At 38.0% G+C, this 144,179-nt stretch overlaps 3 protein-coding genes across 13 annotated transcripts; 1 reads left to right on the forward strand and 2 right to left on the reverse strand.

The window, feature by feature from the left end:
• Nucleotides 1–2,786: 2,786 nt before the first annotated feature.
• On the reverse strand, nucleotides 2,787–53,280 carry LOC117296987 (E3 ubiquitin-protein ligase pellino homolog 2-like). Its single transcript, XM_033780097.1, has 11 exons — nucleotides 52,596–53,280; nucleotides 41,694–41,855; nucleotides 30,854–30,983; nucleotides 28,130–28,228; nucleotides 27,114–27,311; nucleotides 13,614–13,799; nucleotides 9,730–9,828; nucleotides 8,993–9,100; nucleotides 8,042–8,170; nucleotides 7,191–7,306; nucleotides 2,787–5,320 (listed from the first exon to the last, which is right to left on the reverse strand). The coding sequence occupies exons 1-11, from the start codon at nucleotides 52,637–52,639 to the stop codon at nucleotides 5,194–5,196; spliced, it is 1,398 nt and encodes a 465-aa protein (XP_033635988.1). The 5' UTR covers nucleotides 52,640–53,280; the 3' UTR covers nucleotides 2,787–5,193.
• Nucleotides 53,281–54,677: 1,397 nt separating this feature from the next.
• LOC117296996 (transport and Golgi organization protein 1 homolog) lies at nucleotides 54,678–98,657 on the forward strand. Of its 6 annotated transcripts, none has more exons than XM_033780140.1 (28): nucleotides 54,678–54,787; nucleotides 59,837–59,973; nucleotides 61,198–61,302; nucleotides 61,953–62,028; nucleotides 72,369–72,416; nucleotides 73,033–75,695; nucleotides 81,679–81,840; nucleotides 82,461–82,580; nucleotides 82,982–83,006; nucleotides 83,523–83,611; nucleotides 84,009–84,086; nucleotides 85,308–85,418; nucleotides 85,740–85,811; nucleotides 86,133–86,269; nucleotides 86,576–86,666; nucleotides 86,972–87,029; nucleotides 87,228–87,274; nucleotides 87,688–87,778; nucleotides 88,232–88,370; nucleotides 88,825–88,926; nucleotides 89,239–89,299; nucleotides 89,471–89,506; nucleotides 90,555–90,622; nucleotides 91,421–91,491; nucleotides 92,232–92,261; nucleotides 93,235–93,969; nucleotides 94,359–94,489; nucleotides 95,986–98,657. In XM_033780140.1, the coding sequence occupies exons 1-28, from the start codon at nucleotides 54,679–54,681 to the stop codon at nucleotides 96,040–96,042; spliced, it is 5,649 nt and encodes a 1,882-aa protein (XP_033636031.1). In that variant the 5' UTR covers nucleotide 54,678; the 3' UTR covers nucleotides 96,043–98,657. The 6 variants fall into 6 exon arrangements, with proteins under 6 accessions (XP_033636031.1, XP_033636025.1, XP_033636000.1 ...); XM_033780134.1 differs by lacking the exon at nucleotides 54,678–54,787 and adding an exon at nucleotides 57,133–57,242; XM_033780109.1 differs by lacking the exons at nucleotides 54,678–54,787; nucleotides 59,837–59,973; nucleotides 61,198–61,302; nucleotides 61,953–62,028 and adding an exon at nucleotides 62,035–64,713.
• Nucleotides 98,658–110,166: 11,509 nt separating this feature from the next.
• Nucleotides 110,167–135,448, reverse strand: LOC117290920 (potassium channel subfamily K member 10-like). Of its 6 annotated transcripts, XM_033772529.1 has the most exons (6): nucleotides 135,361–135,448; nucleotides 130,462–131,234; nucleotides 114,089–114,261; nucleotides 113,171–113,336; nucleotides 111,443–111,771; nucleotides 110,167–110,639 (listed from the first exon to the last, which is right to left on the reverse strand). In XM_033772529.1, the coding sequence occupies exons 2-5, from the start codon at nucleotides 130,763–130,765 to the stop codon at nucleotides 111,473–111,475; spliced, it is 942 nt and encodes a 313-aa protein (XP_033628420.1). In that variant the 5' UTR covers nucleotides 130,766–131,234; nucleotides 135,361–135,448; the 3' UTR covers nucleotides 110,167–110,639; nucleotides 111,443–111,472. The 6 variants fall into 6 exon arrangements, with proteins under 6 accessions (XP_033628420.1, XP_033628411.1, XP_033628386.1 ...); XM_033772520.1 differs by having other exon boundaries at nucleotides 110,167–111,771; XM_033772495.1 differs by lacking the exons at nucleotides 110,167–110,639; nucleotides 111,443–111,771; nucleotides 113,171–113,336; nucleotides 114,089–114,261 and adding an exon at nucleotides 121,493–126,569.
• Between the last annotated feature and the right edge of the window lie 8,731 nt (nucleotides 135,449–144,179).

Consider the following 144,179-nt stretch of genomic DNA (forward strand, 5'->3'; position numbering starts at 1 on the left):
TTGTAAGTGCAAAGGGAACTGTTGATATGGACCATACACACTAACACATAAAACGTTAGAAACAAGTGGTACAAAAACTCAATGTACGGATTTGTTTAAAGGGAAGGTACGCGTTTGGGAACTGTCAAAGACAAGGCTTCTCACTTGGTGTATCCCATCATAAGCATAAAATAACAAGCCTGTGAAAATTTGGGCTCAATCGGTCATCGAAGTTGCAAAAAAATGATGAAAGAAAAAACACCCTTGTTGGACGAATTTGTGTGCTTTCAGATAGGAATAAAAGACTTGTAGCTAGAAGTCTTTTATTATTTTAGTGAGAAATTACCTCTTTCTCTCCAATGCTCATTACCAAGTCAGCTTTTAAGTTAATATTGGTTTTGAGTAACTACCTAACGTGTACCTTCCCTTTAAGGCAAAGTATACCTTTGGTATTTGGAACCGTTTGATTCTTCCAACCCTATGCAAATGTAGATATATACAATAAAACTAACCTGTACAATTTCATTTTAAAAGGTGACAGTATTTTTGAGATATTGCTGATAATCTGAAGTGGTTATGTCCACGCAGGAAGAATAATCCATAATTGGAATATACACTCTGAGAAACAGTTCATGCAGAAACGTTTCTCAAGTCAGATTGAATTATTGTTTGAATCCGTCCCCCTAAAACCACATTGGAAGGGAATTGTTTCTCAAAAATTGTACACATTCTTACCAAGTAAGTTTTAATGGTCAATAATTATTGGAGTGATTACATAAAGGTTGGTCAATAATTATTGGAGTAATTACCAAAGGTATACAATCCCTTTAAACTGTAAATTCAACATGTTTGCCATGTTTGATTCATTCTTTTCAAGACATTTCATTTTAACAAAATCCAACCCTTCATCTCATTTTCCACCTAGGCTTTAAAAACCCTAAATGAAAAATTACAATTGTAAATGGCCATGGAGAAAAACCCTCATGCTTAGTCAATGTTTTAATAAAAAGCTACCTTTCAGCTACAAAATAAGTTAATATTTTCATTATACAAAAGGACACTATGACTTTCAGAGAGAAAAAATAAGGCGACAATTCAACAACTTATTTCGCTGCTACAAAAAGAGTATTTTCCGATTTTACTGACATGTTGTTCCCATCACTAAAGAAAGGAACAATTATTTATATACACCCAACTATTAATTCGTTAAAATAATTGGTAATAAATACATCAATTATTTAATTTGATAAAAAACCATCATTGCATTTTACAACTTTTGATGTCTAATCCATGGCAGGATCTATGGCTGATACGGAGTTAATGGCTACGACTTCATCAGCCTGTGAGCAAGTGTTGAAGCATAGGCAACCCATAGCAACACCCGTTAGCAGCAGCCATAGCCAAACCCGGCAATTCGGATTAGTCCCATTTCAGCAAGACATAAACTTAAGAACTCTAGGAAGATATGTTAAGCAAGGTATAACTGTGTGTTTCCCACCTACATGTTTTCAAAAACCTTTTCATGGAGCCTTTTCAAGCATGTTTGATTGCGCGAGGGCATGTGCGAACCAACTTTACTTGATATAAAACAAGTAAACCGAATATTCCCCCATATTGTTACTCATAATTATTATTAATTTATTCAGCCGTCACTTTAAAAAAATAACCATAATTCTATACACAGATAAACCGAAAACAAAAAACCTTGTTTATTTTTAAAAACAATATTGCAGACCTACATTACTAATTCAAATTATTCCATTGTTTTCCCGCAGTGTTCATAGTGTTCCAAAATGTGTTTTCTAATTAATAGGACAAATGAATCCTTACATAAGACAGACCTCTTAAAAAAAAATGTGACGAACCATCTTAAAATAAATATAATTCAGGGCAAGGAGTATCTTTTCTTTAATAGATATCAAGTATATCAATAGTCAATATTCATCTGACCAAAGCTCAGACTGCATTCGATGGATAAACAGTATTGCATTATTGGCAATGTCTTGTTTCTTCCTAGAAGCCCTTTTTCAAAATCTGATTCAGAGATGGGGTTTAGTACCAGATGTACTGCGTCCATTTCAATTAGTTATATAACAGTTTACATGTAAATTGGGGATATTTGGGACCTGGGGTTAAATTATTTAATAAGCGGCTGAACTTTCGTTTGAGTTTGAAGTGTTCATTTTCATTTGGGTTTGAAAATCATTATTCAAAATATTATTCAAATTAATATTAAAAATTTATTTACAAATAAATGCACATACTATTCCAATTAAACAAACAGACACAGGACAATATTATATTTTTTTACACGGTATATGTATGATGGCCATAATGACCCATGTTTAGAAGTATGCAGCGTTGATATGTTCACTTATGGGTGTGGGTTCGAGTCCTGGTCATGAGAATTGTGTCCTTGAGCAAGACACTTATCTTTAATTGCTTCTCTTCACCCAGGAGTAAATGGGTAGCTGTGAGGGCAGAGATGGTTCTTGTGATTGATTTAAAGCCACTGGACCCTTTCGGTACAGAGAAGAAAAAAGAAAAAAGTTAACAGATCTACAAATAACTTACAGGGTTTACAGAAGGTAGTGGTGAAAGACTTCTCTTGAAATATTATTCCATAAAATGCTTGACTTTTTGAGAAAACAGTAAAACAATATCAATTCTCGATATAGAGAATTACGGATTTATTTAAAACACATGTCATGACACGGCGAAACAAGCAGATACAAGGGTGGGCTTTCCTGTTATTTTCTCCCGACTCCGACGTCCGATTGAGCCTAAATTTTCACAGTTTTGTTATTTTATATAGAAGTTGTGACACGAAATGTGGGCCTTGGACAATACTGTTTACCGAAATGGTCCAATGGCTTTAAGCTGGGTGCACAACAGACTTGGCAGCATTTGGTAAATTTTCAGGAAACTTTCTGCAGAATCAGGGAGAAATGACAGCTCTGCCAATGCAAAATAAATATCCAATACTTTATTTACCTTGACGTCAAAACTAATTGAAACACTATTCCTCTTTGTAAGGATGTACCGTACAGGGGTTAAAATCTCTGCCAATTTGGCAACAAGTTTAAAAACCTGCACCTCAAAACAGAAGTCATTTATAGAGATCTGAAAGAGCTATTTAAACAAACTGTCATGATAATACTGCTTTTCTTTCAATCACTGCTACATTTACAAAAAAAAATATCATAAATTCATGAACATTTTGGAGGATTCAAAGTTTTGAATGCCCGTATTACTCACTGACACATAGCCCATATTGCCAACAGTGTGGTTAGTGTATGCTAAAATTACCAGACATCATTTAGTATATTCCATGTTATTCAAGATGACAAAATCACACTTGTAACTGACATCGGGATAATTTCAAGTCCAAACAACACTCGTCCCCAACACATTTGTTGTACACTGTTACTGCCAAAGTTACATGTACATGTACATGCGTTACTGCGAAATGACCAAAAACTGTTTGTATGCCACATACGAAAAATAAATATTTTTTTTTGTTTTTCTTAAAGACAGAATATGTTTGAGGTAATAGCAACAGAGATCATTTCTTGCAGTGCTTTTCTTAAAATTTGTTATATTAATACATCATTATTATTATGTCCAAAACATTTACATGGCTTGCCCAATATTCATTTAATATACATACAGTTTGTCTCAACATCTGTGGTAAGGTGATATAGTGACCGACTTTTCACCTTTGTCCATCATGGTGCAGCCTTTACATTCTTATTCAAATACTTAACAATCAGCACTGGACAAGGATGTAGTCTGGCACCCCTTGGGTATCAGGAGAATCAGAGAGTCATATCATTATTGCATGCAGGGTACGCGACCAAATACAATATCATTTACTTTGTTTACGTAAGTTTTATTTTGAGGGGGATTGGTGGTGTGGATGGGGGCAGTTTACCAGCAAAAAGTAAACATGAGGTGAGGTGAAAAAAGCAGGATTGGTCAGCAAAAGGTGTCATGAATTTGTTTTACAAAAACTTTACAAAAGTAGATTATACGAAAGTGGTGTCGTGCATGATCAACACAACCTGTCAAGAACAGCTATCTCTTCAGATTGTTGGAATTTCATCATCACATACTTTATCTTTTTGTTCTTCTGTGCACTAAGAGACATTCTTCTGAGGGTGTTAGTACAATACAGTTGTTTTGATTACATGTATTAAGGTATCAATCTTTGTGAGATAAAAAAAAAAGATTTATTAATCTTTGGTTTGATCAGTGTACAGAATCTCATAATGTGAAGGGAGTCTATTAGTGGACATCCTGGCTGAGTGAGAGACCAAAGCATTCTCAAACCTTAGCTCAATTTCATAGAGCTGCTTAAGCACAAACATGCTAAGTACAACAAGATTATGCTAACCAGAATAAGGTTGCCAGCTAATTACTGCTAAGCAGGCATTTTTTTAAGCAGTATTTTCTGCCTAAAGCAGATCTATGAAATTGGGCCCTGTCTTTAACAAGAAAATTTCCCCCTTTATTGTAAGCATAATATTTTCTGACATCGTCCTTTATAATCACATCTTAAAAAATTCTTTTTGTGAGTGACGGTTTCAGGAAGGAGACAGGCATAGACTTTGAATTGAACCTATATTTTGGCTCACATTCAACTCTCAACACTCAAGATGATATAAGGGAGGTGTTTGCGTTGACTTTTCAATAATGGCAGAGCAACAATGCTAGCGATGCACACTAATTCAGCTTGATGGGGAATCACGTCCTCAGCTGTCGCCTTGCAAGCATACCCATCCAAATATAAAGACACAACATGGATCAATGGTTAACGAGTGGTTGTTTAGCGACAATTGTGATGCGCACAGAAGTTGAAGTGCGAACGACTCTTGTCTTGTCATGTCAGGGCGACCGGCATCTTAACGCACGCTATAATTTTGTTACAACTGGTCCACTCTGCACTGTGCTATGAAAACAACTATTGGTAACCAGCGATGCAACCATGCCTGGTAGGCTGGTTCCAAATAGTCGACTAGCGTAGTCCAATTATCATCGACTATACACAAGTTAGGGCTAACGTAGTCACACTGTGGTCAACAATAGTCCTTGCGCGAACTTGGCCCCAGCTGATTGCTTATCCATGTTCATACTTCTTTCTCTCTCTCTTCAACCTGATGAATTCTTGATGAGGGGGGGGGGGGGGGTGGTTTCTTGAACTGATTCCAAGATCTAGTCGATGGCCTCCTGAAAGATGAGCTTGATGTAACCGGTATCCCCGCACAGTGGCATTGCACAGAATGGACAGGCAGCTTGGAATGCATGGGTGCCGTGGGGTAGGGGAACCTGGGACCAGTATCTGTCAGGGGAATAAGATTAAAGATAGGATTAAGATCAAGGATTAGAGTGGATTAAGATGTTGGGACTGATCAGCTATAAGGCTGGTCAACCCTTTGACTTTCAATATAAATTTGTATTGACTACGAATGTGAAAATGTAAAAGAAATGATAAATTAATCAATCAGTTCATTTCTACAGTATCAAAATCAAAATCAAATCAACATAAATATGTTAATTGGAAGTTTGGAGATAAACAGTGATTTGCTAAGATTAATTAAATGAAGAATAAGCATGGCCATTCATGAAACTGCGGAGGGACCCATAAATGAGCAAAACTTGTAAGGTTATGGGTCCCATGTCTTGTGAAATATACTAGTACAGGTAGGAAAAATGTTCCTGAAAGGACAGATGTAATCAAGAAGGCTCAATGCACAAGCTGCTAACAATGCAAGTAGTTTCCTAGACAAATTAGCAATGGACAAGACCAAACAAAGACAGGTCAGCAATGTAAGAAAGAAAACATCTATCAACAATATGAATTCAACATTCGATAAAAATGCAATGAGTTTATCAGAGACAGTGAGACGCTAGGTACCGGCAGACACTCTTGATAACTTTCGCTCTACACATAGTTATAAATATTCCCACATCCCCCTAAAAGAATGGATTTAGCCGATAAGTCTGCTGCCCCAAAGAAAACATATTAGCACATGTAGAATATATACAGTGAAATGCATATGGGTTTTGCGTGTCAATACACACTACAAAATAAAACAAAAAATTGACGTCCTCTTTATCTATGTGTAAAGTAAAGAAAAGGCAATTGAAAATTAAATAAATGTATACCAGAAAACCAGCCTACTATTATATGATTTTATCCGATTTGATTTATTGTTTTATTCCACGAAAAGGAACATAGCTCATCACCCTGGAAAATACAACAATAGTTTACATCATGAATGAAGAGTAAGCAAAGAGCATTCAATTCAAACAAATATGTTCATAAGCAATGTGGTTGTAAAAGTATAGTAACAATAGACGAAGTAAAAACAATACTACAATGGTTGCCGACAAAAAAATCTTGACAAGTTGGGGTTATTTGATTGACCGCATTTCTGATCGCGTGAGGGCGCTTGTACTACAAAATTCCTTGCATCACAATTTGATCTTATTTTGATTGCCTGTTCTATGTCGCTTTCTTGTGACAAGTGCCAACAATTTTAGCCTTTTTTACCCTTACACCCATGTGTCATGTATTAAAGGGAGGGTACACTTTTGGTAATTGTCAAATACCAGTCTTCTCACTTGGTGTATTCCATCATAACCATAAAACAACAAGCCTGTGAAAATTTGGGCTCAATTGGTCATCGAAGTTGCGAGAAAATAATGAAAGAAAAAACACCCTTGTTGAACGAATTTGTGTGCTTTCAGATAGAATAAAAGACTTCCAGCTAGAAGGCTTTTATTATTTTAGTGAGAAGTTACCTCTTTCTCAAAAACTATGTTACTTCAGAGGGAGTCGTTTCTCACAATGTTTTATATTATCAACAGCTCTCCTATGCTCGTTACCAAGTCAGTTTTTAAGTTAATATTTGTTTTGAGTAATTACCAAACGTGTACCTTCCCTTTAAGCAATGTAAAGTCAGTCCTTTTCAAAAATCTGTGAAAACATTTCCGCAGGCAAATCACCTGCGTGGAATTTATAAAAAAACAAATGACTGGGCATTTCAAATTGCCAAATAAAATGATAATAATGATAACAACAATGGAAAAGCAATTTGTTTCACTTGTTTCGCATCACCCAACTCAAGGTTCGCAGCGCCCTCACGCGGTCAAAAATATTGCAAATTGAATAATAACTCATATCGTCTATCACTCCATGGACTTACTTGACTGTTTTTTCTGAACACACGTGACCACAGGGTACATATGCATGCGTAGGGTTCCCAGAATCCACATAGAAGCTGGGCTCATTACCCATGATGAGGGGCTCATAGGAACCAGCCTACAAGGAGAAGAAAATACACACAGTTAGAAACCAACCAAGGACAGAGTTTGCTTGTGAGGTAACTACAAGTGCTTGAAGACACTGCACACTATTGGTAATTGTGGAAGACAAGTCTTCTCACTTGGTGTATCTCAACATATGCATAAATAACAAACCTGTGAAAATTTGAGCTCAATTGGTCATCGAAGTTACGAGATAAAAATGAAAGAAAAAAACCCTTGTCACATGAAGTTGTGTGCTTTCAGATGCTTGATTTCGAGACCTCAAATTCTAAACTTGCGGTCTCGAAATCAAATTCATGAAAAACTACTTTTTTCTCGAAAACTATGTCACTTCAGAGGGAGCCGTTTCTCACAATTTGTTATACTATCAACCTCTCCCCATTACTCATTAATTTACCAAGTAAGGTTTTATGCTAATAATTATTTTGAGTAGTTACCAATAGTGTCCACTGCCTTTCATTTACTGGCCATTTTTTCCAAACTTTGGCTCAGGCTCCATCTCTGGCCCTCGGTTGATGTTTGGAAAAACCAAACAAAATCTAGCCGGAGCCCAAACCAAAGTTAAGAAATCAGTATGCTCTGTGTCCTCCTGAAGACGATTACAGCATACTGATTGAAACGCTGAGTTGTCAACCATCGAGTTTGTTCAGAACCAACACTACTCAAAAGAGATTGACACATGGTTCTACCATAAACCTCGATTGGGTTTTGAAATGAGTCAGTGTCTTACCTCTCGACACATCGGACAAGTTCTCTCTGTTTTCTGTTGCGTGCTCTTACTGTCCCACATGTGATAACCGTGGACGTGACCGCACTTTAGGTATGCATAAGGCTGCTTGGAGTTCTCATCAACAATTTGCTGTAAAGACCAAATCAAACATGATTTCAAATTACACATCAGTCAAAAAATCATCCGAAGGGAATCCGCGATGTTTCACAGGGAAGCAGGGAATTTTTGCTTCAGTGTGTGCTTACTACACGCTACTATGCATATTTTGTATACACGGCTAGCGAAGAAATTCGGCCCTTGCACAGTAAGCGGAGAATGGTGATCATAAGGGCAGAATTCGGCGGTAAGCAGAGCCATAAGCTTAGGCCCAGCTTGGTAATGCACATAGATAAGGCAAGGATAATTTTATTTGCGACCATAAAAACAACTAGGGTCTTGGCTCAATTTCATACAGCTGCTTAAGCACCAAAAGAAGCTAAGCATTACAAAATTATGCTTACCAAAACAGGGTTACCAGCTAAAATATCATGTCACATGTATAGTTTGTTACTGGTATCCTGCTCAATTCTGCTAGGCAATATTTTCTGCTTAAGTCATTTATCAACTTCAAATAATAATTGAGAAAATAGCTGTTGCAAACACCTTACCAACCAAATGGACCGAGGCAAGATGGTATAAATGCAAAAAATAGTTAATGGCCTGATGTTTCGACCCTAGCAGAATCTTTCTTGAAGTTGTGTTGTCATTTAGCCTTCAAGAAAGACCTAAGGTCGAAACGTCAGGCCCAGCCAGCTTGTTGTGTTGTCATTTAGCCTTTGAGAAAGACTCTGCTAGGGTCGAAACGTCAGGCCAATAACTATTTTTTGCTCAAATAGTAATTGTGATTAATTGATAAAGCTCAAAGGCCCCTTCACATTATCTCTCTGCACCTAAACTGAGTGGAAGGTTTACCTTGGAAGCATGTCTGTGTTTGGGAAGGACCAGGGTGTTGAAGCCGATCGGACATTGAGGTCTGGTGTCATTGATGCCCTGACGTAACAGCTCAAGATGCTTCTGGGTCTGCAGTGAGTGGGGAGAATCAAAACACAAACACACAGACGTGACTAAAGATCCCTCAATAAACTTTAAAAGTTTCAAATATCATGTAACGTTACAATACAAATAACGGCAATTTAGAAAACCCATCAAAATGTGAGACCTGCCGTCAATTTCACCAAACTCTTCCTAACTTAGAATTAATCCTAGGACTTAGGACGAGTTAAATTCCGTATCCGAAGACAGTGGACGCATTGAACCCATCCTAAGTTAGGAAGAGTTACTCGTCCTAACTCCAGATAGGATTAATCCTAGCGTTTTGTGAAATCGACTGCTGGTGCTTCGTGGCTCCTGTGTGTTCACAACCACTCAGATTCAAACCCATTATAAATTGAGACATTGTGCTTTTGTGGGCACTGAGATTCAAAGTTGAGTTTCTCAATGAATCAATCCCACCCAAGGGATTTGCCTGTGGAATTTTTTCCACAGAACTCTGAGTATAAAATACACCATTGGTGTAAGGGTTAAAACAAATCAAAGGCAAAAACTACTTCATTTTTCCCATTGTCCTACTGACAAAAGTCACATCTTTTGTTTTTCACACCCAATAATCCATGAAACCTGTGGCAAAGAAATGTCTATTATGAACTAACCGGTGTTTTCAGCAGCCCTGTTGCTGATCTCCATAGTAACGTAGCACCACAAAGATCAATTAACGTGCCGTCTTCAAGAATATTATTCTCATCATCGATCTAGCGAGGCAAAGGAAAAGAAACGTGTTAAGTTATTGTGAATTTCAGCTGGCTATACCTTTACCAGTCAGGAGTGCTAGTCGCAATCAGTCAGCGTTCACCCTTATTTAACTCAATTCAATGTTTATTGCCCATAAAATGAAAATTTGCTTTGTCGAAACATGATCATAACTGTAAAGGTTTTTTTTTAAAACAATTAAAGAATTACAAATTATGTTGAGTATTTACACAAAGAAAAAAAATTCACTGTATAAATACACAGGGGTACATCAAAAAAATGTATTCATAAAAGAAAACAACAAGAAAGAACAAGAGAGAGAATTCCAATTTTGTTGGGGGGGGGGGGGACATCAAGCCTAAAATAAATGAACATATTTCTTCACAAACGTCTATTTTGACAGTTTTCTTGCCTTACTACTGTATGTGTGGGATAACAAGCTTTCGGGCAACAGTTATTTACTTTTGTTGTTCCTGATCTACATTGTACTGTTTGGTCCTCCTGTTGGGAAATTTTCTCGTGTCCTTCCCAAAATTGAATTCTCACTTGCATGTTTCCTTCAATAACTCATTTTTCATTTCCCCCATGATAGTCATTCCGCTGTTCTCCATGCTCAGCTAGTTGCCTCCTGTCATCATCTTATTTGTGTTGTTATATATTTGGTTTGCGGTAACAAAATGTGTGTATCTATTTGCCAGGTAGTTTTGTCTTTGTTCTTAGAGAACAGTCATTCTATATTCTACTACCGCGGAGTAGAGCTGTCGGATTGTTCAGGAGACTTCTCAGTTCTCAAAAGAACTGTCCTGCTTTTTAACTACTACCTGGGCGGAAGATATATAGAAAATTGGCTGGGACTACTACTTTAGCTTATAGGATCGTTATTAACTGCACTACCCGTGGAGTGAGTTCTTAAATTGGTCTCAACATTTCGACTAGCTTGCTCTAGTCATCGTCAGGAGACGATGTACTTTGATATTCTGTATGTTTCTTGCTTGTTTCTGTTTTGGTTTCACAGTTCTTTGAATTGCCATGTATTTTTGTAACTACTTGTACCATTGTGGTCGAATAAATAATAATAATAATGGCACACATTTTATGCCAGAAGTATGTAATTTACAGACTGTGTGTACACTACTTTCTTTAGTCATACAACAGCAATGTGCTGGTACGTACCACACATGAACCACACATCTTCTCAAGACAATGCACTGATCAAACTTCAACTGGCAACAGCTTTGTCTAAGCCTTGGCCTCACTGAGTGTACTTGAAAATATGCAAAATGTCTTCCTAACAAAGGGGCCATTCATAATTTGTTTTCCAATTTTCTTTTTTTTAACCCACCCACCTACATGTATGCACCCCAAATTTTGAGCTTGGTATTTTGTCTTCTTCTTTTTCGTATGTTAATATTATGTGTTAAATGTACACTTTAAATGAAAACTTAATTTCAATTTTAAAGTTATATTTCTTTTGACTAATCCACCCATAATTTAACCCCCCAAAAATAAAAAATAAATATTTTTTTTAAACATTGACTATTCTATATGGCCCCTTACATATATCAATTTCTCCCAACTGGTGTAAATTTATTTTTGGCAATTATTTCATTTCCAAATAGAAACAACATTGCAGGTAAATAAACAGGAAATTCATAATAGGGTTGGTTTTAGTTTTGCCTCAGTTTGCCCACCCCCCCTATATACATGTGTCATGAGCATTGAGTGCAAAATTGTGATTTGTTGATGTTTTGAGAAAACCTTGCATTGTGTGGCACACCATGATTCACAACCATGCAATGACTTACGACTCAACGCGCTACGTCTTTCCTGCGGTTTTGAGTCATAACTCTTTTTGATTACACTGACGTGTGTTATTGATGTGCCTGACTCTACTGGGAAAACTGAGTTGTCAGATTCGCCATCGACTGAGGGAGGCCTAGACACCTGAATCACAAAGTTGTCTTATTGGCAATATCATCAGTGAGCAGATTGTGGAATCTCACTCCTAAGACATATGCCATCTGTATCTCTACTCCCAAGATCTTCCAATGGTTTAACCCTAAATACCATCTAATCCCTGTGCACGCTCTTTCCAGCTTAACGGAATAGCGTCTCATAGGTCCAGCAATATCCTGGTATTTATAAGGTTATCAAACCAGACAGCATGTAGCTACTTGGTATTGAAAAGGTTTTGATGCGTCACTGCATAAAACAATCAATGTCATGGATTCCGGAGTTAACGGAAGGCAACGTCAAACTTGTCATTTGCTTTTACAGATACAAATCAAAAGACTCACGGAAAATTGAGGTTTTGATGTTTTTTTTTTCAGCCAATTTCCAAACCTTGCCACGGATTCTGATGTGATCTTAAGTCAGAAATTCTAGAATTGCGTTATGCCAAGGGTGTTTTAATCACAGCATAAAGACATCACAGAAGATTCACATAAACTCAAATATGCCATCTTGTCATGCTAATTCCTGTATTTGATCTGCTTAAGGACTAAAAACAAAATTGCAGACAAAGGCTGGAAAAGCAGTTTAACACAAGCAAACTATTGGTTGTTTTCAAAGACTATTAGCTGTACTTTATTAAAACTATACAACCTGTGAAAGTGTAAGTTCAATTGGTCATTGGAGTCACAAGAAAATATTGCTTTAAAAAGCCTTCCCCGTTTTCACTGATTTCAAACAGCAAGTTTTGGTATTGAGAGATTTTTAGAATCATTTCTCAAATACAATAGCATTTCATGGGAAAAAAGTTTTTCACCGTGACCATAAGTCATGAAAGTTCATCAAAAATCTGTGAGTATTTATATTCTTCAATCTTACCAATTTTGTGTACTTGGTTTTCTAACAACTGTGTTCACCACTCCTTATTTATGTAACTATTTCTAGAGCAGGGCAAATTGTTTTTAGAGCTGCTTTAGGCAGAAAAACAATGCTTGACAATTTTCTGCTCAGCAGAAATGAGCAGGACACCAGTCACCAGCTGCCAGTCACTCATTGTACTGTGAGATTGGGTAGTTTGGCTGCTGACCTTTTTCCAGTTAGCATAATTTTGTTGTGCTCAGCTATTTCAGCTTGTAAGCAGCTCTATGAACACCATGAAAATGGACCCAGGTTAATGGTAAGAGTTAGACACAACAAGTTAACCAGATAAATGAGGCAACAGCTTTAACATCTGGAAAAGACATACTATGGTAATACCATCTCTCAATGAAGTTGTAATAACATTTAGACAGCCTATAGTCCTTCCCCACTTCTAAATTATCAACCACTACTGACACTTTATCATTCAAGAATAACACCTCAATAATTGAAAATGACGTCAATCTCAACGAGATCTTGTCCTCTCCTCTCTACCACAATCTCCACTTCATTCGTTAAAGGGTTTAGGTATGTACAACACAAAACACAAAAGTCAACAGATTCACTTTAAACTTACATGGTTTAAAGATAATGAGGGTAGAAAGCTTTCCTTAAAATATTACTTGCTGAGGTGCTGTAGTTTTTGAGAAATTAGTAAAACAACTTTACAAAAAATAATTTATGTCCCAGTGAGATGAAAATTATTTTAGCATGTACAACAGATTTACGCAACTCTCCTGAAATTATTGCTCTGAAATGTTCACCTTTCTTCCCTCAAAAACTTAACGACTTATAAAGCTGAAAAATCTACAGATAAATTATATTACAAACATCTTCATTCACAGTGAGTAGGGATTCATATCATGGCAAAAAAAAAAATTGATCTACAAAAGGTATCTTAACCCTTTGAGTGACTTACCAGCTTTCCTTTTTGTTGCGACGATCTGGTTTCCCGTAATGAATAAATATTTCCCCCTACGGAGACTTCTCGCCAGACGCCCGGTCTAGCATCAGACTGGAAACCTCCTCGTGGTCTCATGATAAGGACTCCGTTAGTCGTCAATCCATCCATACCAAACTCCGTTTTCCATTTGCAAGCTTTCTCCTGCAAAATAAACATTATTGTGGTTAGATAAGTGACTTTCAAGAACGAACGTGACAGAGCAAATCTTGAGAGGTTTCTTTGTTGTTTTTGTTGAAGGCGCAGTGTATTTTTCTTCCTAACCCTGAGAAACCTTTCCGAGTTTCAATGAAAGTCTGTTGTTTTTTGTATAGACACGTCAGGATAAAATAGAAAACAAACTAAATCAACCTGGTTGAAAATATTACTGGGGGATGAAAACTTTGAAACAAGGGAAAATATGAAGGGATGAATGCATTATCAGATTTGTTACATAAAAAAAAGTGTGCGAAAGAAAACAACATCAAAATTGTTAATCCATACCACATTAAAACCAACTAAGCATGAATTTCCAATCCGCGATTTAAAGCCATTGGACACTTTCGGTAAACAGTATTGTCCAAAGGCTCACACTTCGTGTATCACAACTTATATATAAAATAACAAACCTGTGAAAATTTAGGCTCAATCGGTCATCGGAGTCGGGAGAAAATAACAAGAAAACCCACCCCTGTTTCCGCACGTTTCGCCGTAGTATGACATGTGTTTCAAATAAATCTGTAATTCTCGCTATCGAGAATTGATAATTGTTTTAATGTTTTCTCAAAAAGTAAAGCATTTCATGGAATAATATTTCAAGAGAAGTCTTTCACCTTTACCTTGTGTAAACCCTGCAAGTTATTTGTAATTCTGTGATTTTTTTTCTTTTCTGCTCCGTAAGTGTATAATGGCTTAAAAAACAATTTTAACATGTGAAAACCCAGACACAGTTTTCAATGCACTGAGTTAACTAGCCTAAGAGGCTACTTTACAAAAAGCTTTAGTGCAAGTTATTCATATGAAGAAATAACTTGTTAAAACATCTTTTAAAAAAAATTGGCATGACTGAGTGTAATATATTTGCACATCATAAATACAAAAATACTTAAATATTGAAAATGGAACAGTCCACTCTGCAAACACAAACCTCAAGGGTTTCTGGGATTAGAGAAATCAATCACTCAATACTAAGGTCTGCTTTCCAGACATGTTTGATAACAATGTGAAAATAAGCATGTTGCATAAAGCCACCTCCCTGACACCTTGAATTCCCAATCTCAATCACCGCAGACAGCGCCAACTGCTCTTAGCACCACCTCCCCCATCCACTAATTAACCTCATTAAGGCTCAGAATACAGACAAAACACGACAGCACTAAGGGGGGGGGGGGGGAGGAGAAGAGAGGAAAACCAACCTCCTCATCACAAAACACAACACCTGTAACAAGAAATCCGCAACGACTACTGCAAATGTCATCAGACCTAATCCCAGCTCTGTCTTTCTTTAATTTCAACCGAGCGACGGCCGCGGCGGTCTGACTCATGCAACACCTGTGGCCGAAGGGGGGAGACTCTCGCTTAATTTGAAAACCGACAGCTACACAATATCCCGATCCAACGCACATCACGCAAGCCCATTACCGGCTGGAACCGGGGGAAAAGCAGAAAGAAAAGAACCTGTGTCACCCCCTAACTGAAACTAAATTTTCAAATTTGACGGCTGATCATGATTTACTGCAGGCTGATCAAATTGGGCAATTCAACTGGAAGGTTTAGCCTCCCCCCTGTCATATAGCCGAAGGCAAAATGAACATTTGAAGCCTTTTATGAACACTGCATACTGTTTATAAAAATAAACCTGGTGATGCCTGTTGAAAAAAACAATGCTGTTAACGCGTGCAGGCATGATCGATTGTAGAAAGAGAATAAAATAAAAATTGTCTATTCAAGTGAAGTAAATTTCTTGAAAGTCATTTACCCTAACGCCAATACACAAAGACGTTCATCACTTTAAGTTCAAAATGATAATAATTTTATGCAAACTCATAAAAAAAAGTCATTTGGGTTACTTAACCCCATGTGTGTACTTATACATAAATTATATTTATAATGCTTTTTGTTAATCATCAATGGTAATTGTTGATTTAAAAAAAAAAATTTTTATTCTGAATTATATTTGTCTTCTGATTTTTGTTTTATTGGTTTGAACATGACAAATCATAGAAATGTTACAACAAAACAAGTACATGAGCATTCAAGAAAATAAGCAAAACAATTTTAATATGTAAAAAAATAAATTTTTGTGTATTGACCCATTTCACCGGACGTCATCATCAGAAATATCTTGAATGCGCCATATTGGTGGGCAATTTCACTGTGCGTTTTCATATATAACTCTATGCATTAAGTAAGCTGAAACGTTATGCAGTGAAGTGCGCGTTTTAGGCGACGCGGCGTTAATACACGTAAACCTAACTTGCCCACCAACATGGGAAGCGTGGCATCAGTCACCGCGTGTGACACGCGTGCAAGGGGTCAATATAAGACTAGAGTTGACTATTAATTATTTTCTTGCATTTTGGTCGGTAAGAAGCTTGCAACAGCTAGATGTTTTTTTCCTCATATATAAATAATTGACAAAATTAGTAATTCCTTCACAAAGTTAAAACAAGAGTAGATATCAAGGCAGTAATGAAAATAACCAAGAAATGGGGAAATAGCCAAACATTCAGTCTCCTGACGATGACTAGAGCAAGCTAGTCGAAACGTTGAGACCAATTCAGAACTGACTCCACGGCAGTACAGTTAATTATGATCCTATAAGCTAAAGTAGTAGTCCAGTCTATTTTCTATACCATCCACCCTGGTAATAGTTAAAAAGCAGAACAGTTCTTTTCAGAACTGAGAAGTCTCCCGAACCTCCGATTATCTACTCCGCGGCAGTAGAATAAAGCAAGACAGTTCTCTAAGAACAAACTCTACCTGGCAAGTAGATACACACATGGTGTTACCGCAAACCAAATAAACATAGCCAAACATTGGAAAATAATAAAAAAGTTTACTTTCTATTAGTATTATAAATGTCAGGTTTAACTGATTGCTTTTTTAAAGTAAACGTAATATATTTATTTTTGTATCGGAAGGGGCCTCTTAATAAGATCTTCACTAACTCAGAATCCCCTTTCTTTGATTTGTATAAATCGTACTATCAAGCATCTATTGGACATGATGGATGTTCCTTTACTCCATCCCATCAATATCCACATGCACCCTGCTCTCCTGGGCCCAATTTCATGGCTCTGCTTACCGCCGAATTCTGCGCTTACGATCACGATTCCCCACTTACGTGCAAGCGCCGAATTTCTGTGCTAGCCTTGTAAGCGTAGAATGCCTAGTAATGCCTAGATTCCTGCAGAGTGTTTATTGTGAGAAGCCTAGCAGGAGCTTAGTGGCCATTCACAAAAATCAATGTTCACTTTTTTCTTATCAAAATAGTGGGTGGGTGGGTCAAAGAAATTTTTCTGAGGCAGTTAATTTGTTTTTATAAATGTTTTTTTTAATAAAAAAACTGACACAAAAATTGCTACTCATTGAGACCTATAAAATTTCCATTTTTTATTAAATGATTGTATGTACTGCCATTGTACATTACCTAGCCTCATGTCACACAAATTTAAACCCAGGATATAAGTCAAATTTAAGTCCCTGATTCCAGCCACCAACAATTTCATCATGCACTCCTCTGTTTCATAAAATGCAACCAGTGGACCTACACTGGGTACTTATAGGCAGTGGACACTATTGGTAATTACTCAAAATAATTATCAGCATAAAACCTCACTTGGTAACAATTGTAATGGGGAAGAGGTTGATTGTATAAAACATTGTGAGAAACGGCTCCCTCTGAAGTAATGTAGTTTTCGAGAATGAAGTAATTTTCCGCAAATTTGATTTGGAGACTTCAGATTTAGAAAATTCGAGGTCTCGAAATCAAGCATCTGAAAGCACACAACTTTGTGTGACAAGGGTGTTGACAAGGGTTACACATACCTGATTGACATGTTACTATAAACCGTAATGCATTTGTTGTCATTTTAGTAGGGCCCTTATTTTGTCCTTGGTTGCTTATTGGCTGATTCTTTATGCAGCGCGTACAAAGATGCAAAGTTAAACTGTGTCATCAATTATTTTACCTGTAAGATGGTGGCGTGATGATCGAGAAGGTTGTAGTGGGGAGAGGGTCTACACCTTACACCTACATAGAAATGTATCCCTATGAACCTGCGGTGGTTAGAGGTCTAAAGGTAATTCCTCATTGGCTGATGCTGTATGCAGCGCATACAAAGATGCGCATTTCAATTGTTTCATCATCTGTTTTACCTGCAAGATGACGTCAATGTATAAATAAGGTCCACACAATAAGAGAAATGCCCAATTTCATAGCTCTGCTTTGCCACATAATTCAAAGCTTACACAGCGCTGTAAGGCCCAGTAGCGCGGATTTCCACAGTAAGCACAGCCATGATGTGCTTTCTCTAGTGCATGACCATCATAGCTTGGCAGCACACCCAGGTTTTATCTTTAGAAGGCGTAGAGGAGGAATTTGATCTTTGATGTGCTAGGGGGCTGATGTTATATTAGCATTGGGTTAAGGTTGATCGTGGCTTCCCGCTTTTCTTCTACATCTACCCTCATCTATAAACAACACCTGAAAACTTATTAGAGTTAAAACATTCGCTGTCTTCTTGTTCTTGGGGAACAACAGGTCCTTGAAGGAGTTTTTTTTTTAGGCTCAATGATGAAGATGATAAATGACCCAATTTGTTTTCATTCATTACCCTGTCACAATTTTTCTAAAAAAGAGGGAGGGTCTGTGTATTTTACAATCCATCTAGCATTTGATTTGATTACTGTGCATTGGTTTTTACTGTGCATTGGTTTTTACAAAAACAACAGCCAAGATAATCATACATTTAAGGGTTAAAAAAAATGCATACCTACTGAGCATTCTTTTATTCTTCCTTTGTTCAAGCAATTAACAGTTCCCCAAAGACTATGTACACAACTTTTTCCAGTGGAGCACCCCAGTCTTTAGAATTCTCCTATGGAGTTCTTTTGTTTTCCCTTTATTTTATTGTCCTTTGTCTCCATAAGGTGGTGAAAATGAGAGCACATCATGTAAAATTTATGCACAATTTATTCACCTTAAAGTCTATTATTTCATACCCATTACATACCCAAATACAAAATGTATCAACGCATTCTGTCTCTATTTAACAGTCACCTTTCCTTTGCACAGCACACCTTATTTTTGTTCACCATCCTGAGCTATCGTTCATTCTTTAATTACCCGGAGCCCTTCCACTATGGGTTACCCAGTGGACCTGCGGCAATAAAGGGGGGTGTCACACTGCCCCTAGTTCAAGACGAGAAATGGCAAGAGATCACATTAAACTTTTTCTCCATCCTGAGCTATCTTTCATTCTTTAATTACCCGGAGCCCTTCCACTATGGGTTACCCAGTGGACCTGCGGCAATTAAGGGGGGTGTCAGACTGCCCCTAATTCAAGACGGGATATGGCAAGACATCACATTAAACTTAAACCTGAGAACACAATCTAAACCGAACCCATCCCAAATTGGAGTTCAATCAATCCTCAGGGTTGTATTACACTTATACCGCTGCACTCGCCCGCGAGAATTTCACAATTTTTCTATCCAACTTGGAACTCCCCGATTGTGTACGCAAGGGTAGTGTTCCCGACGTTCTGTTGTGATAAACAATGGCCATTGGAAACCATACCACAAGAACCATTCTAAGCTGGTAAGCAAACTCTGGACTCCATGAGGGATTTCTCCTTTTCTATTTTTTTTTCTTTACGTTTTTGTTGTTGTTGTTGCTGCAGGTGGGAACATGTCACCTTTTTTGTTACGTGGGGAGGTTATTTTGAGAGTATCTACGTTTTAGGCTTAGAGCTTATTATATGAAAAACAGAACAGTAAGAATGGGACATCGCTTTGACAGCTGTGAATTAACACCTTCAATATAACACTTAAAGCTAAGAATAAGGTTATTATGTCTGATGTATTACAACGCTTAAAGCTACGGATGTGTTGTTTATGTCTGATGTACATGTACGATCATGTAGTCAGATCATTGCTATTAGGTTGAGCGAGCAAAATATCACAATGTGGTCAGACTAGTTGTGGGTCTGTAACTCTATTATATACATGCACCTCTTCTTTAAAGACACAGGACACTATTGGTAATAGTCAAAGACCAGTCTTCTCACTTGGTATATCTCAATATATGCATAAAATAACAAACCTTTTAAATTTGAGCTCAATCGGTCATTGAAGTTGCAAGATAATAATGATAGATGCCTGTTTTTGAGACCTCAATTTCTAAATCTGAGGTCTCAAAATCAAATTTGTGGAAAATTACTTCTATCTCGAAAACTACTCCACTTCAGAGGAAGCCGTTTCTCACAAGAAAGGTTTTATGCTAATAAATATTTTGAGCAATTACCAATAGTGTCCACTGCTTTTAAAGCAAAATATCACATCGTAGTCAGACTAGTTGTGAGTCTGTAACTGTATTATATACATGCACCTCTTCTTTAAAAATTAAATACCTATTTAAGTAAAAGTACCCGAATGGCAGTGAAATACCTGGTTATTTATCTGTGTACATGGTGTAGCAGTAAAATACCTGATAATTTATCTGTATTCATCTGTATTCTTGCATTGACTTACTGTTTAGTAAGTCAGAAATCTTAGGTTAGGAGAACCATACCATGGCCACATTTCATCTTCCTATTGAAGAGAACCATATCAATGGATGGTGTCTGTAAAAGGATTGTGTACGCATGATAAAACCCTTAGGACTTTGTATCACTGAATATGCTCGCTGGGAAACTGTTCTCTTGGAATCGTGTTGTCTCTCTAAGCATGCGATGCTCTTATAGTAGCAACCTTAGCCATCTTGAAATGGCTGAAATTCTTGCAGTGGTCTTTGCACAAGAACCCATTGGTACACAAGATAGATTTACACGTCAAATATGCGAATATTTTTCCTTTTTTACTAAAATGAAAGAATTCCATCTTGAGAAGCGGGCCGTACAATATTTGACCAGCAACCCAATGAAAATTTAGGCACTCAACCTTGACCAATCCGCGTATCGATCGAAACCCTGCTGCAGAGGTAATATAATAAAACCAGGGTGATCGTAACAGGAGAGAAGTATTTAATTGAAGCAGCTTCTATTTATTATATTTATGAGGGCATTTTAAAATATAAATTTTGCCTGGATTTTCATTTCTGAGAAGACATAAACATTTTGCAAAGAGCACTTGGTCAATGGGGTTGCAGGGGCACCACAGTCAATACCAGGGGCAATAGGCCTTGGTCTGTGTGTTATTGTAGGCCTGGTAATTTTGTTTACGCTACACCTAGTAAGATGGAAACATTTTGATTATGAATCTGCATGACCAGCTGGCCGGGCACAATTCTATGCAGCTGCCTAAACTAAACATAAGCTCATCACGGATCTTGAATGCCTGCAAGCAAAATTTAACCCACCATGTCAAATGTGTACCGTTTGTGCCAAATTCCCCTTCCAGCTTTTTTTTCCCTTGGCAGTAAAATCCATACGCTAAATATTTTCTGCTTAACCACCTCTATGAAAATATAGATTTAAAAACATGTCAGAACTAGCATTCCATTTGTGTGCATCCCTGTGGAGACATCTTTTGTTCTTTCCTTTGTCCCCCAGTAGTTAAGAACCTCCAATATACACTGTGGAGCACCCCAGCCTTGAGAATTCCCCTATGGAGACTCTTTGTGTTCCCTTTTACGTTTTGTTCTCAGTCTCCACAAGTTACAGTGAATATAAAATCTAGAGGGCATATAAAACCATGCGTCACGGTCTGAGAAGAAGTCAATTTCTGCCCAATGTTTCTGACCCCTCATCATATGGTCACTCATCAGTTTACACAGCACACATTTTGCAAGTGGGACGTTTGCAGGTAATTGACCCACGAGGGATTTGAGCCCATGGTGGTCCAGCAAAGTTTTATTTGCAACATAGTGAGCGCTCCCTCTAGTTCTTACGCATAGCTCTATGGTTATTAGCCTGATCATCTGATGTCACACTTCAAGGGTTTTAAAGCCATTATACACTTTCGGAACAGAAAAAAAATAAAAGTTCACAGATTTACAAATAACTTACAGGGTTTAAAGAAGGTAATGGTAAAAGACTTCTCTTGAAATATTATTCCATGCAGCATGAAATGCTTTACTTTTTGAGAAAACATTGAAACAATTATCAATTCTCGACATCGAGAATTACGGTTTTATAGTAAACACATGTCATGACACGGCGAAACCTGCGAAAACAAGAGTGGGTTTCCCGTTATTTTCTCCCAACTCCGATGACCAATTTAGCCTAAATTTTCACAGGTTTGTTATTTTATATATATTATAAGTTGTGATACATGAAGTGTGGGCATTTGGACCACTGTTTACCGAAAGTGTCCAATGGCTTTAAATAACGCCAGATACCAGCCTTGAGCACCTGGCGGGATTCTGCCAGATGTACCTTTGACATCGATTCACACATGTACACATATGCACACGCAGCAGCAGACAGACCCCTGCAACAATAGCTGACATCACACTTCGAGGCTTGTGAATAACGTCAGAGACCTGCCTCCAAAACCGGCGTGTACATTCACTTTTGACCTCAGTCATTTCAAAAAGAGATATGTAGTCAAATTCTATTGCGGTCGTGACAGCAGTGACTGTCTGGGCATCTATGTCACTGCACGTTTATCATATCGATGTATCCAATGGAATCACTGGATCTAGCGGCAGGGACCTGTCTTTATTCGCAAGTATGTAGCTGACAAACTATGTCACTTCGGAGCAGACCAATCATAACGCAGGAATTGAATGGTTACATCACTGCATGTTTATCCACTTAAGTTATTGTAATAAGACCAGGGCCTGTCTTTCTCCTTGTAGATAAAGACAGGGGATCAGTCAATATGGTTATGAACCCCATTCCAACAATAAGCATATCAGTACCAGGATGCATGTGGATGCAATGTGTGTGACCCAGTGATATCCACTCACACACACACAAACTTTTTTGTGAATCCCGTAAATCGAAGACGTCACTTTGTTATCACACTATTTCGACTATTTCGAAATTTTTATAAGCTACGTCCCCATTAGTTCTGTACACAATCACGAATTGAGAACTTCCTCGCTGTCCAAAAACCTGGATCCCTTTTGTTAAAGTACTCGGTTTTAACGTGTAGACACGCTCACACGCATAAATAACAACACTCAATAATGAGTTGGTATCAACTGCACTTCATGGCCCTATATTGGAAGAACAGCTGCGGGATTGATAATGCTATTATTCCATCATTTCAGAGAAACGTACATGACACATTCTAATTATAAAACAATGATCCTTCACTGGAAGTGCATCACAGCTGATCCTGTGGGGGGGGGTCCTGTTGGAACGTGCCTCCTCTTCTCGACCATCGTTCAATTTTCATTGACTCTGTTTGACCTCTCCATCTTCCCTTCTCTTTTCCTTCGTCTATTATATGAAAATAGCTTAAAAGGAACATTACAGAATTGGTAAGACAACAAAATTGTCTAAGATCACAGATTTACATAAAACTAACACGGTCTAATAATGATAATAGTAGAAAACATCTCTTGAAATATCATACTTGATGAGAAATAAATAAAAACTAATTTCCCGTTTGGAGTTTAGCGCTCAGTGAGCGCTTTATTCTTCTTATTTTTTCTAAATCGATGTCATGCAAAATGTGTAATCGGTTTTTCACTATTGTCTTATGACTCAGATGGCCAATCGATCTCAAACTTCTACAGGTTTGTCAGTTTATGAATATAGTATAAGGTGGATTACATATTGTGCGTACACTGCCAACAACTGTCTTGTTAGCAAAAACCAAATTCTGTAATGTTCCTTTAACATCCTTGACAAACATTCAGATCTCATTCATCTCCTTGAAGCCATTTTACTCTACAGTGCACACGCAATTACTTAGCCACTATTCCAATGCAGATAAGTATCGGCATCTTCCTCGCTTCAAATGGAGGTCACACCAACATCCTTTAAGTTAATCATATAAATGTCTTTTACAGTGAAGTAAACAATTTAGCCTTTAAAAAGGTTCAAAATGTGAGGGCACTAAACTATTGTTTGTATTGATACCCCCAGGGGCCAGTTTCACAGAGAAAATATCGCTTAAAATGATTCTGCTAAGCACCAATGCAATGGTATTGTAGCTGGTATGCATTTAAGCTAGTTATTGGCTATTTGGCAATTTGGCAAAAGAAATTGAGAACAAAAAGGAAAAAGAAATGCCAAAATCAGATCTAAAGTTATCATACTAATATTATCATACCTGTAAAAAACAATCTGATTAAATAGCAACAAATAACATTCTTTCACACTCATTTTGTATATACTGCCTTTTTCCGCCGCTTGTTATTCTGAAACATTGATCCATGTCAAACAGGGAAAATAGAATTATCTGTTGCAAACTGCTTACCAACCAAAAGGACCTATGGTATAACTGAAAAAAAAATAGTTAATGGCCAGACGTTTCGACCCAAGCAGTCCTGATCTCTTTAGGGCCATTAACTTTTTTTGCAATGTCTAACGGGTACAACCTTACCCAGGTCATGTTGGCCCCCCTATACACTGCCCCAGCAGCCCCACAACAATTAACAGCAGGTTGTGAACAAACCAATAATGACTAAGTGAATGAGTGCATCGGGGCAGTTTATTCAAGTTTCAAAGTTGCCACGGTAACCTTCATCCGACACCCTTTCCATGTAAAGCCCCAAAGAGGAAATTATCCTCAATGGCTAGCTTTCTGTTGCTCGGGGAGCTCAGACAAAGAGTTTGGAAACGTAAATCTATGAACTTACTTTCTCAAGGAGTAATGTAAACAACAAAGCTACTGAGGCTGTTTCAAGATGAATTCCATCGTTTCCAACAATTAACATTTTATGAATGTAGGAATCCTTTCTGGAAGTAAGGGCGTACTATAATTTTGTCAAGTTTGATTTTCAACAAAATGGCATTTTTTTGTCCTATTATGTAAACATACAAAATACTGCAAGTATTTTTAAAAGGTTCTTAAATAACATAATATAATTACAACCTCAATCAACATGTCAAGAGCAAAAATGTTTACTTGTTGGTTTTAAAACATGTCTGTACTTTATAACATAGTGCATAATGTAGTTGTGAACCTAAGAAGTTCTGAATACATGCTAACCGAAAGAAAGACGGAAATGAAACCAAACCACAGAACACATTGACTTAAATACTTGCAAAAACAAACATAAGAAAAACTGGATATATGTAGAAAATGAAAGAAGACCTTTTTTTTTCACAGTGAGAGTGCTACATGTTTGTTAAATTTAATTGCGCATTTTCTTTTTCCTTTCTTTTTTGAAAACAAGTCAACAAACAACAGCAACCCAAAGGTTTTGTTGGTCAGGGACTGTTTTCTGTAAATATATGACCCATGTATCAACATACACAATCATTTTCTCATTCAAATAAAATAGTGTATTAAGCCTAGTATAGACCCTTTGCATATTCATTTATGGTGTACAGGTAGCAATTTGCTTGAAACGCAAATTATGCTCTTTCATAAGGACCTGTGCTGTCTGCAAACCGACTACTAGACCAATCAAAGCAAACTTACAATGTATGATACTAAAAATAGGTCAGTACAATTTCACATGAAAGTTGTAAGGATGGGCTACGGGCAGTAAGGGAATTTAATTTAATTTTTTTTTCTTAAAAAGTCTTCGAGGCACAAACATATGAGAAGGCCCTCCCGCATCGACGGCTGTATAATCAACAAGTTTGTCCAGCGGGGGCAACGGTAACCAGAGTCAGACCCCATACTCCACATGAGTATGAGCTTATTTGGTTAAGTGGAACCGCAATGCACCGCTGCAAAAATTGTGACTATCCATAAATAATAACTGCCCAATGTGCATCTTTGGTGTGGTAGCCTGCTACGGGGTTGCTAAGAACATGATGGAATGGGACCAGAGTTGTCATGTAATCTACTGCAAGGCTGAGAGGCACGAAATCTGAGAGGATGTCCTAAATAATCTACATGCAATGTATAGATTCAGTGTGTCACTACAAGAGGGGAACTCTTCAACTAATGGAATTTTTCGCGACAGGAATTTTAAACAATTGACACGCTTTGCGATCCCATCCAAAGAAGAAACTTCAAACTGCATCGGAATTTTGATTTATGGGAGTTCTGTTACACTGCTGTCTCTACCCCTCACCCCATCCTGATCTATGTGTTTGTATTTATGAATGCAAACTTCTCCTCAGAAGAACCTTTTAAGGAAATCCGAGAACTAAATAGGGAATGCGTACATATGGATCTTAAAGGGAAGTTGCACCTTCGTTTATCGATGACGAAGACAAAGACTCTGTTTGTTAAGTGATGATAGCAAGGAAAGGTTTTACTTTTACAGCTTTCAATAAACGAACCAGGGCCATAATTTATGGCACTCCATACTGCAGAATTCTAAGTTTATGGAGCTCTGTAAAGTGCAGGAATCTCTTAGCCACAAGCGCAGAGTTATACAGCAAGCAGAGCCATGCAATTGGGACAATACACATCAGGGAGAAAACTGCCCCCCTGCCAAGTTGAAATTTAAATTTCTCAATTTCTCTGTCCATTCATGAACTAAGATCAGGCCTAATGATCAACTGTACTAGTTAGTGTCTAACATCAACAGATTTTGATGGTTAAGAAAAGAAAAATTTAAAAGAGCTATCTAACCATCTGTTGTTGGTCTTAATATTTTGTATGGCTTCTGACCAGATCCCCCGAACAAAGCTATTGATAAAATAGGCTAGAGAGCTCATTTGCCAGAGAGCTGGCACGTTAATCCAGAGGTCATTAATTCAAATCCCGTTCTAGTAAATTTTTCTTTGTGTTCAACCCTCCTCTATCTCAAAATTTTCCCAGTCAGTTTCCCCTTGTGGTTTCCCTTGTGATTTTGATATATGCCACTTTCTCTGTGGGAGTTATTCTGTCTAACGTTCTACCAGAGTCCCTGTTAGATTCCAGATCCTGATTCCTGCTTCTCTGGTTCAACGACTTGCGTTCTTATTGAGCCTACAACATCCATGTACTGATCAAGAAGGGACAAAAAACTCAAGCAGTCTTCCAAGTTTTGACAGCTCAAAAAAAAACCTGGCTTCAGTAATTCCATCTTTTCTTGAGCCGAGGGATAAGCAATACCATGGCGACCATTTTGATAGATACATCAAATCCGTCTGTCCCACACTGACAGCTCCTTATAAAAACCCAGTCGCCGACCTGGGAGACACTGAGATAAGGAGCGGGATAAGAGAACAAACCGTACACCGTACTTACCCCGAGGAATATATTGTTGCCCGAGTTGAATCCCGCCGCATAAATCCTGGCGGTGTGCGGCGTCTCCCGATCGCAGATGATACGGCAGGCGAATCTGGATATTGTGCTCTCTGCTACGGTGCATTCTTCCTGGGATTTGGCGCCAGGTACGGTATCCATGACAACGAAATCAATGACAGGTTCTGTGGAGCGTCCAATCTAATGGTTTTACGAGAGAAGGAAGGGGGTGCATGGTTACATTTTCAGTGTTGAATTTCAACTAAGAGGGTTAATGATTTCTCTACAATACACAGACACACAAAATTTAAAGTTTTAAATAGTTTTGTCTGCGTAAATACTCTTTGGGCAGTTTTTCTTGGCTTGGTTAAAATGAGGGGGGGGGGGGTATACATGCAGGGGAACTTGACCATCGCCGCAAACTGTTACATGCATTTCTTTTTCATGGCTAATTATCCCATCAATTCAAATCTCAGCACTTAATGGTAAATTTTACATTGGTTTTTCGTTAGAGTCACATTTGATCCCAGGCATTTTAACTCCAACCAAAGTGTGAAAACTTAGCAAATTAGGTGATGCCATTGTAAAAAACACAGAATAAAATTAATATCTTATGTTTTGGAAGTATTTTTGTGCGCAATCCTCAATGTTTACAGTTTTGTTTTAGATGGTATGATCTGGAGTTTTTATGATCATAATTTTTCTTGATTATTTCCAATTCTGTAATTATTTGTCAACTTCTTCAATAAAAGGCTTCAGTTTTGCTAACAACGTTGGCACCCCACGTTAAATTACCTAAACCTGTTTGAAATTCGCAAAACTTTTTACATGTGTCAGTGTTAAGGCTTCAGGGTAATTTTTCACTATCATAGCCAGGAATTGTATAATTCGGCTCAAGACAGAAATCACATTCTCAAAAAAATCTGCCACAGGATGTTTGCATTAGTTCACGTCTTTAGGTAATCCATGAATAAACATGAATCCAACAGGAGTGGCCCCGTCCCATTATCGGCACTTACCTGAAACATGTCTGTGCTCTGATCCGATGAATATTCAACGACCACTGTCTGGTGCCTTGATAATGTGTAGGCAATTGTGTGTTTGCCTTTCTTGGGGCCCTAGGGGTTGAAGGAAATAAGATTTCACAGGTTAAAGAATCGCGGCTGGCAAATCAGGAGTTTGTACAAAGAAAATTAAACTAAGACTGCAGAACAGTGATTGCATGAAAATGTAGTTTTCAAAATTCAACAATGACTTGATGCGCTTCAATGCAAAGTTCTTTTCATACTGCGCTCAAGATTAAGCCTTCGGCAAAATTGTTTTGAGTTAAATGTTTTTTGCAAACGCAACACAAAATCAACAGACCCTAAGGCTTTGCATTGACACAACCAAATATTTGGCGAGAGTCATTGCTGACAAAAACAAGTCTGAAACTATGACATGAATTTTAGGATATGGATTGAAATGATGGTTTTTCTATCTTGCGATAACCCCATAGAGAACAAGATTTCACCAAACTTTTAGGAACAGCATCCACAGCACACGAAGTAGATCAAAGAGCAGGTTTTGTTAACATGTTGAAAAATAACAGCTGATTTTCTTCATCAGGCTAAATTAAAACGTCTGAATTCGGATAAAAGACAAACCAGTAGTCCTATTTCAAGGGGATCCAGCACCATCGTAACACCAAGATTGCTTCAATAACGGTCAAGTTATTTTCCTGTTACTCTCCCAATCAATTCCTTTCCAACCACATTGTGAAATTGTCTGGACTTTCTTTCCCCGAGTCAGTCTGACAAAAAAAGTAATCACTTTCCACAGAGCAACCACTAAATAAATCTTGGGCCATCCCCAGTCACATTGGATAACACATACAAATTGATGCAATCAATTGCACTTTCAATTGGAACTAAGTGCTTTTCTAAATGTTTAGAATCCAAAGAAAGTTTGTACCTTTTAACCTATATTTGTGGCTCCAAAGAATGTTAGAATCCAAAGAAAGCTTGTACCTTTTAACCTTTATTTATAGATACGTGCATTGTACATTTACCTGAATTATATTCACCATCATATTCAATTCAAACATTATTGTATTGACATTCAAGGCCCTTCATGACCTCACTCTAAAGTACATCATTGAAATTTTGCACGCTAAATACCATTCCAACGGTATACAAGAAACGTTCATATCATAATTAATATAAGTACAGCTTAATGTACATGTAGCGTATTGGATTAAGTTGCAAATTGACATTAATTTAAGTTTCCACTACTGTATTCTCAACAAATGTACGTACACACATTTCTGTTTGGAAAAAAAAAAAAAATAAAAAGAAATAGTCAGGTTGGCATATTTATGGCGAAGAAATTAAACATGGTCTGATTGACTGCACACATTTCAAGCAAAGCTGTAAAAGTGTATTGTGTTTCATTTGCACATAAAATATGTATCATAAAGTAATTTAAATCCCCCCCCCCACCCCATGAAAAAGGAGGAGGGTAATTGTTGATAGAGCAACCGCAACATATGTCTGCGCAATTTGTATGTGGTACATTGGATTAGATGAAGGGTGTACTCTGTATAATGCAGGCATGCAACTGACCGTTGAAAAAAAGAGAGGAACATTTTCAAAGGCACAACGCTGAAATGCCACGGGACATGATACCCACAATGGTACCCTAGAAAATGTTGAGGTTTATTATGCTCTTAGGTGCATTGTTAGCATGTAGCATGTACTATGCTTATTTTACATGATTGTAGTTGTACACTGTTGTTGCCAGGCATATATAAGCTTTTTAATCCGAAGAAAAAAAAGAAGTAAACAATCTTTTTTTTCTTTTTTTCTTTTTTTCCTTTTTTTTTTTCCATGTTAAAAAAAAACCAAAAATGCGGAATTCCGCGGAAACGCGGAAGAGTTGCATGCCTGATAATGGATGATTAAGGCCATGTCTGAATTGGCGGCTGCCATTGTGGGGTATGGAGACAATTGTCTCTGTTGCCTCGGTGATCAGTATTAGTCCTGGTTCTGTTCTCTGTATATCAAGAAAAGTGACCTTTCCCAAACGGGCAAACACTTTCAACACCATTAATCAACACACGTCTGTGATTTGCATGTCTGTTGTTTGTTGATTAATTTGGAGTTAAAACACCAATCGATCAGTAAGGTGTAAGAGCCTTGTCACACCAGGCAACTGTTGCAGGCAAGATTAGAGGCAACCAACTGCAGTGCAAACTATAGGATGCGTTATTTTTCAAACAATGTCTTACGATTCCCCCAACAATTACGAGAATATTCAAACGTGAATTGCTTCTCTTCTTTGAGGTTGCCTAAACTTGTTGCCTTGTGTGACATGGCCAAAAAACTGTATTATAATAATATTATATTTATTGGTTTATTTCATAAAAACATTACAAAGGAATGAACAGTATGGTTGAATTGCACTAGAACATGTACAGAATAAAAAATTCTTTAAAAAGAGCTAAAAGGTTAAACAGTTAAAACACACAACACGTAATTAGCAAGAATTACTAACAATTAAAACAACAAACAATCAACCAGCACTTAACCAAAAAGAATGAGACTTAACCCCCAAAAACGTAATCAATGGGACAAATTGTGGATAAAAAGCCAGCATTAAAATCCATACGTAGTTAAACTTGAAAGAAAAAAAAGAAAAAAAAAAAGAAAATGACAGACAGTGACACCACAGGCCGACTCACTGGTCAACAAGGCTGCACTCACCTGTCCCCCTTTCTGGGGGCTGACCTCGTACTGCCTATCTGGCTTGACGCCATTTGCTGTTTCTCTCTTGAATAGACCGAAACGACTGCGCCGTCTCCCTCTGTTGCCTGATGGTAGACACCCATTATACCTGAAATAAAAAAAATATAAAGATCATAATTCTATTTAAGTTCAAACATGTGTTACAAGTAAAAGAGAAGCGGACATCAATATTCACTGTTATTAAAAAAAAAAATAATAATGTTCAAAATTGTTTGGTTTTACATCACATGCATCTTCACATACCCAAATTAAAATATAGCTCCATGATTATATGTAGCTGTTCTCGTAGCCTTGCAATCAGCAAAGAAGAGTCTGCTATCATTTGAGTTTTGTGTCCTTAATTTTCTTGTGCAGTTAAATCATGTTAGTTTGTGCCCCAGAATACTATGGGAAAATATAACCTTCTCTTTCAGAAGGCGGGGTACTTCAGAATTCGTTTTGATGGAACATTGTTCACAGATTACCGAGGGTAAAACAAACAGACAGACATGACGGTGCACAATTAACCCTCTCACCTTCACATGGCCCCAAATTATATGTATTCATTTAATTTGCATTCATTTAACTAACAGCACTGCTGTTGTAAAGATTCAATGTATGGTACATAGTTGATTGTATTAGAAGTGCCACTTTATACATGCATGTAAATGAATATTGGTATGTCATGTTTCTCCTTAGAACATCCTAAGCTTAGTCTGTTCTGATCGCTTATCATAATGAATTAATCATTTTATGTGCGCTACTTAAGCACATATTTTTACACATGGCGCACAATGCATACAGACACATGGATTTCCGGCCTAATACAAATTCATTTTCATTTACCAAATAAAAAAATGTTCTGATGTGGATACATGTAATACTTGTGTTGCCAAAAGAAACCAGCAACTCGGTAAACTTTCTCTTTCAAATCAAGATCCTTTAAACCTGAAACCTTGCGGTATCGGAGTAGTACTTCGACATGTCATCATTAATGCAGAATGACAGGATGGGGGGGGGGGGGGGGGAGGGGGGAAGGGGGGTTTGCATTCATCCCATCCCTCAGTCCTATATATCAAGGTGACATTTAAAGACATCCCATCAATGCATCACAAACACATACACATGGACATCATACGTCAGATTCCTCAAAAAGGTGACGTTATAAACGGTCATAAGACGCTGGCAGGTACTTGGGAGGAGGTATTGACAGCACCTTGACTGCTAAAGAACAGGCAGGGAGGAGCGGGGAGGGGAGATGATAATTGACCAGTAGTAACATTGACCTTTTTTAAAGTGCAAAGCCAGCAAGCACAGCAAACAAATTTGAATTTTAAACAAGTTGATGATGATGCACTGTTTGGATGAGTGGGTAAATGCTTCAGTGTAGATCTAGATGCTTTTGTGGTGAGGTTTACCATTTAAATATTGTCTTCCGCTGTGTTTTCCTGAGGTTGAGTATGAATGTGTGCATGAGATTTTATGTTAAATTTAAATAAAATATAAGGACAAATCAGAATGTGCTAACTGGATTTCTTGTAGCTCATAAGTATCGTTGCATCTTTGAGTTGTACACATTTATACAAAGTTTTTCATGCCCAATGACGTGTTGAGGTACACCAATATGGTAGTCATTAAGCCTCTCTTAATATTTATGCATGAAGTCATAATTCTTTTTAAAAAATTAGGCAATGGGCGCATATTGTCCACCACCACTTGCAGTGGCTGCGCCTATGGCCTCGTTTTTGGGTTAGCATTGCATATAAATATTAAGAGAGGCGTATGCACCTCAACAGAGGTTTTTCAAATTTGTAATTTATGAGACAGATTAACGTAGCACCTCATAAGGGTTTACAAGGTGCTATGACACACTCAGCCACAAATGCAGGAACACCTTCTCTTATTTTTATTGTTCACCAAGCGTGTTAGAATTATATTCAAATCCACAACACCTTTTTTCCCATTTACACATTAGGCAGTTTGTTTGTTTGCACCATGGTTTGCAAGTTTGACCATTGTTAATTGATTGCTTGTCTTACTGTTTCACCCCCCCCCCCCCCATTTAAGAAGCTCTTCTAGCACTCCTTTGATTCACTTCTTAGTAACCAACAATGAACCCTCTTGTGTAATCCCTTGTTAAACTGTCTTCAGCAAGGAGCATCACCTTATCGGTACTATATTTTAAAGTTTTGCCTGGTTTGAAAAATAAGTTCTTACCGGCACTGATGTGGACTTAGTTTTGAAACTCGTTTGATTGTTATCTGTAACTTGCTTTGAAAGGGGGGTTTCCTTACAATGTAGTTTAGCTTAGGTTTAAAAAAAGATAAATGTGAAGGTGTAGGTCCATCCATGGTTCATCAGTTAAAGAGGTACAATGGTTGATTAATTATTTTCACTGTTTTTTTTTATTGCTTTGTTATTTTGTAAATTTGTATTCATAAATACACCAGGCAGTTTCGTTACTCCTATTGGTTGAGAGTGCGTCGCCAGGGGAAGTTTAAATGGGGGATAATGACCAGCTGGAGCTGTTTATAACCGGTTGTTTTCGGAAACCGATTGTTTTCGGAAACCGATTGTTTTCGGATTGCTTTTGTGCGGATTTGCCCACAACCTCATTCCCAGGAATGCTCGATCTCGTTCAGTGAAATCCTTTCCAGTTAGTGATAAAGTTTAAGGTTAAAAAGATCCCTTGAAGTTGAACTGTTTCTGCTTGAAATGCTTGGCCTAGAGTTGTTGAATAGGGAGTAAAACATTTAGTTTTGATCTTATGAGAACAAACTCCATGTTTCGAACAGTAAATACATTAACAGGGACTTTCATTATTTACTTGTAATTCCAATGACTCGTTTCAAGAGCATAAATTTTCACAGACTTGATATTCTGTGTTAATTCACATAAAGTGTGGATACGACTTACTAGTCTTTGACAAATATCAATGTTGTATAAAGCGTGTTGGCCTATACATGGAGCAGGCATGCAACTGCCCGTTGAAAAAAAAAGAGGAAGATTTTCAAAAGTACAACACTAGACATGATATCCACAATGGTACCCTAGAAAATGTTGAGGTTTATTATGCTCTTAGGTGCATTGTTAGCATGTACTAGGCTTATTTTACATGATTGTAGGTGTACACTGTTGTTGCCAGGCATATATAAGGCTTAAAAAACCCAACAAAAAACGCGGAATTCCGCAGAAACGCTGAAGAGTTGCATGCCTGATGGAGGTAGAAAGAGACTACCTCCATGGCCTATACATTCATGTACAGTGTACCCCAAAACTACCCCAGTGGTATCACATGGTGTCCCAACCAGATGCTCACTTCAACCCAAGGTGGATTTGGCGTGCACATGTACTAGTACACTTTATTTTAAAGGCTAAGCTTGATTGAAGTTTATTTTCCTAATTGTCAAGCAAATCCTATTGATCAATCCAGCCCACACACAGAGTGCATTCACTTGAATGATTGCACATGATAAACAGACTGCATTTTACCACAATTTCTTTGGTTGAAGTTACGCTGAAATACCCCTTTTGCAAGTTCCAAAAAAACAAACATCGTTGTTTACAATGTGTAAGTAGTCATTAACTGAAAAGCATTTTTCTCTTTGTATTACATGGTTGAGCATGGGTAAATTATTTTTATTATTACAGAGGTAATTGGCTCATACATGTAGTTTAACGTGTTTTGTTTTTTACTTTATCTTGTCAGCAACCAATAGAAAGGCTTACAATGGGGCAAGAGGGACGACTTCTTTGTTAAATGAAGTGATGTTGAGAGAGACGTAGTAATCTTGAACTGGTGAAGACTGGTTTTATGTGTTTGTATCAATCTGAAATGCCAAGTGTGATATTGCCGTGCATATAACTATGGCAAAATTGACAACACATTAAGTGATACAATTTGTTAAACGATTACCGTATCGTCTTGATTTTTTGTTAATCGATAAAAGCAATATCGCCCAAGCTTACAACACATCTTGAACCTAAACCCTGAACTGATTAACATAGGGATCGAGTAAAATCATTTATTCAGAATAGAAGCTTGGATCAACTCTATCCATCAGCAAATGACACTAATACCTAAAATAGGTGTCTGACATCAATGCAACCAAGTTGTATTCCAAGAAATCTAGCCATATGCAAACCTTTTGGAATTCATCCAATGTTGCGGCAATCTAATCCATTGCCAATCCGCAGTTTGGATTAGGATGTTTGAGAGAAACAAAGATCAATGATGATCTGATGTGATTCACCTCCTGAAAGACTCATCATCATCATCACCCCGTGGAGCCCCGTGGTGCGTTGTGGTTACCTCCTCCCTCAAGTGTCAACACAAGATGTCTTCCTCTGCCGAGCCCCTCATGAGAAGGGGGCCCTGAGGCATTGTCAACACATCAGTTTAATTTGATACTATGGATCCAGCATGGTGCCCCCTTAGGGATGAATGGGGTCAATGGCGGTCAGAGGGTCTCTCTCTGTAGTTGTGTTTCTGTGTGTTACGGCATTTACGGAAACCTCAAATCAATATTCTATCATTAGTTGTTACCTGTGCACCTTGTGTGATGCACTGCAATAGACGTTTTGGGTGCTTATTTTGTATACGAATTACGCATACCTTTGATAAAACCATTATAAGTGTTTATTTCATTGCTCCTTGCTGTGCTTTTAAGACTAGCACACTATCTATACAAATGTTGCATGTTTTGTACACCCGAGGGGGAAAATGGCTCCCGAGCCAAAGCACAATGAAAGGATCACAAAACTGTATTTGACCTTGGAGCCCCTCTTTACTGACACTAGAGGAGTAAATAATAATGGATACCAGTATAAAGATAATGGATACCATCATACAGTAGGCCTACACCAATATTTCATCACAGCAATTAATAGCCAAAATCCAGACTTTACCCACAGTCTACATGATGTACTGTTTGCACTACCGAGCAATAAGGTCTTTTTGCACAGTACAGATCTGCAGTAGTCCCATTATGGCGGCTGTAATTAATAAAACTCCAGTACCATCACGACGCATCAAAAAAATGTGCTTTATATTTAACGGATGACCAGCACCGGTGGTAGCTCACTGAACATAGTGCAGAGCCCATGGTGTTTTCTAATAATCCCATGATTAATATTATACCCACTGCATGGTACGTGAGCTCGTTTCCCCTGCAATGGCAGTAATTACAATGGCTAAAGCCACACAGGGGACCCGCGGCCAGGTTTCTTCAGGCAATGGGGTCTTGTGCTGTATATAACGAGCGACGTCTGTGCAGTGGACTTCTAATAAGAAAAGCACATTTGTATGTAATTTGATTGCAATAATTACACACACTGTATAGATTGGATCATGTGGTGCTGTGTTATTTCCATGATTCATTGCAATCATCATGTTCACATATTAAGGAAATCAAGCCACATAAGGAAACCAAGGGATGTCACATACATGTAAGGAAACCCAGCCTTTTATTGTGGGCTGCGCAAAAGTAATTGACTATTTTAATAAGAGAGCATTAAAGATGCTACGTCAGATTTTTGGCCGATTTGACTCAAAAATTTTGATTCAAATTCAATAGGTATTTTGATGGGGGTCCAGAAAGTTACACGCTTTCATTTGAGCCATTGCTCGAAAAAGTCCGCCAATTATTAGTAGCAGTGAAATAAAGTGCTCAAAATTAGTTTTTGTCGGGATCCCGACAATATATCACGTGACCAATTCTTATGTGTTTTATAAGAAACGTTTAAAATTGTTGTCATGGTTCCTGGCCATTAAAAGTTAAACTTTTTTCTTGTTAGAGCGGGTGATACTCTTTGAAATACCAATCACTCAAACAAATCTATTTTTTAATGTTTGGGGCCAAAAGTTTGACATAGCATCTTTAAACAATAAAGAATAATAACAGTCATTTTACAGTCCGGTTCAAATTGCTTTACAAAATCAGCCTGGCTAGCATCATCAGGGCCTAATTTCATGGCTCTGGTTATTGCGGGAATTCTGGGCTAACGCCCGATAGAATCACACGCTTCACTAGGCACCGTAAGCATAGAATTCCTTGCTGGGCTAATGCCATGATATTGCGACCTGGTTAGTATTCAAGTGAACACAAAATGCAGTCCAGGAATTTCATCTTTGAGAGGGCAAGACCATTTTCAATTTGCAAAGGGCACTACAATTAAAAAAATCTTTAAGTCTAAGGGACACTTTTGAAGGGCACCAAGGCCAAGACCTGGGCACTGGAGGCCATGGCCTACATGGCCTCTATGAAATTTCAGGCCTGAAACGTATTCTACCTTCGAATAAAGTGTTTATTGTAAATAAATATGTGTAGGCTGCATAAGTACAAACAAATTATACAACCATGTTTCAAACTAATTAGCTCTATTTGTGTATTGCACAAGTTTGCAGCACTCCTATCCTGTTGGTGTGACCTTATTCCAATGTAAGCCACCATTGCCACACCCACTTCACACCAACTGGTTCCACTGATTACAAGAAGCCTGGCATACATCATTTGGAGTTGACATTGAGCTTCTTCTTTTTTTTGGGTGAGAATGCAAACAAATTAAATAAAATTGGACTTTTACTTTGCTCTTCAAAGACTTCTCTGAATTCAAAAGTGTCTGTCGTAGGAAATGCTTTTAAATGGTGAAATGTGTTATTTTTGGTCAAATTGCAAACAAAAATGTATGCCTGCAATAACTTTGGCCTGCAGCAGTTACGCAGTGCATGCATGCGACCCAATACCTTGGCGACTGGATAAACTGCCCTAATGGTTAAAATGTATAATTTGGTCGTTATTACATAACGACTGGATAAACTGCCCTAATGGTTACAATGTATAATTTGGTCGTTATTACATAACCAGACAACAGCGTATTGATTAAGATGTTCAGTGGACCCAGTCCGTGTTTTAATGAGATGCACGGACAACAGACAGCTCACTGCAATGGCGAGGGAAACCTAATTTACTTTAATTGATTCTGCCACTTTGGATAACGACGTCTAACGCCTTGACAATCCGTCAGACCTACATAATGGTGTTTCATCTCCCCTCATGCAGTATTCAAGAGGATATCCAATTCTCCATCCATCATCCAAGGTGGGAATTTTGGTACAATATCTAGCGGACATCTGCCAATGGAAAATATCCAATAATATACAGAAATGCAACAGCAGCGAATTCAGAATGCGACCTTCACATTGTGCACTTACGCTCGTGTGAATTTTTTTTTTTTTTATTGGGATGAAATTGCCAATATCCTGATTTTGTTGTTTTTGCGTGGATTGTGGACAACAAATTGGTTATAGTCTGAGACCAGTAACCATACTTTATGTGACCCAATATGAATGAAGAAAGCCTGGGTAAGCTCAATCAGTCAAACGAAAATAGTGGAGGAAAAAGCAAAATAAACAACCTTCACCATACGGTATCAAGACTAATTGTAATCACTCACTTCTCAAGAAAACTATAAACCATGCAAGTTAAGCGCAAATCTGAGACCTATATATTTATTTCTTATCAATGTTGTGCACTCACTTTAAACAATCCTTTATAGATAAAGTGATCTGTTCATTAGTCTTTTAATTTAGTCTTTTAATTTTATTTTTTAACGAAAGAAGGATCTCTTCATTTAAAATACCAAACATAAATGGTATGCAAGTACAATAATGTCATTGATGACTTAGAAATGTTGCTATACATTGTAGAAAACAATGTACATTGTACAAATGTGTAAACAACAACACATCAATAACAACACCAGCTATTTATTTAAAACACTCCCACATATTGATTACCTTCATTAGTTGATGTCAATACCAGAAATAAGTCTGACACTAACTGTTCAGAAATGCCTAATTTGTACATTGAAAAACAGCTTGTCATTGCAAGAAATCATTCCTCCACCAACAACACCATATTTCACTTTGACTTGGAATGTGCACGTGTGCATGCTTTCTTGCGAAATACACCAAATGGGTTGATGAACTGTGTTAAAACCACACATCCCGACAATAGAGCCACAGGCAGACGACATTCACTTTCCCTCTGCCACATCTTATCGAAAAAAGCTTGGGTTACAGTTTGACTCAGTTACTGCAGTCTGCCCGGCATGAAGTGTTCTTACAATAGCACAGAATTCAGATTTAAAGAAGTCTCATCAGTATCAACATGCAACTCCTGCTATGTGCCTTCAATTGTTTTTTTCTTCTTTTCTAAAGTGATTATTCTTGGTGGAAATAAATGTTGATGAATTGAATTGAATTGAAAAGCACTGGACACTTTTGGTAATTGTCAAAGACCAGTATTCTCATGGTGTATCCCAACATGCATAATAACGAATCTGTGAACATTTTGACTCAATTGCTCTTCGAAGTTGCAAGAAAAGAAAAACATCATTGTTGCACAAATTTGTGTGCTTTCACATTATACGCATAATAAAAGGCTTCAGGCATGAAGTCTTCTAATATAATGCAATATTTCTCAAAATCTACTTTACTTCAGAGGGAGCCGTTTCTCACAGTGTTTTATACTATCAACAGCTCTCCATTGCTTGTTACCAATTGGGTTTTTTATGCTAGCAATCACTTTGAGTAATTACCAATTGGGTCCAGTGTCTTTAATTTCTTCATCTCTCCCCACCCCCCCCCCCCTACACATTGCTTTTCGGTTTGTGAATTGTGCATCGATACAAGGTTGGTTTTTAATTTCCTTCTGATGATGTGATTTTTGACGATGATCGTCAAAAATCACATCATCAGAAGGAAATCAAAAACCAACCTTGTATTGGACTCTTGGAGATCAGTTGGTTAGTGATTGCCAGCACATGATGCATTAAGTGGCACTAGGCCAAAGCAATTTGAGGTTAATATCTCGCACGTGTGTGTATTTTGTGTGCTTTTAGTCACAATGACTCATACACTCTCGTTTTTTTGTGTTTCTTGACTAAAAAAAAGAGGCAACAAGTTGAAACTTTGCATCACAATATTTTTACAATGATAGAGATCTCTGTGTTAGTCAGTTGCGGCCGCTAACCGCGTTCTGTTTCATGTTATTTCTGCAATATTTTGACAGGTTTGTTGATGGCAGCTAAAAATCGTTGTGTATAATTGTTTCAAGGGAGCGCACTCATTCATGTTCATATGTGTACAGTGAAAGTATAGAGAAGGATAAAACGAGGAAGGTAGGGTGGCACTTAAAAGACTGACTAAGTAAATCTATGTGCCACTGCTTATGCAGTGGCCCCTTGTCACATCACTGGGCAAACTCAGTGGTGCAGTGCTTTTAAGCCTTTAGAGACCAACGCGGTTAGCGGCAAGAACAGGCTTGTACCAACATGCCCGTAGCAGCTGCAAACTACTGTAAGGTTTGACTCTACCTCCATGGTTTGACCTACTTCACATTCACATAAAGAGGTCAAAGGAAAGGGTCATGTCCAGATATGCAATTTTATTATAGTATCCCAATTTCTAAACACAAAACTACATTTTCTGTTTCATGTTATTTCTGCAATATTTTGACAGGTTTGTTGATGGCAGCTAAAAATCGTTGTGTATAATTGTTTCAAGGGAGCGCACTCATTCATGTTCATACTGTGTACAGTGAAAGTATAGAGAAGGTGTAAGTACATCAACATGTAACCCTTTGCATGTGTAGCAATGATACCGCCTACACATGTACATCTATTACTTAGGTACGCATGAATCTCAACCGTTTGGACTTCTTGCAGCCACACTACATGATAATGTACAGAAGTTCATTGCAGCATGTTCAATTTAATCATCTTATCATAGATTCAGAATTGCAGGCACAACTGTCAAACACCTCCCAATTTTTTTGAGCCGAGCAGTAAGTTATGCAAACTCGGGTCAAACCTTCGGGCATTTTCACACTGGTACTGAGCAATGGCTACAACAAACTTGTGCACTCTGCAAGACTTTACATGATGTATCTTAAAGTACACGCACCTGTGTGTTAAGCTTTCATTTCTTTTCTGCCGCACCAGTGCATGTTAACAGTACAAACAAAGCAGACAAAATTTGTTTAGTATGTTTTACTCCACACAAACTTTTAAAGATAATGAGGGCATTTCAAACATTATTCCAAGCAAGTTTTGAAATAAATGTAAAGTATTTTGAAACTTATCATTTAATGTCCCATTCCAAGAATTCTTTCAAGCGTTACGTTGGAATTGAACAGGGTTCAAAGGAGTATATCCTGTGTCTCTCATTACAGGTACATGTACAACAACAGGTTTACATCACGTGAACAACGGAAGCATACCAAACTTGTGGTGCGATGTTATCGGTCACATCCTTTCCTATTAACATCCGGACTCAACAACCTAAACCGAGTCCTACAATCCCGGCCCTATCTCGTTCAAATTCTATTCTATAGTCAATTTTTTATTTGTTCAACCCCATCCAAATAATAAAATTAAAAAAATAGTCAAGTTTGCTTTACTGGTTTATAACTTGATATATAAACAGGTACTACAAATGTATCATCATGTATAAATAATAGGTATAGACGAAAAAAGAAAAAAATGTATGAAGACAAGTGCAGAAGACAAACATTTATCAAGTGGACAACTTTCAAATTGGTAAAGCAAGAAACACAAACAACGGAAACCCATCTTTCAAAATTTGTCTGATAGTCTTTTCATTAATGTTTTTCTTGTTCAGGCCAACTGACTACAAAGCTCAAAAATTTTTTTTTAACATTCCTCTAATTACCGCTTTTTGTTTAGTCATAAAAAAAACATCAGGATGATCACTGTCTGCTTTAGTATCCACACAACATTCAAATCAAAACCTTACCCTAGGATGACTAGCTCCCCATATTTGACCGTTGAACACCCCAGCGACGATTTCTTGGCATCCGTGTCGATTTCTTGGAAGTTTGCAGGAATTTCCACTCTCTGCACCAGAGACTTCGGATTGGGAGTCACCACCTCAAGGGTCTCCTCTGGATCTGATTTTCTGGAAAGGAGAGAGAAAAAGAAATCAGAAAATCTTTCAAATTCTTCAGTGGATTCCGATATATGAATAGCTTATTTCTAAGTATTTTCCCTGAAGCATGTAGGAAAGAGAGCTGCGACCAGCCAGTCATTTACTTTGCGTGGACTATTTCAGGCATGGAATTTAATTTTTGAAAGGGCAAGGCTATTTTCAGTTTTGCAAAAAAGGACACTCCATTGGAAATTGGATGGGAAACTTTTGATTGGGCACCAAGACAAGGGGCAATGGGGGACATGGCTTATGGTGCCTGCATTAAATTCTGGGCCTGGACTATCCTTGTACGGTTGGGGAAAATGGCAATGACAAATTACATCATTTAATATTAATTTGATTAACTTTCAAATTTTACATGAAATGGTGCCGTTTTCAATTGATTTTATACCTACTTTAAAGGCAAAATATTTTTTTTTTTTTTTAACCGTTGGATTGTAATTGTTTTAATCCTAGATAAATGTTGATGTATAAAACAAAAATGTGAAAATTTTCATTTCCAGGGGTGGTCACGTTTTTTAACAATCTGAAGCAAATACATGTCATGCAGGAAGAATAATCCCTAACAGGAATACAGAATCAACTAGAAAGCACGGTAGCTGTATTTGAGCAAATACGGGTATCTCTGCCCGGCGGGGGGTGGAGCATAATATTCTGCATGGTTTATGTTGCACTTGGAGAAATGAAAATTGTGTGTGTTTTGGGGGTGATACAGAACAATCTGTAACATGAAGCTTATAACTCCGGCAGGCATGGGGGCCCTGAAGGGACATATCGCTAACAGGTGCGCATACAATTGCGATGTCACAAATTTATTTGCAAATGTTTGCGCATACGTATGCGGTGTCGTGAAATTATTCGCGAATAAGTACGATGTCGCGATCAGACTGGATGCTAAAAATCCACAGATATATATTAGAAATTTTATTTAAACGTATGCGACAAAGTATGCAATAAAATTTTCGACAACTCAAACATATTCGCATACGTTACTCGCGAATACGAAATCCGACCATACGCAAGCGCATACGTAAGCATGCGCACATATTCCCAAATATTTTCACGACATACATGTACGTATGCCGACAAGTTTACAGTTATGCGATGTGCTTTTGGGCCACCGTACCTTTTTGATTGCATACGTTTGCGATGTCACAAATTTATTCGCAAATGTTTGCGCATACGTATGCGGTGTCAAGAAATTATTCGCGAATAAGTATGATGTCGCGATCAGACTGGATGCTAAAAATCCACAGATATATATTAGAAATTTTAATTAAACATATGCGACAAAGTATAATAAAATTTTCGACAACTCAAACATATTCGCATACGTTACTCGCGAATATCTTAACGAAATCCCACCATACGCAAGCGCATACGTAAGCATGCGCACATATTCCCAAATATTTTCACGGCATACGTATGCCGACAAGTTTACAGTTATGCGATGTCCTTTTGGGTCACCGTACCTTTTTGATTAGGTAAAAGTCAGCTGCCTATTATTACATGGACAAGTGATAACACTATTAATATCAAGTGTCCAACTTTTACTAAGAAACACTTAAGTTTGGTACTGTTACCAACAGTATCATGCAGTTGTTTTACAACATATTTCATTGCAAAGACATTTGGCAAGGTAATGAATCTCACATAAATTCCAAAAACATTCAAAACCTTTTCTTAAGATGCACTGTGAAAAGAATAATTTGTAAAAGCTAATAAGCTAATTTAAAACAATTTTTCTATAAAAATGCTCCGTTATTGAATGACTATTGACTTATGGATTAACGGTGACGATTGCGAAGTTTCCTCACTCAAACTAAAGCTCATGTAACTAACAACCATACACGGTTAGCACACTTAACATCCGTTGGCTCTCAGGGTTTTCACCGAACCCGTATGCCGTGAATAAGCTCCAGACCACGGCAGAGTGTTTTTAACGTTCACGGTGCAGGTCACACTGCGACCGGAAAATCCCCCATTGCAATAACGTGGGGAAAAGCTTCGGTGGTGATCGTCTCGCAGCGCAGCGTAGAGGATTCACTCATCACGTAAATAAAACAACCTCGTTATATTTTTACGTTGCAATTCTGATCGGCTTACAAGCTTTAGGTACGAGGTTGGAATTTTTGGTTCCGTTTTTTACGAAACCGCGGCTTTAGCTTGGGATGTCACTTGGGCTTCGGCTTGGGCTTCGTCTGCCTGTTTGAAGCCCCGTTAGAAAAGCACATGTTTTCTAAATAACTGACGGAGCCTAAGCCCAAGCCCAATATGTGGCCACGGTTTTGCAAATGCAAGCTGAAGAAGAAGAAGAAGGAGAAGAAGAAGAAGAAGAAGAATATCCACCACAAGGACAATATCTCTGCCGTTGCACGGGCAGAGATAATATCTCAGATGCAAATTCGGGGGCAAAAAACCTAACAACATTTTCACACAACAACTTTGAAGTACACGTAAAATATTTCTCACAATGATTTATGATATCAAAAGCTTCTAACCAAAACTTGTTTTTTTGCCGTAAAAAATTGTAACTTCTCTCAAAAACATTATAAAGAAAACACAATAAATCCTCTTCTCTTTCATGTTTTAAAGACAATTACTGGAAAAATCCATGAGCATCAAATGTTTTTTACGGCTCCACATCAAGCATAATATTAGGCTATGATAGCGCAGAGTTACCGACAGAGCTTCTCTCCAACCTTGGTATTTTTTCAAACCTACAGTTATTGTATGTTCAGGCATAGCGCCAAGGGTGAACCCTTTTTTTATTTGGCCGTTCAGAGGGCATTTGATCCATTCAAAAGCAGCGGTTAAATATACAAAGCTTCTGTTATTGCAGTGTAAATATATCGATGAGGGACTCCCTAGTGCAGGCTTAGTTTTGAATAGGCTGCTCTAACGTCATACCAAGAAATGAGACGTGCCCACTTTGTGTTTATTGAAGGTTTTCCTTAGAAGCAGACATTATGGAAACATGATTTCTTTTCTTTTTCTGTTTCTTTTTAACACATTGAATTGTAAGCACTATGTCATAAAAACCAAAGCAGCTGCAAGTGTATTTTATTTACATTTTGAACCTGACAATTTAAAATGGATGTTCTCTTCACTGAACCAGTGGAGCACTTTCACACAAAATGGAGGCAAAAATCCATGTAAATGTCAAACTCCTTTATCTATCATAAAAAATACATCATTTAGGCTACAACCTGTGTTCCCAATTTAAGCCAAGTTGTTCTACATATTATAATACACAAAACCCATGAGCAAGTGGTGATCTTACAAGGAAGAACGTGGAGGCAAAAATCCATGCAAATGCCATCTGTACTCCTTTATCTGTCATAAAAATATGCCAAAGAGCTGTGTCACTATGCAACATGTACTAACTTGTGTTTCCAATTTACACCAGAGTTGTTCCACACATATCATCATGGTGAATAACACAATGCCCCTGGCTTTCTTGATATCAAACTCTGTCACCCCATCCTGTATGATTACAATCATGAGCCTTCCCAGAACCATTGTATTTGTACAAGCCCTGTCAGCAATACAAGCACAAGAATCTAAGTATTGAGGCCATTCTTTCTGTAGTCCAGTAACCTCATAATAAGGTCACAATATAGAAGGAATGCAAGACACCCTTCAAGCTGTGATGGCTTGCTGTGTCAGGACCGTTGAGGCCAAACACTGTGATAAAGATGGAAGACTCTGAGCTCTTGATGCCCTATGGTCATGGGAGTGTAATAAGCACCAGTTCAATATCAGATTATGTGTCAAGAAATTAACGACTCAATGCTATTTCATTGTACTGAAGGCCAGTTGCCAGATCAGTCAGGCAGTTCACTGTATAAGCTTCCATTAAAGGCAAGGTGTAACTTTGTTCATTTTTAAGACATTAAAATTGTAAAGGTCCAGCTAATGGGTACGTGTATAAAACTTGATGTTTGTTACCAACTGTAATAGCTTTGTTGTGCATCTAGTACGCTTTTGCCCTAGACCTCCAAACGGTAACAGTTCTTTAAAATTGGGTCAAGCAGTTAGTAAAACAAACACAGAAACTAAAGCCCATTAAAAATAAAACATGTTTAGCATCAAAATATATGTCAAAATTGCATTGGGGATAAAGAATATTAATTTGCTTTTTTACCCATATATGCCTGTGATTTCTTTTTACAGGACTCGGGAAAGTACTGAGTAAGGAGGGAAGAGTCTCCAATTGCGATACATTACAACTGTCCCAGATACCCCCCAGAATGGTTCTCGAAGACAAGACTCTTCTGGCAGTAAAAGCCACTTCCCAAACCAACCCCTTGTTGCCATCCCTTTAAAATGCTTAACCTACATAATGAATGCTTCTTGTGTTAAGTACTTTCAGTATGCACAGAGGGTCCTCAGATCTGTGGTGGTCCCACTGTATTGGACATGCACAGGGTGCATATTGATCAGGAAACAGCACTTGACCACGAGGCGGCAGGGAGAGAGATCTACACAAAGCACTCCACCTTCTCTTTTATACTCGGCCAAGGTTCACAAATTCATGCCATTCATCTACATGTTATGAATGTAGTTTGTAAATTTCATATCTTAAGACTCATGTTTCGTACAGTTAGTCAAACAAATCCTGAAACACTATTTTATAAATGTGATAAACCATTGAGCAATAAACTAGAAACTATGTTAAATTTCTCAAAAAATCAAATGAACAAATTTAATCAAACTGTACAATTAAATACAGGATATTAAAAAAAACAGCAAACCTGCAACAAAGATACAGCCACCTCAAAACATGTGTTGGCTCAAAACTAACAATCCTGTGCATGGTTGATGCTTAGAGAAAAGATTGGTTCCTCAACACTCAACTCAGCTGGAGCAATACGGAAACTCAACTTCCCAATACTTTGTTCCATCTGCCAATGGCTCCTTCCAAACTGCCTTTATTCATGGTTTTTTTTCACCAACTGAGTTTAGATATATGTACATTTTGTTGTATCCTAACAGTAGTATAATTACCTATTTAAATATACCCCCCCCCCACACAAAGAACCCAGCTTTGTTGGACCATAGAGCAATGGTTGGACCATGGATCTCCATGGTTGGACTGTAATCAACAGAGAGCGCCTATAAACAAAGGCAGTACATGGCAGATGCAACCAACCCCTGTGTAAACAATTCAGAGGGATTGAGATTTAGGATGGTTTGTGAAACCAGAGAGCAATGGTATGGATGAACAAAGAAAGAGGTCTGTTCCAAATGGGGTTTCATTGCCACACCATAACATGGCCCCTCAGAGCACTGTGCAAACTGAACACATTGTACCAAGTGACAAGCACACATATGTTTGCAGGTGAATTGTGGCCAACAATTTTTTTTAACTGAACACAAGGAAGCCGTTTCACTTCCTCTTTAGAAGATCCGTTTCGTAAAGAAATCCTTGACAAATCTGACAGAACCAATAGCTACAGGTTGTGTGCATTTGATTGAAGAACACTTCGGGAGCAACATTTTTTTTTTACAAGAACAGTGTATAGTTAGGCCCACAATATGTTTTTCCCATGCTGATAAAATGAGCATAGTTGCTCTGAGAAAAATAATGACTTTTCTAATCTTTTTGAATGGTTTCATCTGTACTGTATCTGCAAAAATTAGAAGCGAGGTAGTCGTAATGAGACTAGAGTAATATTTAGCTGAATAAAGGACTGGTTCCCAGTGCAGTACTCTTGTTTTTGACCAATCGTTCTATACTTGTTTTAAAAAAGCTACTGTGTGGATATTTACATTTAAAACCAATGGTCAATTTTAACCAGACACATCTCTTGGAATTACATAGTCTTCGTACAAGACATTTCTTGTTTTCCTTTCATGCACAGCAGCGCGGCCAACTCACCAATAGCGCTCGCAACGAACACCCATACACTCACCTGACTTAGCCTACAAAACACGGGCTAAGTTAGGTGAGTGTATATGGGCGGTCGATGCAGGCGCTATTGGCGAGTTGGCAGCGCTGTGTGTGAAAGGAAAAGGAGAAACGTTTTGCACCAAAACTAGGAATTATAATACCACTTAGGCAGAATGCTAAAATTGCAAGTTGTTTCACCAGAAAACATTATTTAAATCTGACAACTTAAGAAAGAACTGTTAAAGCGCAGGAGACTCTTCAAAATGCATACATTCTATTGTGTTCACATGATTTTCATCAGTACAAAAATAGACATGAGCACAGTATCGAATGTAATATGTACCACAGATCCAAGAATCAATGACTAAACACGTTTAATGAGTTTGGACAAATCTCAGGTGAATTCAAGTTCAGACTTGCTTTGCTCAATTCTTATCTTACGAGTAAACAAACAGTCGCATACGTGCAGACCTGTTTGAAAAAAGGACATTCCTCAGGTTTTATGTGTAAATTACTGCTTTAAAATCAACAGATTGCAGTTCAGTTTGTATTTAATGACTTCACAAACATCCATGTTCTACATACATGTAGATCTATGCTTCATATACATTATATCATTACAACAGTGCTTGTTAGAGGCTGCATTATTTAAGAACAGCTATATTCCACGAACTGATCTATGAGTCAAACACAATGCATACAAATTACAAAATACTGGTGTTGTTATAGGGTGCAACATTAGGCTTAGGAACATTCATAGCTCTTTCCCTAAAACTTAAACTTCATAGACAATCAGAAATGAGAATATTTGAGAATTTAAGCAACTAACATGTCCCAGAAGACATGTCAACCAAACTCAGTTTACCCCCTAAATCTATAGCCCTTCCTAATAGACCCTTCCCATGAAATATGTAAACTGCACATAGCGTGTGCGCACTAACGTTTTGGTTGGCAAAATGAGGGAACATCGCGCGGTTTTGTACATGGCTAATGGGGGCGTGTTGAGACGCGATTGCGCGTCTGCTTAGTGCACAACTCTATGGCGTTTGCCAACCAACAGGGTCTGTACGCATGCGTGAATGTAGTTAGCATATTTCATGGGAAGGGTCCATTATTCATGATACACCAACATCATCTTTATTTTTATCTGGGTTAATAAGCATCACTGAGACAAAAAACATTCAACAAGGTTCTTTCTCCTTGGTTTTTACTCATTTCATTAAAACTTATCCGGGCTCCTAATGTAATGTAGTATGATTCATCTTCTTCTTTACCCTCAAGTGATGAGCAAAACTGTAACGTGAAGCAAGGAGCAAACAAATGAGCAATCTCCCCCCATTACACCCAGACAAAGAAATTGTTGATATCTGAGAGGTCAAGGCCTCGGGTCGATCGTGGATGCAGGCGGCTGTTTCTCAGTTATTGCTGGACGGATTTAGCATAAAAAGATTACAGGAGCATGCCCTTTAATACTGTGTAAATTGTAGCCATGGTTGAAATCCTGAATGGGCTACTTGTCTGAGTATGCTGAAGCCAGCTCAGTAAATGCACAACTTAAAGAAGTCTGGCTATATGCTGGTCTATTTTCCTTTTCTTTTCTTTTTTTGGAGAGGTTCATGAACGCATGTGATTTCAACCTTTGAAGATCTCCAATTATTATTGTGTAACTTGTTTCATTTTTTGTAAATTTATTTTTACTTTTGCATTTCCCTAAACATAATGTATAAAAATATCTCAGACCAGTGGCCCATTGATTTGTTTCAGGAATTGCAATTTTGTGTACGTGTGTATATGAAGTTAGGAACACCTGTTGTGTTGACTCCATTTGATTGGAATCAATTTTGGTCCATCAATTACTTCCATATAGGCATAAAGCTCGAGTTTTTTTAATAACAAAAACAACCACCCTAAAACAGTGCTTGCATGAGTTTTTAAAACTGTATTGGCCGAGAGAGATAGTTTGGCACAACCAGAGCCAATAATGCACGTAATAACAAACAAAAAACACCTTTTTATGAAAGGAAATAATATTATCCAATTTGAAATAGCCCATAAAAAAGTATAAATTGGTCTTTGTTGTTTGGTTGTGAGGAACTTTGCTTACACCAGAGCACTGTTACAAAATTACTGGACTTGGGCCTACAGTGAGTCTATTGTCAAGCCTTGAAAAGTGTAACAATACACGTTCAGAATGCTGATTGTTAGAAATTCTCTTTCATCACAATTAACAACAGTCAGAACCTTGAGCGTTTCCACATAACTGTGTACAGGTGTATGTGAAGAAATTATGTTAATGGTCACTTGGTGCCAACTCACCAAACTAAACCCACCATGGGGTTGACAGTGACCAGATCAGATTTAGCTGAAAACAACATTTTTATAATTCCTCAATAATTATCAACTAATAAAAGCACAGAAATATGGGTAGCAAATCCAAGCTTGCCTTTGTGAATGACCTTACACATTACTTCAGACTGTTGGGTTTACTTTGATTGTTGTGTTTTCCTGAGGTCTATAAATTGGTTTTATTCAGTAAGATAATAGAAAGAGTGTGTAAGCTACTACACTGGGTACAGGTCAACTTGGTCCGTAGTCAACTCGGTCCGATCAATCTATGAACTCTGAAGTCAACTTTGTCCAAGACATCTCGATCCGAAATCAACTCAGTCCAAAGTCAGCTCGCTCGGTCTCACAGCAACTCAGACCAAATGTGTGCCTATTAATAATGTTTGTATGATATAAGATTTGCTTTGTGTATTAAGTGGAAACTTGGCTGTATCTTGGCTGTATTATGTATCTTGGCTGTATCATGGCACAGTGGCCCGATTTGTTATTATTACGCACATTTTTAACATGAATCCTCCATAAAACAAATGATAAATCTATGAACATTCAAACTGAACAAGACCACTAGTCTGGTTCAGTTTAAAGGCAGTGGACACTATTGGTAATTGTCAAAGACTAGCCTTCACAGTTGGTGTATCTCAACATATGCATAAAATAACAAACCTGTGAAAATTTGAGCTCAATCGGTCATCAAAATTGCGAGATAATAATGAAAGAAGAAAACATCCTAGTCACACGAAGTTGTGTGCTTTTAGATGGTTGATTTTGAGACTTCAAGTTCTAAATCTGAGGTCTCGAAATCAAATTCGTGGAAAATTACTTCTTTCTCGAAAACTATGGCACTTCAGAGGAAGCCGTTTCTCACAATGTTTTATACCATCAACCTCTCCCCATTACTCGTCACCAAGAAAGGTTTTATGCTAATAATTATTTTGAGTAATTACCAATAGTGTCCACTGCCTTTAATCAAATACCAAATACTTCCAGAAATGATTTTAAAATCATTGAATCCACGGTAAAAAGCAAATCAACTGCCAAATAAATGTGGAAGACGGACTTAAATCTGTAATTATTGTATGACGTCATCAGGAACTGCAATTGTTGCATATAAAAAAAATTATGACAAACCACATAAGTACTTGATAAATGACAAGCAAATAATAAATAAAATGAATAAATAGTCCAAAATGTTCAACTATTATAAAAAAGAAAAGTCAATGTCAACTCATAACGCTTAATCCTCTTGCCAGTGGATGAATGGTGGATTAAAGTGGTTGCAACTACATGTATGTTACTATCCACACCTATCCAGACGCAACAATGGTTGAAAATTCCTTGAACAATTACGAGAAGTATGAGAACAATCGATCTGCGCGCTTTGAAAACGAGCAATTTGTCAAGATCAGATATTTTGAAAACTTGCTTGTTTTCAAGGAGCGCATACAGAAATTCTCATAATTAGTCGGGTTCCTTCTCAATTTGTAGCGATTGATCGTATCATTATTGTTAAGTGACCCAACCAAACACGCATCTGGACGAGCCATGGCTGTCGTATGCGTATCGACCATTCCAGCTTGCAAACTCACCGCCTGTGTGTGTAAGCACCGATCCCCCGCACCGAGTGCGCAGCATGCAGGCATGTACATGTACATGTACATGTACTGTATGAACATCGTGCGTGTTTGGTTGGGTCACGCTGATTGGTTGTTGCCAAGCAAGTGCGACGTTCAAAATCACTAGTTGGCCCCGCTATGGATTATGGATATATTTGGTCAGTCTTTTGGTAAGTTTTTGTCGTTTTTTCTGCCAAATATTTTCATGATGTTGTTTTAAGGGTTCCAGATGACGTTGTCATACAATAAAGATCAACTCCATGTGTTTAGAATGTCTGTCATGATTTTGGAAAGTGGAAAAAAAGGACGAATCTGATCACGAGTCTGGCAAAAACTGGTCAAAACTGCTAGTTACACCGATAATATCAGTCTTGTGTCGTAACCCTCCGGTCTCCGACCGTTGGGAGGATGGAGGGTTACGATTATCGCAACTACTACAACTTCAGCATTAGATTGGTAAAATTCATAATGCAGATCGTTGCAGAAAAAAAAGCGAAAGAAATTTATATCATGATACTCATGCTGGGCTGGGGCAAAGTTTTGGAGTGGATTGGATCCATTTATTGTGGCTTTGTAGTTGCGATACATAACATACATAACCCTCCTCCCGACGGCTCCCCCACCCCCATAGCACAAAATCTGTACCCATTTCTTCTGATATAGCATTCAGCCTTTTTTCCCCATATGGGGCACAGGACAGTTTCTGGGGGGGGGGGGGGATTTCCCTGATGGTGTCACACCGGCAGATAAAGAAAAACAAGAAAAACATGTTTAAATGATAGGTCAGTATAGGACCTACTATCAGGAAAGGACAGGGGGGAATAGATGGCCCAATTGACCATGAAGGATACTTACAATAAAGGCATTTTGTCAATAATTAAATCCGAGTCGCAACTCATCAAACAGTTTTGAAGTTGAGCAACGAGCACGAGTGAAACCGCAGAGTAACGTGGTAGGATCCCCGACTCCTCTGCTGGGTTTAGTTTTTCACACCGCAAATTACAGCCAACAAAAGGAATCAGTTGCTATTTTACTGCGGAAGTATTAATCCATTCCGACCACACACTAACAGCATTCATTCTGTATTTACACTGGTCAATTGTTATCCATTGTTGCACCTGAATTTACACTATTCCCACGTCCGCTTGGTCACAAATTATGCCGATCATTGTTGCACTCAGCTGAACACAATAATGGGTACTTCGTGCAGTACCACCACCACACACGAGCAATGGTTGTTCTGCTGTTGTCGCACTACAGAAAGTCGACTGAATATCTGCCAACACAAAAACACCACAGCACAGCAAAATACGACGAAAACTGATGTGTCCTGTCGAGACTATAGGTTCCAAATGCTATCGTTCCACAGATCAACGAAATCAAAGACTGTTTACGCGTTTAATACATTTTTTTTAAATACGTCTCCAGCATCACAACATTCACCGTGACAACTTCCACAATATGTAATTTCTTAGAAACTGACTAGTGACTGCATGCGATTCGCAATATGAGAGTGTGTGCCAATAATGTACGACGGACGGACGTCGTGCACAGTCGTCACAAACACACGACATGCGAATTATGCGGTGCGTATGCGCGTTCTTGACCTACTAATACGACCTACCTCATCGAGTAACCAGACTATATATGCATTATTCATCATCAATACAATTTTATTAAGAGCGGCCGCTATACGTAAGGCACAAAGGCAGTTAATAAAGTTAGGATAGTATTTATAGGCAAATTGATTGAATTTGGAAGCACTTGTTTCCAAATTTATGGAAAGAAAATATCCAAAAGTAAAATAGTAAATATTATGTTGTTGAGACTGAAGAGATGATGCCCCTTGGCAAGTGGGGTAACGGTTACCCCTTTCTTTTTTGTCCAACCATTAAAACTCCCTGTCCTAACATTGGGGACGCCCTTCATGGGCTAGGAGGAGGGCTACTGACCCTAACCCAACATGTGACTTGTCAATATTATTTATAATAACAATAACAGTAGACATAAAAACACGTCACCATTATCTGAAAATAATGATACTTAATAGTGACATTTAAAATAATGGGTCTTGATGGTAAAAAAGAACCTTTCTGAAAATTGTATTATATATTGATTCTCTTTTTGTATGTTTTTACAGTGTTTTTTCCACTGTATTGTAATTCAGATTCAGCCTCATAGGCTGCTATAAGCAGATTTTTAATAAAACAATAACAACATCAGTAGATTGTGTTCCTTTTAAGATCACATTAAAGAAAAACAGTCGGCCAGACAAAAGCCATCAAAAGCCGCTCCATAGACCTTATCGCAAATACCAATGCGCAAGCGCAGACTGTTGAATGAGGTGCATTGTGGGATAGATATGGATCAAATTTGGATACCAGCAAGACCACAATGCACCTAATTCCAAGCTTTACGCACGCGCCCCGGTATTTGCAAAAAGGTCTATATGTAGGCGCTAGGCACCCATGATTGAAACACTGGAGTGAATGATTTTTAACAAGAATAATATCCTAATTTGGTGGATTTTGTGGTTCAAATAATTTGTAATGCTCCCCATTGCTTTGCCAAGTGAAAATGAATATCTACTCTACACGATTGAGATTTTTTACACTAGTAATATTCCTGATGGCCCTCCATACCTTGCCGGATTGTTGATACTGAATATTCATATTTCTTTGGAGAAAAAACCCTCACAAAATACTTGGACGGGATCATTATAAAACTAATATAAAAGGATTCTAAATTGTTTCATATTACCAATAGGTAGAACCATTATTTTTCTTGAAATACATAGCTTCGATAACGTAGGAGATTGCCACATAAGAAGAATAATTTATTTACATTTCTTATCAGTGGTAATGAATATTCATTACAGAACGCTGATCTCGCAAAATCTCGAACTTTTTCACATAATATCGATGTCTACGTGTTCAAGATGGCGACCGCCATGAAGTCTGTGATTGCGGCTGCAGTTTTGGCGTTTTATTTCGTGTCTGTAGAGACGACCCCGCGGTATAAATTATGTGCAGACGATAAGTGTAATTGTAAGTAAATAGTGTTTTTGGAAAGATGATTAAACATTCACATTAACAGAAGTAAACAGTGTTTTTTGTATAAAGCAGTCTAATGTCTTCTTTCTTCACGCTGCATCCTGCATCCTGTGCTGTTTGTGATGGGGCGAGTATACGGAGTATAGTGTGACGTGTTCTTCAGTGACAGACAGTGCATTCGGATATGTTTTACTTTAAACAAGAGTTTGTTGTGCACGGTTTACAGCAGTGGGTATCTTTTTAGTTTTTTAGCGGAAAAGTTTCTGTATCCTGCCACCACTTTTTAACATGTCATTCAATCCATAATAAATGATTAAATAAATAAATATGAAACAATAGTTAATAAAGTATTTTTTTATTTATGTACCTACCTTCATGATCTAAGAATAGATAGGCCCTCTTATTCCTTTTTATTTAAACTTTAAGTAAATATAATTGCTGTTTTTAGTTTATACCTTGACTAAGTAGAAGTAGACTAGGACTAATCTAGCCCCACTTGTGTGGCCAAGGATAGCTGAATCCTATCCTTGGCCACACAAGTGGGGCTAGGACTAATCAAGGAGAAGAAATCTTGTTTTCCCTTTTTGTTTCGTGGTAGAATGGTGGGGGAAGAAAAGGCAAAAATATTTTAAAAAAACTGGTGGTACTCAAATCCAAAGTCTGTCAGCTGAAATGCTGTTTCATTTCCACTCGGCTGTTGAGTTGTGGACAAAAACCTTATGTCGGGTAATTAAATTGTACACATAGGCTCCAAATGCTATCGTTCCACAGATCAACGAAATCAAAGACTGTTTACGCGTTTAATACATTTTTTTTAAATACGTCTCCAGCATCACAACATTCACCGTGACAACTTCCACAATATGTAATTTCTTAGAAACTGACTAGTGACTGCATGCGATTCGCAATATGAGAGTGTGTGCCAATAATGTACGACGGACGGACGTCGTGCACAGTCGTCACAAACACACGACATGCGAATTATGCGGTGCGTATGCGCGTTCTTGACCTACTAATACGACCTACCTCATCGAGTAACCAGACTATATATGCATTATTCATCATCAATACAATTTTATTAAGAGCGGCCGCTATACGTAAGGCACAAAGGCAGTTAATAAAGTTAGGATAGTATTTATAGGCAAATTGATTGAATTTGGAAGCACTTGTTTCCAAATTTATGGAAAGAAAATATCCAAAAGTAAAATAGTAAATATTATGTTGTTGAGACTGAAGAGATGATGCCCCTTGGCAAGTGGGGTAACGGTTACCCCTTTCTTTTTTGTCCAACCATTAAAACTCCCTGTCCTAACATTGGGGACGCCCTTCATGGGCTAGGAGGAGGGCTACTGACCCTAACCCAACATGTGACTTGTCAATATTATTTATAATAACAATAACAGTAGACATAAAAACACGTCACCATTATCTGAAAATAATGATACTTAATAGTGACATTTAAAATAATGGGTCTTGATGGTAAAAAAGAACCTTTCTGAAAATTGTATTATATATTGATTCTCTTTTTGTATGTTTTTACAGTGTTTTTTCCACTGTATTGTAATTCAGATTCAGCCTCATAGGCTGCTATAAGCAGATTTTTAATAAAACAATAACAACATCAGTAGATTGTGTTCCTTTTAAGATCACATTAAAGAAAAACAGTCGGCCAGACAAAAGCCATCAAAAGCCGCTCCATAGACCTTATCGCAAATACCAATGCGCAAGCGCAGACTGTTGAATGAGGTGCATTGTGGGATAGATATGGATCAAATTTGGATACCAGCAAGACCACAATGCACCTAATTCCAAGCTTTACGCACGCGCCCCGGTATTTGCAAAAAGGTCTATATGTAGGCGCTAGGCACCCATGATTGAAACACTGGAGTGAATGATTTTTAACAAGAATAATATCCTAATTTGGTGGATTTTGTGGTTCAAATAATTTGTAATGCTCCCCATTGCTTTGCCAAGTGAAAATGAATATCTACTCTACACGATTGAGATTTTTTACACTAGTAATATTCCTGATGGCCCTCCATACCTTGCCGGATTGTTGATACTGAATATTCATATTTCTTTGGAGAAAAAACCCTCACAAAATACTTGGACGGGATCATTATAAAACTAATATAAAAGGATTCTAAATTGTTTCATATTACCAATAGGTAGAACCATTATTTTTCTTGAAATACATAGCTTCGATAACGTAGGAGATTGCCACATAAGAAGAATAATTTATTTACATTTCTTATCAGTGGTAATGAATATTCATTACAGAACGCTGATCTCGCAAAATCTCGAACTTTTTCACATAATATCGATGTCTACGTGTTCAAGATGGCGACCGCCATGAAGTCTGTGATTGCGGCTGCAGTTTTGGCGTTTTATTTCGTGTCTGTAGAGACGACCCCGCGGTATAAATTATGTGCAGACGATAAGTGTAATTGTAAGTAAATAGTGTTTTTGGAAAGATGATTAAACATTCACATTAACAGAAGTAAACAGTGTTTTTTGTATAAAGCAGTCTAATGTCTTCTTTCTTCACGCTGCATCCTGCATCCTGTGCTGTTTGTGATGGGGCGAGTATACGGAGTATAGTGTGACGTGTTCTTCAGTGACAGACAGTGCATTCGGATATGTTTTACTTTAAACAAGAGTTTGTTGTGCACGGTTTACAGCAGTGGGTATCTTTTTAGTTTTTTAGCGGAAAAGTTTCTGTATCCTGCCACCACTTTTTAACATGTCATTCAATCCATAATAAATGATTAAATAAATAAATATGAAACAATAGTTAATAAAGTATTTTTTTATTTATGTACCTACCTTCATGATCTAAGAATAGATAGGCCCTCTTATTCCTTTTTATTTAAACTTTAAGTAAATATAATTGCTGTTTTTAGTTTATACCTTGACTAAGTAGAAGTAGACTAGGACTAATCTAGCCCCACTTGTGTGGCCAAGGATAGCTGAATCCTATCCTTGGCCACACAAGTGGGGCTAGGACTAATCAAGGAGAAGAAATCTTGTTTTCCCTTTTTGTTTCGTGGTAGAATGGTGGGGGAAGAAAAGGCAAAAATATTTTAAAAAAACTGGTGGTACTCAAATCCAAAGTCTGTCAGCTGAAATGCTGTTTCATTTCCACTCGGCTGTTGAGTTGTGGACAAAAACCTTATGTCGGGTAATTAAATTGTACACATAGGCTATTTGATTGGCCAGCTTAGTAAAGTTTACTAAAAGAAAATTATTGTCAAAAGAGTTTTAAGTCATTGTGGTTGGAAATAAACCGTTTCTGGTAAAAACCTATCATAGCATAAAAAAATGCTCTTCTCAACTTATCAATATAGTGCAACTTTCAGTACAAAATTTGATTCTTCAATTCAACATACATGTGGTAAATCAATACAATACAATACAATGGGTTTTTATATAGCCCCATTTCATTTAGACCACCGTTTTAGACAAACAATAGCAATGCAGATAATACAAAAAATGAACAATAAGGCAATAAACCGACACAAAGGAAAAAGATGTTTTTAGAGTGCTTTCTTGAAAATAGGCAGTGAAATTGAGGTGCGTATTGTGATGGGAAGATGGTTCCACAGTCCTGGAGCGGCTAAGGAAAATGATTTATTTGCAGCGGATTGAAGAGATTTGCTGCTTGGTTTATTTTCAGCAAGACAGGTTTTGTCTGATGCTGAGCAAAGCCCAGCCCTGGTTTGAATGTGAAAAGAAAAACAAGATGAAAGATATGCTGGTGCAAGTCCATTTAAGCATTTATACACATGCACCAATATTTTGAATTGAATGCGCTCTTTCACCGGGAGCCAATGTAGCTTTTTGAGAAAAGAAGTTGCATGATCATGTTTAGAAGCACAAAATATTAGTTTGGCAGCCCAATTCTGAAGATGTTGAAGTCTATTAATTTGATTTGTTTTTGCTCCAAGTAAAAGTGCGTTGCCATAGTCCAATCTGAAAGAACAAGAGACCTTGTAACACTGCTACATGTGTCAACGTCTAGAAACCTTCTTATACGTGTAATGTTACGCAGATGGTATGACACAGACCTAGACAATGATGTTATTTGTGGAGAAATAGACATAAGATTGTCAAAGACAATGCCAAGGTTCCGAACAGTTTTAGTGGGTGTGATAATTTCATCTCCAACTTGCAGTTGAACACTGGGCATGAGGCGATTGAAAAATGAAATGTGGTGAGGTTGCAACAAAGAACTTGGTTTTTATTGTTGTTCAGTTTCAACATATTTTCAGTCATCCAGGATTTTAATTCTACAATGCACTTTGTGAGCGCCTGTAAGGCAGACTGAATAGATGATGAATCCGAAGGTGTGAAACTGGTATAGATCTGAATATCATCAGCATAGATGTGATAGAGTAGATTGTTCCCCTTGATGATTCTACCAATGGGAATGGTGTAAATGGTAAAGGATTTCGGTCCAACAATTGATCCTTGCGGCATATCGTGTGAGGCTGAATAAGTATTGTCTATCAAAACCTGTGTTGTTCTACCACTGAAGTAAGACTTAAACCACTCAAGAGTAATGCCAATCTCAAATTCTAATCTGTTGAAAAGGACATTGTGATTAACAGTGTCGAATGCGGCACTTGGGTCTAAAAGCACCAGGAACACGCCCTTCTGATTGTGGATCATGCCCATGATATCACTTTTGACTTTCAGTAGTGCGGTTTCAGTACTATGAGACACACAATAAACTGACTGAAATTCTTCACCCAAACCGTTTTTAACAATGTGATCATTGATGTTGTTGACCACATGTTTCTCTATCAGCTTAGATAAGAACTTGATGTTAGCGACAGGACGATAGTTCTTGAAATCATTGTAAATGCCACCATGAATGAGCTCCTTTTGACTCATGGACTACCATTCTGCATGAGGTACAACAGTGACAGAATAATGTGATTATGTGCAGCATGCTCCATATTGATGACACTCTTGATAACTTGACTAACAAAGTGTTAAACCCAAATACTAAAACAGTTTATTTTGTTGATTATTTCACAGCACCAATTTCTGAGGTCAGAGCACTGGATAATTTTGAACATCAGGATCCTAGTTTTATCTCCTTCAAAAAGGACAATGTTATTACCATATATGGAAAAGAAGAGACCGATAACCCGCATGGACTCTGGTATGGGGAGGTAAGTATTTTCTTGTGTTTCATCAATCTAATCTTATTTGTTAATCTTACTTGCTGGTCTTGTCAAGTAAAGTTTAGTGCATATGTCTTGGTTTTGTTAAAGCCATTGGACACTTTCGGTACAGAATTTGTTTTTAAGTACACAGATTTACAAATAACTTACAGGGTTTACAGAAGGTAATGGTGAAAGACTTCTCTTGAAATATTATTCCTTGAAATGCTTTACTTTTTTAGAAAACATTAAAACAATATAAATTCTCGATATCGAGAATTACAGATTTATTTTAAACACATGTCATGACACGGGGAAATGTGTGTAAACAAGGGTGGGTTTTCCCATTATTTTCTCCCGACTCCGATGACCGATTGGGCCTAAATTTTCCAAGTTTGTTATTTTATATAAAAGTTGTGATACACGAAGTGTGGGCCTTGGACAATACTGTTTACCGAAAGTGTCCAATGGCTTTAAAGGGTATTATGTACTTTTCGTTGACACAAAACACAATGTCCACAGATTCACATCAAACTTACACAGCTTGGAGATAATGATAGTAGAAAGCTTCCCTTAAAATATTACTTATAATATTAATATTACTTTGTTGCAACCTCACCTCATTTCAATCGCCTCATGCCCAGTGTTCAACTGTAAATTGGAGATGAAATTATCACACCCACTAAAACTGTTCGGAACCTTGTCTTTGAGTAAAACAATGTCACAATAATAATTTTTGTCTCAGTTTTATACCTTGTTAAAACGTATATACCTATTATGCTATATTAAGGTTAAATACCATAACTGGCTAATGAGTATTTACATGCTAAAATAATTTTCGTCTCAGTGAGACAATAAATATTTTATGACTTGTTTTACTAATTTCTCAAAATCTATAGCAATTCAAAATCTATAGCAATTACAACAAGTTATATTTGATGGGAAGCTTTCTGCTATCATTATCTTCAAACCGTGTAAGTTTAATATAAATCTGTGGACATTTTGAAAAAGTACCCGAATCCTTTAAGTGCTATTTTACACACACTCGAACTACTCATGAATGTCAAATGAAGTGAAAACTTTGAGGTCAAGTTATCCAGCGTTACTCAGAGCTTAAAGTACTTTGGACGTTGAAATGTGCTCGGAGATGTTTTTGCACTGACACAATGATATAAAGTAATGGTCTGCAAAAAGTTTTGTTTTCATTTTTCTTTTCTGACTTTATTCTTTTAGTCTTCAGAAGAGCCAGGGAGACGAGGTTTCTTTGTCCGTAGCGCTGTGAGAGAAGAGGCCATTTTCCAGCAAAATCCTTCTGTGAAAGTTCGAATACACATTCAGGTATGTGCAAGCTTTAAATCTGAATTCAGCCAACTAATTGCCAACAAGGAGTATTTTTGTTACTAAAAAATTACGAAAATGTGAAATAGATTTGAATCAATGTTTGGGATGGGTTTATTTTGGTCATTAGACTGTTTTGCTTCAAACAGTGTCTGCACAAATGGCTAAGTGAAGAAGGGCGTGTGACTATGGAATAATATTGCTGTAAAGCCCATGAAGACTTCTGTGTGATGCGTTATATAAGTACTGTGGTATTATTATAGATAATGAGTATTTATAATGTGCCGGTATCCATCTTTAAGATGCTCAAAGTGCAGTGACACATCAGTAGAGGGGATGTTTATGCAGTCCTCATGTCCTCATTAGGGGAGTCTTGGGGATGTTTTTAAACAAAGCCAGTGTTGGAGAAAGTTTAATATGATTCATTAAACTTTTCCACAATGAAGGGGCAGCAGAAGTAAAAACAATTGGTTGAACTATGGCAAATCAAAACCATTCTTGCTGACGTTGGACAACAGGAAACACTGAAACTTCTAACTAATGAGAGAAAAGTCTTGTTTGAAAATTGAAATATGAGATAAAACCACTCTTTACAACAAGTTGTTGTTGTTGTATCATGATAAGTGTTTATGACATTCTCATTTGTACAGGACACAGAAGAAGATACTCAACCACCAGACAGTCTAGAGCTGAACCAAACCCCTGAATCTGATCATGATGGATTAGGTATGTCACACCCCAAGTTACCACACTCAACAAACGATGTATTAACCAAGAGCAATACAGATGCAGTTACCCACACTACTACAACATTCACAGAGACAGATACCAACACGGAAAATCACAAAACCCAAGTGTCCGATTTTCAAAGTGCTAGCGATGTAAATACACATAGTGCTAGTGACACAAGTATGCACACTGTCCTTGACAAAGATGCACACGGTGCTACTGATTCAATTACACTCAGTAAAAGTGACACAAATGCACAGACTGCTAGTGAACTAAATACGCAAAGTGCTAGTGAACTTAATTTTGAAGGTGCTAGGGAACTAAACACACAAAGCGCTAGTGAACCAAATTCACAAAGTGCTAGTGAACCAAATAAACAAAGTCTTAGTGACACACATACACAAAATGAAGGTGACACAAGTGTAAGTAAGGCTAGTGATTCAGATACAAGAAGTGCAAGTGAACTAAATACACAAAGTGCTATTGAACCAGATACACAAAGTGCTAGTGAACCGGACATACAAACTGCTGGTGGACCAAATACACAAAGTCTTAGTGACACTCAAACACAGATTGAAGGTGACATAACTATAGATTCTTCAACTGATATCCACACCTATGATGAGCATGATGAAATTAACCTGCATCAAGAAGTAGTGTCAGATAGTGAGCCAAACCCCCAAGTAAATTTTGAAGAAGAATATATTCTTGTACTTGAACCCGTACCACATTCAGAAATGGAAACAAAACCCCAAGAAATTGATACAGTCTTATCTAAACTTGACGTGCAAACTACTGAAACAGATATTCACGATGGAAATACACTTTTACATGAAGTCCCTCAGATCGAACCTGAGCCTGACACACACCAGCAGGTAGATGCTAAGTCACAGATGCTCACAAATACAGGTATAAACACAGACTCAGTTGAGATGGAGGATTTAGAGCCAGACAATAGTCCGAGAATCAACCATGAAGGGCAGCTCACAAACATAGAAACTGATTCAGAAAGTATAACCAAAGCTGGGTCTTCAGTCAATGCTCAATTAAACGAAATTCATTCAAACACTAATGCAGAGACTTCATCCCAAACTACTGGTGATTCTGTGATGGAGTCTGAGCAGGGGCAAACTAGCGACGACCCTGAAAATATCCACGACATCACTGGGATTTCCGAACATAATATGTATAGCGCAAAGAACTCGCAGACTAATTCGGTTTCACAAAATGAAACAAGTATCGGAGAACAAAGTGATCTCCAGTCTAAGAACGAGCAGCCAACACTCTCTGAATCGTTTATACATCATCATGTTAGCACAGAGGGTGCACAATTAGAAGCAAATGCCATCAGGGCTCAAACAGATTTACCCACTGAGACAGGAACAGCCAGTGATGCACATGAATATAAAACAACTTTAGAAATGGATTCTACAGAACCAGATAAAGAAAATAGAAACGTTCACTTTAAAGAGTCAAGTGAATATGAAACCGCAAGTAACATTCCAGATGAGGATCAGTCAGACAACACTAAAAATGTAGAGTTAGTGGAAGAGACGTTGCCAATCCAGTCCCAGCTAGTTTCTGTGGCTGAAAACGACGACCAAGAGAGGGTTTCTCAATCAAGGGATGACCCTGGAGATGACCTCCCTTTAGATGACATTTCTTTAGATGAGCAAAGTGGTCTGAACCTCTCTGACGATGAGAAGAATGAACATGATGTAGAATATCATGTGAAAAGGGACGAAAGTGCCCCAGGGGAGAAAAATGAGAGTGAAGCTCCTTTGAGTGATGAGATGAAAGCATTGATGAATCATAAGATCGTTCCAAGAAAGCGCCGCCGCCATGACATAACAGATGAGGATGATGAAGAAAATTTCTTGAGCGGCGTTTTCAGTGCCAGGGAACACCACATTATTCACTTGGAGCGTAGCAAACAGGAGGAGGAGGAAAGTGAGGAAACTAAGAAGCGCAAGGAAAAAACGCATCGTAAAGGAGAGAAGATTGACCATGAAGGAAGCGGGATGGAACGAGCAGAGGCTATACAGCCGCTGGGATTGGACAACTACAGCCCGAGAAAAATAGAGATTGACATGCAGTTGATGGAGCGTCAGCTCGTCACGGATTCGATTCCTGCGGAAGAGAAGGAGAGGGTTCGATTAAGGAAGTTAAGAAAGACGAAGATAAACATTGAGTATGATCTCAGACACCACCGAGATGAGATGAGAGGGGAGTACTTGGACGATGAAGATGAAGAGGAGCTGGAAGAGGAAGAGGATGATAAGAAGTTGGAGCCGGATAGGAATGAGTATGGGAGGACCATCATGTCGAAGGATATGAGTCCGATTATGCAGTATGGATGGGAGTCCGGTATGAGTCCGATAATTGAGAGTGGATGGGAGTCCGATATGAATCCGATAATGGAATATGGATGGGGAGGTGACCTCATCAATGTGGGCGACAGGAAGACTTCCAGCCAGGGGGATGAAATATCATCAAAACCACACATGCGTGGTGGGAGTTCATTGGATCAGAATACAGTTGAACCTGACTTTGTAGGGTTACCTCCCGGCATTGTGATTGATGAAAATACAAGTTTAACTGAAGAAACCCATCGGGAAGATGTTGGTAGTGAAGGGGAGGAGATTGAAAATGAAGATGAGGAGATGGCTGGATCTGATCAAGGTAAAACGAAGCATTAACTCGGAGCATTGCATGTCTATCTGAATGGCATTATGTTCGTCTGGCTTCGCTTCGTTAACCAAAATATTATCTCACTGACTCAAAATCCTGCTGACTCAAAATCCTGAACAGTTAAATTCCAGAAATCTCAAAATAGGTTTAGAAGTTCTGCATTTACTATATACCCAAACTAGCATGACAAAGTTGTAACAATCATGTTTAAAATGTCATTGCTTTACACCTCTAACCACTAATACACATTTTTCACTTCATGTGACATGCATTTATTTTTTAATAAGAGCATAGTTTATATATGCTGTCATTTTCAGAGTTTGGTTTTCAATAACTTCTATTTTCCATAAATGTATCACTTCGACGAAGTGGATAAACAGAATCTTGAGTTGTACTCTAGATGATTGAAATTCTGATTCTGCTCAATATGTCTACTCGTTGCTTTAAAACCTCAGTCTGTATGACAGACAAGTTACCTACAAGCAGTTAGCATTTAACTTTAAAGGCCTTGTCAAACACGGTAATTTTTACACGGCAACTTGGAGTCAACCAACTGCACTGCATGCACAAGGAACACTTCAGCAGCGCAAGAGACATTCTTCTAGCTTTAACACACTGTTCCCAAGAAAAAAATAAGAAAACTGAAATGTGAATCGTTATAGTTGGAGATTGCCTGGAACTGGTTGCCCCTGAATTATCTTGTGTGACATGACCTCTATAACAATGATAGCCTGTCATGATCTGAATGATGTGAGGTTGTTTTGTGTGGTTACCATCACATTGATAGAGATGAATGGTTATGCAATATTCCTGTGAAACAACCCATGTATGTCTTTTCCAATTTGCATTTTACAGGTTAGATCCCCGAGGTAGCACAATTACCCTTTTGTTGTGTTTTTGTGTGATATGTACATACATGTACCTCACCAGAGAATGTTTGTCCATTTTGTATTAATTTTTTTAACTTTCAAATTTTTCTTTTTTAATGAAACTGCCTGATAATGCTTTGATTTTTGTTTATGATTTGATTGGCCAACATCTATGAAGCCCCTATCTAAAATGACAACAATTTAAAGATGATATATGTTTAATATTTACATACTGTTTATTTTGTTTTTTCTTCATCCAAATTCTTGTAAACCCTTACTTTGTACCACATGCAGAAGGTAATCTAAAGGGACAGAGATCGTCTAATCGGGGGAAATGTTACTTACACCAACGCCACCGGTGGCTTTTGAGGTACTGGTTGGGTACAAGCGATTCCAGTCTTAATAAATGTAGTATCAGGACAATAAGAAGCAGTGAGAAATATTCGAGCAGATGCCATCTACAAGACTACTTCAAATGGATGAAGTTTTGGTCTGGATCATCGTCTCAGAAAGTGTGCTTTGCAAAGAAAGGAGACGTCCCACGAGTAGACATTGGATCTCATGGGAGTAAGAAGAAAAAGGGCAGGATGGATTCAGATGAAGTTTGTTTCCAGGAAAGGCACCCTCCGTGGTTGTTCCCTAATTTCAACAAAGACAATACCCTCATGTGCAGAGACACTTTGTACGAGGTCTTTAAGCGCAAAAACAATTTAACAAGGAAAATTGGGGTTGCAAGCAAAGGTAAATATGGAAAATGTCTCCTTCAGGAATACCATACATGGCTTGGGAAATCATTGAGCAATCCTCGGTGCTTCAGCATTTCAAGACACTCTGTACCACCTAAGAGCAAGCCTGGAACGTGCCTACTTGCAGACAAACATTATTGGCTGAACTACCCACGAAAGTGCCCAATGATGCCAGATTTATCCAGACAATTACCAGTTCAACTTTCTGCATCGGATCAGGAGAAGTGCTTTGTGGAAGATTTTTATGTATGGCTGAGATACAGAGACACATCTTTATTTTGTCCAGCTGGACAAGGGTCTTCAGTGAATGGCACAACCTTTAAGATACCCCACCGACCGAGGATCCCAAGAAAGTGTAGACTGCATCAATATTTTCCATTCTTCAACCCTGTTTGCAAAACTAGATTTGTGAAGGTAGCCACAGCTACTCCTAGAGTCAAAAAGACAATGGCAAAATGCAGACTCCATAAAAGATATCCGTTTCTGATTCAGAAGAGACCAAACCAATGCATGGAACCAGTGATGCCTATCATCAAATCCAAACGTCGTCTCTCAAAATGTTTGTTGCCTAAGTATTATTCATTTGTGATAAAAGAATCCACCTGTAAGGCAAAGTCAATCACTGCAACGCCTGAGGCCCTGAAACAAAAGCGATCAAAGAGAGCTTCAAAATGTCGCCCTGATAGGAGAAATCCATTGCTGTTGTTTAACAGAGCTCCTACATGCAGAGCGGGAAGATCCAACATTCAAATGAAGGTTTCAAAGACTGAATCAAAGCTTGGTAAATGCAGGGCAGTTGGATATCTACCAGTCCAGCCAAGACATCTCTCTTGCAAAGTGTTGCCTGAAAAACAGCCAATGAATACAAGGATACCAAATGGGAAATGTCGACTGCACCAATATCATCCACTCCTACTTTATACGGAAGCTGTCTGTAAAGCTAAGAGTGAAGATATTTCTATACACATTGAGAGAGGCAAGCAACAATCAATTAAGTGTAAGGCTGACCATAATCCATTTAAGATTCTTAAGCAACAAGTTTGCATAGCTAGATTTGTGAAGGTAGCTGCAGCTACTCCTAGGGTCAAGAAGATGCCCGCTAAATGCAGACTCCATAAAGGGTATCCGTTTCTGCTTCAGAAGAGACCAAACCAATGCATGGAAGCAGAGATGACTGTCATCAAATCCAAACGTCATCTCTCAAAATGTTTGTTGCCTAAATATTATCCATTTGTGATGAAAAAGGCCATATGTAAGGCAAAGTCAATCACTGCAATCCCTGAGGCCCTAAAACCAAAACGATCTAAGAAAGTTTCAAAGTGTCACTGGAGGTATCCTCTTTTGATTTTACACAAAGCTCCTACATGCAGAATAAGAAGATCCAACATTAAAATGAAGGTTTCAAAGACTGGAGCAAAGATTGGTAAATGCAGGGCAGTTGGATACCTACCGGTCCAGCCGAGACATCTCTCTTGCAAAGTGTCGTCTGAGATCAAGAAGCGACCGTTGAAGAAAAAGAAGTCATTTGGGAAATGTCGACTGCACCAATATCATTCACTCTTACAAGAAAGAGAAGCTGTCTGTAAAGCTAAGTTTGAGTATACTTCTGTACAGATTGAGAGAGGAGAGCAACCGTCAGGTAAGAAGTGTATGGCTAACCTCAACCCATTTAAGATTCTTCAGCAACAAGTTTGCAGCATTAGGTTTAGGAAGGCATCTGCAGTTTCTGAGGCCCCGAAACAAAAGCAATCAAAGAAAGCTTTGAAATGTCATTTTCACTTGGGGTATCCATTTCTGTTGTTACACAAAGCTGCTACATGCAAAATGAGTACAGCTAGCACCAAGAAGATGATTAAGAAGACTGAAGAAAAACTGTTGAAATGCCGGGCTGTCACTGCTCCTTTTCTGCCAGTCAAACTGCCAATTTGCATCGTGAAATCCCCAACTGGAAACACTGGAAACAACATCAATGTGAAGTTATCCCAATGCAGACTCAATGTCCGGTATCCGTTTCTGAAATGGGTTTGGCGGAACTTGAGAGGAAGTCGGTGTATGATCAACGGCAACAATTTAGAGTTGAAGGGAAATAAATCAAGCATCAATCGCAGTAAATGCAGTGTTGCCAGAAGGTATCCGTTCTTGAAAGGGAAGAATATCTGCAAGGCCAAGTCATCAGTTGACGTCAATGGAATCCAAATAAATCATGAAATGACAAAAGGGAAAATTGAAAAACGAGCAAGAAGATGTTGGGCTTTTGAGAGAATGCCATTCATGTTGATAAACCAGAATGCAACTTGTAAAATCAGAAAAGCTGTCAAAACCATTCAACTGAAAGGAGCAAAAAAGTGTAGAGTGAAGAGTTCCCCCCTACTACCAGTTAAACAACAAGTGTGCAAAAGCAGTCGTCTACTACTGCTTGAATCCAACAGAGTCAAGACAAGGAACCAGAAATGTAGACTTGGTCAACGTTATTCATTTCTCAAAGAGATACAACAGCCAAGGCAATGTATGAACAACTCGACAATCACCATTCAAATTCTCAAACACAAAAGTGTCACAAAGAAATGTTGGAGGCCAAGGCATCCATTCTCGACTAAAGAAACAACCTGTAAGGCGAGACCTCTCACTGATGTCGTGAAGGGATCTGCTCTGTTTGTAACCTCAAAAAGATCGGGAAGATGTGTGCAACATAAGGGCTACCCATTCATTGTGGTGCAACAAACTGCTAAGTGCAAAATCAGAAAAACAAGGAAACCTGTCAGGATTCTACCAACTGGTTGCAACGCCAAGATGAATAGCTGTAAATGTAGACTTCATGAAAGGTATTCATTTCTGATTCATGTTGGTTCACGAGTGAATGCAAGACAGTGTGCACTTAACTCTAAGACCAAGGAGCAAGTTACAGGGTCTAGAAATTGGAAGAAATGCAGAAGACCTATGAGAAATCCTTTTCGGGTAAGACAGCTCATGTGTCAGTCCAGGTCACCCACTGAAGGCACTCGGAAACCCATCCAATGTGAAACTGCCTCTACAACTTCAAAATGCCGGCTGCATTCACTACATCCATTCATCCTATTTCAGAACACGGCCACATGTAAAGCAAGAAGGTCTTATGAGGCCCACCCGCTTCTTCCTGACAGAAGCGGAGAAGCCAAAAGGAAAACACACTGCAAACTGCATGACAGATATCCCTTTTTGAAAAAGAAGGCTCTCACTTGCAGAGTGAAGAAACTTGTGGGCATGTCGTCAGCCGATAACATTACAGCACAGTTTTCAGTCCCTTTATCAAAATGTCAGCTACACAAGGCCCATCCGTTCTTGAGATACAAGGAAAATGTTTGCCAACCAATGCTGATCCGTCTGCCATCTTTAAAAACAAAGAGAGAAAGTAAAAACGTTACCAAGATTAGAAAGTGTTGGCTGAGAAAAAGGTTTCCATTCTTTTGGAAGAAAATGGAAGTGTGCAAACTAAGCATGATAAACACTTCATTAGGTTGGCTTGACTTGAAGGATTCTAGCAGGCATGGAAGATATTGCAGATGTGGAAAGTACTATCCCTTTATGGCAAAGGTTGTTCAACCCAAGATGTGCAAAGCAAAAACTCTTGTATGTCCAGCTAGCCAAGCACAAGTTGCAACACTGAAAACTGTGAAGGGAAAAGTTTCATGGAATATATTCCCTCATCTAGCGAAGAAAAACTCGTCCATCTCCAAGAGAATGTGCATGGCCAAAGGATATAGAAGCCAAGTTGTTCAGAATAAATATTCAAACAGGAGGAGTACAGTAACCGTGAAAAAGACATCCCCACGGAGAATACCAGCTTTTCTTCAGTCTGTGCCCAAGAAAATGCCAGTTTGCTTTGCAAAATCCGGCAATATGAAAGACTCTAAAGCCAACCACTCTTCTGGTTCAGGTTTGAAGCAAAAATGCTTAAGATACAAACCACGTTTTCTTCAGTCACAGTGTTTTCCGAGGTTGGGTCAAAGGAAGCATGCACTAGACATTAAAGTTTACCCGTCTTCAGCCAATGTCCCCTCTGATTCGCGGCGAAGAGTTTTCAGAGTATCAAAAGACCCAGTTGTCATGATGCTCCGTGGAAGTGTGTCAACACCTACCCTAAATGAGACACAGATAACTAATCTGGCAGAATCGAACAGTGTATGGTCATCAAATGCCACCAAAGTAAACTTGGATCCCAAAGGCCGCTACCCAAAATGTAAAGCCAGAAACTTTCCGAACATTTACCTCACGGTGAACAGTTTCAGGATGAAGTGTAAGCCATTGCTCGGTAATCTCAGCAATTCAAGGATCATTGGAGCAACCTCCAGGAATACTCCGAAGGAGCTCTCGACTGTCTCCCTACCTTCCCTTCTCTTCAATCCAACCCTAATTGCTCCATCCCCAGAACCCACCAGCCTCATGTGTAATTCAATACCTTTCCCATACTTGAATTATAACCACGTTCCTACAAATGACCTTTGCCCTCAAATTGACCCTTCCATTGACCCGGGTTATTCCACTGAACCCCTGGTTGAGGTATTTACCCAATTTTCAAAGGGCACATCACACAATGGAAAGACAGTTAGCAAAGGTTTAAATATTTTGTACATTATCCTCTTAAACCCTGGCTTCTCCCCCACTCCCTCCTTTTTGTAGTATAAACCGCTTATGGGTATGCTGGTGGCAGTTATATTTCTACAATACTAAAACTCGCAAAAGTCTGTCGGGGCACTGTTGCAAAAATACTGGAACTACAGTTCATGTCTTTTGCAAGAAAAATCTTTTAAGAATTATATCTTGCCCCTTTCAGAGAGACCCTCTGTATTTGAGACATGTTCCCCCTTTGTATTGTCAGCTTTTCTGTTATCAATTAAACTTATCCTTACAGTACATATGTAACTCATCCTGTAGCTTTCTATTTCTTTGTTGTTTCTGAAAAAATACTTTGAACCAGAGAACAGAGCTTGACAAAAATCGTTATAATTTTGTCCAGACATTTGTTTTAAAAGTAGCAAAGAAATTGCATGTATGCATGAATAATGTAATTGCATGTCTTCATTTACCATCTCAGCATTTTGGTTTCCTTTTGAGTTTCTTTTCTTTTCCGGAATTCCTATTTCGCTGCAGCCTGCACAATCAGTTGGTAGAGTTTATTGATCTTTACATTCCACAGAGTTATTAGGAAACCAATTATTATTAATGAAAATCTTTAAAATGTTTGTCATTTGATAATCCCATGGAAAATTTACCTTTTTTTTATTGCTTGGGTTTGAACAAAGAAAAACTTTGGAGTTGGACTTGAACCAACGACCTCTATGTTAATATACTGTTCCAGTTCTCTACCAACTGAGCTATCCAGCCCTATGCTGGCAGTCTCCCTAATGGTCAATATATTTCTTCTTGTTAATAAACTGTTCCAGTGCTCTACCAACTGAGCTATCCAGCCCTATGCTGGCAGTCTCCCTAATGGTCAATATATTTCTTCTAGCTGCTGTGTAGCCACGGATCACACTAGGGATCATTTATGATACAACCTTATTTTCTTATCCTATGTAAGGATTGATCCCAGTCAATTATAGTATGCCGATGCTTTGATTAATTTGCTTGCACTTTTTCGGGTAAACACCTGCATGTCTCTTCCCCTCCTGTCGCATCCCCTTGCATGATTTGATGTTTACAGCCCTTCACTTCCTTCCCACCCCAAATGTTTGGAGCATGTAAACAAAATCTTTTTCACGATGAAGCTCTTTTAAAATGGATCCGTAAGCCAGTCGCCAGAAACTCACAACTAGTAACATTATAAACATTGACAACAGAATCTATTAAGTTACATATTCATATAGAAATTTGAGGATATTGTTTTCTTAAATCTGTCGGTTGACTGACTTGACAGATATGGTTTTCACAAATTGAAATCATTTTTAGAAGATTGATATTGTAGAAACTGTGTATCCTACAAACACTTTTCATTGATTGATCTTGAATATTAAAGTTTACCAATAAATGTCTTATTTTTTGTTATTTTGAACAGAGCAAACAACCCATCATAATCCAGCAGCTGCAGACAATGATCAGAGAAGTAAGTTTGGCATAAGTTGTTTAAAATTAAACATATAATTTTTGGATTGGTCAAGTAGAACTGACCAAAGATATTATTTTTTGGTTATTGGTCATCGTTTATTGGTGATTTTATCATCGATTCTTTTGTCTCTACCCTTTAAAAAATTTTGAGCCTGTCAGTTTTTGGAGGGTTTTGAGGTGTCCTTTTTGTAAAAAAAGGTTGCCTTTTACCTTCTGGAATAAAAATATGGAGCTGTATTTCACAAAGTGCTAATAGGCCATACTCCTCAACAAATTAATCTTTATTGCACAGACAGATGTTATGTCATTATACATACCACTGAGGTATTTAATTTGCAGATTCATTGATCCAGCATAAACTATGGTCCCATTTAAAATGTTTTATTGACACTAAGTGGCATTAATAGACCTTATGAATTGACATCATCCAGCAGCCATCATAGAGGTAAAACGATGATGAAACAATAAAAATGCACAGATTTGTACGCACGGCTGCTTTTCTACCTCTTGGTGAGGGCGCCCTACTGATATGACATCATGTTCATAAGGCCCAGTGAGTGTAAGAATTTCCCATTTAAAGATGAATTAATCTGTAATTTTTTTCTACCCTACAGTTGTTCACAGAGTGGGAGAAACAGAACCCCAAAACAATGAGCACAAACGACTACAGGCAGAAACTGAAGAAACTGATGAGCAGACAAATGCTCAAGATGGTCATTCTCAGGAGCGAGGAGCAAGCAAAAACAGAGAATTGGCACAAGACGAGGCCGACCCAGATATCCAAGTTATAGACGGGACAACTCTTCACCTCTCTGATTTATTGCCTACTCCATTATCTGATGAAATACATACACAAATATTACCAACACCAACACAAGAAGCTGATCCTACCAATATCCTTGAAGCAAATCTTAACTCACAAGAGATGGATCTGAACCCGACACGCTCGACCGGCCGAGAAACCCCGGACAGAGAGCAAGATGAGAAGTGGATTGTCAAGGATCATCAGCAAATAGAAGATCAACACACCAAATTCTTACGAGAAGCAGAGAACTTCATGAAGACGAGAAGTACAGAAAATATGTCTCCACAGATGGGGAGAGTCGTCAAAGACCTAATGAGGAAAGGAATTATGGATAGTGGCCCGAAGGAAGAAGCACCAAATCAAGATTTGAAACCATCAACTGAAACCCAAGATGGTCCACAGAAATCAGATGGTGATGATCTCAAGGATACTGGCGCCACAGATGATTCTGAGATAGTCTTGCCATCTGGACAGGACTTGGACTCGGAAAAGGTTAACAACTTTTTCAATCAGCTGATGACGTTGCCTCAGTTTTTGAATCAGCCACATAAGGCCCTTCGAGAGCTCCATAAATACATCGAAAATCCCAGCACTAGAGTCGGACTGACGAAAAACGAGTATCAGTTTAAGAGACAGCAAAAAGAAGAAGAAAAACCCCAGAAATCTCATGAGGAAGACAAAATGGGAGCAGAGCAAACGAGTGAAGATCAAGATCACCACGAGCCTGAATTAAAAACACCAATGGAAGAGTTAGAGGAGAGTGATCCAGAGAAACTCTTAAGAGATGAACATCAAAGTCAAGATGATCTCGCCGCTGGTGAAGCTTATCTTCAAGCTCAGGAGGAAGAGATGAGGAGGGAAAAGGAGTCACAAATGAAGAAAGGAGATGAGGGTGATGCCAACCAAGGTGTCATGCAAGATGAACGAAGAGACACGTACGCATCATCGGCAGAAAACATTCAGGAAGATGCAAAACTGTTTGTAGATCCGGCTCGTCTTCTACGTGAGAGTGAACAGCAAGATGACCAAAATGTTGTTCAAGTTGAAGATGGGCAACAGAAAATAAATGAGGAGGGAGAAAATAGTCAAGATATGCTGAAAGGTAGTCAAGAAAATGGTGACCGGACTGAAGTCAATCTACCAGAAGATGAAGCCCCTGTTGATAGTATACCGGGTGGTATTGCTGATCGTATCGAAAATATACTTCTGTCAAATTTGAATGGTGAACCCAGTTTGGAACAAATTACAGAACAAGCCACCACAGTTGAAGATGAACAACTGAACATAAATAGATATGAGGACGGGCAAAATAGTCAAGATATGCTGAAAGATAATCAAGAAAATGGTGACGGGACTGATGGTCTACCAGAAGATACAGCCCCTGCTGATAGTATACCCGGTGTTATTGCAGATCAGATGGATACAATACTTCAGTCAAATTCAAATGGTGAACCCAATTTGGAAGAAGTTATAGATCAAGGCACTACAGCGCCCTCTTTAGATGATGTGGAGTCAGGTGTCGGCAGCCCATCAGAGTCTGAGCCCTCTGGTAGCCAAGATGTCAATCTTGAGCAGAATGATACACCTGAAAGTCAATATGTCCATCTTGAACCGACTGATGCGCCTGAAAGTCTGCAAGAGGGAGTAAACCACAAGGAAGTATATGTAGAAGTAACTTATCCTAATGAAAATGAACTTGGGAAAGAAGCGAGTCACCAAGATCCATTATTGAATAATCAAGGTCATCAAGAAATGATTGTTTTGACTGATGAAGAAGTACAACATGTTGACTTATCTCCAGTAGAAAATTCACGCTCAGCAGAGATGCACCAAGGTCATGAAGAAATGAATGTTTTGACTGATGCAGAAGCTCCACATAATGACTTAACCTCATCGGAACATTCACGATCAGCAGAAACGCACCAAGAAATAGAGGAACTGTTCGCCAGTTTGGATTCGGTTGATGTTCCAAATCAGAATCATCATCATGAGAGCATCCTAGATGCCCACAAAATGACTGAAGAATCAATCGAGGAGCCGCCTAAACTGAGCAGGCCACCAACAACTGAAGATCCATACCTTGAAGAAATGCATAAAATGGAAAGCACAGTACACGCCCCTGTCGAGGAGCAAGAGATGTTTGAAAATATGTACAACACTAAGGAGACGGACGAGGCCCCATCTGATGCTGGGACAGTTCTTGAACACTCTGAAACTCAAACTGAGGTAAAGGATGATGCAACATCGAACCCACACCTTGAGGAAATAGTTGCAACTACACCAACCCCCCCTGTGGCATCCCATGTACATTTACATGTAGCAGACACAAAGGACCAGCACGAGGGTAACAATCCATCGGATACAGGAAGAATCTTCGAAGGTGGTAACTCTGACATTCATTCTGACGTTGAGGTGGAGGTTGAAGTTGAGGAGGAGGTTGGTGGAGATATCCCCGGCAGATTCAATCGAAGGGTAAGTTGGTCTTAAAGTTTTTTTTTTTAAATTATGTATGGTACAGTAATGTGGTAACTCAAGATTCCCTGTGTGTTACTGAGCTGTGCCATTTGAGGCGAAGTGCTGGTAGTAAGACAAATTCTAATAATAATTTTGGCCTCTTTTGGTGGTGCTGATCATACATAAAATCTTGTTAACTAATAGCACTCCACACTTATGACATCACTTTTGCTTAAAATACCCGTAAAGACGAACATTCCATCACCTATCTCTCGGGCGATTACTGCATCGGAGCATCAGTCTGTATTAGCACGGTCCGTACACAAAATATAAAGCTTGGACATAATTGTCTCTTGCTTTATAGGATTTGAGGCATTGAGACATTGAGCCCAATTCAAGAACTGACTCCGCGGTAGTGCAGTTAATTATGATCCTACAAGCTAAAGTAGTAGTCCCAGCCAATTTTAGTAGTCCTAGCCAATTTTCTATACCTTCCGCCCAGGTATTTACTTCCATCATTCTGTATTTGTAAAATTAACATTGTGAACTTCACATCTTTGAAACTTGAGGTTGGTAATCATACTACTAACATTAGGGCCCAGTATTGCTGTGCATAACTTTTGGACATACAAAGTGTAACAAACAATTTCACTGCTTTTAAGGCAGTGGACACTATTGGTAATTACTCAAAATATTTGTCATCACAAAACTTTTCTTGATTACTAGTAATGGGGAGAGGTTAATAGTATAAAACATAGAAACATGAGAAATAGCTCCCTCTGAAGTGACGTAGTTTTCGAGAAAGAAGTAACTTTCCACGATTGTGATTTCGAGACCTCAAGTTCCTCGAAATCAAGCATCAGAAAGCACACAACTTCCTGTAACAAGGGTGTTTTTTCTTTCATTATTATCTCGCAACTTCTACAACCGATTGAGCTCAAATCTTCACAGGTTTGTTATTGTATGCATATGTTGAGATACACCAAGTGACAAGACTGGTCTTTGACAATTACCGATAGTGTCCACTGTCTTTAAAGGCCATACTTTGGAGTACACATGTTTTGGTTTACAATTGTAGGCCAGAAATGATGAAGTATGGCTTTGAACAATTACATGTTTTTCTAGTGTCCCTGGTGAAAATGTATTGTCCCCTGGAAGTACAGTCCATGTACAATGTAGAGGTGGGAAGTCACTGGAAGTACAGTCCATGTACAATGTAGAGGTGGGAAGTCACTGGAAGTACAGTCCATGTACAATGTAGAGGTGGGAAGTCACTGGAAGTACAGTCCATGTACAATGTAGAGGTGGGAAGTCACTGGAAGTACAGTCCATGTACAATGTAGAGGTGGGAAGTCACTGGAAGTACAGTCCATGTACAATGTAGAGGTGGGAAGTCACTGGAAGTACAGTCCATGTACAATGTAGAGGTGGGAAGTCAATCCAGGTACCGTACTTTAGTAGGTCACTTAATGCAACTCCACCCATACTAGATTGAGAATAAACCGTTTGTGTGTTGGTTGAATTTGAAATGTCTGGGTCCACACTAACTTGCTTAGCCACAAGACTTGAATTCCTCAGACCATAGAGACATTTTTGTGTAGCTATGAAGATATTGAGGTTAGTGTTCAAATGTTTTAAAACCTTGTGAGGGTTTACAATGTGATGCGGTGCAATCTGCAGCTACCCATGCCAGAAACACTGGGGCAAACTCCTTCACTGTCCTTCGGGGAATGGAGGGGGGGGGGCTGGTCCCAGTTTGTCCCAGTTAAACCTGTGAACCAGTTTCTGCTTACAGACTTTATGTAGAGCTGCTTAAAAAGCACAAAAACTGGCTAGTTACCAGCAAAAAAGTAGTGACTGGTATCCTGCTAATTTTTGCTAAGCAGAAAATTGTTAGCAATATTTACTGCTTAGAGCAGCTCTATGAAATTTGGCCCTGGAAGGTTCCCTGTCTTTATCGGATGTTTTTATTTCTCTGTCACGTGACACTTTTCCCAGTGTGGAAGCAGGTATGGGTTTTTGTTTGTGGGAGGTTTTTAAAAATATAGGCCTACCCATTGCATCGTTTGTGGAAAGAGGCAAGACAAAAACCATGAAAGCTCTTCACACGAACCCATTTAATGCAATCTGCAGTTTCGGTGCCAGTAAACGTGAACGCCCTTGTTGATATACACTTGATGAATGAAGCTTATTGAAAAGGAGACCATGTGAAAACTTCCCTTTTGTGTTGGGGCAACCTTGGGTTTTGATTGTTGCCCTTTGTTGCGATTGTTGTTACGGTTTGCTGCTGTCGGATACCACACCTGTACGCAGTGTTGTTGCTTGGGAAAGAAAATTTTGTTTGGAGTGATGTGTTTACTTTTTTTTAGGGGAGGAATTATATTTTTTAGATGCAGAAAAGTTAGGCCTATATCATAGTTATATATCAACAATTTTGAGGTTTCTATTATTCATCCCAGGTGCGATTTTTTTCCCAAACGACATTGCAGTATTTTTTTCCCCTGCCGCTGTGATTGGCTCCATCAGATAACGTTATCATGAAATTGGCCTGCTCTTTCACCAAATCATTGCAATGTCATTTTGGAAAACAAATTTTAGAATATTTTTGCGGTGCAAACTTTTGTCTGGTTCCCTTCATATTTATTATAGATCCATTCTCTTTTTGAAACAGTAAGGGAGCTGACTAATCTTGTTCCAAGACTCATGACAAAATTAAATCAATCAGCGAGCTAAAAATTGTTGACTCCCATAAATGGCCGACCGTGTTAGTTCGCAAAGTAAAAGGAAAACCACGCAATTTCCGAGCAAATGTGTTTAGATCATTGTATTCTACTTTTTAAACATCTTTCTAACCATATGCATTTTATAACTAACGGTTACAAACGCTTTTCAAAGACCAACTCGATCGATCCAAGGCAACGTGTTCCTTTAATAATTCAGATCTAGTATTTCATCTTTGAGAGTGCTAGGCTATTTTTCATTTTGCAAAATGACAGTCTATGGGAAACCTTTGAAGGCCGTGACCAGGGGCTAGAGGCCATGGGCTTCGTGGTCTCTGTGTAATTGCCAAAGAATTACAAAAGTGACGTTTAAGGAGGTCGCTTCAACCATAGAGCATGGAGGACCTTCCTCCATGCACAGACAGACAAAGGTCTTAGCTCTATGCTCCAACAGGCTCATACACCATACAGGTACATGTAGCCTTCAGTCCCATCATATAGAGCAAGGTTCATTGCTCTATTTGTCCTATCATGAGCCTCCCTCCAAGGTCCCTCATCGATGGTCTCATCCTCTATTTACTAGGGACTTTTCGTTTTCGACGACGGATGGTTCTGCGACAGTTGTTCAGCTAAACGTTGTCGTTTTCAGCACAACGAAGATTCATCCAAAGTACTGTCATAGAAATTGAGGGACGACCGTCCTCAAAGCCGACGCATGCGCAGATGACGCCAAATGTCATCTTACCCGTCGCAGAACCCTCCGTCGTCGAAAACGAAAAGTCCCTACTGTATACAGTATGCAACACTCATAATCTATAGACGAGGAACAAACTCACAGCTTATGGCTCCACAGATCTCAAGGGCAAGAATCACCCTTTCTTATCACTAATCAAGATTTAAAAACTTGGGTAAGCAGAGACTCTACAAATCCATGCCTGATTGCCTTGCAGTGGGCCTTTCAGAAACCGAGAAGAAAAAAGAAACAACCTTCGGTACCAAGTTCAGTTGTTTAAACCCAGAAACAAGATCAAGTTCTACGCCACTGCGTTTTGGGTCCACCATCTATTCATTGGCGTACCTGCTTTGTGTGGCCATTTATAGAATGGTATAAAAAGGAAAGCATTGCTATTCCTATTTCATTTGGGACCTAGAAGCTGCCATGTGAGGAATAAGGGCTGACTCTGTACCTCTGGGGAAACACATACAATATTGGATATTTTATTCTTCTCAGTACATAAGGCTCAGAGCACGCTCAGAGCAATGGAGGCGTTTTTTAAGGTAATGTTGTCGAGTCGCTGACTTTTTTGTCTGGTTGTGTTTTCTTGTGATCAGTTTATTTATGGGTATTTTGTTGGTTTCTTTCGGACATTATATTACCTCCATTTTTTTGTTTAAAAAAAACCCCAGTTTTTTAAAAGGTCATAATCCTGATGGTCTATCTTTCCAAAATATTTGTTTTATAAATATTTGTTATCATTATAAAATAAACACTTGAGGTATAAATAACTTGCAGAGTGAGATAAGCAAATGCAAAGTGCTCCGCGATTGGTCATTTGATTATCAGTTTTCCCACTCGGCATAAATCAACTGATGGCATTTTGCATACTGTAGGAATTCATACCTTCATAATAAATAGTGGGCAGAGTTCCAGTTCAGCAGTGTGTGCCGATAAATCACTATCACTCAGGGACTGTGTGCATGTGTGGTGTGTTGTAACAGTGTATGTACAGTTTAAGTGTGAGAGAGCATTCAGTATTTGGGCAGTGCAGTCTACCAGTGCAGCATCTAGATAGAAACTCAACCCATAGGGTTCGAACATGGAGGTAAATTTATTCACCTTTTACATATAATAGTTCATTTCAGTACATAGATCCTATTCCTAGGGAGCGTTGTACAGTTTGCAAAGACTGAGTGGGACAGTGATGGAATTTGTGTTTTCATTTACTGCTAGTAGTAGTACTGCAAAGTGCATACGATTACGATGTGTGTGTCCTAAATATATAGTGTTGTGTAGCATGAGTCTATGCAATGTGCACAATGCACCCATTGATGTCAATAATCAGTATGACCACCTCCATGGTATGACCATGGAGATGATATGACAGGATTAAAACTAATGTATATAAAGGCGGCAGTGTATTGTATATTGTATAGCTAGCCCTCAGAATTCTAAATGTACAATGTGCATAAACCTGTACATGTCAGACCTGTACATGTCTGACATGTACGTAGGTGTGTGTTACTGGAGGACGGAAACCCTACTGCTAGTTAATGTACAATGTGCATAAACCTGTACATGTCAGACCTGTACATGTCTGACATGTACGTAGGTGTGTGTTACTGGAGGACGGAAACCCTACTGCTAGTTAATGGTGATTCTACCTCCATGGTATGTCATAGTGTCACTGTCAGTTATGGATTTGTTGTATTCTCAAGCATCAGTCCTATTTGTCCAGGTTAATGTTGGGGCTGGCTGATCATCTTAATGTTGGAGTATAGGGCAAGGACAAGAGTCGTACATTTTAAAATGGATCGGTTTAGTATAGTGTGACCTATCTCAGTGTGTGTTTGAATACTGTGTCATGATTCGTAATGGGATACATGTATTGTATATTCAGTTGATAACTGCTATGGTGAGAGATACTCCTGTTGCTTCCTTCACAGTGCTGTCTGTGGAAAGTGTACAAAAACACTTGCTCCATTGTCGTTTCATTTTGCAATAGTGCAAGGATTTAGTGCATTACAAACAACACATTACCCAGATCTGATCAATGCAATGTGGATAAACAGCTGATCTACGCAAAAAGCAGGATCAGACCCGGTTTAAGATCCTGCAATTTTAAACCACCCTTTGAGGAGGGTTCAACCCTGCAGTTGTTAGATCTGAGCTGGAAAAGTTGATTCCAGAGATACGTGTAAACATAAAGGCCGATCAGACATGGCAATTCAATGTGGATGATTTCTGGGTTTTGCTAGGAATGGTTTTTGCTTACTTGAAGTGTTTTTGTGTGGCTGCTGTGATCAAAAAGGGGGTCAGAGCTGGATCAAGCACTGGTTTAAGAGCGACACAAGATCTAGATCTGTGGTCGTGATAAACAAAATATCTTGATCTGTTGTCAAGATAAAAATGCCGGTTCTCATCCAAGCCACGTTTCTGGATTGAGTGTAAACGCAGTACCAGTGGGCCTAAAGTGGACCCTCATCACACGTAAATTCTTCTGCACCCTAACACTACTAACATAGACCCTCCTCACATGTCAACCCTGTTATCGTTCCTCCAGCAGGTACCGTTGGGTCTAGATGAGGGGAATGCTTTCTCCGACCCAGGCCTCTCGACGATGAATGATACGTATGATGAGGATCACTGGACCATGACCGGCATCAACATGATGAAACCAGTACTGGTGGCTATCAATATATCCCTGCAACCACTCATGCAACTGGTAGGTTTTCAATTTTTGTATAAATTTATATTTAGCTCAAAGTCATTATTTTAATATGTTGTTTTAGAAGAATAATTGTTATGAACTGTTGAGCATATATTGCATTTACCTGCATGTACACAGGAATATTAAAAAAAACAGATGGATTGTATGAAACGAATGAATTGGTTGGTATTCAATTCTCATAACTTAATTTTATCCTCAAAGTCGTTATTTGAAAACATGTATTAAAGCTGTTTATGCTTGACTAAATTGTTGAGCATTGGTTCCATTTACCTCACATGTACAATGGAATTTAAAAAACATATGGATGTGATATTTATTTATTTTTTGCATCATATTTAGATTGTTAACTGTAAAAGGAAGTATGGTTGGAAGGAATTACCACAACTATAGTTTCCTGTGGATTTTTTCTCTAGGGAACTTTCCGGGGGGATTTTTAAAATAATTTTTCTTCTACCAATACCATTTATAAACCATAGCGGAAGATGGTTAAACTGGTTATAAATCGAACTATATAAACCACTGATCATGGGTCATTCTTGAAACACTTCAATCATCGTCAAATCCTTTTTTAAGGTTTTTCTGCTGTTAATGTTAGCCCTTCTGCTTTTCCTCAGTTGCCAGATGATGTTCAGTTAGCACTCCATGGCGCAGACTTCTTAGGGATACCTTGGCCGATCCTAATCGTCATTGAGCTCATCAGTTGCGCTGTCTTCTCTTTCCTTCTTTGTTTATGTGTAAGTGAATTATAATATCCAATAATAGTTAATGGCCTGATGTTTCAACCCTAGCAGAGTCTTTCTCTGTCATTAAGCCTTCGGGAACGACTCTGCTAGGGTTTTTGTTCCATGTATTGAAAGATAGAAAGTTACAATCAATTCAATTCAATTCAATTCTTTATTCATCATGCCCAGCATGAAAATCACTTTCTCGATGTGCACATTAAAATACAGTTATTAAAAATAACACAGAAATTAAAACAGCAACAATAAACCTATTTAATAATGAAGTTATATGCTGAATACTTTTTTAATCCATATTGAACATTACATTATAGGAACATTTGAAATCATTATACAAAGCGAAACCTTCAATTATTGCATGTAAATAGATAATCTTTTTTTCCTGTCCTTTACAGTTGTGTAGCTGTCGGAATCCAAAAGGTGATTTTTATTGATTATTTTTAAACAGTTATAAATTTCATATTCAATAGAATAGATAATTCCCAATTTACGTCACACAGTGTAAAGTAGGCCATTTTTGCAGGCAAATTTATCATTTGTTTGATGCAACACTATGTGGTTTGCTTTATTAATGTGATTTGCTTTATTTTTCACTGTTTCAAAACCCAAGCTGCCCTTTAAGATGGCATTTATTTGGAGCAATCTTTAAAGCTACAATGTTCAATTGAGGTTGAGTTACTATCACACTGAGTGTAACCAGATTATAGATTTTTCAAGTGAAGTAATTAAAAAATAATTGTTTTTTGTCAAAGAGAGTATGAAAATTAATTCCATGAAAAAAACCAAATCTGTAATTTGTCAAGAGCTGTGTATAGGTAAACTCTTCCTTTTTTTTGGTCAAAATACATCAATGACAATTTGGAGTAAAAATTTAAGTGCTATCATGATCGGACATTCTGGTTTATGTGGGTTTTTTGTGGTTTTTTTGAATGGCAGCGTTTAATTCAGCCATGTTGGATGAGATTGAGGCACTACATGGGCAGAAGGCTGACATCTTGGATACGCTGGACATGACGACCGTGCAGGTAAGCTCAGAGGATAATCTTAAGGAATGATGAGATTAGGATTTCTTTTCCTTTTGACTTCTCTTATAACATTAGGGGCCCAAAAAAGTTCAAAAAGAGGTGCTCTGTGGTCTTGACACAGAAGATAGTTAAGAAGCTGAAAACAAACTTGTCTAAATTTTCACAAAACTGTCGTGTAGCAAATGGTGTACACACATTTTTTCTGCTAAGCAAAAATCTGGAGGGAACCAGTGACAAACAATGAATACTACTGGCTTGTAATTTGTTTCTGGTTAGTACATTGCTTGTTTTCATGGCTAAGCAGATTGCTGCGGTAGGCTTTATGAAATAGAGCACCTGCTTACTGGTTTGCTGTCACTTTAAGGTTGATTGAGTATTCATATATGATTTCTTACAGTTCAAGACTCAGAATCGGCATTATTATGAATTGAAGCAAAATGCAGACAAGAACCAGAAGGAGCGAAGCAAACTTTCTGTGAGTATTTACTTATTTATTTATTTATTTGAAACAATATTTAATGAGGGTGACCAATCCAGCACAGATTATCACTTAGGGCCCTCGCATTATATAAAAATACATCAACTGATAAATTAATACAAAAATTGACAAGACTTGGGAGAAGGCCCAATAATGTTGATTTCATGTCATTTAACAAATTACCAGCTCACCAGAATTGGATGAATGTATTGGTATGTAATAGACCGAGCAATTCTCGCATGTAATGAAACATTTTTGGGAGCACTTTGGGACCACAAACATTGCTTTATTCCTCTTTTAGTATTTGATAATTCAATTGCCATTGACTGATTTCACCCATACGGTATTCATAGCAGGCTATACACATTGTGACGTCCTGAATGAAATAAACATCTGTCTTTTTCACAATGGATTAACTGGTTTAGTTTGATTGTATAACCTGTTGGGGTATAATGGTGAAACAGCTGACGTGGCTACATCCTGCCCATTGTTCTTGGTTGTTTTTAGCCGTTTTTGAAACAATACTTTTGAATTCTTATTCTGCTTTCAAGGTCGTATTAATATATTGATCAGAAAAAAACATCCGGATTGGATGCAAAAATTATGTTGGTCAAACTATTTTTGTTCCTAACCGGTTAACAACACTGGTTGGAATATGGTAGTAAACAAATTTAAATTCCAAAACACACATCAAAGAAAAAACAATTGCCAAATATTAACCTCAACAAAGTTGTTGTACTGCCAAAATACAGATCAAACAACAACAAAACATTGCCAAATATCAACCTCTAGTGTGCAGAATAATCTACCACTGTGACCAGATATGAATTTAAGAAATGTTTCTGGGCCTGATACTTTGTTGTTGTAAGGGCAAAGCAGTCTATCCTTAGTAAAGGGCACCACAATGAAGGAAATGTACACTCGGATTGGATCATTTCAAGGGGCACTAAGGCAATGACAAGGTGGGGAGGGACCAGCCGTCGATTTCACCAAACTCTTTCTAACTGAGGATTAATCTTAGGACTTGGGACGAGTTCAGTTCCAAATTCGAAGACGTTAGGACGTATTGAACCCATCCTAAGTTAGGTCAGCTCTAGATAGGATTAATCCTAGCATTTCGTGAAATCGGCTGCAGGTCACCAAGGTCAAATTTCGTAGAGCTGCTTAACAGGCAATTCTGTTCTTATGTGTGAATTTTTCCCCCTTTTTATCTTCTAGCAATCCTGTAAGGATCTGAAAAACAAAATACAAACCTTGGAGAAGGAGTTGTCGCTGATCAAATCCACATCGGGGCAAAATGAAAAGCAGCTTTCTGCCTCTCAGCAACAGGTTTGTTAACATCCACTGCAAATATCACTCATGAGCAAATGTCTGAAATCAATTGACGCCGATTAATTTGGTTATAAATTTACTGTAAGGGCCAGTCACACTGCAGCCCTTTATTCCTGTAGATGGTTTTTGAAAAGTGTAGCTTCGGGTTTGGAAAACTGGATTTGACTGAAAGATAAACTGTTGTTTATGAAACTATGAATGTGAGATTTTTTGGGATGTGTTTTTATGTAAATTTTAGGTTAGATTTTTGATGGTTTTTCTGTAAATTGGCTTGTATGGTTGCTTTTGACATGTTTATATTGTTTCTTTCTTGTGTAGGTTGACTTGTATGAAGAGCAGGTCAGCACGGCCAGCCAGACTATTACAGCTCTACAGCAACAAGTATATGACGTAAGTTATAGATATCTGCATGACAAAAATTTGTTTTTATTTCTTGAGACATGCTTGGGAAAAGGGGTCGGCTGCTAAGAAACTTGATATACTTTTGGATTTTCTTGAAACACTTGAAATCGTGTAGCAGTGTTGAGTCATATCCAAAGGAAGCACAAAATGTGTTCTAAATTTGGAATGACAAATGTGGAGAAAAGGATTTGCCCCTGATGAACAGTGAATCAACATTGTGACAGTTATGTTGGAAATGAAAACAACCATGTGTAAAACCAACGGATCTAATAATCAGACAATTAATTCTTTCTTGTTTTGTTTCTTTAGCTGGAGCGTAACCTGCATGAGTGCGCCACCACCATAGGTATGCTGAAACAAGAAAAGCAGTCACTATCAGAACAGAATCAACTTCTGACGTCTACAAAAGAGCAGCAATCTGAGGAAATAGAGGGCTGGAATGAGAGGTAAATATTTGGAATAAATTTTAATGAATCCCCTGGATTATATATTATTTCTGAAACTGTGAATTGGGATGGGGGTCGGAGTTCAAAAACACAATCTTCCAAAGAATACTACGCTATTAATTTTGGTTGTTAACTGATTTTCACTTGATTCTTTTTCCGGTACTGAATTCAGATGCCGGTCCAAAAAGGAATTTGAAACAGGGCAAGATTTACCTCTAAGGCTAACTTGGAGTATTTTTGTTGTTCACAATATTTTGTCAGATATTTGGAGATTCTTAAATGCTTTTTTCATGCTTGTTTTTGCAGAGTGTCTGAGATGAACGAACAAGTGGAACTCTTACATGATGAGAAGAAGGATCTTGAAGAATCTGTCACCTACAAAGATAACGAGATTGAAGTAATTATAATAATAATATTTATTCGGGCAAACAACCATGTGTTAAGAGAAAAGTAGAAAACCTTGGAAACGTTTGTTACTTTTAATTAATGAAACACATCCAATACAGAAGTTCTATGAGGAGATGAGGTCTGGTAGGAGGCTGAGAAGTCTAAAGTGCAGAACCAATAGATATTTAAACTCTTTTCTACCACATTCTATTCATAATTTTACGGCAAGCAGTTACCTTTTCTCTTGTTCTTTCTTGTTGTCTTTTATGAAGTAAATCGATATGAATTAATATGGTTTGATTTGCCCATTTTCAGGTATTGAAGGATTGTCTACTCCAGCTGAAAGGACTCGATGCTGATGATGATGAACTAGGTAAGGTCATGGGTCAAAGGTCAAGAACCAGCTACGTCTGGCAATTTAACAAATTACCAAGATTTTGCTCTATGTTTGCATCGACATACTTGCTTATGAATATTGCCATGATCCATAAAATTATTAAAACAGTATAAGACTCTGTGATTGTCTCTACCATTTTATTCATCTGTATTTGCTTTTTTTTTGTGTGTGCAGAGAATGATAAAGAGGGCAAAGTTCAGCAGCTTATGGATGTAACCAGAGTAAGTATCCATGTATACATAAACATTGTATTTTTTTTGTAAAAACAAATTTTCAACAACTTATGCAGCTGTACATACTGCCAACGTAAATTGGGTTCTTAAAATACATTGAGAAGTAAATCAAGATGGCTGCAAAATAAAACAATTGAGGCTTTGTAGATCGGGTGATTGATATCAGTTGACTGTTTTGACTTAGTTTGAAATATGATTAACTTACCTGTGAAAGACATAACAACTGCAGGGGGTCTCTTAAGCTTTTCCCTGCTTCATGAGTTTCACAAAAAGTTTCATTTGCAACAACTCATATAGCTGTACATACTTCTAGCACCAGTTGGGTTGCTTAAAATACATCGATAAGTAAACCAAGATAGCTGAACAATGAGCTCATGATGTTAATTGATTCTTGGTTTTAGGTGAGCGCTAAATTATCTCTTGTTGAAGGAGAGAAGACTGAGCTGGAGGCAAAGTATGAGGCGGAAGTCAAAGGCAGACGAGAACTGGAAGGTAAGAAGGAAGATGTTGAAATGTTTCTCCATTCCAGCAGGACTGTGACTGTTATTATATGCACTGGTTTGTCATTTTGTTTAACGATTGATTGTTTGATGCCAATGTAGTTTAAAAACCTATAAATTTATTCTGTGACCATTGTCAGGATTTGAATTTCCTTCTTGAAGGGGCACATCAATGTTCTCCTGGTAAGAGGCACCTCTAATTTGTATTGGAACTTTGCAAAGGGCACCACAGCAAAAGCACAGGGCACCACAGCAAAAGCACAGGGCATCACAGCAATTGCTGTGGGTGCCGTGGCCTGCTTTTCTTGGCTGAATGGGACCAAGTCACAGCTGTTGGCCTCTAAAACACCATTGATTCTTGACATGCAAATGTTTGGCTTTACATGATTGAATGAATGCCTTCTCTCTAGAGTAATCCTGGGGTTTCTCATTCATTCACTTGCAGCCAAAGTTGGAGCCCAGCAGCAGGAGGTTGACACAGCCAAGGCCAATTACAAGAAGGCTAAGAGCAGCCTTGACGAAGCCCTGACCAAACTAGATGTCATGACTGAGTACTTCAAGAACAAAGAGGTTGACTTGCAGAGGTCAGTATTGTCAGGCACAACCTTTCTCCTGAAGAGGATCAGAGCATACTGATTGAAGGGTTTAGTTTTTGACCACCAGTTCTTTTCAGAGCCAACAATTCTCAATAAAAGAGATATTCAAACTGTGTTTTAACGCAAACCTCTGTTTTATACTTCCACCGTGCAAAGTATCAAATCCTACTTGATCACAACCTCGTTTTCAAGGTTGATGGCTCTTGCCGTGCCATTCTTTCCCTCTGCCATTTTTTCCCTCATAACCCCTGGAATTGTTTTTTTTTTTTAATGAGGAAAAATATGGCACAATTTATTAGGCCTCAAACATCGAGTGGTTTTAAGTTAATTTAAAACAAAAACTTAAAGACTGTTTTCATAAGTGAACACTTGTCCTGTCTTTGAGTTCTCTGTGTTGTCACAGGTTGTGAAATTGATGTGTATAATACTTGTTCTTTTTTAGGAAACTTGGTCGTGAAGAGGCGCTACGTCTTCACAGTGATTCTAAGCTAGAGAACGCCGATGAGAAAGCGGCTACTGCTGAAGTGGAAGTCACCAACTACAGGTGGGTACAGCTTCAGTTAGGACGGATCCTACAGTTGACTCCTTGCACCATGTCACACCATTTCAACATATCTCCTTAAAATTGCATCCTAGTTTCAGAGCTTTCGTGACCGATTACTCTCAATCCTGATTGTGGAAGCTCAAAGTATGATACTCAAGCTTAGAGAGATTTCTTCTGCCTTCCTTTTCACTCATCCTTTAAAAAAGTTAAATTGATTCTCCTGTAATTATGTTACTTTGCTAATGTTGGTTTGTTAGGGATCTATTTACCTCTTGGTAGGTTTTAAATATAGTTTGTGTTACTTGTTTACAGGACACAGATCAAAGATTTGAAGGAGGAATTGGTGAAGGCCGAGAGGAATTACAGAAATCAAGTAAGAAAATGAAACAGTTATTACAATTTATGGTTGAAATCTTGAACAATGTTATTGTCTGTTTAGGTCTGAACCACTGTAGTCTGTTGTTGTTATGTCTTGTTCTCACAAAGTATGATGTGAAATTTCAATTGCATTTAGTCTGATGGTTGTATTCTTATTTCCAAACAGGTTGCTGCCCATGAGAAGAAAGCTCATGATAGCTGGGTAAGTTCAAGATGTTTGTCGCTTAGAGCAAAGGATTGTCTTAAAGGCAGTGGACACTATTGGTAATTACTCAAAATAAGTATCAGCATAAAACCTCACTTGGTAACGAGTAATGGGGATAGGTTGATTGTATAAAACATTGTGAGAAACGACTCCCTCTGAAGTGACGTAGTTTTCGAGAAAGAAGTAATTTTCCACGAATTTGATTTCGAGACCTCAAGTTTAGAATTTGAGGTCTCGAATTCAAGCATCTGAAAGCACACAATTTCGTGTGACAAGGGTGCTTTTTCTTTCATTATTATCTCGGAACTTCAACGACTGATTGAGCTCAAATTTTCACAGGTTTATTATTTTATGCATATGTTGAGATACACCAACTGTGAAGGCTAGTATTTGACAATTACCAATAGTGTCCACTGCCTTTAACGGCAATGGACACCTTTGGTTATTACTCAAAACAGTTGTTAGAAACTTACTTGGTAACGAGCTAAGGGGAGCTGTTGATAGTATGAAAACATTTTTAGGAATGTCCCCCTCTGAAGTAACGGAGTTTTTGAAAAAAGAGGTAGTTTCTCACTCAAATCATAAAACACTCGGGCCTAAAGCATCTAAAAGCACACTAATTTGTGCAGCAAAGGTGTTTTTCTTTTGTTATTCTCTTGCAACTTAGATGACCAATTGAGCCTAAATGTTCACAGGTTTGTTATTTGATGCATATGTTGGGATACACCAAGTGAGAAGACTGGTCTTTGACAATTACCAATAGTGTCCACTGTCTTTAATAAATACATGGAAGGTGGAGAAAGAAACAAGTTGGCGGTTATTTGGGGCAAATAGGCTGAAGGGAAAGCTTGATTTAGGAAGAAGATGAAGTTTGAAATGAATTCACAGAATGTGAGGTATGAGGGATTTGGAAGGGACAGAGGGCAGGAGGCTAAAGGGCATTCAGGACTAGCTGAGAGACGAGGGTGCAGTTTCTGAGGATGCAGCCGACATGAAGTCTTTAACTTTTTATATATTTATCGTGGTGTTCTTTTTCGATTTGTAGATGTCTGTTCGTAATGCTGAGAGGGAATTACAAGAAGCTAAACGAGAGGCTGCCAATCTTAGGCACAGGTCAGTTACTACTTATCTCAAATAATTGTCTTGTCTGATTTGTGACAACATTTTCTGCTTTTGTCCAATAGTTTGATGAGTTTAAACCCAATTACAAAATACTGAGCAATGTTTGCACCATTTGGAATGCTGTGTTACACACGTATTTTGTGTGTGGTTCCAATTTGAGAGCTAACCCAAGTGGGCGCCATTGATAGACAGTTGGAAATGCCTTATTTTTTGTGTGATTTTTGTTCTATGCTAGCTTCCATGTATAGTTTGCATCTTCTGATTGTTAATCTTTTCTATTTTGTTGTATTGACAATAATTTGTATTTTTTAAGTCATCCGCATTTGTATACTCTTGTGCAAATAACTAATTTTGTTTAGGTAATTCAGTATAAGCTATGTTGTTTATTACCATTTCTTGTATTTATTATTGTGTATGTGTGAGAAACATGATTATATTTAACAATCCCTTGTTTGTAGTTGCAAAATAAGTATACTCGTTTGTGGTAAAATGTTATTTAATGTACACATATTTTACATCAGGAAATTGAATATGATATTGGCTAGATAGCTATGTTGGTAGAGCACCTTCATTTAAACGGAGAAGTTGCATGTCCAAATCACACTCTAGTCAATTTTATTTTGTTCAACCCATAATTGGTTTATATATGTCCAGTCACTTTCCCTTGTGGTTTATTACTTGAAACGAATAGGTTGAATAACGTAAGAATCAAATTGAATTTAACTGTCATGTTTATGGATGAAAATGAACACACTTGTAATAATTGATTTTGATGTTATTGTTACTCAGGCTGACAGAACTTGAAGGTCGACGAGCAAAAACAGAAGCAGCTCCGTTGTTCAAACCATCCCCATCTGGACGTAAGTCTATCACCAGTTTAACTTATTCCTTTTTGTGTAGGTGTAGAGTAGTTTTTAAATACAATATAGATGTGGACGGTACAACATTGGAAATTAAGAGTACTTCAACCTATGGATCTCACTCGCTTATTATGTTCAGCTATTAACTAATTATTTACTGCTGCTGTTTTTAATTGCTAGTTTCTTGTAGAATATTAACCAGGGTTAGGGAAGTTCTCAGTTTATGGTGCTCAACATGATTTCAGCAAATTGTAGTGATCAATAATGTTTCATTTTCAAAAATGGAATATTTTCTACAGCCTCACATATTCATTCAGAGCCGTGCTTTCTCTTTTAAAACCTAGATGTATTATTGTTTCCTTGGTTAAAATAACATACAACACAATCATTCGTTGAATTGCTTTCCCCTTGGAATGTGCTAATTACATTCACGCATGCTCATAGACACTTTTTGGTTGGCAATTGTTGTATAGTTGTTCACTGGGCTGACACACAGAAAAACTATGATGTTCCCTCATTTTTTCTAGTCACTGGCGTCAGTGCATTTGCACTATGTGCAATTTGCATAATTAATGGGCAAAGTCTGTTACATTTATTCCTTAGACCACTCCAGTTCATTGCTTTTTCTCATTAACAATTAGTCTGATAACTGCAAACTTAACTGCAGTCTGCACTGATATCTAACATTTTCTATTTAATCTATGGGTGCTTATTGGTCACTAATTATCATTGATATACAGGTGAAGGGTCTCCGCCGCCTACTAAGCTAGGTATGTCAAACACTGCTAAAGACCTGGGCCCAATCTCATAGAGCTGCTTAAGCACAAAAAGCAGCTAAGCACTGCATAATTATACTTAACATAATAAGGTTACCAGCCAAACTACCATTTCAAATGTTCAATTTGTGACTGGTATCCTGCGCATTTCTGCATTGCAGAAATTTGTTAAGCAATATTGTCTGGTTAAAAGCAGCTCTATGAAATTGAGCCCTGTTTATCTTAATCCATGCAAATACGACGGGAAGCTGAACCCACAAAGTTGATTCATAAAAATAGCACTCTGAGAATGCTGAGGTACCACCACACAAAAAGTAGCCGAGCATAACAAAAAACACACTTAACCAGAACAAGGTTACCAGCCAAACTACCTTGTCACAAGTACAATTTGTGACCGGTATCTGTTAAGCAATATTTTTCTTCCCTTTGCAAAATGGACTTGCCCTCTCAAAGATGAAATTCCAGGCCTTTGTCATGGTTTCCATTTATTTGCATTCAACCAAACTTTATGTTGCACAATGCATCTGTTAAAGGATCCCTTCAAATTTTATTAACCATGATTACTTTGTGCTGATTTTCTTTGCCGATTTGGGTGCTGTTTGCGCTATATAGCTCAGAAATGGCTTAGCCTACTTCCTGTGTCTGCTCACTAATAATAATTATAAGTTATAGGTTTTATTATTTATGAACAAATTAACAGGTCTGTTTTAAAATAAAATATATTTCCTTTGGATTATTTTGATTGACATATAGTTTTGATCACTTTAAAAGTTAGAGTCTCGTGGGATTCGAAAATAGAATTAGCTGTTGCAAACAACTTACCAACCAAATGGACCGAGAGTATAAATGCAAAAAATAGTTCGACCCTAGCAGAGTCTTTCTCGAAGGCTAAATGACAAAGAATCATGGGATTCAATGCATAATTTAATAACAACTGAATGTTTAATACCTTGTATTTGTATTATAGGAGCACCCAGCAGAAACAGCCTTCTAGCCGATACCCCTTCACCACCACGCCTAGATCAATCCCGAGCCTTGTCCCCAGGGCGTCCCATATACCCAGGCGACCATCCCCCATCACCCCCAGTAGACAATGACTATCGACGTTCATCAAGATCCGGCAGGGACTCCGGCCCACCCTCATTCCCCGACGATGGCCCTCCCCCTCCTCACATGCGTCGTGATATGGACTACCCCCCAATGGGGAGGTTACCCCCTCCTGGGCGTCACTCCAGAGGTCCCCCTATGCATGACATGGATGACTACCCCCATGATATGAGGGACTACAGCCCGGACGGACCCCCTCCTGATTTTGGATTTGACCCGCATGGTCCCCCACCTCCTGATATGGACTTTGGTCCCCACGGTCCGCCCCCATTTAATGGACCACCCCCTCCTCTGAGGCATCCATTCCCACCAAGAGACTTTCCCCCTCATCCGGATGATTTCGACCATCGAGGCCCCGTACCTGATGACCGGGACTTTGGGCCACCGATGGGCGACCATGAGTTTGGACCGCCTCGTGGGTACGGACCTCCACCCCCAGGAATGGACTTTGGGCCAATGGGCCCTCCTCCACCTGGTGGTCCAATGCATGGTCCAGGGCCATTTCCAAATGATATGGGGCCCCCACCCATGGATAGAAGGGAACCTCCTCCCCCAATTGGTAGACCAGGACCTGCACCAGGCCCCCAAAATCCTGGTAAGTGTTATTGATGAATCAGATAGACATTCTTTAATATATTACGTAATGCATAGTTTCAGTTTAAAGCTCCCAATTGCATCAGTCTATTATCGAATTTGTATCTCAGTCGCATTTGGCTCTTGGGTTTATTTGATTTTTGTAATTGTAACTTTGTAATATTGAATACTTTTTTTTTTATCTTTAACTTTTTACATTGAATCGATTTTGGCCTTTGGGACACCTGTTTTAATTTGAATGTGTTGATAATAAATATACCAGAAATATATTTGCTTGAAATATGAATGGTTATTCCTGCCCGACAGACTACAAATGAAACCATTCATTGAGTTGATATCAACTTCCTTGAGGCTTTTGACTCATCTGCAAAAATCTTTTATCCTAACCAGGTATCCGACCCAACAGTCGTGGTCCCTTTCCGCCCCAAACAGGTCCTTCACCCTCTGGAAGATTCCCACCGAGTGGCCCTCCATTTGGGACTCCCACTGGACCCCAAAGAAGAACATCAACTCCGCTGGAGGTGAGTCCAAAACACAACACTTAGTACACTCCTGGTTACAGGCCTGGAATAACACTCGGGTCATGGCCTCCGTTGTTCCTGGTCTTTGCCTTGGTGCCCTTCAAAAGTTTCCCATTGACTTAAAGATTTTCCAATGGAAGTGCCCTTTGCAAACTAAAAAAGGCCTTGCTCTTTCAACATTTTCAAAGAAGAAATTTGAGGAGTGGATTTCACAAATATCTCCTAGGACTAGTTCCAACTCTTTTTGAAATTGACTCCTGGTCGGGAGTGAATGTTTTTTCAGAGTGAATGTTTTTTCAGCTGTTGGTGAAACCTTTTTGAGGATGTAACAAATATTGTGTAAACCTTATAGGTCTGCCTGTCTTTTTAAGTTTACAGTAACTTGCATGGTAGAAAAGAAAAAAAAACTGTTGCATTGATATGTACAGGTTGTCATCGAAAACAGTTTTTACACCACGATTTTCTACTCTTAACATCTGAATGTACTGATTCAATATCTGAATGGATTGATAACTCTCCCTACTTCTTAACTGTTGTCTCACTGATAACATACACACCAAGAAAAAAAATTAGGTTTCACTATTTTGTTGATTACCCGTATTGCGGGTTATGGCAATAAATTCATTCATGGTGCTGGATCTAGATCATGTGTCTAGAAATTTTTCGTTCCATTCATTGTGTCGATGTCATGAATAATTATTAGAGGCTACTGGGCCTGTCACATTTTCTAACTGAAATAATAAGTAATTCCATACTGGAGTATGTCATTGAATGTACGTTGTGAAGCGTCTAGCCTAGTATATGCAGCTTTTCATTTTGCCTGTATGGGAATGTAAACAGAGCGCTGAAAAGCATGATATCTACTGGTATTTTTTTTTTTCCAATTGCATCTGTTTTAGCTCTGTGTTTTATTCATGTCAGTTACTAATTTCATGTACATTCTTGATATCTACTGGTATCCAATGTCTGCCTGTGCTGTTGAACTGTTCCATTTTAAACTGCATTTGAAGAATGTATGTGGGTTTTTTTCTTTACAAATTTACCGTTTAGAATAAGTGCCAGGGGGTACTGCCAGCACTTGTTTGTGATTGTTTTATGACAGTTTTAGGGGCCTCTATATCAGTATTTGTTAACAACCTGTGAATTATTTTAATTGTGCGGCGTTAGTAATGCCTATTGGACTTGGAAAGCATTTCCTAAATTATGAATACAATTGTCATTATTACTAATGATATTGTTTAATAACTGTTTAATTGTAATTATGCATTTGGTAATTATTAGGGTTATTTATCGTAATTACTTAGTTTCTCCATATTCATGAATTGCATTTGAACATTTAAGATCATGTTAATTCCAAACTGCATTTTCAAAATTTCTGTTTGTTATTGCTCATTTTAAAATGTTTTTATCACATAATTTAGATTCTTTCCCAGTAAATGTTTTTTTTTTGGGAAAAGATTTATTTTAAATGGGTGAATTTATTTTGTTTTTTTCAGGGGACGCCTTCCACACCACAAACAAGACCCGGTTCTAGACCAGCTCAAGGACCATGAAGTACTTAGCGTCTAGCAGATAATACCAAACACCTACCAACTTGGAGAAAACTAAATTATAACCTTTTGTGAGTGAATGAAGATTTATTTGGCGCAATGTACTTACATCCCTGAAGTCCTTCACTATCAATGCAGAAATGTTTTTAAAATGTTGTGTAGTATTCTGACTTTGCATTGCTGAATCCACAAGGTCAATAGTTGCGGATATTTATGGTCCATCATTTTTTATACATCTTTATTTGGGTATGTTCTGTTTTTTAAAATGCAGATTTTTGACAGTGTGCTTTCTGCATGATAATTTGTGTGCACAACTTTTGTACTTGCTAATACCGCGTCATTAAGAATTATGAACAGAAACATTTCTGAAGTTGTTTTTCCCCCCCCCCCAGAATAAAGCAGATTGTAATGATGATTGTTACTATTGTGAAATGAGGATCCAAGTGCTTCCATTACAATAGTATTACTTTCATTTGGCTACACATGTTTTAAAATAGTGTGTTTGTGTTGGAAGTTGAATCTCAGCATGATGGAAACCCAGTCCAGAAAGATTTGTAAGAACCACCGAAAGGTTTTTTGTTCTGATGAGATTGTCCGAAACAGTGATGAGAGCTCTTTGATGGAAGTGTTTGTTATTTAATCAGGCGCTCTTTCCGGAACCCTCAGTTTTCATGATAACCTCGCAGACCTTAAAGGGCAAGTCTTCATGATCATTGAGGGCCTGTTGCTGTACATGGCATAATGATCTCTAATCGAGTAACTGCGCCCACAGGCTCACTGACCTTCACTATAGTGATGGCCAGCACACGCGCGGCGCCTGCAGTGAAGTGGGTGACAAACGGTTCAGACAGGTGACAAACTAAAAAAGATTAGGAGCGACCTTAGATTGACCAAAATAACTTTGGGTTTCAGACCGACAAACTTAACATAACAATTGGGTTCGGCTCATGACACGGTGGACATCCGAAACCAAGATGCTCCAGAATTGTTCCGAATGACTACAACAGTCGATCTTTCAACTACCAGCACTCCCAGTTGCTCATAACTGTTTCAGACGTATCATTTGGTTTGGCGCGACACTAGAGTGCCTGTCTGAACAGCAGTTAATTCCATCATGTACAGCCACAAGCCTGACGACAGTGCCCAATTAAATATTGATGTGGCTCATCATTACATGCTTCCAGCCCAAAAGTCAGTCTTAGTCTGTAAATGTGTTGTTATTGTTGTTATTGTTGTTTTTATTTGTAATGGGTGTGCTTTACTGCTTTGGGCACTTTTTTTTGGCAGGGGGGGGGGTCTCTTTTTTTCAAAAACTAAATTTTTTGCATACATGCTTTCTCTATGGATTGGGTAACTAACTGTCTGCAAGTTACTTGGTCACAGATGCATGAGGCGTGTTCTTTTCTCGGATATGTCATATTTGTAAAATTCATCTGAGGCTTATGAAATAGTTCCTTGTCAAATATTGTGCGTAGCTGCCAAAATAAGGTTAATGAGATAATGGGGTAGAGATTGTTTGATGACATACTGTAAACAATGATTTTGGTTTTAAATTCATTGCCGTTAAATTATTTGTTCTTTTTTTAGGATGATTTAATGATTGATTTTGTTGTTACTTCTTGAATGAAGTGGCATATTGATTGGTACCATTTTAATATTATGGAAATTTAAGTCCAAATTACAATTGGTGGACAAAGTTTTTTTAAACCTTGTGATTGAACTATTAGGATTTAGAATATGAAAATTAATTTATGATTTATGAAGTAGATGCATGCTATTTTAGACTATTGACAGTCCCCTAGCCCCTGAAATAGAGTCAATGCTTCTTTACAGAAGGTTTTTTTCTTGGGTTTGAATAAACCCATTTTTGTGTTTACCTTGTAGATATTTTATAAAATTCATCAAAGAAAATGGTCTCTGCTTCCAAATGCTGGTTGTTCTTCTTAAGGCATTGTCAGACATTTTCATTGTGATATTGTTGTTTATTGTTTTTGGTCTGTTGCTGTTGTTATTTTTGGTGTTATTATTTACCATCTTGTTTTGTAAATTCACCAGCTTTAAAAAGTGCAATAAAATACATCAGCAGTTTCTGCTGGGCATGCCCAGAAAAGATAGTTACTGCTACCAAACATTCAGCATTAAAGTTACACATAATTAAAGGTATTATACGGGGGTCTATTTCACAAAGAGTTAGGACAAGTCTTAACCTAGGACTAGTCCTAGGAGATTTTAAAATATGGCTAATCCTAAGTTAGGACGAAAATTAGTCTTTACTGTTTGTGAAATCGACCCTGGATTGATAGAGCTGACGGATAAATGTACACTGTTGAAAAAACCTGTGGTTAATTCATTGTGTGTGCCCATAGAAGAAAAAAAAGTGAAAACCATGCACATTTTTCAGCATGTAAACCAATGGCATTAATTTTGGTTTCAACAACGGAAATCAGCTATTGCATTTTGTTAGGTTTTTAGATATTTCTTGAATATTGACCCCACTTTGGAGGGGAAATATTTAATGGGGGAAAATGGTGCTAGTATATGGACTTCATAATCAGTAAGCTTTCAGAGTAAAGTTAAAGGCACTGGACACTATTAGTAATTACGCAAAATAATTATTAGCATAAAACCATACTTGGTAATGAGTAAAGGGGAGAGGTTGATAGTATAAAACATTGTTAGAAACGGCTCCCTCTGAAGTGACGTAGTTTTCGAGAAAGAAGCAATTTCCGCGAATTTGATTTCGATACCTCAGATTTAGAATTTCTAAAAATCAAGCATCTGAAAGCACACAACTTCATGCGACAAGGTTTTTTCTTCTTTCATTATTATCTCGCAACTTCAACGACCAATTGAGCTCAAATTTTCACAGTTTTTTAATTTTACGCATATGTTGAGGTACACCAGGTGAGAAGACTGGTCTTTTGACAATAGTGTCGAGTGTCTTTAAACAACGATATAATCCTTACCAATCCCTAATAATACCTTTAAGAATTTGATTCATGGTACGTGTACAACATACAATTATCAAAGTATCTATTGTTATTGAAAGCTGAAAGTCATTTACTTTTCGTAGTTAGAAAAACCAAGAAGTAACAGAGCTAAGTGAATGGCTTTTACCATGTACATAAACAGATTTATATTATTTGCATGTTCAGAGTTATGTAGTCAACTTTTTGTTTTCATTTTAAACATACAATGCAACAAGTTGTCCTCAAATAATGGGTTGTGGATTTAAATTCTTTGACACAGACTGTCTGGACTAACAGCTGAGAATTAGTCTGATTAAAAAATACCCAAACTATTGAAACACTGCGTACTGAGTTCCGTTAATTATTTCTGCCTTTTGATTGTATCACATTTAACAGTGATGGAACAGAATTCTTAATCAGGAAGGGGATATAAGCTAATGGATGAAGGCAACATCAATCATTCTAATAGGACATGCCATAGTCTTAATAATCTATCACAATGCCTGTAAGGAATTTAATTCTCAGGTTTTTGAAAAAACACCTGTCACTCTGAGAAAAAGAAAGTACTTTAGCAAAAGGAAACTTAATCACACAAAACCTTACCAGGTGTCAATAAAGAACTAGGATGAACAAGTTTCACAATCGTCAATGATAAATGTCGGTCATTTGAGATGAGCAAGAGTTAAGTTGAGAGAAAGATAAAAACATCTCAAGTCCAATAGGTGTCAACCAAAGGTGTTTTGAATGTCACATTTCCATTTTCCATGATAGTCCAACTTGGCCACCCTCCTCCATGAACCAGGAATCATTAATAAGTCATGAACTGTATTTCATTCCAACTAAAAGTCATTGAATTGAGTTGTAGGCATATATACTCATCTTAAGTAAAATTTAAAGATAAAGATTCAAATTATTTATCATCATGATGAAAACATGAAATTTGTCTTCCTTGTGTAAAATAAGGAGAATACAATGTACACATTTTTTAAAGATAGTACTAAATAAGGTGTTTTTTAAATTCTAATTTGTACACAACCCAATCCTGCCAACTGCGGTCAAACATAACAAACTGCGCTGGTGGCAACTAAACAAATCTCATGAAAAAAAACAGGATATGCGCATGGAGAGCTAAATTAAGAAGACGTTAAAAATAAAAACCGGAAATGTACTTGGGTAACTCTGAAAGGTCACCGTGGTCAAGTGGTTAGACTGCAGGACTTGCAATCACAAGGTTGTGGGTTCGAATCCCCCAGCTAACCGCTGATTTCACAATGACTAGAATAAATATCGTCGTCTAGTAACTGAATCTCAATTTCTTGATTTGTGTAATTCATAATCGTAGACGTTAAACCAATGTTAATGAGAGAGATTGGCTGTTGCCAGCTTGGCTTTTATATCCCCTTGTGGGAGTTTGCCGAGTTCCCTTAATGGGAAGATCATTCAAACAAACAAACAAACAAACAACCAAACAATCCTTAATACATGAAGCCGTGGACTATGTATATGGCCCTATCAACAAATACACACAGCCAAAACACTGAGCCCCTTGCTCTGAATGCTAACCATTAAAAAGCTAACCATCCAATCCACTCTCCTTTGAATCTCTCTTAAATAATTGCCTATTAATGTAGATCATTTAACACACACTGACAAACACACGAAGGCACTTAACCTGGCAATTTGTATTGTCAAGTGTCACTTCTGGATAATGTATCGCTGTGTTAGCAAATAATTGCATCATGGTAAACTGTGACATGAAATGACAGTCAAATTGCATTGCCACAATGTATTGTTAACAACGCTTTCTAAATTCATAACAAAATACAATAAAGAGGTATTATATTTTTTAGCACTTACTCGGTGGGGGTATGGACTGGAATATGAGCTTTCTGTTATTCTCTTTGTTGGACTATACAGATTGGACAGGTGCCACACAGATATATGGTAGACAAACAAAAAAGTCCAATGGAAAAATAAAGATATACAGTGGGTACATTTATAATAATGCATTGCTGTCATTTTCATTTCATTTTATTTTATAAGCCACCCGCAAACATTTAAAAGAGAAACAGTAACAAACCGCACAAATTGCAAATCTAAGGATCAACAATAACAACCAGTACAATAGTTATAAGAAGACTACAAAACACAGAATACTGGGTCATTTTCTTGTGCATTACACAACATGCACAATACCTAAGATTTTACCAATGGAGGCCTTACCTCCCTCCATAACAAAAAGCAAGTGTTGAAATTTAATTGAGACCTGGATCCACACTGACAGCCCCTACCCTACAATCCACATCATTGCTGACGATGGCCTTTCTGGTGAATTTCAAACAAATTACCAGCCCAGAGACATCATCAGTCGCTCTTTCATGCGTGCAAAATGATATCTCATGCATTATGGATGATGGCTACGTGACCCCTGTGAATCTGCTTGCTCGTCTTTACTCTGCTTATTAGCCTCCTTGATATCATTGGCATATACCTCTGTAAATTGTGCCATTCATATTTGGAGGGTGAATATCCTCAATGTGTTCGATTGGTGCTTCATCACCGATTCAGGTTGTTTATGATTTCTCAGTCCCTCAATGTTTAGTTCTTGGACCTCTGTGGTTCATGGTGTACACCCACCAAGTTAAAAACATTATTTTTGTTTAACATAATCTAAACAATCATGTGTATGCCGTTGATACCCAGAGTGTATTTGCCTTCTAAACCTTCCCCAAAACTTGCAGCCAGCTGCTGAGAGTATAGGGCATATTGAATCATGTTTCAATAATGATAGTATGGGTGCAGGATAAATTCCATAAACTATAACAAAACAAAGAGTTTATGATAAATTGGTTACTGTCATGGCTTTTTAAAGTTTCTGTTCCTCTTGGTGACTCTGACCCTAGAGGGTCCTTTCTCATGATCTGACATAACTCATGTTGGTCAAATACAAGCTTGTATTAAATCTTGATACCCCATCATCATCATCCTTCGGTTGTTGAGCAGGCAATACTACTGTGATCTTTGGCAAGCGATTGTTCCAATTTGAATCTACTCATCACAGCATGTTGTCATAATGTCCAGCAAGCAGGTGATAGATAAACAAATGTCAGAAATAATTGAGTTGCCTTTCACATAGGGTGGTGTAGTTTATAATTCTACAGATTTGGTATTCTGAGTATGTGCCAAGGGAACTTAAGCTGCCAAGTTCTTACAGGCTCCATCAGAATTAGGTTTGAGTTTGTCATAGTACAGATGGTGGCATTGACTCAGTGCTACGTCACTCCATCATCATATTTCAATTATACTACATGATTTCTAGGTTTAAAAAAATGATAACTTTAGGGTCAAATGCCACAGAGCAGCTAGGGCCAAATTTTAGAAAGTATTTCTTTAAATAATAAGCCGCTAAGCAAAAATGAGTAGGGTATGATATGTGAGATGGCATTTTGACTGTATAACCTTCACTGGTAGAAAAAGTTTGTGCTGTCAATCAGTAGTTGCAGAATTGTGTACAAGTTGTTGCTTCTTGCATTGAAGAGCTTGGATTGGCTCAGTGATATTTTCCCCTGCTTCCACCTCCAGTACACCTGGGATTGGGCTTCTATCAGTCCATACCAGACTGCATGGGTTTTCGCCTGCAATACTTCTCTGGGGTTTTCTACCCACATCTAAAATGGAGACTTCCTTCCTTGTCTTCTCTCCATTGGGTTCTTGGCTGGTACAGTGAATTAAGTTATGAGAGTCCTTCCTTGTCCTCTCTCCATTGGGTTCTTGGCTGGTACAGTGAATTAAGTTATGAGAGTTCTTGGCTTCACAACCAGACTTAATGAAAATTAAATTTAATTAAAAATTAATTCCACCATGATAAACAGTGTCCGGCATTTTTTGATGGTTTATTTGAAGCTTACAACCCTCCTCCGCAAACTCCTTTCTGCCAATTAAACCCCGCTTGTTAATCTAATAATTATTATGGGTGATTAATGTTTTTTTCTTCTCAGGCTACATCCTGTCAATTGAATAAAATGCTCACATTATGTTAAACTATCAGTTTCTTTCATCCGGTGTAAGAAAAAAAACTAAAAACCCATGTTTTCCACTGCAAAATTTCATTTTTCTGCTGTATACTTAAACAAATTATATGTGAAAAAATATAATTACCTGTTCCGGGCCTTGAACTATTTTTTTGTTATTTTTTTTTTGTATATGTTTTTCATTTGTACCCGCACCATGATTAAGGATGATTCAGGCATGACAGTACCGATTCAAACCAATTGTTTTGATGTTGCAAAGTGTATACATCAAGTAAAGATGAGGCCAATTGAACAAAGATACAGAAACTCAGAGGTAGGATGTTTTTTAGAAAGAGTTCTTAAAACAACCCACAAATAACACTGACTTAATGTTTGACAGACAGAGCCACCAAGCAATTGGTCTACCTTAATCTTACTTTCAAGTGTGCACTATTTGTCCTCCTCTATATTTCATGTCTTCCAAATTTATGTCTATCTCAAGGAGTCCAGATTTCCTTTATCGTTTCTTGATTTGAATCAGGCAGAGTTGAGTTTTTGTTTGAATAGGAAAAAGGTTTACCTAAATATGTCCGTCCCTTGATGCATGTTGAGTTCAATAGGCTTTGAGCCTATACTCATAAATTTGCAATGACCATTAGATGTATAATTGTCTGACGGCATGAGACCAAATCTTCCTAGTCCAAAGCTTGTTTCCGCAGTCTTTGCATTCTAATTATGAGTTATTCTTCACGGTTGCTGTCTCTTGAAGTCATTCAATCCATAATTCATCTATCCTATACATTTATTTACCACTGTAAATGAAACTAAACTTGATATGTTGACATGACACCATGGCTGTGCATGAGATCTACTGATATTCCCCTTTGAAGGAAGACCGGCTGTATATAATAATAGACTCTCAGACCACAGTATTCTAAATTGATCTGGAGACTGGTTTAGTTCTATTTTTTATTTATACTAAAGGTTGACATTTTCACTGACTTTCTTTGCAATACAGTATTTATACCTGCAGGCAATGTTGTATTGACATTGACTTGCCATAATACTGTTCAATTTGTCACATAAATATCTGTATTATACGTACCAAATTAATCCTACAGTGGTGTGAAATACAATGTATATTGATGTACTAGGGGCCTATAATACCTGTTTGTGGTACAATGTAGCCTACTACAGGCCTGACATTACATGCAGGCCACAGAGTGACTATGTTGCCCCTGATCTTGGCCTTGGTGCCCTTTAAGATTTCCAAATGGAAGTAGCCCTTTGCAAAATGAAAATTACCTTGCCCTTTCAACATATTCAAAGATGACCACTAAAGTACTATGAAGAGCTGACCACTTAAGATCTCAAAGTTCCCTTGAAGCACCACTGGTCATTACAGTGATGTTTGGTAGGACATAGTCTTGACTCTGCTGCTCCGGGTAGATTTGGAAGGAAATTAGGATAATTAAAATCTAACTAAAACTGTTGTTACTTCCACTTAACTCGGCTGATTAGCAACCACTCACCAGTGTCCTTGTGATAAGGTCTTATAATCAATGTCACCTATCTTGCCTGGGGTATCTATTACATTCATTAATGCCATTGTCGCACCTGCGTTTATATTCAATTAACCTTCAGCCGGAAAGCAGATGACATATCTTGATTGTAATTACACAACGCCAAAGATCTGCACACAGTAATTTTTATCAAGTGCATGGCAGTCATGTCATTTCAGACCGAAGCAAAACAAAATATAGATACCAATTTTTTCTTAACTTTGTGTGTGAAGTTATCTCAAGGAGCATTCGAGGTAGAAGACAAACCTGCCCTAGATTTTCAAGTCAAATCATCTTAGAGTTTATATACATCAACATAATTTCTTAAATTTGTGTTGGCGAAGCAGAAATATCTAGAGCAATTTTTTTTCAAGGCAAGAAAGCATGTAGGCTCCACTGCAATCAAAATAAAATGAAGAAATGCTGTATGTCAGTAGAATTCTTTTCTTCATCCATAAAGGAAACTTCGCCCCTGCAGGGTCAGCAGTCAGTTTAGAGTGGAGGAACAGACTCATGACAAGTGTGGATGACAAGAGAGATTTTGTCGGCCATGTTTGTATGGGTTAGTAAATATGTTAGTGTCTAGCGGCACATTACTCTTCCCATTTATTAACATTTCTATTGCAATCGCAGCGTTTATTTCTGCCTTGATCGATGTGTAGAAATATGATATGCACCAACCCCCACCCACACATTACATCGACCTGAGAACTCATTCTTTCATTATTTCATTATTTTGACATGTTTTGTTTTTAATGGTGTACGTCCCTTTTGTTTTTGTACACAAATGTTACTTGAATATGTCCTCTGCCGGTCAATACACATGGATCCCTAGGCTCACACACACCCAGGAGTTCAATCAAACAGTTTTGCATGTTAAAACCCTAGGCTCACACACACCCAGGAGTTCAATCAAACAGTTGTGCATGTTAAAACCCTAGGCTCACACACCCAGGAGTTCAATCAAACAGTTTTGCATGTTAAAACCCTAGGCTCAAAAACACCCAGGAGTTCAATCAAACAGTTGTGCATGTTAAAACCCTAGGCTCACACACACCCAGGAGTTCAATCAAACAGTTTTGCATGTTAAAACTGCTATCTGAAAGTGGTTTTAGTTCTGCTTGATAGCAATCTGAACTACAATTTCATTCAACAGAACTGTACAGGTAGGCTTCCTTAGACTTGAAGCACCTGCTTTGCATGCCTCATCTTCTCTCCCCCCTTCTTGTTCTAAAGGCCAATACTGTGAGCTATTTGAATAGTTCCCCCCCCCCTCCCCCGTACATTTTGGAACCCCCTATACTCAACAAAATACAGGTAGTTTACCTGTATTTTGCTTTCCGCCATCTTGCAATCTATCCAAGTTTAAATTGTCTTTTTCCTTGTAGCCATCACCTTGTGTTATGTGGCCCTTTGGCCTTGTGTTGTTGCAACTTTTCACATTAAAAAAAAACTCAGAAACATTAACCATGTAGAGTGAAATTGGACTATGTCTTGTTGACATAGAAATTACAAGATATCTTTCAGAGTATGTTGATACAGCATGATGTAGCTGGCAAGGTTGTGACAACCTCTTCAATCAGCATTGTGACCCTGGGCCCAATTTCATAAAGATGTTGAGCAGAAAATACTGCTTGACAATTTGACTAAGTAAAAATTGAGTCGCTTAGCAATTTATTTTTTTAGCTTACATGCTATATGAAATTGAGCCCTGCTCCAATGAACACTCTTTATTACCACTGCTTGGAAACTTCCACTGACTCAGACTTATTGGACAGAGGATCTGCTTAATTTGATTTGATTATTTCTGCTTGTGAAGCTAAAAGGGACTCTCAGAAAAGCTATAGAAAACTTTCACAACTCAGAGTCAATGGATGAATGAATGATCTGCATTTATTTATTTGATTAATTCTGGTTGTAAAGCCAAGGACTCTCTGGAAAGCTAACCTAATGACTGTACTGTAGTAACAAAGAATTCCAAGGAGAGAAGACAGCGAATGAAGTTTCACATGTGAGAGGGAAAACCCACCTAACTGATCCAAGGGAAAACCCCTGCAATTATCAGACATGGATTGCAAACTCAAGCCACTAAATGGCCACTGGAGGGTTTTGAACCAGGGTCAAAGAGGTGGAAGGCAACGACAGATTCCCCGTACTCCAACCCAACAAAGTATATTTGCAAACAAAGATAGAAAAAAAACTCTGCAATCAAGAATAAATTCCATTCCAAGCCCTCTTGTAGTTTAGAGCATAGAGTATAGAGAAGATACAATGTCACTTCTCTGGAGGAAAAGGCGAGCATAAATGAATAATTTATGATCCCATCGGACACTTTTGTTGTTGATGATTTGTATTTCCGACTTCCAATAATCTTTTTCCTCCAGGCTGCATATTAGTTTCCATGTTCAACAACACCATCTTGCAAAAGGGTGATTGAGATTGTTTTGCAATTATGGCTGACAGTGGATCAGATTCTTAAATTACTTTGTGTCCTTCTTGGAAAGGAACAATTTTAGCAAAAGGAAAAGAATGGTTAGCTATAAAGGAGATCTGAAGATGTAGTGGCAACAACAACAAAAATGTGCAAAGGGCCAGCACAAGGGAGTGCACCATTTTTGTTTTTAAGGGGGCACTAAGCCTTATAAGCCTTGAGGCGAAATCTTTCTGCTATTGTTTTGCGATTTATAAATTGTTCTTTTCTTTGTGCTTGAGCTTTTCTTAACAAGGCCATTTCTTGTTGCGGCATTAACAGTTTATTTTTATAAGAACATCTCAGCATGGGGGTACAAACATGCTGAGGTAATAATAATAATATCAAGATTCTCTTCGCCAAATAACTCGCATCGTTTCACATTCACTGTGAAAGACGTCATCCCACTTGTCTAGAGTTGCTACTTTATGATGCAGTTTACTTTACGCATGGCGCAATGGGTACTAGACTAGTGTCTGGTAAATATAATACTGTAAATTATGAGATGGCAATATCACATATTTTCAATAGTGTCAATTGAAAATGCACTTAGCCTACCTGCCAAATCTAGAAGATCTGGAAGATTTTTAGTGCATTCTTCTTCTGAGTGCATAATATTACACTACTGACTAAGTTTGACTTCTTGTCTCGCACCCACTTTTCTCATTATGAAATGATTTATTATATATTCTGTACTGAGCGTTTTTATGATGTGCTTTAGTATAAACTTAATGTAGTGATTTATGACACCGATGAACCATGTCAGCTCCTCCATACAGCCAGTGTGCTGCCAAACTGTGTACCTGGTAAGCAAAATCAATTACCAGAACTATATCTGCCCTCACAGCTACCCATTTACCCCTCCTGGGTGAAGCGATGACCAGGATTTGAAACCACACCCTATGACTCAGCAACCAGAACTAAAGTTCGATGCACTTTACCGCTTGGCCACGATAAGAAATGCCACATTCAAAATAACAATAGCACATATGAAGTTAAGATAAACACATGGTATCATTTATTATTACTTGGTATTAATAAAGTTCACAGTGACTTTGTTATTCCCTTTGGTAAATATTTGTTCATCCTCCACTACAAAGGCCACATAGTAAAATGAATTATTACATGCTCAGCTGTTTCACATAACAGTTAATGTTGCAAGTTTGACTAACTGACCATGTGGACAATAACCAAAAAAAAAAATGAACAGGAAAAAACAAGGCAAAATCCAAGACATAAAAAAGTCATAATTAATAACCAATTTGATTCCATTTATGATAACTAAGACCATATTTATTTATCATTATTTAATTATACTTGGTGGGGAGCTTAAATTGCTAGGTATTAATAAAGTTCACAGTGTCTTTGTTAATTCCCTTCGGTAAATATTTGTTCATCCTTACTACAAAGGCCATAAGTATATTGAAGTATATTGAATTCTTACACGTCAAGCAGGTTAACTCACCATATTGAAAAGAAACAAAAACGTGAACAAAAAAATCAATGCAGCATCCAAGACATAAATGAGGTATTAATAATGGCCAATTTAGTTCCATTGATACCTCGGACCATATTTGTTACTAGCCTTGGTTGTAGACTGTTTGAGGGCTAAAAAAGGCATATTAATACTAAACCGGACATCAGATAGGGAGAATTAAGTCACACTCAAAAAATGATTTTCAAAAATATTTTCATTTCAAAAGAACCACTACATAAGTTATACATATATGTATCTTTTTCATAGGGGGATACCACCTAAGTTATAGCAAAACATATCAAAATTTATAACTTTTCTTTCAAAATATACAAGGCTGTAATATTCTTTATAAAAATTGATCGTAAGTAAATATCCATTTGTAACTGACAGACAGCATCAATATAAAAAGGCTGTACTATAGTCTTATTGTGTTAATGTTTAACTCTTTGTTTATACACATGTTCTTTCTGTATTATTAATACGACTTGTATGTTTGTACTATGCAAGCATGCCAAACATCTGTGCACACCCAGCTTTATCAGTGAATCAGCATTATGTATTGAACAGCTTTTGTGGTAATCTCATTTTATTTGTTAACAAATTGAGTTAGGGAAGCCCCTACTTTTATACAGCTTTTTGGCACAATTGTGAGTACATATTTTAGGTTATAATGGTTTGAGGTACAAGTTGGAAACAATATACCTACAATGGCATTTTGGGCTGGTAACCTGTTACTCGTGCTAAGTAATATTTCCTAATAAGAAATTAGTCTACAATTGATGTGAATAAATGGCTGTATCTGAATTAACGGCTACGGTTACGGCTTCATTTGCTAGTGCTGCTAAGGATGTCCTATACTTTAACAAATGATGACGCAGTACTGTGGCAATATCCATAGCTTTAGCTGCCAATTTGAACACTGCCTTAAATATTTTTGAGGATAAAACAAATTATAATAATAATAAATAACAATTTATAAAGCGCAAAACTGAAGTAAAAAGAATCCACCTCAAGGCGCTGGAAAAGAAGAACAATAAAAGTGTGGACCAGACAAATTTATACAAAGCAAAGTATAACACAGTAAAATAATTAAAAATCTAGATATAATACAGAAACCTTACAAAAATTGCTTATTTTTGAGTAGTGTCCAGTGCCTTAAAGCATTGGGATGGGGCAGAAACAAGATCCTGTCTTGTTTCTATGGCAACTCTTTCCCGGAGAAATCTTTCACACTTGAACAAGTAGATGCATTTGATCAAGGATGCAACCATTAAACTCTCTACACTCGTTTTCCCATTAAAATGCAACATCAAACTGTTAGCTCTTAAAGCCATTATACACTTTCGGTAAACAGTTTTGTCCTAGTCCCACACTTCGTGTATCACAACTTATATATATAAAAAAAAAAAACTGTGAAAATTTAGGCTCAATCGGTCATCGGAGTCGGGAGAAAATAACGGGAAAACCCACTCTTGTTTCCGCACGTTTCACCGTGTCACGACATGTGTTCAAAATAAATCCATAATTTTCGCTATCGAGAATTTATATTGTTTTAATGTTTTCTCAAAAAGTAAAGCATTTCATGGAACAATATTTCAAGAGTAGTCTTTCACCATTACCTTCTGTAAACCCTGTAAACCCTGTAAATTAATTGTAAATCTATGATTTTTTTTTTTTATTCTGTACCGAAAGTGTATAATGGCTTTAAGAAATTGAGAGACCACTTCCTGAAATTTTCTATCTCAATTTTTATTTGTGTAAAGTTGACCTCATTCACGCTGTTTACACTTTAATAGAAATTTGGTATAAACTCACCTTTGTTTGTATTTCAAAGGAAATGAAAAAAATTGCATTATTAATAATGGTTTTGTTTATTTGAAATATTACAAATTGGACTTTTTAAAACCTTTAAAGAGAGGGCTGATGTCAGCACTTGTTTCCATTGTGATTATTTCCTTTGTTTTAAACACATCGACAGTTCATATGCCATGATACTAAAATAATCATATTTTGCCAATCAATGCTAGCATTCAATGTGCACAAAACGTTTTTCATGCAACAAATTTGTCTATATGCATAATGACTTGATGAAATCGTTCCCAGACATTAAAATGCTTTCAACACATTCAAATTCCAAAGTTATTTGTATTCTTCCATCTAAAAAACTGTATGGCTTTACAAAGTAGGCCATTAGCTATTAAAGGCACAGTATACCTTTGGTTTTAGGAACAACACGCAGACATAAAATGTACAAATTCAGACTAAATTCTGAAATTTTTCATCCCCTAAACAAGGATTAAGTAGAAATATGGCTTTGGAAACAACAGTCAATCAGTAGTTTCAATTTATTACTCATCAAGCAACAAGGTTCTGAGCTTTTTTAACGGAGGGGATCAAAGGTCAAATTCAGATTTGTGATGCACTTATATTTTCCAATAGATCAACTATAAAATAAAGTGACAGTTTATTCAATTAAGTATTCTATCTATTGAAAATTGATTGCATCACAAGACTTGATTTGACCATCGAGCCCATCTTCAAAATTGAAGATTCTCTTCTTTTTTTTAAGGTAATCATTAGGAAGGGATTTGGTTTTGCAAGCAGCAAAAATGCAAAACCACCACACCTTTGCAAGGGTGTTCTCTGGTATGATTCTCCTTTCGTGCAAGTCAACATGCCTCAGTCACACTATTTAAATGGCTATCTAATCTAAACACACCTAGTCTAAAACTATACTACTTTGTTTTAAAACATAACATTGCAATTGAAAAACAAAACTTAAACAATCATAACTTTGTACTTTTACTTCTGCCTCTGAAAGCTAAGGCCATCTACCCTTCTCAATGTGTGATTTTACTTAAAGATTGAAGATATAACAAAATTATTTCCAATCCTGATCAATCCAGCTCAAGTCAAGCATCCACTGTTTAAAACCTTCAATCCATTTATGCAGACGAGGCACTACTGTTTTGCTGTAAATCTTTCATTTCTTCACTATCACCCTCGATCATGTCTGCCTCCATAACCTTCATATCCTCCTCTCCTTTATGGTCACCGTCTCCTCCCTCAATCCCTTTCCTCTTCATTGTCTTCTCCATGCGGCCCTGTTCAAGTTTATCGGCGGTCAAGGTGAATGCGTCCGACAGGAAGCTAATGACGAGTGTCAGGAAGGCTAACCCCAAGATGATCCAAGCGTAAGCGCACCACCTATATAAGACGCTATATTCAATATCTGGGTTGGTTCCTTTGGATAAAAAGGTGATGAAGAAGAAGGGAAAATGATTAGGGATGCGAATTATAGGTAGGAAGATGTCACAAATATACCACAGTGAGAGACAGACTTCCCCAATGATGATCCAAGCGTAAGTGCACCACTTATACAATGTGCTATAATCAATATCTGGGTTGGTCCCTTTGGGTAAAGAGATGATGAAGTGATGAAGAAGTTTTGCTTCGATTTGTAGGCTGTTCCTTGACAAGCCTCGCTTGTTGGAAAGTGCCTCCACATTGATACATTATTGACTGATGATGATTTGTGGAAATAAATGTTGCTTTGAATTTAGTTGAATTGACACTGATTAACGATGTGATTGCTCAATTATAGGTGGGAAGATGTAGATGTTACAAACACAGTGCAGTGAGAGCCAGACTCGGTGTGAGACAGACAGGACAGCCATGAAATGAGCAAACAGATCGACAAACTTGTATTCATTTAGAGAGGCATATTTCTCTGATGAACATTTTTGTGGTCGAAAAGCCTTCTCACCTGTTCCTCCTTGCGGCTCACTGGCTTCGCACTTCATACGATTTTGTAAATTTGTATAGTATTTTTCTTTTCTCATTCATAGTTTTATTTTGTAGAATGTACCTTTTATTTTAAATGCTAAGGAGTTTCACTAATTTAGAATGCCTTGTCACGTAGAGTGCACAACACACTAGCAAATGTTTCCTACGAGCCTGTGAAATACTTTTGATGTTTACTCATAATTCCCTGCTTCTCTTTAGCAGCGACTCATTGTGTACAGTCAGCAGAGCCATGAAATTGGGCCCGATGAGCTGAAAAGTCGCATGCATGAGAAGCGAGGAGTAGTGACAAGTTGAAAGAACGCAATGCTCTGTGCAATTGATTCATGGCTCTGCTTGAATTGGCGCCATTGGAAGCAGGGAATTCTGCGCTTATGTTGTGCGCATAATAATATAATAATAATATCGAAGTCTTATATAGCACATGTATCTACCAAACGAGGTACTCAAGGCGCTGAGTATATACAAACTTTCAGAAAGATAGGTTATTGCAGTGATGAATTCTAAGACCCAATTATTTAGCACCTTTATAAGGGTTTACAATGTGCTACGGCGCATACAGCAGCCACAGCCAGGAACACCGGGGCAAACCCCTTCTCTTTTCGATAAGTGCACTGGGTTCTTTTACATGCGTTACACAACACATGGGACCAACGGCTTTACGTCCCATCCGTACTCCACATTACTAGGCATTCTGCACTTACAAAGCTAGCGCAGAAATTTGGCAGTTAGCAGAGCCATGAAAATTGGGCCAAGTTTTGCCGGTCTAGGTGTTGGTCTCCGGTCTATGACCTTCAGGTCTCGGACTATCAGGTCTCGACTATAACATTGATGCTTACCTATAACAAAGTCACCAAATCCAATGGTTGACAAGGTGATAAATGTATAATAGAAGGAATCGGAGAAATCCCATCCCTCAATACGAGATATGATGGCCGCAGGAATCATCATGAACAGTAAGATACCAGTGGCCAGCAGTAGAATAGAGTAAACTGTGGACTTTATCTAAAACAAAAATCAAGTTTGAAACGATATAAGTATTTACAAGACAATGAAAAATTTTCATCCAAAATTCATCAAAATTCAATTAAAAATTTTATCAAAATATGTGCTATAAGGGTAATTATCATACATTAAAGCGTTGCAGTTTCCACTGCTAATGCATAATTCAAACTGTGTCTAGAAATGGAACCCCGCCGAGTGATTTTCCTGTGCTTTGTTCACAGAAGGTGGGAGAGTACCAAGTATTTTTTAGTGCTATCCAACCATGCTGGATAAAACGTGAGCAATTACTGGCACTAAAATCATGCAGTTGCTTTATTTCTACCTCCATGCTAATAATTGTAAGGTACTTGGCAGAGAGTGTTTGAGTTTGGCAATTGTTTGGCATCCTTCTAATTTTGAAAAAAAATTGTCATTTGCTTGATATACCCTACCAGAGTCTCTCTTGAAGGCTAAATGACAACACAACAAACTGGTCTGACGCTTCAACCCTGGCAGGTTCTCTAGTGTAGCTTAACAAATTGTGGTTTGTTTATAAATAGCAAACTGGGCGAGATTGGTTCTGAGATGTGCGATATAAACAGCGTGTAAATGACAACACAACAAGCCTTGGAGAAAGACTCTGCTAGGGTTGAAAACGTCAGGCCATGAACTATTTTTTGTATACCCTTTGTCTTTTTGGTTGGCAAGTTGTTGGCAACAGCTAGTTGTAATTTTTGCTCATCTTTCTAATTTTACAAAACTCTTCTACTCACCTTGGGATGGTCGAGAAAACGTTTGTTCATCCTTTTCTCGAGCCGGTCGGCATTCTTCTTTAATTTATCGGCCACACCAACCAGAAGTATACCGAACATTGGAATACCAACCAACGCATAGAAGATACAGAACGTCTGTCCATTGCGGGTGGATGGGGAAATGTTTCCATAACCTACAAATGTATAGATAGGCAACGATTGGTTTAGACATTTATTCCAATATTGGTTACAGCAAGTAAATGTATCAAATACATTTAAGCATTACATGGCTACAAACATGGCTCAATTTACTGATAATACCTCACTGAGTAATACCTTTAATTAAGCAACAAAATTATTTGCAATTTGAGAATCCAAGTATGATTTTAGGTCAATCGAAACAGCACCCTTTAAAAAACATTGCATGGTGCTATCAGGATAGCCCCGAATCTTGCAGGAAATACTGTATGTTACAGCGCCAAGAGCGTCACTGAGTGTCGGACATGTGCGCTATATAAGAAGCCATTATTAAGAATTATTATTATAAAATAGATTGTTTAGATCAAAAACTGTTTACATGTTCAACTGTGTACATTTAGATTCAGGCTTTTCCCATTTTGATTCTGACACTTAGATTCAGGCTTTTCCCATTTTGATTCTGACACTTAGATTCAGGCTTTTCCCATTTTGATTCTGATCTTGGAAAAAAAAAAACATTTCTGGCCCAGACAAAAATTTGGCCACGGATACTTAATTATTCAACAGACACTTTCAGAAATTAGACAACCAGTAAGAATACTCATTAGAATATCACATAGATTACCAATTAGCAAACAAGTTAGATTACCAATTTAAATACCTATTTTGAAGGCTATTTTTTTAATTGGACATTTCACCTTAAGTTTCCAGAGAGAATTGAATTACTGTCAATCACCTGATGTTTTATGCAGCATCCTTCATTCTTTCATGATTTTTTTGCAACTTTTAGGACCAATTGAGTAATTTTTTTCACAGATTTGTTATTTTATGCATGTTGGGTTGGGATACAACGAGCGAGAATACTTTGACAGTTACCATATGTATCCAGTGCTTTTAAGAAATCGTTTTATTTAATTTCTACATTAACCTTGTTTTAATGGAAGTCACTTAGTTCATTTAAATTAGTTCCTCCCACGCTCAAACAAGAGTCCCTCTGTTATTATTTTACCCAATCAAGGATACATAAATTAAACGAGAGTCGTATTACCAATCAGATAATGAGCTTGCATGACGATCAATGCTAAAATTGACTCATTTTGCACAAAGTGGTACGATCACAAATTATAACACAATGCAAAAAGAAAAGTTTTGAGAAAGTTATAAGCTTTTATTTAGGTTTTGCAAACACATAAAATCTGCCAATGATAAGTGTAAGTTAATTGTAAGCAAAAAAATAAATTATTGACAGGATCCTGCGCTATCTCATATCCATCAGCCATGTACAAACTCCTATGTGTGTTACAAACACCGGCCTAAACCGTGGGATTTGTTTTTCTTTTTGAAACACCATCATCTCTGAAGTTCTGCTCATTTTTGGACATAATCCCTTTCCAACAACTGGACCATGCAAGCAAGGATTAAATGACCCTGTAGAGCAATTTAGTAAGTGTTTACTTACTACACCTCTGAAGGAGGAGTGAGTTTTCATTAACGAAAAAGTGGCCACCCAGCTTGACTACGAGTGGAGGTGCTGAAAAGGCATTTGTAGTGTGAAAAGGAATGACATTGAAATGTAAATGTACATCAGTTATGGATTTCTCAGTGACATATATTATGTGTAGAGCAATAATTTCAATGCAATAGAGCAACGGTAACGGTGACTACTCAAGTTTAACCAAAATTGTTGTGTGTCTACTTCAAAATATGATTACAAAATACATGTAATACCATTTTTAAAGGATGTGCACTACATTCGTAAGGTTCAAGATAAATGTTTAAATATGTGCACATATCTTACACGATAAAGATGGAAATGGTGATGAGAAGCTTCACTTGAAATTTTTTTGCAATATTTTTTGAGAAATTAGTCAAGTTTTGATTTTGCTAGTCCAAACCCTAATGTTTGAAAAGGTCTAACATTGACTAGAGTGGGATTTGAACCAACCACCTCAGTTTAATCATGCCAACCTTCTAACAACTGAGCTATTTAGCTCTCTTGTACGGAAACCACAAAGGGCTAGATAGCTCAGTTGGTAAAGCGTCGGCACGACAAATCGGAGGTCGTTGGTGCTCTAGTCAATTTGTTTTTTCTCTGTTCAACCCCAAGTTTTATAATTTGCCAAGTCGGTTTCCATTATGGATTACAACTCATTAAGACTAGAGGTGTTTGATCAGGGGGGGGGGGGAAGACTCACACAAAAAACAGTTGGTTGCACGCCAACGTTTGCTTCAAATGCCAACTGGATTGGAATTTAAGTGGATGAAATGTAGAGGCTCAGGTGACCATTTTCACTGCTGTGGTTTCAATGAATTTTCAGGTTGTTTTGTCATGGCAATCAATGCAATCAAGGCTTACGTTGAATTAATTAAATTTGACAAGCCGCATGCACTCGACCGAGGAATTGAATAATAAAAGACAATTAAGGGCTGGTGGTGCCAAATTAGTTTTACCAACAAAGAACTGATGCAGCATTTCCAAAATTCAGGGGGGAAAAACTTAATTTTTGTTTTACTTTTACCCATGTACATACAGGGTCCAATTTCATAAAGCTGCTAAGCACACAAATTTGCTTAGCATGAAATTTCTTCTTTGATAAAAACAGGATGACCAACCAAATTTCTATTCGTTGCACATTGCTTGTTACTGGTATTCAGCTGTTGTTTGCTTATCCTGAGTATCACATGGAAGTTTGGTTGGTAGTCCTGTTTTTATCATGGAAGAAATTTCACGCTTAGCAAATTTGTGTGCTTAGCAGCTCTATGAAATTGGGCCCTGATGTGTGTTTAATACTCGAAGGCCTACTATCCCGAGCTCTGTGGTTTAAAAATGCCTATTACTGACCAAAAATTAAAACTCATAATATGATTCCACAGTGTGCAATATGTGTTTTATATTCACACCCTTTGACAAAATCTATTTTTCAAGGATCAGTTCTGCTTTCTCAAAATAGAAAATTCAAGATTTGTTTTTCTCAAATAATTCAGCCTGAAGAAACTACATTTCAATCTCAAGCCTTTGTGGACTTACTTCCTTGAAATCTAATAATATGCGAGGCTCAAACAGCCACCACAAGGGAAAAGGTACAAACAAGAGTGATCTGCACTTTGGATTATAAAAAAAAATATACAAAATTGTACTTTGCTCTGAGCAATGGAAATAAGCTCCGAAGACAAAGGTGCTTTCTTCCTACACTAGACTGTGCCTCAGGAAGTGCCAACCTTAAAGGCACTGGACACTATTGGTAAACACTCAACATAATTGTTAGCATAAAAACAATCTTGCTATTCGAGCAATGGAGAGCTGTTGATAGTATAAAAAAAATTGTGAGAATCGGCTCCCTCTTAAGCAGTGTTGTTTTGGAGAAAAACGTTTTTTCCTACTCGAATATTAAAAGAAACAATATAAATACATAAAAGACTTGATCTATGCATCTGAAAGCACACAGACTTGTGCAACAAGGGTGTTTTTTTCTTTCATTAGTTTCTTGTGAGAGTAAGGTCTGTGACATTTACCAAAGGTGTCCAGTGTCCCGTGAATGGTATTAATAGCTTGATTTTTGCATTTTGTACAAGGAATAAATAATGATGAGTTGAAATTCAGAAAGCCTAAAGTCAAACTAGGACTGATTTTAAATACATTCATTATTGACTGTAGCTATCCTACTAGATTTCCTACTAGTCATTACCATTTTCAAAGAGTGACAAATATTAGCCACCAAAAAAAAAATCAATGTATGGAGAAAGGCACGTTTGGACCTGAACTGTATTTTAAACTGCTGTTTCTGAGACCCTACTGTACTTTCTTTTAAATTTGACTACCAAAATAAAGCTGATTTCTTCATCCATAAAAAACTGTAAACATCTTTTCTAAAACCTTCCAAATGTTTTGATGGGTTATTTCATCACATTCATCACGTCATAAAAATTAAGAGAAAATACGTGTATGCAAAGTGCAGTGTAATATACAAAACGATGGATGCTTATTGGGATTTGCCATTGTTGTGAAAATGCTAAACTTATGAAAATAGATTTGTGGAAAGGCAAGCAAGATATACCTCGCTTGATATGTGCTAGCATATAGCACATTTAAAATTGGCCAATTCCAGGGGTTATGATCGAGCAAGGCATGCTGGGAAAAAATGACGCGGTGAGATCGATCACCCCTGGGAACGAGGTTGACCTCCCTCCTCTCTATCTCACTCTAAACCACACTAAAGTACACTATGACAAAGAATGTGTCCCAATGCATTGCAGCTGCATTAACTAAAGCCCCCTCTATCTTGATGCATCCATCCTTTTTTTCTTCTTTTCTAATACAAACAAATGTATAAAAAAAAAAAAGCAAAGTGGGTAACCATCCGGCCCCTTTTAACACCCCCATACAAAGTCATGAGAGTTCTAATTTGCTGCTAGCTCTGGCAGGAAATTTGTACCAGTGTCAGATGCAATTGTGTCCACCATGCAATACTGTCCGCTCTGGACACTTTTGCAGATGCAATCGTGTCCAGGGCTATGCAAAAACCGTCCGGTGGACATGAACATGACTGTACATGTATGTAAGCGAGCATGGATGCACTCAACCTATAAATATGCAGCATGAATATTCACGTATTTTATGATTGCAGCGAATTACCCAAAGGCCGAACATTTTCCATGTCACCCATGACATGCACTTAGCTTGTAAAACAAATGCCGATTGTGTTCTGTCGACCAAGAGCGTTTAATTTACTGCTAGGACGGTTTTGCACGGGGGCGGGCACAACTGCATATGCAAATGTGTCCAGGCAGACACAATTGCATTATGCAGCATTGCCGGGCGGACACGAATTGCATATATGCAAAACTGTCCGGCGAACATTATTGCATATGCAATAATGTCCTCTGGATAGTATTGCATAGAGGACATAACTGCATGTGCACATAACTAAATGCACATTGCATAACTGTAGCCTCCTGTTGTATTTTGGTGCATCCATCCTTTGTTTTCTTATCCAATTCAAACAAATGTAACAAACAGAGGCAATTGGTGGGAATATTCATCCAGCACCTTTTGACACCACCACCGTCATGCGAGTTCTTACTCATTATTGTAAATACGGGAAGCAAGACAAATATGGAGGCAGCGCTCTGGCAGGAAATGAGTGACAATGGGGCTGCCATATCTGCTGATTAGAAATTAGGCTCCAATAAGAGCATTGAGAATATATATCAAAATCAAAAATCAAAAGTACTGAAAAGTGGGAGTCTAGAAATATATTTTTTCCACACTTGTTTCCAAATTTCATTTTCTACATGTAGCTTCTTCAGTGAAAAATACACTCTGTATGATAATTGAACATCCTGGTCAATTCCCTGAGGTCCAACACCCACACACAAACATTAACTTATTACCTGTGACACGAAACTGTGTATACTGACTGAAATCTAATCAATTAAAATTCATCCTCGGATGTTTGTGGCAGACATCAAGTAAGTTTTGTTTGTAAGAGTAACATTGATTTTGTATCGTTTTGGACACACCTTGATGGAAGAAACCCAAGGCTCAATTTCATAAAGCTGTTAAGCAGAAAATATTGCGTAAATTCCAAAATGAATAATCTATCCCCGATGCAAATTTAACATCAATTAAATTGTAGCAGTACCCGCTGCTAAAAGATAGGATTCCAACTGCCTCTAGCTATCGGACAATCTCGGTGGTCTCGTTGGTAAGATACTGCTCTAGAATTGCAAGGGTAGGATGGTAGAGATATGAGAAACATACAAATAAATTCACTGGCTTTTAATACATACATGTACGTGAAGATGGTAACGTTAGGTTAATTCCACAGAACTTGGGAAAGTACTTAGTATACAGTGCTAACACACATCGGTGTATAATTGGGTAAAACCCAAATTTAACATCCATCAGAAAATACTGCTTGACAAATTTCTATAGCAAGGGAATTCTCACACAGTAGAATTTGTGGATACTACTGCGGAACTAATGTGCTCTTTTTTTAAATGAAGTGAACAGGCAAGAATACAGTGAATCCATCAAAGCTAATGGACGTAGACTGATTGAGAAGTTGATAGCTCCGTGACCTTGGCTTACACTCCCAGTATTTTTCCTTGTATCTAGGATAAGCCTCTCTGCATGTCTAGTCAGACAACTGCCCCACTGCAAATGTATTGTTTGGTAATTAATAATGAAGCCCCGGTTCAATACAAATTTTGGCGTCACAAATTCGCAACAAATAATTTGCAACAGTCCTGCAAAACATTCACTGCAAAAACAGCCTTGTGAACTAAACATTTGCTTAGCATAACAATTGCTTCGCACTCAACGAAAGTATTGAGGCATGTCCAGTATCATAAAGTCATTAAATAGCATGCCTTGTTTGTTTCAACCGTTGTCGCATCCATGATGTAATTTTATGTCAAATTCCAAACCAATGGGGCTCGAATCAGAGTGGGGGTGAGAGGGAGGGGGCGGGAAGGGCAACTTACCTTCAATGACAACCCTACCACCCCCAACTTCAAACAGCCTTGGGGTATATTTTGAAGTATTCTTTAGTTCCAACTTGAAGGTTTGACAATTACATGATCAACCTCAAGTCAGACTCAAATAATAATAATAATAATAATAATAATAATAATAAATCTTATAAAGCGCTGGTATCTAGAAAACTATTCACTGCGCTAAAATATGACCAAGGGAAAAATTAATGGTAGGCTTGACTGAAGAGGGCCTGAGACCCCCGGCCAAACCCCATTTTCTATCCCCAAAACCACAGCTCAAAAACATGGGTAAACATAAAACACATCCAGTTTAAGCAACTTTTACACACACCAAAGCTATCAAAATTTGCATCTTACAACCAAGGACGTTTTGTCCAACAATCAAAGAGATATTGAAAATGACATTGACATAAGAAAACAAGTTTCCACAATCACGGGGAGATTGTTGATCAGATCAGAACATGGAAAGATTCGTTTAAATTCATCTGGTATCAATTAAACCACAAGGGAAACTGACTGAGTAAATTTTGAAATGATTTTTGGGGTTGAAATTATTGTTGGGGTTGAACAAAGAATTGACTGGAGTGGGATCCGAACCAACGACCTCCGGCAGGTTAATCCGGAGGTTGTTGGTTCGAATCCCACTCTAGTCAATTCTTTGTTCAACCCCAAAAATAAATTCATCTAGGGAACATTCTTCAGATTCAGAATGAGTTTTCATCTCTGCACGCACCCATTGTATCTCTCCTATAGGGGCAGGTGCATGCCTGCGAGCTACTATAATCCACGCTTTCCATCGATTTGTAATTTGATTGCGGTTGAATTATAACATACTCCCCAAGGATCATCAACATAAATGGAGAAGAAAGGTTTGCAAATCTTTCTGCTTGTGATGCTTCAAACCTTTTGGGATTTGGATACTACAGGAACTCCAAGCATAGGACCAAATAACACTGGTGCTTCGGTCATTTTGCAATCAAAGAGTGTGGCTGATTGCAAACTGATTGACAATGGAAATGAATGCGTGTCTCTTCTTTTAAGACGCTATTCTGAATATTTTTTTTTGGTTTTATCCATTTACACCGATGTATAATAGCACTGTGTCCTTACTTTCCCGAGCTAAGTGAACAAAATCACCAGGCATATTACTCTGGTGGGATTTGAACCCAAGGACAAAATATATTGCATTTTAATTAATACATTTATTTAAGATGAAATATACATGTGCACCAATCAGTTAATTAATTATATATGATATTCCTTTATACATTTTATTTACTGTTTTTCAACATTTCTTCGAGTCTGAATTGTGAGTGTCGCTCTTGAAATGCTGTATGTGTCATAGGTATAGTCAAGGGCTGATTTGACTGAAAATTATGAAAGAACTGAACAACAACTGGGCTTCAACACTTGAAACTCAGACCTACTTCACAATATACCTGTAGGTACGCATGCATCCTGTAGGTACGCATGCATCCTGTAGGTATGCATGCATCCTGTAGGTACGCATGCATCCTGTAGGTACGCATGCATCCTGTAGGTACGCATGCATCCTGTAGGTACGCATGCATCCTGTAGGTACGCATGCATCCTGTAGGTACGCATGCATCCTGTAGGTACGCATGCATCCTGTAGGTACGCATGCATCCTGTAGGTACGCATGCATCCTGTAGGTACGCATGCATCCTGTAGGTACGCATGCATCCTGTAGGTACGTATGCATCCTGTAGGTACGCATGCATCCTGTACAATGTAGGTACGCATGCATCCTGTAGGTACGCATGCATCCTGTAGGTACGCATGCATCCTGTAGGTACGCATGCATCCTGTAGGTATGCATGCACCCTGTAGGTACGCATGCATCCTGTAGGTACGCATGCATCCTGTAGGTACGCATGCATCCTGTAGGTACGCATGCATCCTGTAGGTACGCATGCATCCTGTAGGTACGCATGCATCCTGTAGGTACGCATGCATCCTGTAGGTACGCATGCATGATGCATATATGATACATATTACATAACAGTCTTGTGTGACAACACACTGACAAAATAGCAAATAAAGATTGTGGTTAATAACCAAAGTAAACTCACAGTAAATTCAAATTTTACAGTGAATACAATTTTTGCTTTCTTCATCATCACTAGTGAAAAAAACGACTTTATTATATCAATGTTTACATGCCAGAAAAGAGTATTGAATGTTGTTTCTTTTAGACTTTACCAGCAGATACTTTAATTTAAAAGACAAATACTACATGGACATATTTACCAAAACACAGTTAAAAGTTTAAACTGTTTATTGGTAAATATGTGTACATTTATTTCTTTAAAAAAGGAAATAAAACCCAGATAAGATACAAAAAATACTCCTTACATCTTAAGGTATAGGGAAAGATCACACACATGTTTATTATAAACCACTTGCCTGCCATGACAATATTTCTGTATACAAATGGTCTTCTTTGATACCTATGATTACTTTTTCTCCTGCGCCACCTTTGAATTGTGCCTGTTGTATTTCTACCCATCCCTGTGGTTACACACGCCAATTTCTTCTATACCCGTCTCATTCTTAAGTACTTTCGATGTTCCAGTTGGTTGCTGTGTCAAACAACAAATTTTCGAAGTGTTTGTGGGCCACTAAACAATTTTTCATACATCCATTTTGTCATTCAATGTTGAGATTGTGTGTAATGTAACTTATTATCATCTTATTTTTGTTTTGCCAGTGCGAGGTGTAATGGATCAATAAAATACATCAATTAAATTATGCATGATTATATTATAAACATGATGAGCTTGAACAAAGAAATTTTTCCTCTTTAATCTCTTAGAGGAGTCTGTACTCGATTGGCTCTTTGTATTGTACAAATTCATTTACTTTTTCTCTGCCTTTTATAGTCATGAACAAATTTGTTTCTTTATTTATGTTCCATTGCCTTATCTTGTGTATGGAATGGAAATAAAGTGAGTTGAATTGAACAACAAAACTGAAATAAACAACAAATCTGGTTATAATAGCACCTGGGACCAATCTTAACTTTGTATTAATCTTAATAGCAAACTGTGATGTCATAATACAAATCACGATAAGGGGTCCACCACAGGGCTGTATGCTTCGTTTTTGAAAGGGCAAGGGCACCAAGGCATTTTCTTCTTGGTTAAGGGCACCCTATGATGAAATTGCAAATTTGTATTGGAGCATTTTAAGGGCACCAAGGCAATGACCAGGGGACAAGGAGGTAAAGAAATTGAGACGGAGCTGGTCTGTTTTACAAATGTCAAGTGTTAAGTGCTGTGCAGAAATATAAATAGTCGTACACAGAGAAAGACCAATTGCCATGGTAACAATGTTCCAAAGCCTGCAACTAACGCAGTCCAGTCATAAAATGGAGAGTGAATTTTTTTTTACAATTTTAATACCAAACTGTTGAGGTACATTTTATTATGTTGAGGTAATAAACTCATAAAAAAATGTATAATAAATTTACACACCCTATAGACATAGAATACCTGAAAGACATTAACAATAAGCTGAATAGACCCCTCTTAGATCATTCGATGACATCACTAATTTATGCTTGCTGCCTTGCTGAAGTGTTTTACATTTTATCATAGTACCCTTTCTCTATGATGTTTTGAACTCACTTTACTGCAACTGGATGGGCAGGATAGTGTTAAAGTGCACTGTGTGTCACCGTGAAAGACTTCAAAACAGTTTTGCCATAATTTTGTTATGGTCTCTATGATAAAGTGAGATGTATGTTTAAATTTTCTTTTTTAAGGTATACAGAAGTCTGTGCAATTGTGTTGTAATGGTGGTGGTTACATTTGCATGTTGTTACTTTATTACAATTGAATCAGTATACCACATAACTGAAAATAAGTGTTGTATGCGCCACTCACAATTCCCAGCCAATGATACGTCTTCCTTTGACCTCAAGTGAGGGCGCTGTTTGCACTTCTGAAGTCAAAGGTCATATTTGAACTAATGGCCCCTGGCCAGAGTCTTATATAATTCTCCAATAATGTCAAAGCGGCCATTGGCCAATAGCCGTAGGCAAAGACGATTGATTCAGAAGCGGCTTATAGGTGTATGTAAGGGAAGTGGGTTACATGTCATTGGTGAATTTTAATCTGGGAGCAATCTTGTATCAACCTTGATACTGTAATGTTGACAATAATATTGTTCTGACCAATAGAGGTTTGCGATAACACTATGTGATTATCTCTTTCTGAAATTGTTCTCAGATGTTTTCTGATGAAACATCTAGGCCTATATCTTTTGTGATAAAACTATACTTGAAAGAGATCTTATTATTATACTCTTTCAAACTACAACTAAGCATCAATTGTTAAAAGGAACAGCTGAGGTTAAGTATGGTACATGTTAGGCTTTTTGAAAGTAAGAAGGTTTGAATGAATATATTGTAATTACAAAATCTGTTGTAACATTCCTATAAATTCCTTTCTTATTATAGTAAGTACAGCAGTGGTGACACAGAATCAGAAAGTGCCTCCAAAGTGCCTCCCTAAATTCAGCTTTGACTCCCCCCGCCCCCAAGAAAAATTCAGCAATCTTTCAACCCCTAAGCATAACCCCCTTTCTCTTTTTGAACAGTTAGAAATTTTGAATACACAACAGGCCACTTATAGGGTTTAATAACTAACAACTTAATCCATCCATTTCCGATGCTGAGATATTTACTCAACCACTGCATTTTCCACATGACAAAAGCACTGACAGTTGGTTTTATCTGTTGCCATGGCAACAGTATTTTGTCCAGTCTGCAGTGCATCCTCCTCATCCTCCAGATTAACTTTCAGTTTAGAATTTGACGACTTCTTCGATGACTTGCGCTTCCCGGTGGCTTTCCGCCGGATTCTCTTCGGTCCTCCGTCATTCGGATTACAATTGCTATCAAAGGACACTTTCTTCCTCAGGGGAACTTTCTTTTCTTCCGGGCCATCGGACAAGCCACACGGCTCGCTTACTTGAAGCTCATCAGCAGTGACGAGGTTTGATTGGCTATTAAAAGCATTACCGTTGCTGTTGTTGAATGAATACTCCTGATGAGAGAGAGCAATCTCTGGCTGGACGTCCAACGAAAACGAAGGTGATTCTAGCGGATCCTTTCCCAACTCAGAATTGTTCGCATCCAAAGATGTATCATGTACGTGGTACGTTACTGGTCCTATGATCCCATCCTCTAAAGTCACCTGTACTGTTTCTTTATCAACTGTGTATGGACAGGATTCACTGATGTGTTCAATGGTTTTTTCATGGTGATGTTTTTTCATTTGTTTAATCTTATTGGCTGCTTTCTTCTGGCCTGTTCCTATACTGCTGAGTACAACAGCAAAAAATGACAGGCCAAAGATGTACCAAAACACTATGGCAATGTCATACACAGCATCTAGCACTTCACTATCACTTGTCGATCCCCGTGATGCAACGTAATCCCCAAATCCTATAGTAGTCAAAGTGATAAAGCAATAATAATGCGCAATTCTGAACGTCCAGTCTTCCAATTGATTGAACACGGCCGCAGGGACAAGCACGAGAATGCCGTAGCTGATGGACGCCACGACAAACCACATAATGCAACGCCTGAGTTTCCTCTTCTTTAATGCGCAGTAGTCGCACAGGAGACAGTCAATCTTGTTGGTCATTTTACAAAATGTCTCTCGGTAGAAATCGCCAATGATGGCTAACAGCCAACCGAGAAAAGGTATGCCAAAGAGGGCGTACACAATACAGAAGTTCCTCCCGTCTGTTGTGGTGGGAGCTTGTTTGCCGTAGCCTGATGGTGGGCAGTGTGCGACAGAGTGGAAAGAAAAGAAACACTTTCTGTAAGTACACCAAGGATTGAAGAACTGAGTGTTTATAAGCATCAAAGCAAAACTGGAATCAGGCAATTTTACCATTCATGCAGTGTTGTAAGCGTTAGGATGGCTACTGCTCAGTGTGGTGACTCCAGAAGCTGGGTAGGCTGTGCGGAGTTAATGCCAGTATACTTCATGAAAGTGCAGACTATTTACTGCTACTGCGTGCAAACTGTGCAATACATGGACATCATCAATAGGCAGTGGGAATGTAAATATGATAAAAATATGTTTCTTAGCACTATAACCAGACTATCAGATTGACACAAAACAGATGGGTTTGAAGTAATGACTCAAAAATGTCCAATGAAGGTGCCGCTTGAATGTGGGTCGTTAGCTTGTTCCAAAGGGTTGGAGCTGTGACCGAGAAAGCATGATTGCCATGTAGCATTTCATGGTGCGGGGTCCCAGGTGAAGGACCGTGATAGACAGTGACTAGAAAGTGATAGAACTGAAAGTTCCTAGTAATAGAACAAGACAGTGATAGTGACCAACCCATGCACCATGTTAATATGTATGCTGCATTGTATGGACGCTTGGAAAATGAATTTACACCAAAACAAAAGTAGTGATGGGGGAAAATACTTAAAATGGTCCTTCCTCAATGGTTAACAAAAATAGACAAAATAATAAATCATTAGACACAGGCAGTTAACTTGCCTTTCCCCATTGAAAGTACTTCCTTAATATGCTTTGGTGTAACTCACTGTCAGAGTGTGTACTATGACAGATTTTTTCATAAGTATACTGTAGAATATTAAGGGAAATTGGCTGTAAGAGTTTATTCTGAATCAAGGCTGTCTAGAGTTCATCTGTGCTGAATGTGGGTTAAGGGGCGAGTAGACTCGGAGAGGGAAAAAGCCCCCAAAACAACAACAAAACCCAATACATGTATACAGTTGTCTGCAAAAAAGGGTGCGTGCCATCATTGTGATCAACCATTGCACTAAGCAGTCGTTCAAACACGGTACTAAAGTCAGTTTAACTCATGGTTCAACCAGATCGAGTTCAACTCTGTGTGTCTAAACGGTCGTACAATTTATCTCCCTGGCAGGGCAGCACAGTTTATGTTACTACATGTAGTTCTCATTGTTAGGGTTGAAAGATACTCTGTTTACTGTGGTGTAAAAGATTTGTGCAGGGAATGGTTATCACACAAGTTCAGAATGCGCTCAGTAAATGTACAAAAGCTGAATCCTATACAATATACATGAACGTACAAGTAGTTAAAATGTGTATCTTTCACACTTTCATTCCTCATGCAAACGTGCAAACGTACATGGGATGAATCTTTTTTGTGCTGAAAACGACAAGGTTTAGCTGAACAACCGTCGCAGAACCATCCGTCGTCAAAAACGAAAAGTCTTTAATGCCATTACGTATCACAACACAAAGTATGATCAAATTCGAGTAAAGTATACATACACCCCACACGCATTATAGCCTACATTGTCCCCATAAACAAAATATGGTTTTACTCTCAAGCATTACTTTCGTAATTCAGATATATCAAACAAAGTCTGTAGTCTGTAATTCACTGCGTAGAGGGAGTTGCATTGTAAACAAAATGGGCAATTTAGCAAAGTGACAGCGTAATTGACAAACACGACTCCTACTATATCACTCAACGTGTTTTTGTGATAGTGTGTACTCACACAGTTTATGTTCAAGTAATTGTGGACTAATTTGGGGCAAATAAAACTCTTTAACTGTTTCTGGTTCATTAATTTGTGGCTTAAAGGAAGGATAGATTTTTTGTGCAAACATAATGTTGATTTATAGCTTTAAGTATAAATTAAAATTGTCTACTTGTTAGGAACACAGCAAAATGCTGGATCGCAATTTTGTCTTAAAGATTGTTTAATCCACCTGTGCTAGTGAGATCACAGTGGGTACCGATCTCTGGCTGTAGCATTCACAGACACTTGAATTTTCCAAAAGTTGCCAGAAGGAACTCCTTTGAGATTATTATTTTTTTATACATTTAACTGTCATTTCTTTCTAACTTATATTAGACCTAATATTGTACCACCTTAATTAACTAGTAGGCCTACATGCAGGTTTTCGGATAGAAAAAACAAAAACTTGTTTTTATTACCGAAGTATGACCACTAGCTTTTATGGGCCAGTCTCTATTAATTTCAGGGCAATTACTCAAAGAGAGTGTAAAATTTGGGTAATAGAAACAACAACGGAAGACATTCAAAAGGAAAGAAAAACAAAAACAAAGGCAGCAAATAATCAAAAGAAAAGAATAACATAGATTCCTTTCTCTTCATAATATAAATTGTGAACAATTTTATCAAACTAAAAACACCCACGTCAAATTAAAAACTAAATTATATCGGCAGAAATTGTGCAATTTACGCGTATCGGCCCGACATTCAAAGGGGAAGACCTTGACATGGACAGAGAATTATGTTTACGAATTTATGAAAACTGATCAAATGTGTATCACTCATTGTACATTTATACTGTGTGTATATGTGTACGTGTAACCGTTGTGACTCCCTCATGTCACTAGATCTGAATAACTGAATAACATGTAGTTCATGACGTGAGACAAACAAACATGCATGAATATCATGAATGGTGAAGATGTCCTCATTGGCGTATGTTGTATCGTTTTTACAGACTGGTGTATTTATTGAAAAGGTATAAGTGGATGGAAAACAAACCAATGAACCTGCTGAGAGTGAAAGGAAAGCATTTTCTGGAATCTCATTGTGGTTTCCCAAAAAACACTTTCAGGGTTCTCCTCATGCTTGCATGGTTTAATGTGTGAATTGCGTGCTGAAACGCACACGTTTTGGTCGATACCCAAAACAAAAAACATGATTTTTAATATTTCAAAAAGATCATCAAGAAGTAAAATAATATTTATAAAGCTTATCAGCATGCACTTTATTAGTAAACATTCCGAAAAACATCATTTCAGTTCAGCGTGCTTCGGTTTAACTTATAAAAAGTGTGTCCAAAATGCCCAACAGTTTTGAAAAATCAAAGGGAGAACCTTGCCTCATTTGCGCCTTGAACACCCAGCCAGGTGGATATGTGGCCAAAATGGTTCATTACACACACAATGGGAGATGGTTGATCTATTTTGAACATTGAAATGAAGTGCAGTATGTGACGTGAAGATGAGATTGTCAGTTTTCCCAACATGACTTAATTTAGTTTGTTGGCATATTGGACATCCATGAGACCAAGAACTCAGACACATCTGTACAGTAAACAATAAATCTGTTGTTTTCGATGGTTTTTGAATGCTTTCTGTTTTCTATCATTTGATGGCTTCTCTCAGTTATCACTATGGTGACAAAATGTGACAAGATTTTCATCCCCCCCCCCCACCCTGAAAAAAAAAAACCAGAGCAGGGCCAGCATGAAAATTATGCTTTTCATTTGTTATTATTCTCTGGGGTTACTTTCTCTGATTTCATATTTTTATTATGAAATCAAGGTCCTGAAAGGTCTTCACGCAAGACCAAGAGAACTTTGCTCCAAGATGGACACCAAGTCTTCAAAATCAAGATTTGTAACCAGCCAAAAACCTCAACTAATTGGTACAACGTTAATGACACTGAGATTTTCATTTTTGGTTTTGACCCATACACGGATGTGTGTTAGCACCGTTTATACTCAGTATTTACCCAAGCTAGGTGAAAAAGTCACACTCGGTTGGGATTTGGACCCACGACCTTTGTATTCTAGAGCAGTGTCTTACCAACTAGACCACCAGGATTGCTGGTAGCTAGAGGCAGTCCAAATCCTACATTTAAGCAGCAGGTACCCCGATGATTTACTTACCGATTGTCGTCACCACAGTGCCAGAGAAGAAGAACGCACTACTGAAATCCCAGCTATTCTTACTGGTCACATTATTGGCCGGATCCAGACCGCTGTCCACAGCGACAATAATTTTAGTGATCAAGGCCTCCAACTGATCCCCGCTGAGGCAGGGCAACTCGTTCAAAATCTTCTCCTTATAACTCCGGACATCAACGCGAGTAAGTTCTTGCTCGGTGGATTCCAGGGCGGAGAAAACCAGTCCACCGATGACAAGGTATAAAATGAAGGCTGCTATGAGGATTAAAAGTCTCTTCCAATCCATTGTGGTTGATTTCCCTGACTGGCCGAGTCCGAAAAACGCAAAAACAAAAACTTTCAGAAGATTATGGATCAGACAAACACCTTAATAGGGGGTGCAACTACATATAAACTGCTGTCTTTGTCAAGCGGTCTGCCGTCTACGATAACCAAGTGTCAATTATTGTTACTGTTATCTCAGGCATCCATCAAAGTTCAATATGATTCGCGCACTCACAAGCAACCATTGGCATACTACCCGGCTGCAACGTTCCAGCACATTCAAAACATAATGCGCAGTCTAAGGGAAGCAAATGTACATTGTGTGACATGGGCTTCCCACTCCACAACTATCAGCCGCTGGTGTAATTATAAAATCCTCGTTCAAGTGTTGCAATGATGATTAACGATGAAGCAGGTGTCAATTGCTTTGAAAGTGATGGGTTGATCGTCTCAATTATTTTGCCCACTCTTTTCTTTGCTATCTGCTCTGCCTGTGTGGGATAGAAATCAAAAGAAGAAAAAAACCCACTAGGTGTCAATATTAGTTTTGAGATAGTGAGTCAAATAAGTGAGATAAATTGCCTGGCAGTATCCCATCACATTGTGGTACCAATGTAAACTTACAGGTAGAACAATCAGTGTTTAATTTTTTTGGTCAGTGAACTCTGGACACCTAATTTAAAAAGACGAGAGAGAAAAAAAACACTTTGAAGACAATACATGTAGTATCGTGGTTTTAAAATAAAGTTTTGTGATGGCACACCTGTAGCAGCACAAGAACAGAATGCTTCTAAAATTCCGAATAAATATGGTTTTAAATTTTCATTGAACTTGTGAATTGTACAATGCAAGCTCAAACCCTTCTTGAAGAAAAAACAAAGTCACTTTGTACTTTCCCCTACCAACGCGAGTAGTTAAAAAAATGTTATCCAACTAATTACTAGCACTGACGCTTAAAAGCTTTGTGCATCAATCTTGCCAAGCAGAGTGCACACTTATCTGTTGAAGTAACCTCCATCAAAAGCAGGCTACTACACACACAAGGCATTTCCTGAATTACATAATAAGTGTACGCTTGACCAACGCATAGAGGAAGTTACATGTGTACTGTAATGCTTGATGTATCATCAAGAGACATGCTCACAGGGTGTGTACAAACATGATGTCCGTGACTTGCATCTGGCAGCAGTACTAACTGCAAGGAGAATACTGCTGTGATGTTGATGCAGAGCGCAGAAGGTATAAAATGAATACGCCACGGCCGTTGTGCACTAATCTCATCTTCGAGCAACTGTCCTTGCACAGATGCCAGACTTCCTCCGGTAGACACCACCGTTGCTCTGAGTGACTGTGTAGCCACTCAATGCTAGTATCGAGCGTGGAGGTTTGGAACTACAACATATATGTACAAGTGACAACCAAGCACTCTGTAGTGACTAGTCACTTGACAATAACATATTCAGTGACGAAGCGTGGCAAGCAATATTACAATGGCCTTCGATTCCACATCAATATTAATAATGTGCTTGTTATATTCACTTGTTTTTATACCCTTGTTCGTTGTATTCCAAACTTAAATTTTCTCTCTTCCCCTTTCCTAATAACCCTCCAAGACTTACTTGTTACTGTAAATTCACACTACGTTTATTTTCAAATTAATTAGTATTTTTATTTATGAGTTATTGAGTTTTCTCTACTCTTACAAGAAAACAGATTGATTCACACTGTACAAGTACTAAGTAGGCTATCTAATTCAACACTTGAGTTTATAACTCCATACAGATGTGTTGTATCTCAGATCAGTGAAGAAGTGACAACATTGTTGATTCTAGTTGGTACATGACACTGCTCTAGAGTTGCAAAATTTGTGGGTTCGAATCCCACCCTAGTATGCTAACGTGATTTTCTTTCAAAGAAAAGAACTCTGGAAAGTACAGAGTATACAGTGCTAACAAACGTTGGTATTTATATACACACTGTACAGGTAAAACCAAAAGGAATAATCTATCCCGATGCAAAATTTAACACTTTTTGCAGTACCCAGTGCTAAAATATAGGATTCAGATTGCCTTAATGCCCCCTGGTCATTGCCTTGGTGCCCTTGAGACACTCCAGTAGAATTTTACAATTTCATTGGTGTTTTGGTGCCCTTGCCCTTCCAAAAACAAAGCACACAGACCTTTACATAATCCTCGCAAACACTTGAAATAATGCTTGCAGATGCTCAGATTGTTGGTCGATTTGACCCCAAAATCACTTAGATTTAAACTTGAAATAGGGTATTTTTTAATCAAGAAAGTTACAAGATTCATATAGGCTATGGCACTGCTGGAAACGATTTTGCCAATGACTAATGGTAGTTAATTCAAAACTTGAAATTAATTGTTGTTTGGATCCCGACATTAATTCCGCAGTTAGCGTCGCTATTCAATCAACTAATTCACACCCTTTATCTTAATTGTAAAAACAATTGCTCAGAGGTAAATAAATAATAATTAAATGTATCTTTGAGTTTGACCGTATGAAGGGACTTTCAAACGGCAAATTTCCTTGCATCACAATTCAAGTTTTAAATCAAATTTTTAGGCCGGGAAAAGAAACGCATATTTTTTTCTTTAGAACATTTAAAAGCTCTCCGTACATGCTGGGACTCAACATCGAGCTGATAACAAGAATAAAAAATACCTACTCAGAAGCTGATTTGATTAGCAAGGTCATAACTTATAAATAAAGAGCCCCTTGTGATCTCATTAAATTTGATTAAATGACTCTGATGTTACAAGTCTTAGCAATTCGCATTGAATGCATGGTTGACCATGCATAGACACGAGTGGTGTAAAATAAGCACTTGACTATAAGCAAATAAGTAACTTTGTTTTCATAATCTATTAATGGACCGGGGGGGGGGGGTTGATAAGTTTGTATATTTGTTTTATATTTATTGTATTGTTTTGGGGGATTTATTTTGTAATGATGGGAATCCAAACCTTCAAATTCCTTTGATTTTTATAATTGGCTAATACCCTACATTCTATTAGAATAGAACTATTCTATTCTAACATCATCAACAATTATCTTTCCATTGCCTAGATACAGGCCTTGTATACACGTAATATGTTATGCGCTGCACCCTCGAACATGCCGATCCAGGCGATAGTGCAATAAAAATTCAGTACATAATTATTATTACAGCACTAGTAACACAAAGTAGCAGGCCTGTGATCTTACTCCTGGGCCATATAAAACTAGGCATTACAGTCAGAGCTCCTTATATCAGCAACCTGTTTTATCCCAAGAGTTTGCTTGCAGTCTAGTCGTATTGATCCATAGCATCTCCAGAGCTTCCTCGCCCCATAATTTATCAACAATTACTTTTGAGGCAACAGGAAAGACCTCAAGCAACCGTGAATAAATTGCCAAGCGAAGCAAGTGAGGTGTGGTGATAAACGCAAGGCTATAACCTCCATCATGCCGGAAGTTACATAAATGGAGATTCATATTTATAACGATGATTGCATATTTTGAGAACACGAGCCTATTTTAAAACCATTGTGTAGCATATTGCAAAAAAACAATACTGACTGCACATAGTGTAGCTACTAGGGTTACTACATGTCGCATAATTCTAGAAACTAAAGGCTGTCCCGTGATTCTAATACAATGTACATGTATGTGGCATGGGGTCTAACATTTTAGGCCTCCTTAAACGCTATACGTTTTCATAATCGTCATTGATAGTAGTTACTCTAACATAACCCTCCTCCTCGACATCAGGACGAGGGTTATTTTATCGCAACTTCGTTAATAGGTGAACATTTTACAGTTTGTTTGCCATCAGTAACTTCAGTTTCCTTTAAACTACACAATAAAAACTTTCCCCACACACTGAATATCATCATAAATGCTCACTTGCATAGCCCAGGTTTGGACTCCTCTGAGTCTAATGTTGCATACTGAGTGCAGTGGCACTGAGTTGACTGACCGGGGCTAAAATGCTTGCATTGCCTTTTCTATTCGTATTACTAGTATACTATACAATATTAACTAGTAGTTCTAGTAGAAAACGACAGCGGAACGAACTTTATAAAAATCAAAGTTCTTGGATTAGTAGGAGTAGCCTAATATTAGACCCAGTAACTGGGTCGCTGTGTAGGCCTACTCCTTTCTTCAAAATTTTGACATTCTCTGTACTAGTATGACAAACAATGTCAATAATTTCAAAAAAAGAAGTACAGCGCCCCAGTTAGGCCTACTGGGTCTAGAGCAGCCTAGTATTTATAATACTACTAGTAATACTAATTACTTAGTAAAAGGTGGCAAGTATATACTTCAAGAAACTATAAGCCTTTTAGTTTCTAGAAGTAGTAAGTATAGTACTACTAGTAGTCTACTCAGGAGAGTATAATTTTAACATATCATTCAAAGTTCAAACATGGACACATCATCATCATGGTCAATCAATGAAACAAATTGACTTTGGTGTTGGTTGGAGCACATGTGATGATGTGATGATGTGGTGGTTGCGATGGCCACCGCCGTAAGTAAACAACATGGCTGGTACAATTTAGTTCGAGTGTTCATTAAGTTAATGGAAACATCCATCCACCCATAACCTACCTAGTTGCAATCCAAAGAAATGTCCAGCGAACTTTCCTCCCTGCAGTGCTTGTGTAATTTCCTTCCGTTTGCAACTAACGATTCCTAACCAAACAGCAGTGATCGAGTGTTTGATACAAGGAGCACGCCCTCTATATAGGTATCTAAATGTTAGTTTTAAAAAGTAAACTTCTTGATCCAGTCAGCAGTGAAAAGGATGCGCGCTAAGTTGTTCATAACCAAGCCCCCTTTTCGCACTGTTTTCTCGCTTTATTTTCCAATAAGTTAATCTTACGTGGCGTCAAAAACAAATAAGACGGTGTCTGCTTGAGAAGCTTTTAAAATTTTACATTTTAATCTAATAAATTGTTTCCACCTCAAAAGGGGTGCGGGTCACCGGGGGAAGGGGGGCAAGGGAAATTTAATGGAGGAGGGGAACCTAACTTCTCAAGTGCCGTTATTGCATGTCCTGATTTCTCAGTCGGCCCAACAACAAAATGTCTTTGATTGAGACTTGTTGGGGGGGGGGGGGGGTGCTATACAAAAACAAACTTTACACCAGAACAATTCATATAATTTGCACGCAGTGACGTAATCCCTCGTGTGTTTGTCAATGGTCCATATGAATAGTTCCCTGAGTGGGGATAAAAGTCAAAACAAATGCGCTTAACAAAGTTTTACATCTCAGAAAAAAAGAAAAACACACAATAATTTTCAGGTTCAGTCAGAAATTCGATGGCCATGTTTGTGGCACTATCCATTGTACATAGACTGTCTTTATCCGCAAGGATTATATGGCACCTGTCTTTATATTATCCAAGGATACTAAAAAGACAGGTACCTGTATATATATTATCATTGCGGATAAAGACAGGGGCCCAGTCTACCCGGTATGTCTCCCGAAACGGTAAAAAAAATATATATATATATTGAAGGAATTACTTGTCAAAAGAGGGCGCTATTATAAGATGTGTATAACAACTTCGCTGTATATATGGCAGAATCTCCGGGTTTGTAAGGGGGGGGGGGGCGGGGGCACAGCATGTATTGCTTTACTGCATAGAGCTGTAGCTCTATGCTTTACATGCATCAAAGTATGCACCCTATCTGTCTAAACAGTGGCATTTTGATCATCAGAACCACCGACGTTGATTGGGGGCGCCCTATACATAAGACGGCTCTGGCCGACTTTGGCCATCCTTGCAACCAAAGATAATGTCAAATTAGTTCATGAATAGTCTAGTCGACTTGTAAATTATGTCGAGATGCAAACTGCAAGATTAGTAGTCCATTAGTGGTCCATGAAAAGCGTGGCAGTGGACACTATTGGTAATTACTCAAAATAATAATCATCATAGAAACTTTTTTTGATTACCAGTAACGGGGCCGGGAGAGGTTGATAACATTGTGAGAAACAGTTCCCTATGAAGTGACGTAGTTTTCGAAAAGAAGTAATTTTCCACGAATTTGATTTCGAGTGACCTCAAGTTTAGAATTTGAGGTCTCGAAATCAAGCATCAGAAAGCCCACAACTCGACGACCGATTGAGCTCAAATGTTCACATGACTGTTATTTTATGCATAAAATTATGTTGAGCCATACCAACTGTGAAGACTAGTCTTTGACAATAACCAATAGTGTCCACTGGCTTTAAACCGTTTGTTATGATAAAAAAAATGATGGAGATGTTAAAAAGACTTAAAAGAGATGTTTTCAAAAGTCTAACAAAATGATCCACTCAAAAAATTTTTATGCCTCGAAATTGCATGTTTTTTATTAGACATTTAACTTTGCGAACTAACACAGTCAGCCTTTTTATGGAGTCAAAAACTTGACTCCACAAAATGGCGTGCCGTGTTAGTTCACAGCATAATACACGGGAAATTTCGAGGCATATTTTTGTGGAACATTAAATTCTACTTTTCAAACATATATGCATTAAATGTAACAAACTGTTTCAAACGCTTTTTATTGGTCAACTCGCCCGATCCAAGGCCATAGTGTGTCCCTTTAAATATTAACAAGACTCTGAGCAAAGGCAAGTTAAACACCCATTCAAACAAAACTGTGAGGAGTAAATAAATTCACCAAAGTAGGCCTACTTCATAGCCATATCATGAATTAAACATCAGGACCCAGTTGTCCACTGGCCATATATCGAGAATGTGACAACTCGCCACGGGCTTTTTCTATCAACCGATTTTAACAAATTGTTGTGGCATTTTCACTTGACGCTGATTTTGTATTTTATTTTTTTGCGGGAACTTGCGCAGTGGATGTCGTCAATCAGGAGAGTCCCGATTGGGAACATCAATGTCCTTCTTTGGGAGATTGTTCAAATTGGGGTAGACATTATACCCCAGCTACAATCCCGGCCATATCTCGTTGGGCCCCCCTGCCCCCTTTCAATCCCCCCCACCACCCCAAACAAAAATACTTGCTGATTTGAAATATGTTTTAGTGCCCCTGTCAGTTATGAATCCACATCCACTGTCTTTGGACATTCACAGCCCTTTAAATGCATTATTTACTAATTTAAAAACGGGGAAAAAAATACGAAATTAACTCAGACAATCCCGGCCATATCTCGTTGGGCCCCCCTGCCCCCTTTCAATGTTGGTTCCAATTGCTGATTGTGTTCCGAGTTGTGTTCTGAGTTACAGTCAACATTGAGCGGGGGGCGGGGGACAAATGTTTTGAATGTGAATGGGAAGTGCACAGGGAATCGTTGTATACAACGTTAGGAAAGGGTGGCCCAAGCATTTTGGCCGGGATTGTAGGTTATATCGGAGCGATCGATCTAAACTGAATCCTGAAGACGTGGTATTCCCAAATGGTATTTATTTTCCACTTCAGTCCACTGTTTGAATGACCCCTTTTGACCTACTGCTGTGCACAACCTACATCGAATAAAATTAGGTATTAGTGTTTTAGTTTGTTTTATACATCCGCTTTAGCGTTTGAACAGCCGTGGCTACCCGTTTCACATATATGCTAGCTTGAGTGTGTTTTTATAGCCATTCGTATGTTTGCCATCTCAATCCCGAAGTACTTCTCGCAATCTCTCTAAAAACAGATAAACACTGCTGCTAAAATCTACAGATTGTTATTGTAAAGTGATGTACTGGTAATAGTCGATTTGAGAATAAATCCGCGAGTCGGAGTGCGCGTATAATATAAGCGCATCTGTAAACGTGAAAATACATTTTGCAGTAACATTTTAATAAAACTTAATACAATAGTACTATGTGATGCCTTTTAGATCAAGAGTTCAGCCAGAAACTGATAATAGAGAAGTGAATTGCATGCAACAAAGTGACCGACAATTAAAATTTTTAAGAGCTGTCTCTCATTGTAATTCAATCACTGGCTTACTGAGGAACCCATTCCCCAACCGTACATCACTCAAACAAAGAGAACTCTTTACAATGTCATACAAATTGCCATAACAACTTTATTGTCCCTAACACAGAGCTTATCAAAAATTATGAAGGGTATAACGTGGCTGTTGGTAATTACTCAAAATAATTATTCACATAAAACCTGACTTGGTAACGAGTAATGGGGAGCTTTTGATATATAGTATAAAACATTGTGAGAAACGGCTCCCTCTATATATAACGTTATTTTCGAGAAAGAACTATTTGAATTTTTTCTTCGAGACCTTAGAATTAGATTTTGAGGACCAATTGAGTTCAAATGTTCACAGGTTTGTTATTTTGTGCATAATTGAGATACACCAAGTGAGAAGACTGGTCTATGGCGGTTACCAAACGTGTCCAGTGGCTTTAATAATGGGGCATCGAACATCCTGTCTCATTTTGTAGTTAGATATTTACGTTACGTTCACGATTTGTGCCCGAATCACACTGCCAAAATCGTAAATATTTACATAAATAATACGTAATAAATACGTTTAAACCATATTATTTCATTCACATTGGAATGATGGTTTACCACACTCGTACCTTTAAATGCAACCCCAAAAGTGGAACAAGACGTGCGTGGAACATTGCAATACATTGCAATCAACATACAGCTGTTTTCTCACTGCCAAAAGGTGTGCAAATTTTCCTCTTCAAAGTACCTGCTATCGCTGATAAAAGAAAGAAAAGCCATACACACACAAAATAGATGGTGTGACCGACATACACTGTCCACACGAAGAAATGTTTTCGTTCATGGGTTTTTTTAGGGCATGTGTGACAAAATATCGTCAAGACATTTCGATCATCGACGGAGGTGTTGGAAAGACAACGTTTGCTCCTAAACAAGGTAAACACAAGTTGAGTGAACTGGCTCTCCTTTATGGGTTTTCGATCGATGGTTTCTTGTCATCTGGACTATAAAGGTTCAACCTCCGAGGAACATGCCAGGGAGGGAAGTTCTTGTTTTTGTAACATATATCTTTTGTATCGTAAATTGCAATTATGTTGTTTGTATGTATCTTGTTAGTGAGAATGTCTTTCACGCAAAAATCAAAGGTTTTCCTAATATCCTTACTAAGGGTCGTCCTTAATTTTCGCAAAATGTAGTTATAGGGTCATCGGGGTGTTTGTTTTTTTCAATGTAATCCTGATTCATAAGGAAATTATCAAGAAAGATACAACAAAAGTAATATGTGAAAGTTTCAGTTGAAAGTGATACTTTTACCGATTTATAATCAACAGGTGGGGTCGGGGGGTCGGAATTACTTTAGAGGATACAATATCGCAGGTTGCTCCTTTATATTATCAAAGTTTTAACAAGCAGCTTTCTTATAAAAAGTTAACCTCCGAAGATGAGTTATCTCGGGAACATCCTACGTTTTTAGGCTCGGGATGTCAACAAACATCCTTAGATAAAATATATCGAGAAGACAACATCCTCCCAGGATATCGAGAAGTCGTCATCCTGGGAGAACTCATCTGAGTAGACAATTTGAGAGCAGAGATTTGAACACCTGTGGCCCATGCCTTATGTTACTAATTATTTAGAAGTTCCGATACTCTTAAAGGCTTGAAGCTTTGAACCTATTTTACTGCATCCCATCCATAAAATAATTGAACAAACTTAATTTTTAATCCCCCTTACGTGGTATCTGTCTTTAACACAGATGTACGGCAATTCGTATAATAATGCTTTGCACGTCCATCTCCGGACCTTTATACGGTGTGTCCACTCATAACCTCGACCGTCTAATTGCGACTCATCACCCGTTGGTGGGCCCCAAGAGTGACTGGTCACTCGAGGAGGTGACCTCCTCGGTGAAGCCTAAGTGTTTGTGCCCATATTGATAAGTCACTTACAGTGGCATCTATATTACGGCTCTTAAGATAGCTTTGTATAGTATAAAGCTAGTTGTTTAAGGCCCTAGACACCTTTGTTAATTGTCAAAGACCAGTACTCTCACTTGGTGTGTCCCAAATGCAAAGAACGAATCTGTAAAAAAAAATGTAAAACAAACTGGTCATTGAAGTTGAATATAACAGAAAAAACACCCTTGTGCTTTCAGATGTCTAAAAAAGGGCTTTCAACATTTGGGTGTAAAATTATCTCTTTCTCAAAAACTACGACACTTCAGAGGGAGCCGTTTCTCACAATGTTTTATACTGTGAACAGCTCTCCCGTTACCAAGTAAGTTGTTATGCTCTCAATTATTTTGAGTAATAACCAATAGTGTCTGATGCATTTAAAGCTCCACACTATGTCACAGTGATTATGGTTATACAGGATTGGTAATGATACAAAACGTTCAGCGTTTAATCTGAGTCTTTTAAACCATAGAACAATTTTTGTCTGTCAAATATTTTCTTCTGAGATGAAGTTATACTTAGGAATGTATCTGACCACCCTATAAAAACACGGTATACCTCATTTGTGCTTTATTGCAATCAAAATTTTAAGGATCACGTTGACATTGAACACCGGCAAGGTTTTTCACTATTTTCCACTGACTCTCACAATTGATTAATCCGTAATTTCCACAGGTTTTTTATTTCATGGTTGATCACCTAAAACATGAACACTGTCTGCGTGACTATTTTTATCAGCTATTCCAATTTTGTGCAAAACGTCATACCTTTAATGCATCCATGCATGGATTCTTAAAAACCGCTTTATATAGAAAACCGAAAATGGACATCTTGTGATGTTTTTGTTTGATTTAGAAACGTAATAATGAAAGTCGATGGAATGAGAGCAGGTTCCGACTATTTTCCCCTCTCACTATTTCCATTTCCTGAAATATGATACTCATTTAGGAGACCATTTTCTTAAACTTAAAGAAAAAGGGGGGTCCAGAAATGATCATCACTGTCATCAAATAATCGCCAGCGGAAACGATTGCAGTTATGTCAAATGCTTCTTGAGTTATAACGTAGTCGCTTATTACGTACTCTCAAGACCCATCAATAACAGTTTAAAACGTTCGGTACGCCCATTTGACGGCAGAGTGTCTTTGCAAAAACAGATTTATTGGTCTTTACAACATTGTGCCATTTCATTGTCGGGGAAGATTTTGAGTAAGGAGCAGCGATGGGTTTATTGGTCGATTCGGCAAGGAATACCGTTTGGTAATCACTCTTAAAAGTTATGTCCATTAAAACATTTGGTTTAGAATCCTACATCAGCGTTTTGAAGAAAAAAAACCATCTCAGTTCGAAGTAATGTGCACGGTATGAATAGTTATACGCCCCAAAATTTAAATCTGCGAATCGCTTTCCGGATGTGTATTCAATACTCTTTCTGTATGAACATTCGCTCTGGGTTTTCGGTGATATCTAAATATATAAAAATAATAAAAAACGACAAAAATCAAAACGAAAAGTTAAATGAAATTTGTAGCTAGTTTTATATACATCTACATACAGGATAAACAATCGAACGGTTCCCAAAACCAAAGGTAAACGTTGCCTTATAGGCAAAGAAATAACACCCATTATGAAACCTCATTTTCAGTGAAATGCTGCTTCTATATCTTTTAATCCGGTAGTACCTGCTAACTGAAAAACAAAGTGTATGCTCTATAAGTTGTCGCTATGCCTATTCATAACACGCGTTTTTAGTTACACAGGCGAAGTTCCGGACATGGATATTCACAAGAGAAAAAGGGGGAAACTCATCAAAACTATGAAACCCATTCTCCATATTGACAAAGGATTCACAGAACGCTTATATATTCAATTACATTGAAAACAAATATACATCATAAAATCTGAGTGATCTTGAGGCTTTGCGTGGGGGGGGGGGGGTTATAAGTTGCGTGCGCGGGTACAACCGTGTATCAACGAAATATAAATTCACAATAAATGGGTAGGTGTTTATCTGATTTACAACTGCCCCTTGGTCTGAGCGCAATTATGTGCGCCCCCCCCCCACCCCTGTTCACACAAAATGCTCGTGAAATGTCACGTTTCCACGCACGAGAAATGACACTGGGTCAAGTAGTGCGAAGCTGCCGGCCAAGTGACCTATACGCAGCTAGCCCATCAAACAACCCCGAACTCCGCGTTTCTATTTTTATCCGGTAAAAGAAGAAGAGGGCTTTCAAATGCTGTCCCTCTGTGTGCACTAGCTGCCTGCTTCACTTTGATTGATATGTGCTTGGAGGCAATACCTTTGGAAGAATGAAGATATATTTTATGCTTATCGGGAGTGACTTTAATGGGGGAAAGCTATCTTTGGGTTTGGAATATGTATATCGCTAGCCGCCTCTGCTCTCTTGTTGCATTCATTGACGATTATTCAAGTGACTTTTTATTCGGAGAAAACATAATTTCAGGGACTCAGCCTGAATTTTCTTGATTAAAATCTGCATACTGTTTATATACAAGTTTTTTGAAATATCATAGACCTTGTCTGTTGTACTAAATGAAACTGAAATAGCATATAGGCCCATGCAGTTTGTTTAGCCGATTTCTTGTATACATGAAAACAAATCCAATACAAACTTTCTGTATGGATATGTGTCCGGGTCATACGTGTAACATTTACATTTTTGTCATGTTTTGGGGAAAACCTGTAAGATTTGATATGAATTGGTACAACTAAGTTTGCTCCAAAAATGTAATCAAAGAAAACAATTATATCACCTGTACAATTTCCACGATAAAATGGATGAACAGCGATTATAACATTATATCTTTAACAAAATAACAAAATAGATGAAAAGTAATGGTTCGCCAATTTGATGTACATTCAGTCATCATAGATATATTGTTGTTGGCACAGCACTGAATATTAACAAAATATTTTGATTTGACTCAATGATTAAATGAATTAACCGATTTTGTCCTTGATTCTCCGTGGTGGTCCGTGTGGGTTGTAGGTTTTGAAGCTTTGGCAATGAGAGAAGGACAATGTTTGTTTATTGATTGTTCATTAATTGTATCAAACTCGGACATAAATTTGATATCGAAATTGTAACTCTTTAGGGATGAGACAACAGAAACACTCTCATTATAAACTCGGTACCACGGATAAACCGTGTCGTCCATGCTGTAGCATGCCCAGCACGTCACGTTACAACAGCACATCATCAGACCAACTTGAGGAAAACCCCTTCACCGGACCTCAACTGATTAAGACATGCAGTGTCAGTTGCAAAAGGCCATGCATAAAAATCATGCACATAACTTGTGTTCCTGTCAAAAACAACCCAGATACGTGTTACATTTACTAGAGGGACAATCAAGCGTATACAGTACATCACCCGGTGGAGAATCCCTATGGGCAGTACACATTGCTCAGCTCTATAAAAAGAAAGAGAGAGTGATTTCTCTTTGAGCTTTAAATGGCACACGAGAGCTACGACTACCCTATTTATTGGAACAATGTCACAAGAGGGCGCTTCGTATTTA

This window comes from Asterias rubens, chromosome 1 (assembly GCF_902459465.1).
Source record: "Asterias rubens chromosome 1, eAstRub1.3, whole genome shotgun sequence".
Classification (NCBI taxonomy): Eukaryota; Metazoa; Echinodermata; class Asteroidea; order Forcipulatida; family Asteriidae; genus Asterias; species Asterias rubens.

Coding starts and splice junctions, on each gene's coding strand:
- LOC117296996 (XM_033780109.1), top strand. CDS start 62,214: ATGCACACTGTCCTTGACAAAGATGCACACGGTGCTACTGATTCAATT. Junction 83,007..83,522: donor TAGCTGTCGGAATCCAAAAG/GTGATTTTTATT, acceptor TTTGAATGGCAG/CGTTTAATTCAGCCATGTTG. Junction 89,507..90,554: donor AGAAAGCTCATGATAGCTGG/GTAAGTTCAAGA, acceptor TTCGATTTGTAG/ATGTCTGTTCGTAATGCTGA.
- LOC117296987 (XM_033780097.1), bottom strand. CDS start 52,639: ATGAGTTGCGACTCGGATTTAATTATTGACAAAATGCCTTTATT. Junction 30,984..41,693: donor GGGGAGCTAGTCATCCTAGG/GTAAGGTTTTGA, acceptor TTTTTATTTCAG/GTATAATGGGTGTCTACCAT. Junction 8,171..8,992: donor AACACAGACATGCTTCCAAG/GTAAACCTTCCA, acceptor TGGTCTTTACAG/CAAATTGTTGATGAGAACTC.
- LOC117290920 (XM_033772495.1), bottom strand. CDS start 130,765: ATGGATTGGAAGAGACTTTTAATCCTCATAGCAGCCTTCATTTTATAC. Junction 126,570..130,461: donor CACTGTGGTGACGACAATCG/GTAAGTAAATCA, acceptor GCCCACCATCAG/GCTACGGCAAACAAGCTCCC.